Genomic DNA, 144179 nt, shown 5'->3' on the forward strand with positions numbered 1-144179 from the left:
ATTCCCTTCTCACTGATCTCATGACCCAGGTACGTCACCGATCTTACGCCATACTTGCATTTCGGCCATTCCGCTATGAGCCCATTTTTTTCCAGTATGGCCAACACGGTGTGTGGTTTGGTATCATGGTCCTCTTTCGACTTCCCCATTATGAGTATATCGTTTTGGAAGTGTTGTACTCCATCTACCTTTTGAAAAAGTCTATGCATTAGTTTCTGAAATACCACTGCCGCCGATGCTTGTTCAAACAGCATCCTCAGGAACTTGTAACATTCAAACGGTGTTATGAATGACGTTAGGTGACTGCAGGAAGGATGTAAAGTGATTTGATGGTATGCGGATGAGAGATCCACGGTGGAAAACCACTTTATCCCTTTTGTCTTTGACAGCATCTCGTTGATCCGGGGTAGTGGGAACTTGTCCACCCATATGTTCTTGTTCAGTTCCCTTAGGTCCACACACAGATGCACCTGCCCATTGGGTTTCAGCGCAACAACAAGGGGCGCAAGTCATTCCACACTCTCGATAGCCTCAATAATCCCACACTTTTCCAGGCGCAGTAGTTCCTCCTGCACTGCCGGCCTACTTCGGAATGGAATGTAGCAGACCTTGTGGGTCACCGGGCACGCTCCCTCCTTTAAGCCTATTTGGTGCGTGAATTTGGTCATCCGACCTATGGTCCCCTTGAAGACCTCTGGGTACTCTCTCTTCCACGCCCCTTCCATGTAATAATGTTCGGTGTCCGCCATCAGGGCTTGGTTTATTCCTCCTGGGTTAAGTTGAATTCCTAGGGCGCCTTGATCAATCCATCCCAGGACCGAAGGCCCTTTCTCAGCAACGTACAGTTTTCCGTCCGCCCCTTGAATTCGAACGTGAGAGGACAATACCCTACCATGGGAATGGGTTCGGCTGTATATGTGACAGGACCTATGTCCAGGGACGTTAGGCTTGCCCTCGTCTTTTGTTGAAAGTCTCTTTCCCACACAGTTAGTTGGATTATCGTGTATGGGGACCCCGAGTCTGCCACTATGTCGATTTCTACTCCGCCGATTTTCATTTTCAGTACCGGTTTCTTGGATCCCGAGCAGTTTATTCCAAGGACTTGGTCATCTATGCACAAGACTTCCTCTTCTTCTTCTTCTTCCCCATGTGTTTCTTCTTCCTCCTCACCACCTTGGGCTACGTACTTCACTTCTGTCTTCTTGTATCGGCGTCGGCATACCTTTTTATAGTGGCCCATAATGCCACAGTACGAGCACTTGGCCCTGAAGGCTGGGCAGGCTTTGTCATTACCGACGTGCGTTGGGCTTCCACACCGGTAATAATTTTTATTGTTGTTCCATTTGGGCCTCTGCATTCCCCCTGCTCTCTGAGGGTATCTGTTTTGGGACGGAGTGTTGGATAGTCCTACTTGTTGGGTCTTGGCTGATCTGTTCCCTTCTGAAACCCCTGCAAACTGTCGTTTTGCTTCCACGCATCTCTTCGATAGTTCCGCCTTCTTCACAAGCGTCAATACTTCTTTGAGCGGAGCGTCGCAGTTGACCCACAATGTCTCTTGAATGGCCATGTTGGATGTATGCATTATCATCTGGTCCCTTATCAGTTCGTCATGCAGTGTTCCAAACTTGCAGGTCACTGCTAGTTTCTGCAGGGCCGCAACGTATTCGTCGATCGATTCACCTCTGCCCTGTTTCCTCTGGAAGAAATTGCACCTGTCTATGGCTACACATACCACGGGTCGGTAGTGCGAGTCTAAATCTTCGATTGCATGTTGGAACTCATCTGTGTCCGTAGGAAGCCTGGTCTTCTTCACTAGGTTGTCACATACCCTGATTCCCTCTGGGCCTAGGTTGTGCAGGAGTATCTTCTTCCTCCAGGAGCTCGAGTACGCCCCTTCGCTCTCTTCCTCTAGGCCCGATAGGTAATTCAGAAAATACCTCTTCCAGTCCTCCCATGGTATCGTTGGTTCCCCTCTCTTGGGTAAGAATGGGACCAAGTTGGTGAGGGAGGATGATTGTGCACTCATTCTCCCTGCGTTGCGTTGGCCTAGGTTCTGCTGTGCGACGACGCTTGGCAGGCTTCCCGGTGCTTGTCTCCCTTTCTGTATGTCTTCTTGTGCGGGAACTGGGCTTCCTTGCACACTACCGGAGGTACCTGGGGAGTCCAGGGCTGCGTTCTGAGGTTTGTAGCTGTGTTTGGCTATTTCCCTTCCACAGTTGACTTGTTCGTATTGGGGCCTTCTGGGGATACCTCACACTCCTATACTCTTGCTCAATACCCCCTTGTTGTTCTACCCCTTATGAGTGCCGGGGACGGGTTGTCCTTTCCCTCCTGGTTTGCCTTCGCCCGTGTCTGCGGTGGTCTCCTTTCACTTTGTTGCTCTGTAGCCTTCTCGAACATGGTGCATCCTCTTTCTGGTGCTCAGCGCTGTAATCAGCACTTACCCGCTCTTGCTGGGCGCAATTTACACTCTCTGGTGGCCAGGTCGTGCCCAGTGTGCCATGCTCTTGCTGTGGGGGGGGGCTTCATTTTCTTGCCGTGCTCGGACTGATGTGGGTGGTCGGTAGTGCAGCGTGTGGCTCAGTGCTGCTACTCCATCCCATGCCTCGTCGCCATTGTAAAGATACTCTTACACCTATGCAGTGATGCTCAAGTGCATAAAATATGACGCTTAGCCTGTGTTCAGGATAACATTTTGTTTAATCACTCCGAGCGCGGGGAGAGTGTCTGACGGGCTAGAAAGTCGCGGCTCTACAAAATGGCCGCACTTCCGTTTCCGCCCGCGGCGCCCGCCCGGCAAACACTAGAACGTCACCACACTAATCTACTCAGTATACACTCATTGTGATTATAGCCTTAGCACTTGTAGGTAGCATTAGAAACAGCTTTCGGAGGCCCCGAAGAACTGCAAAACAAACCCAAGCTACTTCATTGACCTGTTAAGTGAGGTGATCATCAAAGATGCCACCAAGATTGTGTACTGCCTCCAAGGAGCATTGCTCAGACTCCCTCCTTAATTGCCAGAAGTTTGGGGGTAGTGGCATTGGGATTTTATTTGCAGAGCAACAGAGAGTTGTATCATCCTTTAGTTTAAGGGAATTCATGCTCATCCATTGTACAATGAATAATAGACCGGTTTGAAAAGTTTTAATGGGGTCCTGCGGACTCTTATTAGGAGACAAGATCAGCTGCGTATCATCCGCATAATTCGCCAAAAAATATTATGCAAATTTGTCAGAGAGTTTAGTGGCTTCATATACAAGTTAAATGACTGAGTGCCGAACTTTGTGGCATTTCATGTTGAGTATATCTAAAGTTCGATTGATTAGGGGGTAGAGCCACAGCCTGGCAGCAGTCTTGCAGATAGGATTTCATCCACTTCCATACTGCACCACTAGCAGCCAAGGCTGCCAGCCGGACATCAAGTTGTCCATGTAGATCCACGACAACGGCCAGCAATAACAGTCTCCAACAACGCTAATGCTTGAACCTTAACAAAACAGTTATGTACTGCGCGAGATAACACAGCGCAAATCCAGCAATTCAAAGGAAAACAATATCTTGTTTCTGTTTGTCCTCATGCTCTGCCCGGAACGTTGAGTCAAGCGGACAAGCAGAACACTACACCTTGCCAACAGGATGTGGTGGTTGATAGTATCGAAGGTGGTTAACAGATCCAGCAAAACAAGGATCTTCGACTGGCTGGAATCTTCCCTTATTCAAATCTCATCCATAGCAACTAGTTGAGCCGTCTCTGTACCATGGACGGATCAAAAGCCAAAATGTTCCTTCTTTAACAAGGAGTGAGACTCTAGATAGTGGGATCAAGTCCTGCTAACATGATGATCTAGAGTTTTCACTCCCCGGAAAAGGGAGCAGCACAAAAGACCTATAGTTGCCCAAAATTGCAGGGTCTGCTGGGGCCTTCTTCATCAGAGTCATAACTATAGTCTTCTTCTAGCTACGGGTACCAGACCGGATTATAGGGATTGGCTGCAGAGTTGCATCAGTGGTGGCATTAGTTCATTTGCCCATTTTTTCCACTGTCCGGGAGGGAGAGGATCTAGCACAGAACAAGACCTAGCGGACAAGACACGTTCATGAAACATTTCCTCCCTGCTTAATTCAAAAGATTCAAGCCTAAAATTAGTGTTATCTGAAAGATCCTATCTGTCACCAATTCTAATTCCAAATGACTCAGTGTTTGTGTAGGATGATGAGCCTACAGCTACCTCAATGTTGCCATTGGTAGGTCCCACATCTGAAGTAGTGCTGCCATTAGTGGGTCATGAATTCACATTAGGAGCATCTCCAATATCCTTTATGATCTTACTAATCTTTTCTTAAAAAAAGATCACCAGATCATCACACAAATTCTGTGTGGAGGCGATGGGCTCGGTTCACAGAACTAATTTAAGACAGAATCCTAAACTCACTACCATTTTGGTATTACAGAAGGCACTTGTTCATTTTGGTATTCACAGAAGGCACTTACTCATTTTGGTATTCACAGAAGTTAGGAGTCCTAACTTTAGGACTCCTAAATGCCTTCTGTGAATAACGAAAATCTTAAAGTTAGGATTTTTTTCAGTTTAGGAGTAGTAAAGTTAGGACTCCTAACTTTAGGACTCCTAAATGCCTTTTATGAATACCAAAAGTCTTAACGTTAGGATTTTTCTCAGTTTAGGAGTCCTAAAGTTAGACTTTACAACTCCCAAACTGAGAAAAAATCCTAACTTTAAGACTTTCTGTATTCACAGAAGGCATTTAGGAGTCCTAAAGTTAGGACTCCTAACTTCTGTGTCAATATCTGTTTTTGCGATTCTGAAATAGCGATTTTTTGAGAATCGATATTTTAGAATTGCAAAACGGGATGTATTTAAAATATCGCAAATAATGTGCGATTTCTTGGTATTCCTTAATTGCGATTAGCAAATTGCGAAATTGCAATTAAGGAATAACTTCCCATTCATTCCTATAGGCCAGGAGACCCTTTGGACTGAAAGGGAAGTCATTCTCAATTAGCGATTCGCAGTTTGAGAATCACAAATAGAGAATAATTTCAAGGGTGCAAGGGTGTCATAAGGACACCCTGATGCACCCCTGAAATGAGCATGTGTGCATATGGTGCACATACATGCCCTAAGGGCATGTATGTGCGCCACATGGCACCTTTAAAAATGCCAAAATGTGCATTCGTGAAAGGAATCGCAAATTGCTACCAGCTTGAAGTTGGTGGTAATTTGCGATTTCTTAGGGGGAAATCGCACAACTTGGGTACTTGCTACATAGCATTTAAGTAATCGCAATTTGCGATTCTTTAAATGCTAATGCAAAATTGAGAATCGCAAAATTAGCGATTCCTTAAAAATCCAATAAGAAAATGTCTCATACATCGCATTTTGCGATTTATTATTCGCAAACGCTGTTTTTGCGAATCGCAGCGTTTGCAAATAAAAAATAGTTTCATAAATATGCCCCTAAGTGCCTTCTGTGAATACCAAAATGATTAAGTGCCTTCTGTGAATACCAAAATGTTAGTAAGTTTAGGATTTTGTCTTAAGTTAGTTCTGTGAATCAGGCCCAAAATCTTGTTTTAAGCAGGGTTGATTAGATAGCTCCTGGACGATATCGAAAATCCATTTTCCACTACTTGCTGCAGATAAAATGGAATCTGTATAGAAACCAGCCTTTGCTGTGCGGACCACCTGTTTATACTTATTTAGTGCCACTTTTAAAGATTGTTTATCTTCCTCTATATATATATAAGTCTGGGCTGTGAACTCCGCTCCACTTGCGGAGTTTGCAGAGTTTTCCGCACTCCACATTACGCGGAGTATGAGGAGTGGAGTTTTTCCCCTTGCTCGTGTTCATCAACGTTGAGTTGGCGAGCACGAGGGAGGAACATCCACCTCCAGGAAGGATTTTTCCTCGTTTGCGATCGTCAACATCAAATTGGCGAGCGCGGCCGGGGAAAATCAACCTCCCAGTGAGATTTCTAAACGCGAGTGGTCAGGTTTCTCATTGCGTGTGGTCGCGTATGCTCGTGAACACTCGCATTGAGAAATCGTCCTTTCGCAATGAGAAAGCTGCAGTTTGAATAATAATCTATACGAGCGGCACAAAAGAAGCAGTGCCCGCTTGCGCTGTGTATGGTGCCATTCGCGATAAATACACAGTGCGGACAAGCACCGGGCACTAAAAATCACTGCGAATTGCATTTGTCTAACACACTCCGCTGCTTGTGGAGTTTCGCGTAGCACAGTGGAGGTTTTTTGCACTTCGCGGAGTTCCGCATAGCAGAAGTCTGCGAACTCCGCGTAGGCTTATATATATCCCCTTTGATCTTATATTATATAATATTAATATTATTTATTGTAATTATTATTACAATTTAGGATATATATATATATATATATATATATATATATATATATATATATATATATATATACATACATACATATATATATATATATATATATATATATATATATATATATAAATATATATATATATATATATATATATATATATATATATATATATATATATATATATATATATATATATATCGTGGCTCGCTGGGGGGGGTCCAATGCAAGCAGTACTCGTACACAGCTAAGCTTTTCCCCAATAAAGCTTTACTCGGTATGCAGACAGTCTTCCTCAGTCCATTACGTAAAGCACACGACCACCACCTTACGCGTTTTGTTTCCACTTCCTCAGAGGCATCTGGGTCGAAAGAGGCAGTTCCGGCCACACACCCATATTATATAATCAAATCATCCGCTGTCATTCTGCCGCTCCAATGAGACTGTGTGTAAGGTTTTATGGGATGTGTAGTCCAGTCTTACTGTCTATCAATGGATGCCTCTCAAATACATGCAAATTGCAAGCTCACCTGAGCCCCCAAGGAAAGCTGTACCGCAAAATCCACAAGACGCGTTTCATTTCAGAGCCCACATGGAGACTACATGACCCCCGTGGTTCTCCCATGGGGTGGTGCTGTTTAGCGGCTGGACGGCCGCTTGATTATGAATCGAGGCTCGCTGGGGGGGTCCAATGCAAGCAGCACTCGAACACAGCTAAGCTTTTCCCCAAAAAAGCTTTATTAAGTATGCAGACAGTCTTCCTCAGTCCATTACGTAAAGGGACACGACCACCGCCTTACGCGTTTCGTTTTCATTTCATCAGAGGCATCTGGGTCGAAAGAGGCAGTTCCGGCCACTCCCCCATATTATATAACCAAATCATCCGCTGTCATTCAGCTGCTCCAATGAGACTGTGTGTAAGGTTTTATGGGATGTGTAGTCCATTCTTACTGTTCATCAATGGATGCCTCTCAAATACATGCCAATTGCACGCTCATCCAAGCCCCCAAGGAAAGCTCTACCGCTAAATCCACCCCACGATAATTACAGCTTGCACTTATCTATTCCAAACCTACTTAAGGTGATAATGTTGCTAATGAAGAATGGACACTGAGCTTACTAAAAGTTATTATTATGCCTCTTGTTTCAGACTTAAAGTCCCACAATGCAGTGCATAAGCAAGGTACGCCGTGATGGCAAGCTGCGTAATAAAAAGGTGTGGCAACAATGAAACAGGAGACTTTAGTGCTGTTCTGTGAAGCCCAGGAAGAAGAGGCGCCATAGCCTCGAAACGCGTCTGCTCTTTCACATGAATGCGGAGCAGTTTTTGCAAGCTACTAGGTGACAGCCTGGAGGGGAAGGGTGCAGCTGAGTGACCTCATTGAAGCGTGAAGGCGCAATTTGTGTGTGTATTTCTGCAAGGTCTGGCTGAGTCCTGATGAGGAGCACCATTCTCGGCATATGCGGACACACGAGAAGGCTGAAAAACCCAAACTATTCAAATTCTTCAGCACTGCACCCCACCATAATTACAGCTTGCACTTATCTATTCCGAACCTACTTAAGGTGATAATGTTGCTAATGAAGAATGGACACTGAGCTTACTAAAAGTTGTTATTATGCCTCTTGTTTCAGACTTCAAGTCCCACAATGCAGTGAATAAGCAAGGTACGCCATGATGGCAAGCTGCGTAATAAAAATGTGTGGCAACAATGACACAGGAGACTTCAGTGCTGTCTGTGAAGCCCAGGAAGAAGAGGCGCCATAGCCTCAAAACGCATCGGTTCTTTCACATTAATGCGGAGCAGTTTTTGCAAGCTATGAGGTGACAGCCCGGATGGGAGGGGTGCAGCTGAGTGACCTCATCGAAGCGTGAAGGCGCAATTTGTGTTTACATTTCTGCGAGGGCTGGCTGAGTCCTGATGAGGAGCACCATTATCGGCGTATGCGCACACATGAGAAGGCTGAAAAACCCAAACTATTCAAATTCTTCAGCACTGCACCCCACGATAATTACAGCTTGCACTTATCTATTCCAAACCTACTTAAGGTGATGATGTTACTAATGAAGAATGGACACTGAGCTTACTAAAAGTTGTTATTATGCCTCTTGTTTCAGACTTCAAGTCCCACAATGCAGTGCATAAGCAAGGTACGCCACGATGGCAAGCTGCGTAATTAAAAGGTGTGGCAACAATGAAACAGGAGACTTCAGTGCTGTTCTGTGAAGCCCAGGAAGAAGAGGCGCCATAGCCTCGAAACGCGTCGGCTCTTTCACATGAATGCGGAGCAGTTTTTGTAAGCTACGAGGTGACAGCTTGGAGGGAAGGGGTGCAGCTGAGTGACCTCTTCAAAGTGTGAAGGCGCAATTTGTGTTTACATTTCTGCGAGGGCTGGCTGAGTCCTGATGAGTAGCACCATTCTCGGCGTATGCGCACACTTGAGAAGGCTGAAAAACCCGAACTATTCAAATTCTTCAACTATCTGGTGAAGAATGAAGGGCGGGCAGGCATCAGATGGAGATCCTGATTTACAGGACATGATGACTTCATCTGTTTGTGCGAGGGTAACAGGCTTAAACATGCTGATGGTATACGGCAAGGAAGTAACAGGACCACTTATACTCACTCTACTGGAGTGCGCAGTGGATGGAAAATCTTCCTGTAATCGATTTATTTTGTCATCAAAGTAATTGGCGATCTGATCGCAGAGGATTTGAGATGGAGGGATTTCTTGTTTCAAAATTGTCGGATGGGTGAAAGATTTTACTATAGAAAAGACAGTTTTCTGTCTTTGGTGGGCTTCCTGAATGAGTTTTGAGTAATAATCCCTTTTGGCAATTTTAATGTTTGCAAAATAAATGTTCCTGTATTTTATGTAGAGGCTTTTTGCAGTTGGGTCATAATTTTTCCTCCAGTTTCTTTCCCCTTTTTTACACTGGAGATGCGCTTCAGCTAGGGACTTCATATACCACGGGGCGCTCATCTTATTGGATTTCTCCTTATTTTTAGCAGAAGGTTTAAGTGGGGCCAGATTCTTGGTTGCCAACTGCATCCAAGTATGGAAAATTTTGGAATCTTGCGCCACACCACCGGAGAGGCTAGGGACCTGTGACTGGGCTGAAGCCTTAAGCTGGCTATTTTTAGCAACCAGGGCCCAGTTTTGGCTGGTGGAGGAAGGGGGAATGTTTTTTACCATTTTCTGAGCATGAGGATTGGCAGCCATTGGGGGCAACACGATGCATGAGCCGTTACCGGACCTAGCAAAGCGTCAACATCGTTGGCAGTGCTGATGGAAGTGTAAGACAAATGTCCAACACGCATTCTACTCTGCAAAGCAGGCATCGTAGAACAGGTAAGATGCAATCTTGCCAGATTGGTCTGAACGAGAGAAACCATGTGGTGTTCAGATCGCTTAAACTAGCCAAGCCAAGAATCTGTGTCATTCTGTCACGGTACCGCATGGCTAGGAGGGCGTCCTCCATGGTTGTCTGGGTAAGGCTGGTGACTGGACTTGCCATATCTGAGCAGAAGGAACGCTACGAGTCCCAAAAGAAGAGGCAGGCCACCGAACTCAGAGTGCATAAAATTTGGAAAAATGCCTAGGACTGCATGAAAGGGTGCTAACAGTCCCGAAAAAACTGTCTCAAATACATGTACAATACTACTCGTATCAGACATGTTTAAGATACGACCTAACATTTCTGCAAAATGTATTGGACAATTTGTTGATAATAGGGCATGTATCTCAGCAGAAGTTCTTGCGACTTGCAGGTCACACGTTTCTCTGGACGAGGTCAGTGGCACAGTTTTTTCCAAAATAATGGCTTTGATTCTGCTTAAAGTATCAGTGAAGGCCATAACAGCGACTCCCCATCTGTCTTCGTTTTAGGAAACACTTTATTTATTTTACTGGCCCTGTATGTATTTAAATGCTATGGACTCCTCAACATAGTTGTTTAATTTAAAATGGCCGCTTGCTGGTGTGTTCCCACTACCCTATGACAACTGAAAGAGCACCATAGTCCCTACAATCACTAAACAGATTAATAGGACTCACCAATGCTGGACACTAACAAAGGACTATATATCCGGGCAACAAGTCATACTAAGGATTCGGCCATCTTGGAATGTCCTCATTACATTGCTTTAGACTGATTTCTCACATAGATACCCCAAAGAATAGACTTTTTGACCACCTCCTGATCCTCACTCTATTCTGGCAGAGTCTAAAACGCATACATAACCGGCTCCCGGTGGAGCTGCTACGACAGCTATAGGGGAGACTGGCTCTGGCACACCACTATGGCCGTCACCTACCCAGCCGGACTTTGGACATTTGTCTTGTTTTTTTCCCCGCTGATGTCTCCTCCTGTGGTTTACCAGCTTCCCCGTTCATTCTGATCTTGATTTTCATGTTCATCTGTTTTATTTTATTTTATTTATTTTGGAACGTTATGTAAAGCCGTTGAGACGACATGACCATTGCCCAGTGGAGCCACTTGGTTCGCCTATAGAGGAGTCTGGCGCCCGCGGTCGTCACCTACCCAGCCGGGCATTGGTGCATGGCACTCCTCGTCCCTTCGCTGCTGTCTCTTTATATCTTCCTCCGAGGACCTCCTCTCCCTCTCACAGAATCCCTTTTCTTGTCCCCATCTTCCTTCTCACCCTCTCCTCTGAGCCTGACCTGCCATCTTGTTCCGTCCTTTGTCCGTTCCTTTCTCCCTGCTCCCACTCATTCCCACGTTTCCCTTCTCTTCTTCCCCTTTTCCCTGACCCCTGTTTTCCCTCGCTCCCATTGCACCTTAATATCTTTTGTTTTTTAAATGATCTAATCATTAGATGTATCTGTATAACCTTGTTTTTCCTCTTCCTCGCAACGATCTTTCATGTAAATTTTGTAGCGTTTGTAATATGCTAAATTCCTCATGTAACTTGTAACTGGTGTAATTCTATAATTTTGTGGAAACTTATGTAAAGACTTTGAGACGACATGGCCGATGCCAGGTGCAGCCGCTTGGTTCGGCTATAGAGGAGTCTGGCGCCCGCGGCCGTCACCTACCCTGCCGGACATTGGTGCATCTGTTTTATTTTATTTTATTTATTTTGGAACGTTATGTAAAGCCGTTGAGACGACATGACCATTGCCCGGTGGAGCCACTTGGTTCGGCTATAGAGGAGTCTGGCGCCCGCGGTCGTCACCTACCCAGCCGGACATTGGTGCATGGCACTCCTCGTCCTTTCGCTGCTGTCTCTTTATATCTTCCTCCGATGACCTCCTCTCTCTCTCTCAGAACCCCTTCTCTTGTCCCCATCTTCCTTCTCACCCTCACCTCTGATCCTGACCTGCCGTCTTGTTCCGTCCTTTGTCAGTTCCTTTCTCCCTGCTCCCACTCATTCCCATGTTTCCCTTCTCCCTCTTTCCCCTTACCCCTATTTTTCCCTCTCTCCCATTGCTCCTTAGTATCTTCTGCTTTTGTAATGATCTAATCATTAGATGTATTTGTATATCCTTGTTTTTCCTCTTCCTCGCAAAGATCTTTCATGTACATTTTGTAACGTTTGTAATATGCTAAATGCTAAATTCCTCATGTAAAGCGCTGTGATACCTCCGGGTCTTGCAGCGCTATATAAAACTCTAAATAAATAAATAAATAATTAAATAAATAAATAAATAAACAAGTGACCCTGGCTGACACACTAACGAGATAGGCTATACCTGGCATCCTTCCACAACAGCTGTGATCACTCAACATTATGTAGCTACCATTGGATAGCTGCCTAAAAACTGGGTCTATCACTGCTGCTGGAGAACCTTGCAGGTGGCAAGAAAGGTTATTTGAAGAACCCTCGCAGGCTCGGTGTAAATTAATACCTTGACATAAAAGTGTACCGCTTAGCGAGTTCTTACAATTTTTTCCACTAAGAAATACCTCATTTCCCCCACTCCAACATTTGTGTGTGTATGGTAAATTCCAGGTCAACTTAATGTACTCTTTACCCAACCTTTCATACAGTCCTGCTGGTATGTGTTTTAAGCAATACTGGAATTGGAAAATCGTCACTGGTATCGTGATGGTGCCATGCATTATCCATTCCACGACTGGTTTCTCAGAAACAGTTAATGGTAATCTTTCCAGTTTTTCTATGCTCAGCACCGTATAATCTGCTCCTCTTTGTGCCAAAGAGATTTGTTTATCTGTAAGGTCAAAGACAGAAAACTATGACGTGGTGTTGATTAGACGCCATGGCACGCAGCCTGAACGAAGATTTTATAACGTCCATCCTAGCAGCATTATAGAACGCAATTGAGACTGGCCATGTTGTAACATTAGTAATTCCTGTTCTATTATGTCAATGTCAGATGATACAATGATGTCCAAAGAATAAAATCTGGCGGACAGAGTCGTTAACCCATTGTCCACTACAGAGAGAGCTTTCTCTAAATGAATATGATCAATTTCTCGTATTCTTTCTGCAGTTTCCATTTGCGTAATTTTCCATGCTTTATTGTAAGCAGAGTATATACCGGCATATATGAAACGTTTTTGACGTGGTTTATGAGGTCCAAGTTAGAAGTCTTGTATATCAACGCCTTCTTTAACCCCCCCCATGCTCATGACGGAGCTGCTCCGTCATGACCATCGGCTGAGCTGTGCTCATGACGGAGCGGTTCCGTCATGGCCCTGCTGCCGCGCCTGCGCGGCGCATTCTATTGAGCGGGCGGGGCCATGACGGAACCGCTCCGTCATGAGCACAGCGCAACCGCGACTCGTGACGGAGCGGCTCCGTCACGAGCATGCGAGCGCCGCTCAGCCCCCCCCCCCCCAGCGCTGCGGCGGAATTGCCGCCGCAGCGAAGGGGTTAAGTAAAGTTAAGTGTTGTTTAATTTCTGGAAGTGTGGGTTTCTGTAGCCACTCAAGGCATAGTTTTCCTACACTGTATGTCGTAACTGTCCCTAGAAGTTGTATCTGGGAATATCTTGGATCTGGCCTACTTTCTGTGAACCCTTGTGTTTTGTTCAGGAACATTTCTTGACAGTTTTTCGTGTCTGTGGGCCAGATTAACCATTTTTTCCAATCAGGATTAGTTCTGTTCTGTTGTAAAATCTGTTTTACATCTACCTCCTCATCTGCAGTGCCATTACTGTCAGGTGTGGCTTTTGGTATTGACGGTTTATTTAATTTTTTTATCTTAGCTAAGCCAAGACAAGATGTTTGTTGAACAGTGTCATTTAAAAACATTATTTGTTCTGGGATAATGCAGGCTCTGAATACGGCTTCTAAACCTTGCACCTGCCAGTCTTTTATGCCCCAGACAGTTTTTGTCTCAATGTTGTCTTTCCAAAAGTTAAAACCTAATGTAGACAGCTGAGCATAAAAGTTTGCAGAATAAATGTGTTTAGTATTAGTCAGCATGTTTTTCATTCCTGTCTCATTCACATTTTTTGAATAAAACGTTTCTGGATGTGTGACATTAAAACCTGGGAAGTATGGAAACTTTTCACAACAAGTTTTTGAGCTGCCCTTTGGCGGTGTTGGCCAATGTTCCCATTGATTATAAGTAAAAACTTTTCTAGGGTTTGTAGATTTGTGCCAATAATGGTGACCATAATGATTAAAACAATACATTTGTTCATAATCTGATGAACCTTCTAAGTATTCATGTTTTGTGAATTTAGCTGACATTTCTAAATTTGTCATCATGTTATTAACAGTCTCAAAGTTCCAATCATCAGAAAATGTGCTGGGTGAAACAAAGTCACTCAAAGAAACCTTCAACTGGTGTGGGATCTTCAACAGCTCCACCGGGCCATAAATGTCGTAATCAGTTGTGTCCCATGCTATACCACCAGGTATAGGAATGGCTGTGATGTTCACTGATGACAGGTCTGGGTGAAACAAAGTCACTCAAAGAAACCTTAAACTGGTGTAGAATCTTCAACAGCTCCACCGGGCCATAAATGTCATAATCAGTTGTGTCCCATGCTATACCACCAGGTATAGGAATGGCTGTGATGTTCACTGATGACAGGTCTCTTCGTTCACGATGAGATGATTTGTGAGGTTTCAGGAGCAAGTTGATATTCTTACTTGCTGTGTCCATTGTACTGTATTTTCCATCTATCATCTTTCCCAAACTTAAAACAAGAATGAACCAAAGTAGGAGAAAAAGCACACTTAACACAATCCAAACTTCAACCCAGGGTGAAACCAGATATATTTTTTCAAGTTGATGAAAGGGTTCTGTTATTTTTTCTTTGAAAGTTTTATTAGCTGGCGTAGTTTCAGGTTCACTGGGATCCTCAGAAAAGGTTTCACAGTTGATGAAATAGCCAGAGGCAGTTCTGTCAATTGTTGGAATTGCATCCGGATTGGAGCTGTTTCTTCCTTTGTCATATTAGTATAGTCAGGGGCTATATCATTGTAGACAGGTATTTCTTGACAAACTGATATTTGGGTTTCAAGAGGTACAAGTTCCATGGCTTTGTTGCATAGTCCTTCTTTTCTTACTGCAGGTTTATCAAAGTTGGTAAGTCTTTCAGTTTGAACCTCTTGGATTGTAGCAAGATTCGGTCACCTGCTACATCTCGGGAGTCCACTGGGCCCACTACTTATTATCGGCCACATGATGTGGATTTAACAGGTCGATTGATACAGACCTGTTCTCCTTTCTTCTAGCATGGGGCAGCGGTAACACTGTTCTTGATCCGTGGATTGCTAGCACAGGTACTGGTTTTCTGTAAGAAGGCCCAAATTCCTTCTTATCCGCGATCTTTTCTCTGACTAGATCCCCAATCTTTGGAATCCAGACAGGCCTTGCTGTGACAGGTAGTTTCTCTTCAGTGGTCGTTGCCTTTTGTGTTGTGTTTCTCAGACTTCTTGTTTCATTTAAGTCCTGTAAAACAGCCAAACGGTCTTTGATATCAAAGGGTTTTTGTTCCACCACTGAAGTTTGACGATCAAGATCCTGGATGAACATTCTAGTGCCAAATAGTAATTCATATGGAGTGATTCCACCCAGAGAATTTCTTGGCAGATTATTAAGACTACGTTGGACATTTATTAGATGTTTTACCCACCCATCACCCTAACCTAATACCCTAGCTGTTATAGATTGCTTTATGTCACGTTTTTTTCTTTCCACCGCCACATTTCCCCCAGGATGGAATGGACTTGAGTACCGCAATGCAACGGCAAAGCTGGCCATGGCCTCCTCGTAAGCTTGAGAGCTAAACTCAGGACCCTGATCAGAATGCAGCGTGCCGATTGCGTATGTGCCGAGAAAGACTTGTAAATCTTTCATAACAGTTCGGGCGTCAGCCGAGAGCTGAGGCCACATCCAAATGAATCTTGTCCTAATAGTTGTGGGACCGCATTCGTCCATGGTGATGTTTGCGTGTAGATAGTCTAATGCTGTCTAACAATGGTGTCTGAACTGGGCTGGCTACACATCTCTTCTTATTCTATTAGAGATTTTAAGATCCCTTGATGTGTCAGACCCTCTCCCATATGTGCTTCATGAACCAAAGCACCTCTCTGGTTCCTGTTTGGAATTTCTCTATCCCCCACTCCAGGAATTCGAGCAAAAGGAACAGAGTTTGCGTCAATTATGTATGTATATCTGAGTGGATAATTTAGAGGTAACGCTGCATAGCTGCCTTTCATTGAGGCAGTTACTGCTAGCATTGTTTCACTGTCTATTTTTGTTTTTGAACGAGTGATTGCAGCTACGGAAGCCGTTTGCATAGCTGCCTTCACGGCTTCATCAGCCAATGAATTCCATGCAACGTGAACGCCATCACACTGATGACTCAGTGTATGGACCACGTGAGTCTTTTGTAGTTCTTTTTGTAATAGTACTACTGGTTCCCAAAGCCATTTATGCTTAATTGTACCACCTTTTGTGTTTTTGAAACCGTTTTGAACCCAGTATTCATTGTAAGACTGGACGCAGTAATCCGAATCGCACACTATGAGTGTGGGGAATTCGCGATCAGTATTTTCAAGAGCCATCTTGAAAGCCTGTAGTTCAGCTCGCTGAGCTGTACAGTCCCCGAGTGATTGAGTTTTAGTGTCCATAGGTCTAAATTTACCTTCGCGCCAGCAACCTTTAACAATCATGCACGCAGCACTATATGCTTGTTTACCCCCAATTGCGGGTTGTGCTGATCCTTTTGTATGAATTATACATCCGTAATGTTCTAGAGGCAGAATCTCGGTTGGCAGAGGACATTCGTGATTCATGTTCATATTGTAGACATTCTTGTGTTTTCAAGTAGGGGTCAAAAACGTATTCAACGTCTGTTGCAGCAAGAGAATTAACCCATTGTATCCATCTCTGATGTAAAGCCTTAGCATTTGGAATGCTCGCTTTCGTCACTGCCTCTAAAGCAGGCACAGGTGTAACGATCATTATGCGTTTACCCTGCGCGAGAGCTCTCTCTTTTGTTACTGCAGTTTGAACCGCTGTCAGAATCTTTTCTGTTGAAGTGAATTTCATTTCAGCTTGTGTGTACAAGTCTGATTTGTAAGCTATTGGTACCTTTTCACCTTCATTAAAGGTTAGGTATGTGAATCTGCATCTCCCTGGGATGATTCGAATCACAAGGTTGCGCACGTTGTCGCGTGTCTATAATTGTGTTTTTGCTAACATGTCAGTTTGCACTGAACGCAAAATTTCTGTGTGTTTTTGAGTCCAATTGTTGATTTGAAATCAGGTTTTATTAGTTCGTAGAGAGGTTTAACCCTTTCTGCGTAATTTAGAACATCAGTTCTTTCAAAATTCAGGAAACCTAGAGTTTTTCAGCATTTTTGGAGGTTGGAGCAGCGCACCTTTCTCTAGAAAGTTGGCTGCCAGGCTTTTGCCTTCACTTGATAACTCGTAGCCTAAGAATAGGATGTTGAGGTGGGCAATTCGTGATTTCTTAAAATTGAATTTGTACCCCTCAGAAGCGAACCCAAGTATTATGGTGTTCACTCTTTTCAAGTGCACGTCGAAATCATTGTCTGTAAGATAGATGTCATCGACATAAGATAATGCCTCATCATCATAAGTTTGTAGTAACTCTGTTACTCTGGCTGAAAATAAACCTGTACTATTCTTGAATCTCTGGGGGAGACAGCAAAATTGTCGCTGTGTCCCCATTATTAAGAAAGTGGTCAAGTACCTACTTTCTGGTGCAATTTTTTGACAGAAGAAACCGTTAGAAATATCTAATGTCGTTTTATATTTTTTCTGCACAGTGTTATTCATCAGTGCTGCAATGTGTGCATTTTGTACTGCAAAGGTTTTGCAATAAGAGTTTAAGTGCCTATAGTCCAAAACTAGACGATATGTATTGTCTGGTTTGGAGACAGGAAACAAAAGATTGTTCATAGATGAGGCGCATGTTTCAATCACCCCTTAGTATTCAAGTTGATCTAAGCTCCCTGACCTGTTTTTTAGCTTCTTGCTTAACTGGATACTGCCTTTGCGCAGTAGGTTGATTTTTTAACTGGATTTTATTGATGAGGAGAGTCCTCATCCCATCCTACGTGATTTTTGTATAATGCTGGAGCCTGGATTACTGCCCATTTTCTGGCATATGTATATTTTTTATGAATTGGAATGTGATTTGAGAAGGCTGGCATAATTATCTCTTCACCATGTGGGCACTCCCTGACAAATTCAGATGGCCTGTCTTGTTCAGCTAGAAGAATGTCATAACCCTTAGAAAGCTTCTCCCAAAAGAGTGCTTATGTGGAGCACTAACCCTGGTGTCGGCAGTTTCAACTTGAATGCATTCATTCAAGTTCACTGTCTCAAGATGATCCTTCAGGATCTTGCGAGCTATAGTGACCTCTGCTGCGCTGTCTAGCATTGTATGGGGCCCACTCCCGTTCTTGAGTTGTATCCTCAAGATCCTCGGCATGTCTGATCTTTAGACTTGCTACCTTCTTTTTGGTGAATTCGGTCTTCTTATTTTTTGGAACGTGCTCTTCGTCTTTGGACTTCACGCGTTCTTCTTTTTGTTCTGATCGTCCTCTTCTTTCGGATTTCTCCGAGGATGTCTGAAAGGTACGAGAGGAACGTGTATCAGTATCTTGATATCTATCAGGTTTTCTCAAATTATCCCTATTTCTGAGGTTATGCCTCTTTTCAGAGGGCTCCAGTTGAGGAGACCTTCCTCTGGACTGAGAACGCTTCTCTTTAGGAAGTGTCTGTTTAGTGTTTTCCCACTACTTTTTAGGAGTTGTGAGATTATTTTTAATAAAAACTTTTTCAGGATTTTCAGTTAGTTGAGGTTTTACTTGTTTCCCACCCAAACTATCTCTACCTAGTTCTTCATAGGATTTTTCAATAATTCTTGCAAGTTCATATGGTTGCTCTGTTATATCAGTTTATTTTTGGCGGATTGCCACGGATGCTGCTTCACCTTTGATGTTAGCTAATAGTATAGCCGAGACCTGTTTGAAATCTTTTAGTAACTTCATACCAAGATTTAAGGTAGGTTCCGTATTCCTTTTGAATCTGTTTTAGGACGTCTGGTATTACCGCCATAGATGGAACACCATGTGTTTTTGTGTAGATTGAAGCAAAGACTGTACCCCAAGTGTCGCAGTTCTCTATGTGTGGTGCAATCCCCATTGGTAAACAGATTGTCAGAATTCTGTGTTTCTCATGAGGTGTACTATCGGGAAATACTGCCTCTATTTGAGTAATTTTTTGAGCTAACCAGAACGGAATTTGTTCACTTTTTGCGAGTAATTTACAGATGACTGATTGTATAGTCTGTGGTGTAATTTTGTTTGTGTTCCCCTGGAGAGGGTAGTGCTGTGGAATCCTTACAGCAGGTTGGACAGTTAAAGTCCGCATTACATATTGAACCAACTGTCTATGTATTTTAATTAGCTGTTTTAGCTGAGCTAACAGTTCTGGACCTGTCATTTGTTCAATGTCAGGATGTGGTGTATAGCTGGCTAGTACCGGCCATGTTGCTCCTGGTCTACCTAGTGGACCGAGCATGGTAATGTGATTTTGATGTTGTAGGGCGCCTTTAAACCAGAGCTGATGCTCTTGGTAAGTTATTGGAATTTCAACGTCCTCAAAAGGAACGTATTTCTCTGTATGTTCCTCTATCTTATAGAAGTGGAACACATGTGTTGTTGGATTTGCTTGTGGAAAGATAATCCATGAATAGAATACCTCTGTCTGGCAATATTCATGTGCCTCTATAAAAAATATTACTTTACCACCTCTCGATGATACTCCATTTTCAATAAGTTTTATAGCTATAGTTTTCCAGGATGATTATAGCATCATCGTCGTCTTCATTAAACCCTGTAACGTCTAAATCCGGTTGGTTTGCATTTACTACAGCTCCACCGGTTGAGTTGTTGTCGCCGTTAGCCGACATTGTTTCATGAAAGTTTGCAGAGCAAGTTTCAAGGAAACAAAAATTAGGTGCGCAATATTTTGGAACACTGTATCCTTCAACGTTGAACAAACCAAAAACTAATACATAGGATTTTCGTCCTGCTCAGTTATGGCGGATATTATATCTTTTAACCCACTCCAGACGTCTATTGGAGTGTTTTACGTACAAAGGGGTCTGTGTGAAAAGCACGACTGAGTTACTCTAGTATCTAGCGTTAAATTATCGCTTTACCCAGCGTTGGGCGCCATGTAGTGTAGTTCCTATATTCCCAATAGGCTTTGCACATTGGAATAACATATACTATACATTAGACGTAGGACTGAGGTTGACTAGGTCTCTATCGAATATATTAGACTTAATTGTGAGTGCCAGCTAGCTCAGAGGTCACTAGAAACTTTCTCGAATAAACAAGAAGGGATTAGTTCCTGACAACCGCATTAACATGACAACTTTGTTTCCCAATAATAATAAATATATCTCTAGAGTCGCGAAAACAAATGATAGTTATTTCACTTAGTCAATCGAGCATGCTTCGTTTCACCAGAGGTGCAGAGAAATAGAGAGACGGGCGTTTTTCAATAAAAGTATTTATTGAACAGTTTTCTATCTCATGCAGAAGAAATTAACTGCTACGATCGTAATACTTGTTGCAAAGTACAATACGTACAGTACGAAGATTATTATAAAATATAACTGTAAAAGCATGATATGGTTTCTAAGCCATAAAATACATAGAATACACACATTAATAAATAAAAGACTAAAAGTACTCAACTGGTGCTTCGAAAATACGCCTACCCTAGTGTACCTAACCTAAGTCTAGTACGAGGGAAGAAGTGAGATGTAGTTTAGTTTCAGTATTCTTTGCCAAGAATCTACCCAAGAATTCTATAAGGGTCTAATCAGCTCCGTACCTTGGTTTTATAATGAAGGAGGTCTGGTATCTCTCTCTCAGGACTCGATTTCCCAACAACCCGCAAGGGTAGCTTGGAAACACTGGATTTCACGGCTGGAAAAAAGACAGCATCTCTCTCAGTGCATCTGCTGGAGGGTCGGCTTCCTTCGGCACTTGCTTCGGCGAGCTGTGTCGTGTAGGTAGATAGTAGTACTGCTCCAAACCACTGTGTGTTTGCCTGGGCAAGTGTGGGCATATTTATACCTTGAAGGTGCCTAGTTTGACGTAAGGTTGGACACAATAACGTCATCAAAGACTCAGTTATTTGAAAACTTCATGAGTTCTTGGATAAATCAATATTCAAACAAAGGGAAGTCCCTTACTGCTGAAGGTGGGTTTTTCCAAGAAATCGTTGTGGATTTTCGGAACTAGTGGAAGTAGCCATGCTGTATTTGGACCGCATAGGCTAAGTCTAAATATGGTTATGATTTCTATGCCTATATAGAAATAGGGTGATTTATACCTATATATGGGCATGAATCGGGAAAATTACACTAGGGTCCTAAATTCATATGCAACAAAACTATGTGGCAGGGGATTTGCAATGGGAAAAATGACTTTGGCCATTTTTCCAGCACCAGGCCTTATAAAACATATTTTATAACAACTCTGCCTATATTTACAGGTCCCCCACCCCTGGAACACCTAGGGAAGCGTTAGGGTTGGGGTGGGCGGAATTTGCATAATCGCATTATGCAAATCTCTGAAAAATGGTAAAAAATGTCCGCGAACACGCAGAAAAGCCCCGAACATGCAGAATTGCTTGTTCGCGATGCTTTTTTTCCTGTTCGCAATTGCTGTTTGTGTGCTCGGAGGGAAACATCTCGCGAACACGCATTTTGAGAACGCGAACAAGCAAAAAATTTTGCGAAGTCGCGGAACACAGAATTTTGGGCAATTTCCCATTCTCCGTGGAATGCAAAATTACCCAAATTCCACAAATTCCGTGAGGGGAACGGAATTTGCCACTCAGACCTAATTTAGGGGTTCGGAATATGTAATATTATTGCAGATCCTCCCTCCACAGTGCTCCAAGCACCAAAGTTGATTTTGTGCAGCACTTTATCACAATGTGGGAAATGAAATGTGTAATTTCACTTAACACAGGGCATATAAAAATCTTTTTATAAGGGTCCTCCTTATAATACCCGACCCCCCACCCCTGGGACACCTAGGGGAGACCCTGGGGGTACCTAATGTGCCCAAACATTGTAGGTTATCCATTTTAAGAGCCCCAAACACCAAAGTCGAGCTTGGACACCATTTACTTTTTAAAAGCAGTCCTGCAACACAGAGCTACTTTTAAACTGACCTCAGGGTTCAGCAGTGCACACATGTGAGTGCAGAAAGGGCTGCTGGCCTCTAACCTGACATGCCCTAATATATACTAGGGACTTAGGGGTAGTTTTAATACCCCTGCCCTATTATGTGTAAGGGCTTTATAAGGTATGTCATGCAAATTACAGGGGCGCCCCAACCCAGAGTGTACCCTAGTATATGTAGGTGTTTTCACTGAATTCTAAGTGGCTCTATCAGCATAGCACTGGCCCTGGGCCTGGTTAGGCAGAGCCCAGGGTCAGTCAGAGTCAGTTGCCACCATTAACAGTCAGCAAAAAGTTGCGGGTGCCTAGGGCACAGGATGACTTTGAAACGGTGACATATTGCAGCAATCGTGCAGTGACCCTCAATAACTGTGGGGCTAGAGTAAAAAATTACCCTTGCCATTACCCAGTGGTCAGTATGAAGCAGAGATGTGATCTTCTGCAGTACGTTGGCTTCCATCCCCTCATCCTCCACTAGGCCGAAGAGCCATGTCAATAGTGACATACATGCTGGACAGTTCAACAAATCTCCAGTGGATCCAATTTGTCAGACAACCAAGATAATTTCCCTGATGATCAGCTACTTCAGAGCAAGACAAGACTTCTAGTTAGAGGGCAGAGAGACTGCAAAGCGTGCATAGCCTAGATTGACAGGTTATCTTTATGTGAGGAGCTGAGTGATGTGTTGGCCACCCCACTGATTACTAGGTCTTCTGCAAGCCGAGTTTCCTTTCTGTCACTATTACTATCAGACATATCAATTAATCCATTGGGTGAGGAGTTCTGAGAGCACCAGGAGGAAAGCTGTGGTGCATTTCACTCTGCAGTCATCGTCTTCAGTGCGCTCTTCTGGTCTTAAGTATCTGTTACAGTGAAACTATCAACTCTAATATCTTCAAAGATGGTTAGAGGCTGTAATGATGTCTAAATGAAGGAGGTTTAGAAATCGACACAAAACACAAATACACACGGTTTACATACATATTGTCATTATCAACTGACTCATATTATATATAGAGGGAGCGATCGTAAGACAATTATTCCACAAAATACGCGGTTCTACGTAAGAACTCGCCTCTGCCCTTACCGGGTAGACAGGATGACAAGAGGGAAAGGGTTGGTAGCAGAGATGCTGAAAAATGTTTTATAAACCTTGAATAAGAATAGCCCCAAAATAAGTCCATAAAGGTGGAAAGGCGGGAAATTCAATCTAGAATTTGGACCTCAACTCTAGAATCCCGTCACAGGTCGATTAGACCTTTGTACCTGTCATAGAGTGTAGAAGGCAATCTTTTTCAACAAATCAATTCGGATCACTTCCATTTCCTTCCCCAAAGAACCACTGACAAAAGGTCAAGTTTGAAGATTTATTATAAAGCCAAAAGCAGTTGTGTATATAAACACCTCAGTAAAAGGTTCAGCAAATACACAGGTACTAATACAAACATAATCCTACGGAAAAGTCTCAAACGACTGAGAAACAGCACTAATATGATTTCCAGGACCACTAAGCTTGCAATAATTGCTATGATCTGGGTCCTGGTAGGAATAGAAGAAAAGAAGAAATACATCAGGATAAGTCTGTCCCTACACTATACTAAGTGTCATCCCTACAGCCGGATTCTCTCCTAACAAAAAAAGGTGTCAGCCGTGGTGACTTCCAAAGAAGTTCACTCACTCAGTTCGGACTTAGCCTCTTGAGTTCATCTCGCGAGTAGCTCTCTGCCTACCCAGCATCTTTCTTCGCCCTTGTGCGCTTCTACTCTGCTCTCCTCCTGGGGTGCTGTCCCTGATACGAAACCCACAATTCAGTTGACACGCCCCAAGAGACGCCCCCCTTGAAGAGTTGGATTTCAAAGGGTCGTCATCTTGATGTCTTCATCCTTGTTTGTTGAAAAACGGCCTTGGGTCTCACAGTTGTCTCCTCTTGAAGTTGCTTCCCTAAAATTCCACATCCACTCCTCCAGGTCTACAACTATTTTCCTAACTTTCACATACAATGGGCCCTTCTTTACTATCTCTGGCTAACCTTGCACCTGCAAAGGAACGCACATAAATTGGTTCGCGACAACATGCTACTTGCAATTAATTCTTTAAGGCAACCTTCTAGGGAAGGGGGCAGTTCCATGATTTAAGCTAGCAGTCACATTCCTGACTCGGCCTACACAACCCGTTATCCCCACCTGGGCCTCTGCACGTTTCGAGATGTCACCCCCTAACTTTGGCGAACAGTTTTACTCATTAGGCCTGCATCATTATAGAAAAAGAAAAAAAGAATACATTTCCCAACTAAACACTTCTATGTCGTTTACATGAATACAATAATGAATTACTAAGCATACATTGGAATACATGATGTTTCTTTAAACACACTTTAACTGGACTAGCATTAATTTCACAAATACATTTCTAGATTGCATGACATTAATACTTCAAGAAACACGTTATATTGCAGCTAGAGGAAATTCTGATACATGCGTTCATAGCTTTGTGTCACACTTAAACATGATTATAAACCTCTATACATGCGGGTGCTGTTTACTTGTGAATATGATGCACCCCTACAATTTCTAACACAGTTCTGCGCTCTCTCAAAGGTGAGTACCAAGGCCCCTCTAAATGAAACCGTCTCTGTCAAATTTAACAAAAAGCTATTTGAATTAAGGACATATCAAATGCATTTGCTTACAAACCTGAGATAAACCCATCGTGGGCCACCAACAATCATGTGATGACTTTCAGTAGACTAGGGAAGTAAAAGTCAAGCAGGACAGCAGCATCTTAAGGGCATACAACTCCCCAAAACTCCAGTTCAAGAATTCTACATGCACATTCTTTGGGTCTGGCCAAGTGACATCTTAGCAACGGCCCACCTCATGTTTTTTGTAAAAATATGAATCGTTGTGATACATTTACATGCATATAGAAGAGAGGCTTTGGACCAGCATTTCTTTCCCATAAGTTACTTTCGGTGTTCTGGGCCAGCCTACATGCCCTATACTAGTGATGCCCAAAGTACGGCCCAGGGACCTCATCTGGCCCTCCTGATCTTTACATGCAGCTCCCTGGTCAACAGCAGCACTGGGCTGCTGTTTGCTCTACTCAACTCTAACATTAAAAAGAAGTTAAATAAACGTCCAAACATGGATTTAAATGTTAATAGAGACAAAGAAAGGACGTAACTACGGTGTCGTGCAAGCCTAACTTTAGCAACATTTTCATTGTTAAAGAAATGTTGCAGCAAATGTAAAAAAGTATGGCAGTCTCTTAAAAATTCAATGTTTGTAGTTCATGAACATGCTGAATTGTTTGACCTTAGTACATCATAGCTGTTCATTGTGGAGTTTTTATTTTTAAAGTGACAGCTTTCAAACATGAATTTAGAAATAGTCATGCTTCTCACCACCCTGACACCAATGCCGATAGTTAACTAAAAGGCAAGTCATTTATGTGCACCCTTTGGGTGGGCTGGGATGCTATTATACAAGAAAACAAAACACAGGAGAAGGTTTTCTGCAGCACACATTCTGAAGTCATGTATTCTGAGGTTCTCTTATATTTGATAATGAAGACAAAGGAGCTAAAGAACGATAAAGAATTGACTAGGATCACACAATTTTGTGAAGTGGCAAAGCCTTGATTGATCCCAGGTTTTCTTGTTTACTTTGTGCAACTCAGCCACTAGAGGTACATGCTTGCTTTCCCCCACACCTACCTTATACCACCACCCTGGTGGCATCAGTGCGGCCCTGCTCACACCGCACACAAACTTTTAGGGCCCTTGGAAAATGTTTGCAAGTACCTTTGCCCTATACATTTATGCCCACATGCATCATTGAAAATTGCATTCGCAAACGGTGCGAATCGCAATTTTCGGCCGTTTGCGAATGCAATTCTCAAATTTGGGATGCATCATGCGTTTCGCAATTTTAGCCATGTTGCAATTTCTAAAATTGCGATTGCATTTAAGAAATCGCAATTTGAGATTTCTTAAATGCAATGCATGATTATTTTTAAATTGCGAATTCGCAATTTGGAAGGGGTAAATTAGCATGAAGTTGACCTTCATGCTAATCTGCGAAAACTTTCAAAAATGCATTTTTGAAAGTTTAATGTTACACACACACATGTCCTTTGGACATGTGTGTGTGAAACTTGCACTTAAAGTTACATTTCAGGGGTGCATGGGGGGGTCCTTTAGACCCCCCTCTGCACCCTTGAAAATGCATTCACAAATTGTGATTCACAAAATGCTAATCGCAATTTGTGAATGCCTTCCCATTCATTCCTATGGGCCTCTTGGCCCATAGGAATCAATGGGAAGGGATTCCTTAATTGCGATTCGCAAATTGTGAAACGCAATTAAGGAATTTTTAGAAATCGCAAATAAAAATGTGATTTTTTGATGCATAGCAATTTGCGATTTCTTAATTGCGATTCCTTAATTTTCGCAATTAAGAAATCGCAAATGCTAACTTTGATGCATGTGGCCGCTTGTGTGACATTGGGTGCGTTCTTTATAACACTGGTGTTTATTTGCATTTCCTGTTTCTTTCCTAGAATGTCATTATTTGCGCCCTGTGGCAGCTGTATTGAGTGACAGAATGCGTATTTGTTGTTTCCTTGGAAAGCTTTCATTAGTTGTTCCCAGTGACTGTCATGTTGATTGACGGCACAATGTCTGTGCCCTCCAGAGAAGTGACGTTTATGTGTGCTTGCCTGCAAGGTGTGGATTGTCATATTTAGCAGTTTTAAGAGGTTTTCACTTGGCTCTTCTGCCACGTTGCCAGCTTTTTAACGCGTTAAGCCTTAATCTGCTGTATTTTGCTCACATTGTGTATGTACTCTTTTTTTGCTGTTATTCTTTTAGCGCGTGGCATTTAATGTACATACACTGAAATGGTCTACATTTTACAGTCTTTGTTTAAAAAAGTGTGCCCAAATATGATAGCGGTATGCTTTCATACGCATTTACTGTTTTTGCGCCATCTCTATTGTTTGTATGTGTGAGGCGCATGTCAGATTATTATTGCTTTCATCTCTTTGTTCATAGCACACACACTCCTTCACATTCAAGTTCTGCATTCAGAACTGTGGAAGAAGTTCCTATTTATAATATTTCTTCGGTGCTTCTTCAGCATTAATTTAGTGTAAACGTCAACATGCAACTGTGCTATTTTCATGTATTGAGTAGACGGGGTTGTCCTGCATATATTTACACTCCAGGGTCAAGACTGGAAACTGTGTTTACAAGTTTACAAGGGACACACTTCAATATTTGAAAGCCGATTTTCCTCTTTTATATCTCGCTACCTTGGAATATTTTCATTGCTACAGACATTCTGTTAGAAGTGCACACCTTTATATTTTTGGATATTAATGTGCATTTTTTTTCATCCAAATGCCTGCTTACCAGATATTTAATATGAAATAGAATTAAATAAAGTTAATGTTCCGCTCTAGCCTCTCATTTATGCTTTTATTTTCAGACAATGTATGGTAATAACTGTTTTTTACATAGCATTTCATACAGCATATTGTACGTTTTTAAGTGCGGTTAATCACAGCTATTACTATTACCCACTCATAGTACTTTTTGTCTGTTCCCACTGTATGTTTTCATATAGCAAACTCTGGGCCAGATTATCTTTGTATTGTGCTGCTCCTGCGTCACGCATGGTGTTGCAAGGGCAACGCCATACTAGGAATGTGTCAAAATGCTATGCCTTCCCAGGGGGGCGCAACGAGGAGAAATATCTTTATTTCTTCTCATTGTTTCCTCTTTCCAAGTGTGCTGCCCTCCGTAGCACATTTAGAAATAGGAAAATGCTTTAAAGGATTGTTTTTTTGGACAAGAATGTCCCTTCCACAACAAAAACAATACTTCCTGCAACACAGGCACCTTGCACCACGGCACAAGGGTTCCTGTTTTGGCGCTAGGCAGGTAAATTGAGCACAAGGCTGAGGCTAAGAGCATTAATACACAATATATTGCTAAATATGGTGCATTCTTTTCCTTTCTCGCAACGCAGCGCAGTAAGTTATCGAGCTGCGTTGCGTGAAATACTGATAAATCTAGGCGTCCATGTTTTGTCTCCCTCTACCAATATGTTTAAGGAACATAGAATATTCACATTGCTTTAGTCATTGTGAGAAGTTGGCCTGGCATATGCTGTCCACTATTCTAGTAGGCACCTTGCACCAGTCCAAACAACCCTTATTGATGGAAGGGTAAAGACAACCTTATAGTAAGCAATCCTAGTGGTAGCTGTGGAGAGCAGTCTTCAGGCTAAGTCTTGAAGGAATGTAAAGTAGCTTGTTTTACCAGTCAATAATCTAGTGAATGACCAAATGAAAGGAGAACCACACCAGGTATATATATAAAATATATGTATTTATTCTAAGCACATCCCTCTAGTCTCTTTATGAGGCTAGAGGGAAAAGTGCATACGGTAAACTTATTTAACACACAGTAAATTAGCACAATATACTTTGAGACCCAGGGGCGTACCAAACCATATATTAAGAAAGTGGTATAAGTAACACAACTTACATAGAGGACAGGCCTAGAGCGGGGAACAACCTTTATAATGCAACTTTTACAACGCACTACCATTACAACGAAACTTTTACAACGCAACATCCATTACAACGCATCCATTACAACGCATGACACTACAACGCATACCACTACAACACATGTCATTACAACACAGTCATTACAACGAATACCATTACAACGCATACCATCAGAACACATAGTACCCTTACACTATCCAACACTTATCCTACTGTAGCACCCCCTGGAGTTATAATAGTAATTGTTACCCCTACACTATCCAACACTTACCCTACTGTTGCACCCCTTGGAGTTAGAATAGTAATGTTTACCCCTACACTATCCAAAACTTACCCTACTGTTGCACTCCTTGGAGTTAGAATATACATTTTACCCCTACACTATCCAACACTTACCCTACTGTTGAATCCCCTGGAGTTAGAATAGTAATTTTTACCCCTACACTATCCAACACTAACCCTACTGTTGCACCCCCCTGGTGTTAGAATAGTAAATGTTACCCCTACACTATACAATACAATACTTACCATACATGCAATATAATGGTATGCGTTGTAATGGTATGCATTGTAAAGGTAGTATGCGTTGTAATGGAATGCGTTGTAAAGGTAGTTTTTAGAAATGCGTTGTAAAGGCATGCGTTGTAAATGGAATGCGTAGTAATGGATGTTGCGTTGTAAAAAATGTGTTGTAATGGCATGTGTTGTAAAAGTATGCGTTGTAACGTCATACAACCGCCTAGAGCCTGTAGAAGCGCTGGGGCCACCAGGAACCACCCAAGGTAGTGACACAGGGGACCCAAGGGGGATGCGTGCAGTGTCTAAACACAGAGGTGAATCACCATTAACTTCTACAGGGAAAGTCGCGTGGGAAAATTACAGATAAAGGACACTTAAAAGAGGACTTGGAGCAAACCCCTTTAGAACTAGGAGGTTCTAGAGTCAACACCCACGTGAGCACTGGAGTACTCGAGTTACCTCACCCAGGGAAGCTGGGTGCATTGGTGTCTTGTCGTATCGGGTTTCGTCGTCGATTTCAGTGAAGAGCTGCTGCAAAGTGCTGCTGGCGTCCAAGTGGAAAGTGTCCGGAGGGATCCAAGGGTGGATCAGAGATCTGAAGAACCTGAAAGCAGAGGGGACAGAGTCTGGGTCACTTGTCAGTGACCAGGAAGGCGATGAGCAGATGCCCACCGATGTCGGGTGATTTCAGGTGAAGAAGGTGAAGCTTGACTCTTCAGCCAAGAAGACCCAGAGACGTCCAAGATGGCCAGGAACTGGATTCGAGCTGCCCCACAAAGGATGTTGAGTGCTGAGGTGTTGGTGCCCGGATTGGACCCAACAAGCCTTGGCAACAGCAATCCACACAGAGATCAGCTTCGGTGCAGACCAGCAAGGTCTGGGAGACTCACCTCTTGGTAGGGAGTCTGGGCACGTCTGGAACAACCAGGGAAGCCCACGGAAAAGTAGAGTTATCTTTGAGGGGACCCACTAGCCAACGGACTAGGGATCGTGAAGGAGCCTCGAGCGGAAATGCAAAAAAAACAGCCCACGGAACACTCGTGGAGTGTAGGTCCACAATCTTCGGTGCAGATGATGCTCAGGGCTTGGGCTACAAGTAACCCAAAGCACAACTTCAGAAAAGCTCAGTAAGTTAATGTACTTAGCAAATGTGCACAGTGTCAGGAGTTCCGGTTCCACGTCACTCGTTCAGACTGCGGGTCTCAGCTTTGCTGGAGACTCGGGTCGGCCTTAATGAAGTCTGGAAATCCTCTTCCTGAGCTGCAGTGACTTCAGAGTCCGGCGGGAGTTCCGAAGATGCAGACCGGCAAATGCTTTGTTGGTGCTTGTTTGAACAGGGGAGTCACTCCTTGACCCCAAGGGAGATTCTTCTGTCTTGTAATCGAAATAAAATGTTGAAGTTCCAGGATATATGTTGCAGAGTTTCGTCCAGGTGTAACTTAAAGTAATAAGGACTGGGTTCCGATACTTATACTAAGTTTAGGGGTTGGACTTACTCTAGGGTCCTACCTATGGGAGGACCCAAGGAGGGGGTGGTTACACCCCTTTCCCTTTGTCCAGTTTCGCGCCAGAGCAGGGGCTGAGTGCCCCTGCAACCGGTTTGAACTAGGGTATGCACAGGGACACCAAGTGTGCCCCCAAGCCTGTCTGAAAAGCATTCAATGAATGCACCCACCCAGCCCCAATACACTAAAGCCTGTCTGGGAGGTGGTTACACCTCCCTATGACAGGAATCCTATTGTCCAGGTCTCCCCTGCCGCTGGAGTTTCATCCAGCAGCAGGAGGTAAGATCCGTGTCTGTGGCTGCAGCATCCATTTTGTGATGCTGGGGCTCTTTTAAACTATTGCCGGTCAGGTAAGTGTGTACATGTCTTTTTCCTCTAGAAGGGTGGAATTCTACCCCGGCTGCCAGGACTGGCGGGGGGAGGGGGGTTAGGATTCCAAAGTGTTTGACACCAAACACAACATGTTTCGATGCAGCCATTCCAAAGTTAGCATTTGCTGCAAGGTTATAATGCTCTTAAGAGTGTATGGTCTGGCTGCATCACAGAAAAGCCCCAGGGAATAGATTCCAAAAGCTGCAGAGGGGTCCTGCTCATGCATGGACATCCGCGCACACATAACCAAGCACTCTGCCTTCAGGATTGTTAAGGCCTGCCATAGGAGTGACTGATAGGTGTATATGTGTCTGTTATTTAAGGAAGATATAGGTAGCCTATATCTTAGTAAGGGGTGCATGCACCATCTTACCCAGGCTGTAGTAGCAGACTGGTGGTGTCATTTTGGAAGGCTTCCCAGGGGTGGCATAATATATGCTGCAGCCTCTGGGCCTAGTATATGGTACCTTAGGTACGCACAAGGGTACCCCAGTAACCAAACTGGAGTGTACCTAAAGTACATGCAATCATTTTAGAGAGGAAGCAGCTAGGCTGGGGTCCTGATTAGCAGGATCTCAGCCAAACTAAGTCAAAAACCATCAAAACACTAGAAAAAAAGTAGGGGCAACCATGCAGTCGGATTTCACCTTCCTACATAACCCCCCCAAACTTTTATTTTATTTATTTATTTTAGAGGTTTTCCATAGCGCTAGCCAGACCTGAGGGTACCGGAGCGCTTTACAATATGATGTAGAGAGGACAAATACAGGATAGTGGCATGGTAGACAAATACAGAAGTGTTCAAACATTACAGTTCTGCTGAACGTCAGAGGTGCGTCGTTGAGGTAGAGAGGTCGAGGGATCCGAGGTGTAACATTGAGGTAGAAGGGTCAAGAGGTAATCTCAAAGCCTAGGTAAAGCAAGTCTTATGCTGGAGTTTTCTCTAAGCGGTGCCGACCCAAGGACTGAGTGTTCAGGGAGAGGGCATGAGGTAGGTAGTGGGTGTGCGATGTCTGATGTCTGGCCATTGGGGGCACGATGTCAGGTGACTTCCTGGGGGAGGCGTGTGAGTCACGTAATAGCGTTCGGGAAGGCGCGGTTGAGGTAAAGGGCTTTTTGGAGGCTTTTGAATTTTGGAAAGGAGCGAGTGGATCTGATGTCGACTGGGCTGGAGTTCCAGATTTTCAGAGCGTTGTCTGCAAAATAGCGGGCGGCAGTCTTTTGTTTATGCGTTTTCAGAGGGATGAGTAGGAAGGAGTTGGAACTCCTGAGGCTTCTTGATTGACCAACTTTCTTGAGTTTGGAAGGGAGATAAGGCTAACCTTGCCCAGTTGAGCCTATATTGACAAAGTGGCCATATAAGGAAGTACCTGCACTAGCATGGTTACCCCCTGTCTTATGGTCCACTAAGCAATCCCTCAACCTAAGGGTATCGGAGGGTCTCCACCATGGGGAATCACTACCTGTGGGGTGTTTTGGTAAAGTAAGAGGCTGGTGTTGGGCTTGAGTAGTGCAGTGAGGCCGTACTAAGGTTGGACTCAGCTTCCTCAAATAAATGTCCAACATAAAAGCCTTTCTTTCCATGACTGAGTTGCACTGTGCTCTCAGGGTCAACCTTTTGCTGCCTACAGATGGGGGTTGGATCCCTTTGGGTGGAATACTGGAGGGACAGGGCAGGTTTGGGACCTCTGGGGCCCAGGTGTGCCTTTGATCAACAGGACCAATCTGGGGGAGGTCCCTACCCAAGGGTAAGGGAAATCCCTCAGAGGGTTGAGGGATTTTCACCTGGCTAGGGCTACTAGACAGGGTGCCCCTAATCTGCGGAATGGGGGGTTACTCTAGAGAGGGAGCCCTGTGGGGTCCACTGACCTCCCTCACCTCTGCTGCCCTGGGCTGACAGAGGCAGGATAGATGGGCAGGTTACCTGCTCCAGACTGGGTACCACCTTGGAAGGGTCCACTGCCATCAGGGGTTCTGCCAGGCCAGGCCTGACTACCTCTGAGGCAGTTCCTTCACAAGGGGTAGGGTCAGTTCCATGAGGAGGCTGGCCCTCACCTATCGTCGGGTGGGAGGGAGACATTTCTTCCTCCCCAATGCTCTCTGTCTGAGTGGAGTGATCCATAGTTTCAGGCTTCACCACACTACAATTTGTCTGGGATTGGGCTGTGGCCCTCACAGCCCCCCTAACCTTTTCAGGAAGGCCTAACATTTTTGAATGGACCTCTTTTTCTACCACAGCCCAGGCTGAGATCTCTAGATCATTGCCTAGTAAACAATCTACAGGCAAGTTTGGGAACACTGCCACACTCTTTGGGCCTGTGACTCCTCCCCAGATGAGATTGATTAAAGCCATGGCATGATCTGTCCTTACTCCATCAATATTAGTCACCTGGTATGTGAACTCAGGTAAAAGCTGTTCTGGGGGTACTAGTTTCCCTGTCACCATGGTGACACTAGCCCATGTGTCCCTATAGGCCACAGCTTTCTGGCCATTGATGTGGGGCTCTTGTCTGTACTTACTCAAGGTATTGGGACAAGCAGTGAAGTTGGCAAACCCCATGCCACCATCACAGATTAGAGTTGCTACAGTAGGGGACCGGGTTAAGCCAGAGTCCACCTCAGTTCCCCAAGAATACCCAACCAAATTTTTGGGGGCACTCCCACCACATGGGGGATTACTACTAGTAGTAACAGGAGGCGTTGTAGTATTACTTGGAGGAATGTTTTCCTTATTGCTGGCTTTTGGGCAACTGCTGTCAGTTTTCCAGTGGCCAGGTTTCTTATAAACATGACAATAGGGTTTCTTGGTAGCAGAGGAAGGAGTTTGGGACCCACCCCCTTCAGAGGATTTTTGGGGCCCTGTTGTGGAAATATCTTTAGATGTATCCCCACCTTTCTCTTGGGACTTGGTAGAATCTTTCTTCTGGTCACCACCCTGATTCTTAGGCCTTACGCTGGTTCCGACCCATTTGTCTGCCTTCTTTCCCAATTCTTGGGGAGAGGTCAGATCAGAGTCTACCAGGTACTGGTGTAAAAGCTGGTTTTGACAATTATTAAGGATCTGCTCCCTCATAATCAAATCCTGTAAAATCATGGTCTTTGCTGCCCAGTAAGCAACTTTCCAGAGCCTTAGTAGCACAATCAACAAAGTCAACCCAGTCTTGAGTCTGAGCCTTTTGGGTATCTCTGAACTTCAACCTATACTGTTCAGTGGTTAGGCTAAACCCATCAATCGGAGCACTCTTCAAGACCTTGTAATTGTCAGAATCCTCTTTTCTGACAGTGAGGAGCTTGTTTCTACATTTGTAAGTCACAAGATTGCTACCCACTGCTCATAGGGGACCTTCTGAACTTTGCAGGCCCTTTCCAGTGCAGTTATCCATTTGCAGATGTCATCCCCACTCTGGTAGGGAGGGACAATCTTTGTTAGATTTCTATGGTCATAAGACCTTTCCCTACCACTAGGGAAGTTGATGCCACCATGGGACTCTAGTCCCATCTTTTTTCTAGCTTTTTCAAGCTCTAGGGACTCCCTTTCTAAGGCTACTCTTTTCCTTATCCTCAGCTGAGCTTCTTCAAGTCTCATCTGATGCTCTCTCTTCTTTTGGGAGGTGTCCCTCCTATGAGAAGAGACAGAGGTCCCTACAGATGTGTCGGAATGGCTAGATTACACTGAAGGAGATCTTGGCCTTCTAGGCACACCTCCAACTATTCCTGGGGGGGAAAAGAAGGGACCCAATGGGCCTCCCTCTCCATCTCCAGTAGGAGCTGGTCCATCCAGGCCAATGTCATTGTCACCTTCCTGGCCAGCATCAGAGTCTGAATCCTTCCTCATCTGCTACTCCCAACCCACTGTCTACTCTCACAGGCTCTGAAGCCTTACTAAGGGCATCTAACAGCAATACCTCTCTGAGGCATTGGGTGGTGGCACCTTTGCTAGTCTTCAGTTTTCTCATTGTAGACAGAGCCCTTAACTCAGAGAAAGGGAATGTGTCATACTTAGATGTCTGTAGTTTACTGACATCTGGCAAGGACACACTAGGACCTGGCACTGAAGACATGACTAGTGAGGTGTGGTGTATGCACTACCTACTCTAGTTGGGTACCTACTAAACTCTCATGAGTTGTAGAACGGGTGTGCTAAGCCCTTGACACACAACTCTAAGTTCAGTAGAACTTACTGTATTTAAGCTTATATTATATGTACCTCTGGTACCTTTAGTGGTTTTCAAATGATCAAACACTTAAGATTATCTGGTAAAACAATGGCAAGCTGGAATCCCATACGCTGCACACTAATATGTGAGAAGTTGGCCTGTCATATGCTGTCCACTATTCTAGTGGGCACCTTGCACCAGTCCAAACGACCCCTTATCGATGGTAGGTTAAAGAGAACCTTAAAGAAAGCTATCCTAGTAGTAGCTGTGGAGAGCAACCTTCAGCTTAGTCTCGAAGGAATGTAAAGCAACTTGTTTTACCAGTCTATAATCTCATGAATGACCAAATGAAAGGATAACCACACCAGGTATATATATAAAATATATGTATTTATTCTACACACATCCCTCTAGTCTCTTTATGAGGCTAGCGGCAAAAGTACATACGGTAAACTTATTTAGTACACAGTAAATTAGCACAATATACGTTGAGCCCCAGGGGCCTACCAAACCAATTATTAAGAAAGTGGTATAAGTACCACAACTTACACAGAGCACGGGCCTAGAGCCTGTAGAACCGCTCGGGCTACCAGGAACCACCCAAGGTAGTGACACAGTGGACCCACGGGGAGCGTGCATCGTCTAAACACAGCTGCGAATCACCATTGACTACTAAGGGGGAAAGTCGTGGTTGGAAATTACAGATAAAGGACACTTAATAATAATATTAATAATAATAATACTGAGATTTATTAAGCGCAACAATGATGGTGTTTAATACTAGTGATTTAGAATATTTGCAAAAACACAGGGGTGTCCCGGCGCTAGAAACATCAGGTGATGAAGCGACAAAAGGAATAACACGCTTATTGATCCTTCATAACAGCTGCCCTGAAGAGCCACGTCTTCAGGCTCTTTTTGAAACAGGATTCAGACTTGGCATTCTGTACAAAGACTGGTAGGGCATTCCACGTAGCGGCCGTTCTGACCGTAAATGCTCTCCCACCCAGCCGAGATTTCTTAAAACGTGGGGTCTGTAGCAAATTAAGAGAGTTTGAGTGCAGCACCGGGTTTTGCTTGTAGGTGCATAATCTTTTCTTCAGATAACTCAGGCAGTTTCCGTTCAGAGCCCGATAGGCCATTGCCATAGCCTTGAATATGATTCTTTTCTCCACTGGAAGCCAGTGGAGTTTATGTAAATGCGGAGAGACATGGTGTCGGAATGGTATACGGCGAACCAGTCTCGCAGACGCATTTTGAATCATCTGAAGGCCTTAGATTGCATATTTAGGGAGGCCAAGATACAGAGCATTGGCATAATCTAGTCTAGAAGTTACTATAGCATGTACTACTGTTTTGCGGCAATCTTCTGGTAGAAAATGCAAGACTTTCCAGAGATTTTTTAATTTGCTGAAACAGGTCGCAGAGACCTGTTGTATTTGAGCTGAGAAGACGAGATTTGCTTCCCATTTCACTCCTAAGTTGCGAATAGAGGTTGCCGGGGATGGAGGAGGACCCATTTCTGATAGCCACCATAGTGCTGACTCTGGCACAGTTCCCTGCCCAAAAAAAAAGAACCTCTGTTTTATCTACGTTTAACTTTAATTTATTAGAATTCATCCAAATGGCTATATCGTGTAGGCATCCCTTGAAATTCTTAAAACCATCCACCGTCTGCTCTCTGAAAGAAAGAAACAGCTGGGTGTTGTCGGCGTAAGAAATTGCTTTCACTCCCCAGTTGGCAATCAAGGAAAACAAAGGAGCTAGGTAGAGGTTGAAGAATAGCAGACTCAGGGCTGAGCCCTGGGGCACCCCACACCATAGCTGTTTCGGTTGAGATTAAATGGCTTAAGGCCGACTTTCTGAGTGCGTCCCCTCTGATAGGAAGTCAGCCAAGTGAGTACTTTACCCTCAAAGCCGACTTCTTTTAGGCGCTCGAGCAAAATAGTGTGGTCAACAGTGTTGAATGCTGCGGAAAGATCCAGGAGCACCAGCAATGCTGGTGCTCCTGAATCCAAAGACCACCTTATTGACTCTGCCACCTCCAGGCGAGCAGTCTCCCTAATGAATCCTGCTCGAAAGCCTGATTGAGTATCATGCAGAGCCCCATTCTGCTCAATAAATCTGGTCAATTGACGTTGAACTAATTTTTCCAACATTTTCCCAGGAGCGGGTAACAACGAGATTGGTCGCAGATTTTTAAGATCACCCAGGTCTCCATTTTGTTTCTTTTTCAGCGGGTGCAGTGCCGTATGCTTCCATTTATCTGGGAAGATGCCTGTCTCCAGAGAGGAATTCCAGATGTGTCGTAACCCATCTACCGTGAGGAGGATAACATCTTCCACAATTTAGGAGGGCATGGATCATCGGGGGGCTCCTGAATGGCATTTCTGAATTTCAATTAGGGCATCCTTCTGCAGAATTGGTGTAAACTCACTTAGTCTGGGTGTCTTCCCTACAAGCAAAGATTTATCCCCTTTCAAAGTGACCTCTGTGGCCCGGATTGACTCATAGACCTTTAAGATTTATCAAAATAGTTCGCGATCTTATAGCACAGAGCTGTGGATGGGGTTACTTCTGTCTCCAATACCCTGGGCTTGAAAAAAGTTTGAACTACCTAAAGACCTCACTACTGGACTGGTTAGCATTTCGAATACATGACGCAATATGGTTTCGTCTAGCTGTTTTTATCTCCTTATGAAACCCTTTTAAGGCTTTTTTATAAATTGCCTTCGATCTCTCACAGTAGCTCAGCCTCCATTGTCGTTTCAGCTTTTTGCACCTACTTTTGCTCTCCCTAAGGGCATTGGAGAACCAACGGGCAGTAGGGGATAATCTAGTTGATTTCACCTTTCTGCCTGGTGCTACAGACTCCACCACTGTTGCAATCCAGTGGTGTATTGATGTTGCATCAATATCGGGATTAGCGGATAAGCAAAGGGGATTATCTTGCAGAATGGAATTTAGTGCTGTTTCGGTCAAATGATTCCAATTTCTTTTAGGCGTAAGACGCGTTCCTTTTACTTGCTCTACATTAGGTAAAATAATGGAGAAATGAACCAGATAATGATCTGACCATGTCAAAGGAGTGAGGGTCTCCATATCAATAGTGTTGCAGTTGGAGAAAACTAAGTCCAGGGTCTGCCCCGCTACATGTTTGAGACCCACTGTTTGAGATTAGCCCTAGCTAATGATGTAATTAACTGCATTGCTTGCGTGCAGTTCAAGTCGTTTACATGCAGGTTAAAATCTCCCAAATCCTGGAAATTTGTATACATTATTGATTTTTGAGCAATTAAATTACAGAGCGTATAGAGGGCACAATCAAGTGGTCTATAAATAAGAATCCCCACAGGAGCAGACATGAAGGTCGGTTGTAAACAGAAATGTAGACCTTCAATGCCCTGAGCCAAAAAAGGAGCAGAGGACACCAACTCCCATGTGTCTATAAAAATAATGACCACCTCACCTCCCCTTTTACCTCCTTCTCTATTAACATGGCACATTTTAAAACCTGGTGGAATTGCTAATGTGATTTTTGTCACTGTGTCTAGATTAAGCCAAGTTTCCGTAAGGAACAGGACACCCCAGGTATCCTCAATTAAGAATGACCAAACATCTTCAGCATGCTTGGTCAATGATCTAAAGTTTAAAAACAGGCCTTAATTTTTGTATTGCTTACATCCACTCGACGTGGGGGGGGGGGAGTCTGCTTTTTCCTAAGCACCTTGGTAGAGACCAGAGACTGGCCACAGCCATAGCAGCTATGTGGAAGCAGAATAGTGGCCAGATTTATCTGGTGTGAGTAAGTGCAGCTGGGACCACGGAGACGCAATAACTCGTCTCGCGTCCAAGATTGTAACTCACCGCTCCTATTTCTGTCAGCATGGCCGGCGCCGGCCGTGATCCGGTCGTGGACGGGCGCAGATGGGCTTGCCTTAGGGGCGCCAGAGCACGCCCACTGCATACATCCGCTGCGCGCCCAGCAAGCCCTCGGTCTAATGAACCCTCTGGGCGGAAGTGAGGCAGCTACTGGGGCCGGAGTCGCGCCTGTACCTCCGTACAATTGGCACTGTTTGCCGGACGTACCGGGGACTGCGACACCCACCGTCAAGAAAGAGGCACCCACAAATAAGTAGCAGCATCTAGTTGTCAGCAGCAGTGCAGGTTTACAATTTTAAAAAGATAAAAGCAATTTTTCCGTCTAAAGTGCGGTAAGTGTGCAAATAAGCAAGTTTCAAATGTGCATAATCAGGCAGAGACAGACAATTTAAAACAGGATAGCCTTGCGGCGCGGATCACCTAATGCTGCGTGGCCGACAAGCCATCCATCTAATGAACCCCCTGGGCGGAAGTGAGGCAGCTACTCTGGGCGGAGTCGCGTCTGTCCCTCTGGACAATCGGCACTGTTTGCCGTGACGGACCAGGGACTGCGACACCCACCGTCGAGTAAGAGGCACCCACAAGTAAGTAGCAGCGTTTAGTTGTCAGCAGCAGTGCAGGTTTACAATTTTAAAAGTATAAAAGCAATTTTCCTTATAAAGTGTGGTAAGTGTGCAAATAAGCAAGTTTCAAATCTGCAAAATCAGGCAGACACAGACAATTTAAAACAGCATAGCCTTGCGGCGCGCAATCATCGTATGCTTAGAAGAGGTCTTGCAAAGTGCTGCTGGTGTCCAAGTGGATAGTGTCCGGAGGGATCCAAGGGTGGATCGGAGATCCGAAGAACCTGAAAGCAGAGTGGACAGAGTTTGGGTCACTAGCCAGTGTCCAAGAAGGTGATGAGCAGATGCCCACCGATGTCGGGTGATTTCAGGTGAAGAAGGTGAAGCTTGACTCTTCAGCCATGAGGTCCCAGAGACGTCAATGACAACCAGGAGCTGGATTCAAGCTGCCCCACAAAGGATGTGGAGTGCTGCGGTATTGGTGCGCTGATTGGACCCAACAAGCCTTGGCAACAGCAACCCATGCAGAACGCAGAGATCGGCTTCGGGGCAGACCAGCAAGGTCTATGAGACTTACCTCTTGGTAAGGAGTCAGGGCATGCCTGGAGCAATCAAGAAAGTCCACAGAAAAGTAGAGTTACCTTTGAGGGACCCACCAGTCAACGGACTAGGGATCTTGAAAGAGCCTCGAGCAGAAATGCAAGAAGCAGGCCCACGGAACACTCGTGGAGTGTAGGCCCACAATCTTTGATGCAGATAATGCTCTGGGCTTGGGCTACAAGTAACCCAAAGCACAACTTCAAAAAAGGTCGGGAAGTCAAAGCAGTAAGCAAATGTGCATGGTGTCAGGAGTTCTGGTTCCACATCACTCGTTCAGGCTGCGAGTCTCAGCTTTGCTGGGGACTCGGGTCGGCCTTAGAGAAGTCTGGAAATCCTCTTCCTGGGCTGCAGGGACTTCGGAGTCCAGCGGGAGCTTTGAAGATGTGGACTGGCAAATGCTTCATTGGTGCCTGTTTGAACAGGGGAGTCACTCCTTGACCCCAAGGAAGATTCTTCCGTCTTGTAGTTGAAATAGAATGTCAAAGTTCCAGGATATATGTTGCAGAGTTTCATTCAGGTGTAATCTAAAGTCCTAAGGACTGAGTTCCTATACTTATACTAAGTTTAGGGGTTGGACATACTCTAGCGTCCCACCTATGGGAGGACCCAGGGAGGGGGTATTTACACCCCTTTCCCTTGTCCAGTTTCGCGCCAGAGCAGGGGCTGAGGGGAAACATCACTTACAACGCAACTTTTACCACGCAGTGCCTTTACGAAGCAACTTTTACAACATAAACCATTACAACGCATTGCGCTGGGGGGCGCTCTAGGACAGGGAATAGGTTTAATTTACTGCCCAACACCTTCCCTACTATCCACGGGGACTGGAGTTGGAATAGTAAATTAAACTATTCACTATCCAGCGCCCCAAAGCACTATGCGTTGTAATGGTATGCGTTGTAAAACCCACGTTGTAAAAGCATGCGATGTAAAAGCATGCGTTGTAATGTCGTACATCCGGGGCTGAGTGCCCCTGCAACCGGTTTGAACTGGGGTATGCACAGGGACACCAAGTGTAACTCAGCCCTGTCTGAAAAGCATTCTTTGAATGCACCCACCCAGCCCCAATGGGAAACATCCTTTACAACACAACTTTTACAACGCACTACCATTACGACGCAACTTTTACAACGCAAGTCATTACAACGAATTGCGCTGGAGGACGCTCTAGGATAGGGAATAATTTAATTACTATCCAACACCTTCCCTACTATCCACGGGGACTGGAGTTGGAATAGTAAATTAAACTATTCACTATCCAGCGCCTCCCCAACGCAAGTCATTGTAATGACTAGCGTTGTAAAAGTTGTGTCGTAATGGCATGCGTTGTAAAAGCATGCGTTGTAATGACATACATCCGCCCCAATACACTAAAGCCTGTCTGGGAGATAGTTACACCTCCCTGTGACAGGAATCCTATTGTCCAGTCCTCCCCTGCCTGAGTTTCATCCAGCAGAAGGAGGTCAGACCAGTGTCTGTGGCTGTAGCATCCATTTTGTGAGGCTGGGGCTCTTTTAAATTATTACCGGTCAGGTAAGTGTACAGGACTGGCGGGGGTGGGGGGTAGGATTCCAAAGTGTTTGACACCAAACACAACATGTTTCTATGCAGCCATTCCAAAGTTACCATTTACCGCGAGGTTATAATGCACTTAAGAGTACATGGTCTGTCTGCATCACAGAACAGCCTCAGAGAATATATTCCGAAAGCTGCAGATGGGTCCTGCTCATGCATGGGCACCCGCTCACACAAAACCAAGCACTCTGCCTTCAGGATTGTTAAGGCCTGCCATAGGAGTGACTTATAGGTTTATATGTGTCTGTTATTTAAGGTAGATATAGGTAGCCTAAATCTTAGTAAGGGGTGCATGCACCACCTTACCCAGGCTGCAGTAGCAGACCGGTGGTGTCATTTTGGAAGGCTTCCCAGGGTGGCATAATACATGCTGCAGCCCCTGGTAGGCCTTTGGGGTACCTATTCCCTTGGTACCTAAGGTACCATATATTAGGGACTCACATGGGTACCCCAGTAACCAAACTGGAGTGTACCTGAAGTACATGCAATCATTTTAGAGAGGAAGCAGCTAGGCTGGGGGTCCTGATTAGCAGGATCCCAGTTAAAAACCATCAAAACACCAGGATAAAAGTGGGGGCCACCATGCAGTCGGATTCCACCTTCCTACAGTCATCATGTTTGAAGCACAGACATAAATATATACTTAAATCCATTCATAGTGTTTGAACAAATGGGAATTAGGTAAGGGTTTTACATCATGTTCTTTTTCTAAGCCATGCTTGCATAGTGACTATGAACGCAATATTTCCATCTAATGGAAGACAGGGGATAAAAACGTATTTAATATGTGCTTGTATAAGCTGATTGATATTATTCTTGTGCTATATTGGGAAAGCATGAAATAATATAAGTGGACATATACAACAGTCTTGGTAGTGTGCAGTGGTATTTTGTTTTTCAGCACTATTCTTTTTAGTGGCTGATGCATAGCCAACCGCTCTCGCACATACACAGATGTTAGCTTTACCTGATTTTACTACATATATTACTATTCATAGTATCATTATTTTTATACTCTACAATGTAATGCATTAATGCAGCTGACTCCACATTTTAACTACTTAAGCAGGCTCATATTTAAGGCTGGGTCGACAGTGCAGTAGTCTGCAAGACCTATTGTCACCAATTTGTTATAATATACTTGAAATGGGCTTTGGCTGCGCAGAGGGGAGGAATTTTCTCTTAATTCTCACATACTACTGGTCAAAAATACACTAATTGAGGTCAAGAGTGTTAGCCTTTTTTGCAGTTTCTTTAATATTCTTTAATAATTCATAACATGATTTTGACACAAAAAAGATTACCAATAAGTCTTAAATAAGCTTTGTACACACAGAAAAATGATAACTTGTTTTAGGACTTCACACAAGACATGAAAAGGCGCAAAAAAAAGAGAAAGAAAGGATAAATATATATAAAAATGTTAAATATTTTATAAATTCACTAAAAACTTTTTTTTTAAAACAACAACAATGATTTAAATTTCACAATATTTATGAACTTTCGATTTCATTGATGAATTCAATATTTTCATAACTTCAAATCAAAACATTACAAATTAAAGTCTTTACCAATTTATTATCAAATTTGTATTAAATCGGGATGTAACTTTTTAACAATTAAAAGCCCTTTAATAGGACAAAATAGATTTTTTTTCTAAAAAAAACAATAGTGTTCTACAAAATTAACCAGGTAGATATAATCCAATTTGGCTTTAGAAATGTTCCTATATGACTCCATTTATATTAGGATGCTTCCACAGTAATATTAAAATGTATTCTAAATCAATTTTATAATAAAAGTTTTCCATACTAAATAGGGATTTATTGCATTACTAACCATATTAGGCACTTAGGCAGAGCAGAAGTGTAAACCACAGTGCATATATTGATTGCTCAAGTAATGAAACACTTGGTAATTATAAACTCTTTGATTTCAAATTTAGTAACAGGATGATAAAACTGAATTAATAATTTCATTTTTTTATTCGAATTGTTCCTCTAGATTCTAGTGTGCACTTGTTACTTTTTCAATAGTTCTCCTTACAACTGTATGATAAAATTAATTGGAGGGTAACTCATAATGTTAAAAGTCTATGGGCGGACCCAGGTTTTTTATGAATTTGGTGACATGGTTGAAAAATTAACTTGGGTCACAGATTAAAAGAGAAAACAATGGGTATGATACTTCAGCAGCTTGATTTCAGAAGATTGGTAAATTAAAAGTAAATAGTTGCTTCTGCGCAAGCTTTAAATATGGAAGTAAACAATATTTGAAGACGTTCTGCAAAATGACCTGCACATAGAATAAAAATAATGTAATTTGTACGTTTTGAATAACAACTTCTACTATGAAAATCTACGATATCAACAGATTCGCTCCCTCTTATGCTTCCCTGTTCCTGGGATGGTATTATAAGGAGCATTCCAATAAATTTGACCCTCAGAAATTTGAAGACCATGTTTTACTATAGTTGTGAATTGTGGATGATGTTGCATTATCTGGGAAAGCCATGAAGATAAATTTATAGAAGTTCATAAATTAATAAAAAAGAACAGTGTCAGTGTTTTTCAGCTTTAAAAGTACTGATTGATGGATCCATGCTATATTTGATTCCTTTAAAGTGAGAGCCCTAACAGCAAATCATGTAAACCCTGAGAAAACTCATAGGAAAAATTCACACACAAGCATCCACCTGGACAGTGTTTAAAGTACAAATCATGGAGGTTTATTTCAAATTAATATATAGAAGGCAACAGTTAGTCAATCAATTAAAAATACTCTGAATGCACAGAAACTAAGTCCTAATTTAATTTAAAGCCAATAGCGAATATTGTCTAGCCCAAGGGCAAATGAGAGTTGTCACAAGGACTGCTCAGTAAAGGCAGGAGAGACAAACATTTAATGAAAAAGAAGGGGCACATTTGAAGCTCCTCGTGCACAGACAGGGAAGGGGAAAAAAGTTAATTCAGGCAATGCACCCCACAGATATTTAAATTGTGCAATTCTGAAAACACGAGTAGGCCAAGACCTGCCAATGTCAACCTAAACATTTTAATTATATTAAAAACAAATAGAACATGGCATATGCAAATCTTTAGTATTTGCAGCAGCATTCATTTTGCATATACTTTTGAATGCAACTCTACTGTAATGTGTTCACAAAAGTGTACAAATATAATTGTAGAGTAGAAATTATAAAGCATAAAGCAGACTTCATAGAAAAAAACACATTGGGAAATGGTGTCCTCCATGCAACGTCGGCACATACTAAACATCAAATGCAAAAAACTCCAATATGGGGGACTTTTAAGAGCTAAGAGTATGTGTAGTTTGGATTTAGAATACCAGAAAGATACAGATAATATACATGAAGATTTGTATCAAGAGGTTACCAACAAGATATTACAGAAAGAGCAGCCTGCAGGGTAAAAGTAACTAAATGGCAGGACTTGATCAATAAATACAAAAACTGAAAGACAAAGGAACAAGGACCAGATAAGAAGGTCAGATGAACACAAACAGAGCAATGGACATTCTCAAATTTACCAAATAATCAAAAGATTTGGGAAATTACTTTAAATGTTTTGATAAAGCTTTGTCAAAATACATAACTTCTAGATCCTCAACTACCTTTAAGAATGAGTTAACCTTAAAGAATGTGGTAATCCATAGAAGCACAGTCAAATATTCTAAAGCCACAAAGATTGAATTTAAATTTGCAAACATAAATGGTTTTACTAGATGAAATAACGGTATAAGTTGTACTTACATGAACAATAAATAGAAATAATTGAAATACAACACACAAGTGTTACAAAATCAATTATATCTTCATCTGTAATAGTTCATTTGGCCTATATTTCACCACATTGTTGTTCTATGATGTATGAAAAGTAGACAGAACATCTTCCAGCACTGACAGATTTAGACCAAATCCAAAATCAACACTTATTCATGAATCTGATTGTAAGAATCATATTAATACCAACAAAGTAGTAGCGATAGGTTGAATTAAAATTGATAGGAGATGTGGTAATACAGAGAAACTGATATAAGAGAAGGAACATTTTTGGATTTATGAGTCAGGATCATTTGCAGATGGTTTCTATGAGGATGAAGAGTATATTGATATATGGTGTGTCAGTGCCATATAAGAACTTTATAATGAACCTGTGAATGCTAGAAAACTTCACATACCACATTTGTTATTCATGATTTCATTATTTTATCAGTGAAGCTGTTAATTGAGCATTATGAATTGCTAAAAGATGATTCTTAATTTTGTCCTTTCATTACTGTACAATAAAGGTTAATTGAGTCTTAAACTAAAGCAGTAATTTAGTAGACTTTGCCCTTTCATACTGATGTACCTTTTATAGGAGTATGGAGCTCTGCCTTTATAAAGTATACCCTATTTATTATTGAGATGCTAAGTTTGATTTTTTTTTTATTTGAGTCTAAGAGGCTTCGTACCCTGATTGAATAAGTTTAGAATGTTTCATGAATTAACTCACAATATTAATAATATTAATATTTATTGTATAGTTAGTAAAAACCATTACAAAATGTAAATACGGCAATATTAAAACACACAAAAATTTACATTGCTGAGTGAATAAAACATTTTATAAAATGAGAACGTCTTTCAGGTTAGAAAAGTAAAAGTGTTCAGGGCTCAAGACTTTGCCAGTGTTTTTTGCTTTTTCTCGAAATTGTCAATGAATTTGACTGCCTGCAAATGAGTTGCGGATCTACTGAGCACAGGATTAGCATGATCGCAGACCGGCAGGTGCGTGTTCCATACTCCTTAAACTTGGTCTTTAACCAACTCCGACGTTCCTGGATCAGGGCCGGATAAATACAGATCAGATGGATAAAGTCTTGTCTTCCTGCGCCACATAAGCAACATCCATCACGTTCTTGGGGTTTCCATTTTGGTGACTCAGCATTTTTTGGTAAGCTACCCAGCCTTAAATTTAGGTATTTCCGTTTAATGAATGTCGAGAAAGCAAGGTCTAGGTAGGCTGCTGGTGCTTATTTATTATAAGATTGGATTGTCATCCAGGCATGGGACCGATAACTAAAAGATATTTTATCATTGAGCAACAAATGCCTGTTGGCTGCCTTATTTATCAACTGTTTAAAGGAAAGCACTGGAAGCTTGAATTCCCAAAGTGCAGCCAAGTTAGTTTATTCTAGTGATGATTTAAGGTACTTGGCATAGTGCGAGTTGGGACTTTTACTGATTATTTCCCACATGGCACGGTCCAGCGCAATTTCTTGGTTCATCCACATGCCGTACCGGAATTTTATGGTCTCGTACTTTTTCGGCTGGACTTGAGATTGCAAACCGAATTCAAGTCTAACTTGTGCGGGTGATCAATTCGTTGTGATAAGCGTGGCTCAAATCCACCTGAGCGACTTACCTCACTCATATACCATTACCATATAATAAGCCAGCCGAACAGTGGAGAAGAATTAGTAATATATTTATTTGGCCATACTATTCATCTGCAGATGGGCCCCGTCAGGTCTACACCCCAGGGAGTGCACCGAGAGGACTACACGACAATACATTATAACATAGCCTGGCAGAGTAAAACCACGCCCAGACTGGAAAAGTACTGGGCTCAGCAGAGGGTGAACAATGAACTCACACACCAGGCATCTGCACCTGCAAGGGCAACATTATTATCTTTAATCCAAGGCCATGGAGCCGAGACTCTGCTTCTCCAGAGCATGGAAACATTTCTGCTCATAAAGGAGGGGGGAAAACTGTACCATGAGACATTGGAACTGCAGAGCAAATGTCAGCATCAGAAGTCTCTCTGCCATTGACAAGCTTCTCTCTCTTATAGAAGAGTGTACAGAAATGTCTATTCTGTAAACTTAACCAAGGGAAAGCAATGTACTACAACAGGTCTTCTAACTTAGAAGGCAAACATAAGACAAAAACTTACACATTACAGAAACAATTCAATCCAGCTGAAGCTTACATATTACAAAAATAGGTCAGTGGGTTGCAGCACATGAATAATAAGCTGTAACTGCATATTGGTTAGACACATTAGGCTAACATATTCACAACATCATTAGGACATTCTGTAACAGGAAGATTACAATCTATCAGACCCTCCTTTTAGCCTATTGTGGCTAACATAAGTGCAGCCTTTATTGCTTAAAGGTAAGGACTGTACAATTCTAAAGGAGAGAACGGGGGCGGAATCACTCATCAATCAAAGGGAAGCAAAGAAAACAAGAATAACCAATAATATATCATCATAAAAGATATCTGGTATCAGGAAATGAAATACTAGGATGAGCATGATCATAGAAGTAGTGCAGCATACTATAGGACAGGAAGTGCAGAGGCAACAAGTAAAAGAACAACCCCTGCAATACCTACTAAAACAATAATTATTCTCTGGGTGTGAGGCACCCTCCTTTTTGACTAATCTAAGCAAATGTTCTCGGGGTACCATTTGCTCTATAACACTATGTCATGATCGGACTACTTATAAATACATCACGGTTCAAGTCATGAGCAGGAATTAATGCAAATAAGATCAAACCATCATTATCAGGGAAAACACCCAATTGAATTCTATACTGAGGACTCGCTGGCATTATCAGCGAGGACCTATATCTAACATAAATGAAGAAGATGTTTATCAGGTTGAAAAATGTGTTTTACTAAACTCCTCAAAGTATACTAAACCTCATAGCTACTTCCATAGGGCAAGAATACAAGCAACAGTTTTTCACCCTTGTGTGTGTATGAAAGCAATGACCCACACACCCAATAATCTGCAGTACTATAAGTAACATGTGTCTGGTGCAACATTTGAATACTACATCATCCTAATGAACTTCCCAGTGCTCCTCTTCGTAAGGAGCTAGGGTACCAATGACATTCTCAGGCGGTATGGGTAAAGTATTCATGAGGGTATGCACAAAACCAAAAGAATAATGGTCTGAAAAGAAATATGAAAGCAATTAGTTAGCATATAAACAAACACAATATTAAATTTGTAGACCATGAGGACCAAATATGGGCAGGGGCATCTGGACAAGGAGCCGCAGAGGCTGCTCCTCCTGGGGAATAGGAACATTCAAAGGGACTCATTTTCCTAGCTAAAAGTCCAAAGTAAACTAGGGGAAAAACAGTTCACACTGAGGCCAACCAGAGGGGATCTTCTCCTTTCAAGGGATCTTCTCCCTGTGTCTGCTAAAGCCTCACAGGCAGGCTTCTATTGTTCATTCCCTAACTCCCACGACGGAGTCGCACAGCTTCACGACTCAGAGGAGCACCTAATCTGGGCCCAGGCACAACCTAATGTTCTTGGGAAAATGTTTCGACCGGTGCACCAGGGCCTTTGTCTGTAGTCCTTCCCTACCACTTTCTTTAGTCCTTCCCTACTTCCCTTACTCAGCCCTTCTTCCGGTGCCCTGCTCTCCTTTCCTGGGCTGCAGATTGTAGCGAGTGCTCCCTCGCACCTCTGGATCTGTGAACAGAATGGGGGGGCTCAACAGCAAGGGACTCATTCGCTGATATTGGCTCACTGTGGTCTAGAGAGGCCTCGTCACTTGCAACTAGGGCCGGCCACTCTTCGTTCTGAACCTGCTCCTCACCCCTCAACAAGGCATCCGAGAAGGATACATACTGAGGAACCTCTTCACATTCTTCATCAGCGACGCCCTTCCTCAACCATTCATCACAGGGCAATGGAAGCGGGACCCGTTTCTTACATCCATCCACGACTTATGACCCTGGATCCTGAGTGTGGTACGGGTGGCCAGTAGCACCTGGCGTGGCTCGGCGCACCTCGGCTCCAAGCAAGACTTCCGCTGGTATCTTCGGATGACGACTCAGTCCCCGGGTTGGATGGTGTGTCCAGGCCCCGCCAGTTGCGGCTTCAGTGTGTCTGCTACCTGCTGTTGAACGGAACTGTCTAAGTCTTCGTAAATCCTAGGATGACTTTGTAGGAATAAGTTGTATTACTAATCAATGAAACCTCCACAAGACAAAAATGTAAGCTAAAGCCATAAAGGTTTAATTAAAATTAAGATAATTACAGAAGTCGGTAAAAAAAGTTGCTAGTCAAATCGTGAATTATCTCAAATCAAACCAGTCATTGCCATAATCTGAGAGAGGACTGATATAAGGTCAATCTCTTAAACAAGTACCTCTGAAACAAATTAACTGCCAGAACCAAAGTATATTCATGCCAGAGGACTGATATACAATCTGCCTCAATAGAATGTGCATAAAGCTGTAAGTATAAATCGAATGACAGACTAGTGCAGAGTCTGCACAGTTAAAATGTCAGGACAGGGTCTAAGAATAAAGTAAGTAAACAGATTAGCAGATAATATCTTCCCTAATAAGAAAGTTTAAAAAACTCCACATTTACAGAAAGCATAATCTTTTATAGGGTTTTGGTCAGAAAAGTCACACATTTCACATGATGTGAAATTACGTAATAAGGCTGGATTAACAAAGGTGCATTTGAATTAGCCAATGGCTATTTGAATATACAAGCTACATCACATAGGTTACAATTAGTCAACTTTTACTTGGCTGCATGTTACCATGTTTTATGTGCATAGGAAATTAAAGATACATTAGCATGTTTGAGGATCTTAACAACATTAATATGTTAAGAGCATGAATAGCATGATTGTTCGAGCCTAGACAAAGGGCCTGGAATATTGCAACATAAAGGAACATCCATAGCACAGCTTCCTCGTGAGAATGAAGCCAAATTAATGCAATTGTGTTTATCAACAAACAGACACTGTCAAGAGAGCATCTATTTTGCTTATGTTTCTGAAATGGAAAAGCACACAGAGACATGCAAGTGGAAAGCCTTGTTAATAAAAGTGTACATTTCATTCTGAATGGAGCTGTCTGTGTCCTTGTCATGTTGACTGCAGCCTCCGTAAGCTATTTTAAGCACATCTGAATTAAGCATTCATTTCTAATGGTTAAAAACACTCCTAAAAGACTTAACTTAAAGCAAATAACAATTTAATTGTTCTATCCATGTTTCTTTTCTTGTTTGTATATGATCTGTTTGTTTCACTGTTTTCCCTCTTTTGGTTAAGATTTGTATTATTTAAATTGCAATTAGGTGGTTTATTATCATGAAAAGAAAACATCATTGACTATTTTCTCCTGAAGAAGCGATGTGATTTTGTTTGAAGTTGTGTGTTAGACCTATCATCCTTAGCGGAGTCTTACCCCAAACGTTTTCCCAGCTTACCTCGTCTTTTTGCTGTATATTTGTGTTGGCTTTACGACTCTGAGCACTTTACCACTGCTGACCAGTGCTAAAGTGCATGTTCTTCTCCCCTAAACATGGTGACATTGGGGTATACCTAATTGGTATAATTAGCTTACTTGTAAAGTGGTATACAATATGCCCCAGACCTTTGATCTAAATGCTATTAGTGGGTCTGCAGCACTGGTTCTGCCACCCGCACAAGTAGCCTTCCAAATCTATCTCAGGCCAGCCATTGCAAGACCTGTGTGTGTAGCTTACTGCCACTTTGACTTGGCATTTAAAACCACTTGCCAAGTCTTAAACTCCCCATTTATTACACATACCTAATCCCTAAGATAGGCACTAGGTAGCCCTAAGGCAAGGTGCTGTGCAAGTAAAAGATAGAACATGTACTTGAAAGTTTTACATGTCCTGCTAGTGACAAACGGCTACACTTGTTTTTCACTACTGTGAGGCCTACTTCTCTCCTAGGCTCGCACTGGGAATGTCTTAATACACTTTTAAGCTATAACTCCTGTGTCTGGCAGCCTGTCTCCAATACATGTCTGGGATGGGTGACAACTTCACTTTGTGAATTTCTTCTAGAAAGTCACAAACACAGGAAGGATGGGTGTGACAGAAAACTCACCTGCATTCATCTGCATTCTGATAGCTCTTCCTGGGCAGGAAGAGAGGGGGGAGCTGACACTTACACCTGAATAGGCAGTGTCCTGTTTCCCACGTAAAGGGCTGATTACCACCTACTGATAGTATGGAGTTAGGGCTGGGAAGAAAGGGAACCTGTGCACTTCAAGAGCCTGCTTTGAAGTCGCCCCCACTTCAAAGGCACAATTGGGTATAAGTACTGGGCTTCTGATCCAACTAAAATAGTGCACTACTGAACCTGTGAAGAACTCTGCCAGGAGTAAAGACTGTTCCTCTGGAAAAACTGCTTTTCTGATTTGCTGTGCTGCCCTGCTGCCTGCTGATCTCTGCTGTGCTGGGGACAAGGACTTACTTGACCTCAGAGTTGCTCCAAAGGCTTCCTGGCTTGTCCCCTGGTAAGAGGTCTCAGGGCCATTAAAGGCTTCCTACAACTCTGCAACAGCACCTGGACTCTGTCATCTGTGAGTCCTGCCATTTCAAGTGGTGCCAATCCATTACTGAGCCCTTGATATTGAGTTCCTGTTGTGCCATCAAAATAAGAGTAGTGAATGCTTTGCGCCGATCAAACCTGACTCATTGTCCTTCGACGCTGATGTAGGAGCAGATGGATGACATTGCTTCGACAGACTGTGTGACCCGACGACCGACAATGTTGGTCGACAATGACGCAATGCCTCCATCGTAAAGGGGTTTGTCGCTAAAGCCTTCATCGCCAGTGCAGAACGGAACCAAGGCATCAAGTATTTGACGCTTCCTCCATCAAGGTACGTTTCAGTGGGATCTGCCTGAGTCCTGTAGCTGGCCTGCTCTCCATCATGGTCGACCTGAACTTTAGATTTAACCCCATCCAGCGTGACCCATAAGTGCTATTTGCTTCTAAGTACTACATTTTGATTTAATATTTAAAAATTCATAACTCCGGTTCTACTGATTGGGTTTTTGTCATTTTGGTCTTGTTTTACTCATACAAATATAATCCATTGTTCTAAACCAGTGTGGTGTTTTTTGTGGTGTTTCCATTGTGTTACTGTGTGTGTTGCACAAATACTTTACACATTGCCGCTTTAGATAAGCATAACTGCTCTGTGCCAATCTACCAGAGGGTGAGCACAGGTTATCTTTTATTGTGTATCTAGCTTACCCTGACTAGAGTGGTGGTTCTTGCCTGGACAGTGTGCATACCTCTGCCAAGCAGAAACCCCAGTTATAACATTGTGAAACACAGTAGATAAATATTTTGTGTATAAAGCATATTGAAATGAGTTGCAATCATTTTCATGTCAAAATCATATTTTATGAAATAGTGAGGACTATTAAAGACATTCAAAGAAAAAACAAAGACTTTTGACTTCAATTAGTCTATTTTTATGTAATGTTCGCAACATGAAGTTTGTGGTGCCACTTTTGTGTGGCCTTTTTCATTGCAAATTTTTGGGGAGATTACCCTTTAAGGTTATTGATTGTTTGGTGCATAATTTTGCATCCTTTAGACTGCTTGCACTGCAAAAAATGAGGCATCATTCATTTCACGTGTCAAACGTACTCTGAATGATCATACTTTAAACTATGTGTCCATCAGATGCATTGTATACAGAAAATAATCACTTTAATTTTGTTGTTATACTTTCTCTAATGACTCAAAACGCATGTCACACCTATTGGCTTTGCAAAATTGTATTTTGACTTTGATTCTTAATTTCAATCGAGCTGGCCGTACACCTTAGAGAGTACAAAACACTTGCTTTATTGCTTGTCTGAAGTATCTGTACCCTGATTACCAAATGTTTACTACATGATCTTCTTAGTGGGAGGCTAATGAAATTATATAGACAAAAACAGGGAATCATGCAAATGGGTGAAATGCCTGACCACAGATTTCTGTAAACTAAATTGCATTCTTTTTCAACTCTATAGAAACACTGTGATATTAAATATGCTCTATGTTTGTAATGGAAGGTGGCAACTAACTAGATATTTAATATGCCCTTATTTGTACTCATTGCTATTTCTTTTAGTCATGTATTCCCATTGAAGTAAATGGCGCAATGCTTGCCTTAATCAGCCACTGGTAATTACTCGGGCCGTATTCCAGTCCATCTTCTTTTTTGTCCTTCTTGCCACCTCAGATTAAACCCAGCCATATGCACATCAGCCTTGGCTCTGCTCTACTAGGAACAATCTGATTAAAGAGGCATGTGTTTCACTTCAAAGAGGATCTAGCTTGGAAGTTTGGGTTGAACTGTACCCGCTGGAGCAGGGCCAAGACTGATTTGCATATGGCCGGGTCTAATCTGAAGTGGCAAGGTAGGCAAAAGATCAATATTTGAAATGCTACCCCGGTCAATTGCCAGTGATTAGACATATACTCCCATCACCTTTTGTGTATTTGAATTGGCCATTTATTGGCACATTATGCAGCAGTATGACAAGTGGACACAGCTAACATTATTTTTCGAATTGATTTCACTATAATGCCACAGTGATTTTCTCTTATGCTATTAGGCTTATTCAGAGATGTTTAGCCAACACATGTATCAGATGCATCTCTCTCTGTTTACATGATTTCACACTTTAATTTCATTAGTAGTATGACTTAACGGCTGTAGATTCTTATTTGGCTACTCTTATACATGTTGATTTCATAATACTGTTGCTACTACTACTACTAGTATAAATAATAATTATAATGATAATTTAAAAAAAACTTTTTTATTAGTACAATCTATCCAGCACTTTTTTTTGAGCTGGCCTTTTTACAGCTTTAGCTGGTTTACTCACCCCCACAATAAAAAAAAAATTATAAACAAGAAATACATACATATACATACATAGGCGTGCTTTGTTTTAGCCCTCTTCATCTATTGACCTGTTCAAGTGTCATTCACATTTTCCTTTGCCGACAACAGCAGACAGCATCAGCCATTGGGTGTGTTGCTCTTTATATGTCAGCATTTTTCCTTATGTTCACCCATCTACAACTTGTGTGTTTTAGTGTCAGAGCTGGTGGGCCACGCAGGTGCTCCAAACTCTGGAGTGCCTAATTATGTACTTTTTTTTCTTTGAAAACACAATCGATCACTTTTAGACAGCAATATTTGTACTTTTTAATTTATTTTAATTTTTTAATTTCTATTGCATATGCTTGCAAAACAAATTATTTAAAAAAAATGGAATATTGTCAAACCCAGACCGGAAGGCTCGGACAGTGGGGATTTCCTTTTGCATTTTACCTCAAATCTGTTTTGTACAGAGTGAACAAAGAATGGACAACCGTTTTTTAATAAAAAAAAAATACATGCTGATGCGATTTCGCAAGTCATTTTCAACCCAAGAGAGTTAGGCCAAATAAATCCGTATGATTCGGAATGGTTTGTTGGCACTGGATAGTCAGTTATGATAGCTCTTAACCACATCAAAACACACCAAATTCCCTGATTTAGGAGAGAAAGGTCTCTACTTGGCGTAGAACGAAAAGGTAAGAGTGTATTCTAGTTTTTCAAGAAAAAGTAACGTGGAGTATCAGGACAGATGCCAGACTTTTAGACATGAAAAGAATGACCAATAAGCCTAATAGACAACAAAAGAATGTACTAATGTTCTGTAGATAAGGGAGAACTTCTATTACGAAAACAAGGAAAAAGGTTTGCAGCATTTCCATTTATTCTTTTTCCTCATGGAAAAAAACATTTCCCTACATTCCCACAAATGTTGAGATATACTGTTCCCACCTTTGAAAGTAATTTACTCCTACCGTTGTGGGAGTAAATGTTCTGCTATTTACAGAGAGGGTATGGATCACAAAAGTCTTTGTGAATCCCCACCCTCTCTCGAGTTCGTGGGAGTCCCCAAAGCTTCCATTCCACGCCACCCTCTGACTCTCACTCGCCACCACAGGAGTATGATTTATTCATGTGCAGCATTACACCATCATGGGATAATATTGCGCATCTGTAAAAAGATTTACGACTCCAAAATTCACCCATTGCCAATATTTTGCACTCAGAAATAGAGCTATTGTTGCATGAAATTTGACTTCACATGCAAATATGAATCGGGCCCTGTGCACAACAGAATGTCGGAGAACCTCTCTCTAGCAGTCAATCCATCATTTAACTTCCTTAGCAGCACTGTACTGAGCGAAACAGAAGTATTTAAACTTGCTTCAAACACCAATTTCCTCGACAGTCCTCACACAACTCTTTCAGACCAACCCTGCCTATATTTTCATTTTTAGGGCTGTCCTTTTTAAGGTTATTTTGAGAGGGGAGTACATGACGTCTAAGAACGTCTTCAAATATTCAATCATTCACTTTCGGAAAAGTTCAGAATGCTTTCAACATTCTAGCAACGAGTTGCTCTGACCTTATTGGCAGAAAAATAAATATGTTGGGTGGTCTGTTTAAGGCACCTGTCCAGATCCAATCATATTAAATTTTCATAACATCAACACTCGAAAACACTCTAGCTGCTACATCAACAAAACTGCATGGGAATATGCCAAGGCAGATGGCAGCTAGCACATCACAGAAACATGCACACTCGAGAGCCAAATTCCACAGATGAACAGCTAAAGTAAGAATAATTAGCAAATTAAATACTCTCAGGATTTCCAAATGTCAAATGTATTACCCATGGGGCGGACAGGAATAATTGCTGCCATGCAATGCTTTCATTAGCAGTTAACATTACTCTGCATATTAATTCAATATGAACAATCTTTAATTCACTATGAGCAATCTTTATTTTGCTGTGTCTTTGGACAAGGGCTACTCTTTCCCACACAGGAGGCTGAAACAGAAATACCAGAGGACTCCTGCAGTATATATGTATATATTTCTCTCCAGATTATCTAGTGTATGTTTAGTCTTACTAGAGTAGGGTTACAAAGGCTCCTTGTTGCACTATCGCAATATACGACTGGCAATCAATTAGAAATTAACATGGAGAAAACTCTGATAGTCCCTTTTGGTAAGAAACACTACAGCGGCGGTGGTTGGTCAATTAACAAAATAAATCTTTCGATTGGCCAATCATACAAATACTTAGGGGTCCATTTGGACGCAAGGGGCAGCTTTTCAAAGCAAAGTAGTGTGATCATAGCTAAAACTACGGCCCTAGTGGTATCCTTGGCCAAGCTATCGAAGAAACTCTCAGGTCCAACCCTTGCCCCTCTACTAGAAGTCCTTAGAGCAAAAATTGGACCAACACTTTCTTATGGTATAGAGACCTTTAAAGGTAAAATGAATACTGCCCTAAACAAACACACAACCAAAATCTACAGAAAGGTACTTCATTTACCGAGCACTGCTTCCCCGGCCCAGATTAGGTTAGAGCTGGGATTAACCAACTATGAAGCTTCTAACGTGGGTACTTACCTCAAGCTGTGTCATAAATTAAGACAGGCCGAAGCAGGTACACTAGAGTCCCTAATCTGGAAAGAAATCAACGAGACTAATCCAGGGGGAACATTCGGGTGCCTTCTGAATGATTACATCCATCAAATGTCAGTTGCTGATCTCTGGGCTCTTAACCCAAGTCAGACTGTTTTTAAAAATGTAATCAAAAAATGTGTAAGACTGAAATCTCTGGTGTTAGACAAAGCTCTTGTCACGAAACGTAGTCACTCCTGGGCGGTAGTTAACTCCTACAATCGACTGACCCCTGCAGCCTACCTCTCCATGACATTTTCACTTTATCTAAAGCGCTGCTTGATAGCCCTAAGAATGGGAGATTGGCGCTTTCTCCAAAACCTACCCACCTGGCGCCGTAAGAAGGAAGACACAACATGCAGAGGATGCGGGTTAGCAACAGAAACAATCCTGCATGTGCTCTGCATCTGTCCCTTATTTAATTTCCAACGCAGGTGTCTGCTCAAGCCAGAATGGAACAGGCTGGGAATTCGGACCTGTAGGCATGCCATTATCGCTGCTTTGTCTCCAGATAATACTGTCTTAAACATAAACTTGTCCAAATTCATTCAGCACGCTTACCGCACCCTAGATAAAATGGACATTGCGGAGACTGTACTGCCGATTGACAAGATCGAACATGCACTTTAACAGAACTTGCAATGCCCGGGTGGGCCAATCTATGAATTGAAATGTTTTAACTAGCATGCTTACGGTTACATTTTATTCTTTTATCATTTTTTATTTATAAAACTGTACATAATGTAATTTGTGCAATCTTTTAAAGATATGTTTTTATATCTAAATAAAGAATTACTTGCTAGTTGCTAGTGGATAGTGTATGTGAGGCGTATTTTCTGCTGGGTTTACAGCATTCACTTTTCATTCACTGCATGATAAGATTTGCAATCTTTCATGTTGTACCCAACACAAAAGTGTCTCGAAAAGGGAAAGAAATAATGCAATTCATAATAGCAAATCTTAAACCCAATGTAATTTTCTCCATAAATGCAAGGGTGAGTAAAAAAAACATAGCAAGGCAAAATTGTGACGCTTTAGTTAGGTTAGAACTTACATTTCATAGGAAGGGGACTTCTTTTGCAACAAACTTTCCACAAAAGTTAGGGAGATTATACATAGTCTCTAAGGGTATCCGTTTCACTTTTGGTTCATTTTCGCGAAATATTGTTTGTTTGGTTTTTTTTACAAAAAATAGCTTTGCTGTCCAGTGTGGATGTGAACATTAAGTATATTCAAAGTGCTAGGGTGCGAGCACAGAGCTCAATATTAGAGAGTCAATATAAGACATTTCAGTTCGTTTCTGATTGGTTGATGAGGGTCTTGACAAATTCGTAAGGACCTTTCATTCCTTGAATATGTTCCTCAGCATCATCCTGCTGCTCACAAACACGCACTCTGCAAAAAGCACTTGACATGCGATGCAACACCTATGCGAACTCAGAAATGCTTGTTTCATAAGGAGCCTTTCAGGATGTCAGCGCTCTTCGGTGGGGCAAGAGGAGTCAAAGCATGAAAGAGTGCCCTTCTGCTACGCTGCCCTTTGTGCCCATTGCCCTGCTGAAGTCCACTAACACTACCACCCCACATGTTGCCCATAGGGTTTCCCCGACTCTGCCCAGTGGCAGACTAGCCCAATCATCTTACACTGTCCTAATATTGGTGGCTATCCCCTACTGCCCCAATGTCCTCCTAGTGGTGTAACAACACTTGAGAGGGCCCTCCTGCAAAGTGTTTGGAAGGGCCCCCTCTTCGGAGCTAGTCGGGAGCTCTCAAGGCAGGGTACTATGCTGAGGGCCCCCTCCCCACACTATGGGGGCCTATGTTATGCCAATGTGTCCTCCGTATCGGGGTTCCATTCAAGAACCTCTGGGTGACAGTGTTGTCAGTGTTGTTAAGTCCAGAAGCGGAGCCTGACTCTACCAGCACTCCATTACCTGTACACACCTTACTGCAGCTGTAGTGTAGTTCCTATATTCCCAATAGGTTCTGCGCATTGGAATAATATAAACAGCAGTGTAGACGTAGGACTGAGGTCGACTAGGTCTCTAGTGACTATATTAGACTTAATTAGTTTTGCCAGCTAGCTCAGAGGTCACTAGAAACTTTCTCGAATGTTCAGGAAAGAGTTAACTCTCCGGGTTTAGACAAGAAGGAAATAGCTTCTGACAAGCATACAAACATGACAACTTTGCTCCCTCAGAAAAGAGTGTATCTCTAGAGTCATGTGAAAACAATAGGCAGCTATTTCACTCAGTCAATCGTGCATACTTAGTTTCACCAGAGTGAAGGGAAATAAAGAGACGGGCGTTTTCAATAAAAGGTGTTATTTATTGAGCAGTCTTCTTTCTCATGCAAGACAAATGAATTGCCACAATTGCAATACTTATCATAAAGTAAAGTGCGTACAGTAAAATTAGTATTATGAAATAATACTGTAAAAGCATTGATATGGTTTCTTAGACATATGGGGCCAGATGTAGGTAAATTAGATTTACCGATTTTTAATTACCAAAGTTTACCGATTCGGTAATTAAAAATCGGTAAATCTAAAGGGTGGATATGTAGGTATTTCCAGATGTGGAAATACCGAATCTGTAACAATCGGTATTTACCGATTCTAAAAATACAGAATCGGTATTTCCCATTGATTCCTATGGCCTTTGAAGCCCATAGGAATCAATGGGAAATACCGATTCTGTATTTACAGAACAGGTAAATACCAAATTTTGCAAGGGTGCAGGGGGTGTCACTTTGACACCCTCTGGCACCCCACAAATAGGCATGTGCGCCATGTGGCACACAGACATGCCCTAAGGGCATGTCTGTCTGTCACATGGCTAGGTGTGCATGCACAATACCGATTTTGTAGGGCCTTTGGGACTCAGAAGAGTCCCACCTACATCTGAGATTTACCGAATCGGTAAAAATACCGATTGGGTATTTTACAGAATCGGTAAATTTACTGATTCTGTAAAATTGTGCCCCTACATGCCAATTCTTGAATACCGGTCGGTAACGGCCGAAAATACCGATTTTCGGCCGTTACCGACCGACCTACATCTGGCCCATGGTACTTTAAAATGGATAAAATATATACATACATAAAAACATTGACTAACGTACTCAACTGGTGCTTCTAACTACGCCTACCCCGGTGTTCCTGACTAAGCCTAATACTTGGGAAGGAGTAAGTAAGTAGCAGTTTAAGTTAAGTTGGTTAAGATTGTTTTGCCAAGAATCTGCATCAAGAATTCTCTTAAGGGTTTAGTCAGCTCCGTACCTTGGTAAATAGAATGTGGGAGGTCTGGCATCTCTTTCTTCAGGACTCGATCCCCCAGCAACCCGCAAGGGTGGCTGGAAACACCGGAGCTGGATTTTCTCGGCTGGAGAAAAAGACAGCGTCTCTCTCAGTGCGTCAAAATGGGAGAGGCGGCTTCCTTGGGCTCTCGCATCAGCTGGGCTCTCGGGCAAGTAGATAGCCGCTCTGCTCCAAACCACCGTGTGTTGCTTAAGGCAACTGTTGGTATATTTATACCTGAAAGGTGCTGAGTTTGACGTAAGGTTGGACATAAGACGTCACTAAGAACTAACAGTTCTTTCTGGACTCCAGGAGTTCTTGTTCAAATAAAAAAAAAAGCAGGGGGGGATTTCCCGGGCTGCTGGAGGCTTGGTTTGTTTAAAGAACGCGTTGTACTTTCTAGGAGTCAATGGGAGTAGCCGTGCTGTGCTTTGGACTGCATGGGCTATTACTGAATATGGATATGATTCTTATGCCCCTATAAGGATATTATTAATTATAACCACATAAGGGCATGAATCGGGAATATCTAATTAGGGTCCTAGATAGAAATACAACACCCACTCCACAGATTAATGTCCATCGTTACTAAACAACTAAGCAATAGTAAACATATAACGATGCATGTGTGTTTTCCAACCCACCCCAAAATACATATTTCGCATTTGAAATTGTATGTGGTAAATACACGAAAATGAGTGTTGGTACTGTACGCTTTTCAAGCAGTGTCATCATTCAGTTAAATGCATATTTATATCAGCTGAATGAATTGCGGAAATTACACATGAAATGGCTCTTAATACAGAAAAGAAGGTCGAGACCATTCCATCACATATTTATACAAAATGCTGTATATGTGCTAGAGGCTGAGGTAAAATATTGTCTCTAGTATCTTAAAATAGAAGCTCTGTTCTCTAAGAATAGTTCTACTTTAAGCAGAGTACCATGTGCCAAAAAAGGTAAATATTTTGGAAAATGGACAAAAATAATTTCGCTTTCTGGGGAAAAAATAGTTCCAAATATTTTCTGTAGCTTTGTTTATCAAAACTGAAGGCCGAATTCAGAGTTCAGGGAACCCTGTGTGCTCATTGTTTTTTTTTTAAGAGTTATTCTCGTTGATTGTAGAGAACATCATTTCAGACAGACTCGCAAAAAATTGGTCTACAACATCAGGTGAAATTCGACCAAGTTCGAAAATACTGCAACTGTGCAGTTCTCTGCGTGATTGCTATCATCGATGTTTGGATCAGCAATGCTCACAGAAGGTTGTACCTGTTTGGTGCTGCTTTCCTCTCGTACCTCACCGCCACCTACTCGTAGTGGTGAAGTCTCAACGAATGCCGTCATCAGAATGGGTAGCCGCTGGGGACAACATGATACATGAGTCGTTACAGGACCTAGCAAAGTATTGATATCCATTGGTACTGCTGATGGTAGTGTAAGACAGACGTCCAACACGCATTTTTCTCCGCATAGCAGACATCGAAGCACAGGTAAAATGCAATTCTGCCAGATCGGTCTGAATGAAAGAAACCAGGTTGTACTCAGATCTCTTAGCTGTGCCAATCCGAGGACCTTAGTGATACGGTCTCGGTATCGTATTGCTAGGATTGTCTCTTCCATCGTTGCTGGAGTCTTGTCTGTGGATTGGCTTGCCATATTGGAGCAGAAGGAATAAAAATAAAATTCCTGCCACGAGTCCCAAGTTTAAGGGTAGGCCGCCAAAGACAGAATGGACAAAATTCGGGAAGATACCCAGAACTGTTTCAAAGGGTGCTAACAGTCCCGAAAAAACTGTCTTAAATACATGTGCGATGCCACTGGTATCAGACATGTTTAAGATTTGGCTTAACACTTCTACAAAATGCATGGGGCAATTTGTCGATAAAACAGAATATATCTCTGCCGATGGCCTTGCCACTTGCAGATCATACATTTCTTTGGATGACGTTAAAGGCACAGTTGTCTGTAAAAGAATAGACTTTCTGCTTAAAGTATCAATTCGAACAGAAGAGATATTAAAGGAAGGCCATAACGCAGCCCCCATATCTGGATTGCTGTTTGGGTACAATACTTGCATACAGCAAACGGCCCTGGAAGTTACGGTCGTCAGATAGGCTTTTCCTGGCAGCATGCCACAACAGCTGTGGTCACTAATTAAAACGTAACTGCCGTTAGAAAGTTGTCTAAAAAGTGGCTCTATCTGTTTTGCAGGCATGCCATGCAGGTGACATGAAAGGTTATTTGAAGACCCTTCGTAGGCTCCATGCAAATTACTACCTTGGCACAGAAGTGTACCGCTTAGTGAATTTTTACAATTGTTACCACTAAGGAATACCTCCTTTTTCCCTTCACTATAACATCTGTGTGTATAAGGTAAACCCCAGGTTGATTTGATGTATTCTTTACCAAACCTTTCATACTGGCCCGCAGGTATATACTCTTGGCAGTATTTAAACTGGAAAGTTCTTATTGGAATTGTAATTGTTCCGTGTATTATCCATTCAATGACAGGTCTCTCTGACATTGTCAATGGTAATCTCTCAAGTTTTTCAATGCTCAGAATCGTATAGTCTGCTCCTATTTTGTGTCAAACTGATTTGTTTATCAGTAAGGTTAAAGATACCGAATAATGACGTTGTGTTGATTAAACGCCATGGTACATAGCCTGAACGCAGATTTTGCAACGTCCAACCAAGATGTACAATAGAACTTTTGAGACTGACCATGTTGTAACATTAGTAAGTCTTGCTCTATTATATCAAAAGCAGAAGATACAATGCTGTCCAGTGAATATATTCTGGAGGACAGAGTCGTTAACCCATTGTCCACTACAGAAAGTGATTTTTCCAAATTTATATGATCAATTTCTTGTATTTTTTCTGCTGTTTCAATTTGCATTACTTTCCAAGCTTCGTTGTACTCAGCGTATATACCGGCCACTATGAAAAGTTTTTGATGCTGTTTGCGTGGTCCCAGTATGAAATCACGCAAGTCAGCACCGTCTTTAAGTAAAGTCAAGTGTTGCTTAATTTCAGCCAGTGTGGATTTCTCTTGCCACTCAAGGCATAGTTTCCCTACACTGTATGTTGTAACTATCCCTGGATGTTGTCTCTGGAGGTATCTTGGGTCTGGCCTGGTCATTTTGAACTCCTGTGTTTTGTTCAGGAATCTATCTTGACAGTTATTCGTGTCTGTTGGCCAGATCAACCACTTTTTCCAATCAGGATGTGTTCTATTTTGGTGTAAAATATGGGATACGTCTATCTCCACATTTGTAGTGCTATCACTATCAGTTATGGGTTTCGGAATAGACGGTGTATTTAAATCTTTTATCTTAGCTAGACGAAGACAAGTAGTTTGTTGAATTGTGTCATTCAAGAATATCATTTGTTCTGGGATCATGCAGGCCCTAAATAATGCTTCAAGGTTTGTACTTGCCAATCTTTGGTACCCCAGATCGTTTTTTTTTTAATGGTATTTTTCCAAAATTCAAAACCAAATGTAGACATTTTGTCATAAAATTTTTAAGAATAAATCAATTTAGTATTTGTCAACATTGTTTTCATTCCTGTCCTAATTAACATTTTAAAATAAAACGTTTCTGGATCACTGTTATTAAAACCCTGACAAGTACTGGAATTTCTCATAAAATGGTTTCGAGCTGCCTTTTGGCGGAGTTGGACAGTGTTCCCATTGGTTATAAGATAAAACTTTTCTAGGCTGAGCAGTTGTATGCAAATAGTGATCACCATAATGATTATAACAGTATAACTCTTCATAATTCGATGAACCCTGTAAGTAATCATGTTCTGTAAATTTGGCTGACATTACTAAATCTGACATCATATTATTAATGTTTTCAAAGTCCCAATCATCAGAGAAGGTACTTGGTGTCACAAAGTCACTTAATGAAACCTTGAACTGGTGTGGATATTTCAGGAGTTCAACTGGGCCAAAAATGTCATAATCAGTTCTGTCCCATGCTACCCCACCGGGTATTGGATTGGCTGAGATGTTTACTGATGACAGTTCTCTTTTCTCGATGTGGGAGATGTGTGAGGCTTTAGGACCAAGTTGATGTTCTGATTTGCTGTGTCCATTGTACTATATTTATTTTCCATCTATGAATTTTCCCAAACATAGAACCATGATGAGCCAAAGCAGGAGAGTAAGTACAACTAACACAATCCAAAATTCAATCCATGGTGAAATCAGATATGTTTCTTTTAGTTGGTGAAAAAGTTCAATTACTTTGTCTTTGAAAGTTTTTGTTGCAGGCGTTTCTTCATGCTCGCTTGGATCTTCAGAGAAGTCGTCGAAGTTGATGAAGTAGCCAGATGTAGTTCTGTCAATTGTTGGAATTGTTTCCGGATTTTCATTTGCTTTTGCATTTTTCTTTGTTTCATTAGCATAGTCCGAGGCTACATCATTGTAGACTGGTGTTTCTTGACGAACTGTTGTAATTTGGGTTTCAAGAGGCACAAGTTCCATGGCATTATTGCATAGTCCTTTGTTATTCACTGTAGGTTTATCAAATGTGATTAGTCTCTCAGTTTGAGCCTCTTGGTTTGTAGAACATTTCGGTATTCTCCTATTTCTTGGGAGTCCACTGGGCCTACTACTTATTATTGGCCACATGATTGTGGTTTTACCAGGTCGATGGATACAACTCTGTTCTCCTTTTTACCAGCAAGGGGCGGTAGTACAACTGATCTTGTTCTGCTGACAGCTAAGACAGGTACTGCTTTTCTGTAAGAAGGCCCAAATTCCTTCTTCAACGCGATCTTCTCTCTGACCAGATCCCCAATCTTTGGAATCCAGACAGGTCTTGCTGGGACAGGTGGTTTTTCTTCAGTGGCTGTCGGCTGTTGTTTCAACTTTATGTTACTCAGGTTTTTTTCTTGTTTCATTTAAATCCTGTATAACAGCCAAACGGTCTTTGATATCAAAGGATTTTTCTTCTACCACTGAAGTGTGACAAACAAGAACCTGAATGTGCATTCTAGTGCCGAACAATAGTTCGTATGGAGTGAGACCTTTTAGAGAATTTCTTGGCAGATTATTAAGACTACGTTGGACACTTGTTAAATGTTTGACCCACCCATCACCCTAACCTAATACCCTCGCCGTTATAGATTGCTTTATGTCCTGGTTTTTTCTTTCCACTACCACATTTCCCTCAGGATGGAAGGGAGAAGAGTACCGCAATGTAATGCCCATGCTGTTCATGGCCTCTTTGTAAGCTCGAGAGCTAAACGCAGGACCTTGATCAGAATGTAGCATGCCAATTGCGCATGTGCCGATAAAGACTCGCAAATCTTTTATAACAGTTCTGGCGTCAGCCGAGCGCTGGGGTCTACATTTTTAAGTGAATTCAGTCTTAATATTTATGGGAGCGCATTTCTCCGGCTGGATTTCTGCGCTATAGATCGCCTGATGCTCTCTAATAGTGGGATCTGGGCTATTGTCTGTTCCGGATCACAACTGCGATCTCTGTTGCAGTCCTCACAATTCCTTGCAAAATTGTAAATATCTACGCTCATTCCCGGCCACCAGTAATTTGATTGTAACTCTATCAGAGATTTCAGGATCTCTTGGTGCCTCAGACCCAATCCCATGTGTGCTTCTTGTAGCAAGAAGATTCTCCGGTTCGTGTTTGGAATTACTCTATCCCCCACTCCAGGGATTCGAGCAAAAGGAACAGAGTTTGCATCAATTATGTATGTAGTACTGAGTGGATAGTTGAGAGGTAATGCTGCATAATCGCCTTTTAATGAGGCTTTTACTGCCAGCATGGTTTCCCCATCTATTTGTTTTTCTGAACGCTTTTTAGTGGCTACGGAAGCCGGTTGAACCGCTTCTGCTGTGGCTCTGTTAGCCAATGAATTCCCTGCAACGTGAACGCCATCATGTCGATGACTCAGTGCGTGTATCACGTGAGTCTTTCGTAGTTCTTTCTTTACAAGAACTACTTGTTCCCAAAGCGTTTTATGCTTTATTGTGGCACCTGTGTCATCTTTGTAACCGTTTTCACTCCATGTCTGCATGTCACTGTTGTATGACTTGACGCAGAAATACGAATCACACACTATTAGTGTGAGGAATTCGCGATCGGCATTTTCAAGCGCCATCTTTAAAGATCTTATTTCAGCTCGCTGAGCTGAACAGTTTCTGAGTGATTCAGTTTTGGTGATCATTGTTTTTAATTTACCAGAAGGCCAGCGACCTTTAACAATTACGCATGCTGCATTGTAGGATTTTTTATCTACATTGTAGTGTTGTGCGAATCTGTCCATATAGATTACGCAGGTGTATTGTTCCAGAGGCAGAATTACGATTGGCAGAGGATATTCTTGTTCATATTTTATATCATCTAGTTTTTTCAGTTTCGGATCAAAATATTATTTCACGTCTTCTGTAGCAAAAGAATTTTCCCATTGTATCCATTTTGGATCTAATGCCACTGTATTCAGATTATGTGGACTTGTTAATGCCTCAAGGGCTGATTATGCTGTATAAACAGATATTATCTTGCCTTTAGCTAGGGCTCTTTCTTTTGCTACAGCAGTTTGAACCACAGTCAGAATTGTTTAAGGAGAACTGATTTTCATTTCAGCTTGAGTGTACAAATGTGATTTGTAAGCTATAGGTACCGTTTCTCCCTCATTAGAGGTCAGGTATGTGAACCCGCATCTTCCTGGGATGACTCGGATTACAAGATTGCGTATGTTTTCGCGAGTTGGTAATTTTGTTTTAGCTAACATGTCTGTTTGCAATGATCTCAAAATCTCTGTGTGTTTCTGAGTCCAATTGATTGGTTTGAAATGTGGTTTTATCAATTCATAGAGAGGTTTAACCCTCTTTGCATAATCTAGAATGTATGTTCATCCGAAATTCAGGAAACCTATGGCCACATGCATCAACGTGTTTAGGAAGTGCAAACGGTGCGAATCAGTAAATTCAGCCGTTTGCAATTCCTAAATATGTTTTTCGGATGCAGCAAGCATTTTTGAGTAATTCTGTATTTTTACCGAATTCCAAAAATGTGATTGCTTTTAAGGAATTGCAAATTTGCAATTCCTTAAAAGCAATGCATCATTTTTAAAAAAATTGCGATATTTGAAACTGGAAGTGCAAATTACCACGAGGTTGAACCTCGTGGTAATTTGAGAAATGGTTTAAATATGCTTAAAATTGCTTTTTTTAAACTGTTCAATTACAGACACACATGTCCTAAGGACATGTGTGTATGTAACTTGTACTGAAAAGTACATTTCATGGGTTCAGGGGGGGTCATTGGACCCCCCTCTCCACCCTTGAAATGCATTCATGAATCGCGATTTTTCAATTGCGAATTCGCAATTCCCATTGATTCCTTTGGGCCTTTTAGCCCATAGGAATGAATGGGAATTGCGAATTCGCAATTGAAAAATCGCAAATTTCATGCGAATCAGTAAAAATTGCGATTTTTACCGAATCGCATAAGATTTGCGAGAAAAATAATGCATAGGCTTTTGCGAATTCTTATTTGCGATTCGCTATTTTTCGCAAATAAGAATTCGCAAATGCCGATATTGATGCATGTGGGCCCTAGTATTGATTGTAAATTCTTCAGCGTTTTTGGTGCTTGGAGTACAGCACATTTCTCTAAGAAATTGTCTGCCAGGCTTTTGCCTTCACTTGATAATTCATATCCTAAAAATAGGACAGTTAGATGGGCAATTCGTGACTTTTTAAAGTTGAATTTGTAACCCTCTGATGCGAACCCAAGTATTATGGTGTTCACTCTTTTTAAGTGAGTCTCCAGGTCATCATCTGTGAGATAGATGTCATAGACATATGATAATGCCTCATCATCATATATTTGTAGTAACTCTGTTACTCTTGCTGAGAATAATCCTGGGCTATTCTTGAATCCCTGTGTGAGTCGGCAAAATTGTTTTTGCGATCCCATTATTGAGAAAGCGGTCAAATACCTGCTTTCAGGTGTAATGTTTTGACAGAAGAATCCATAGAGATATCTAATGTTGTTTTTCAATTTTTTGCGCACAATGGTATTCATTAGTGCTGCACTATGTGAGTTTTGTACTGCAAATGTTTTACAACAGGAGTTAAGGTGTCTGTAGTCCAAAACTAGACAATATGAATTGTCTGGCTTGGAGACAGGAAACTAAGGATTGTTCATTTGTGAGGTGCATGTTTGTAACGACCGGATTTTCGGACCAGATAGAATCAGCTCACCAAGACACCACTAACCCAGCCGAAACGTAACTACCTCGCTCCTTAGGACCAATTTCCTACCCAAGGATGGGGAATTAGCAATATACATGCTTAGGTCTTCTAAAATACCACACTCATACAATATAGTCTCTCGTCACATGGGCCCAGACTAATCTACCCTGGGGCAGTTCTGATTACTTACCATTACACACTGGCTGCAACCAGTGCTCTCGCAAGCCACAATCCTGTGGGTATACACACCAGTATCCCCCCTGGTGCTCTCACCTTCCTACAAGCCACAATCCTGTGGGTATACACACCAGTATCCCCCTGGTGCTCTCTTTAACGCCCAAGCCACAATCTTGTGGGTATACACACCAGTATCCCCCCTGGTGCTCTCATTAACGCCGCCTTACAACGACAATCACTTTCCTATGAATTCCGTTAGCTCCTCATGTTGGGGAATTTCTCACTATTCACTAGAGGTACAATACTATAATATTATGGATCACACAAGAATGGCCGAATTACATGATGTACATCTTATTCTCTATTTCAAGGGCTCCTCTCTCCCTCATTATTCAGTTACCATTTACCTGGTCGGGGTAGCATCCGTTCATACAATAGCACCTGACTAGAAGAAAGGTTAACCTTACTGTATAAGAACAAGATATATACACACTGGTTCACTAAGAACTGGGGTATCTTTATTATTACAATAACAATAACAACATAATACTATACTATAACATATAGCCTGAAAAGGAAAAGGAAAGGTTAGAATGTGTGTGCACGCTAATAAGAAAAGGTCGACGTCACCTTATTAATATGAAGTCTGGACTCAGCAGTCATCTGGGTTCCCTTCTCGTCTGTGCCTTGGCTCGTCTTAGGATCACACCTCTGCAGTCACGGATACACGTCTGCACCGCTATGCTGTCTCCTCCGCTTCCCTCCAAGTCACTGGAACCTTCCTCTTATCAGCTGCTTTCTCTCTGGCTGTTCTGCACTACTCCTCTCCCCTCTCAATCACGGACTTTCTTCACTTCTCAGCTTCGATTTTATAACTCAGTTTCTACCACTCTGGTATTCGTTCCCTCAACTAACTGCTTCACTCTGTATGCTCTGATCTTAATGTCAAAGCTCGCCAGCTACTCCAACTAAAATAACTTCAACCTTTCTAAGAGAGTATCAGCTTTTCGATCTTTTTCGGACTTCAAAATGGCGACTGTCTGCCTTGAAATAATTAATTTTGATGCTAACGACTAGCTGCCGCCTACAGACTGACTGACTCACTGCCTCATGCTCTCGCTAATATGGAAGCTTGTCCCTTCATGGAAAGTTACGGCCAGTAACCTGCCGCCCACCAAATTCTTGCACCTCCCCGTACCAAGGACACGTTCTCAGCCGGCCGGCCTGATGTTATGTCTTCGACACGGAGAAAAATACAGTCTTTCGATAAGGGCCAGCCTGAGCCGGTTCTCTCCAAGCGAACAACACCTCATAACTAAAACATTACATTTGACCTAGAAGCATTTCAAGCTGCTGGGGCAGAAAGAAAGATGGAGTCTCTCCCGTTTGAGGCCTACAAGGCCCGAAATAAGCATAACTCCATGGAAAGTGTACTAGCACTCTTATAAAAGAACGGATTATCACTAATACTAAGAATCTATCCCTTGACATAGATTTATAAGCCCTGATCTAAGGAAAAGGGTACGGGATTGTGTCAAACGCTTTGTGAATAGGCTCTATTTACGGTTCTAATCCTTCTATTAGAATGATAGCAGACTAAAGTCACCTCCAATCACCTTCCCTCAAGAAAGGGCCAAAAAAGTCGGTCAGAACGTTTCAATCACATGTTTCAATCACCCCTTGATATTCAAGTTGATCTAAGATCTCCCCGACTTGCTTTTTAGCTTCTTGTTTAACTGGGTACTGCCTTTGTGCAGTGGGATGATTTTTTAACTGGATTTTGTGGTGAAGAGAGTCCTCATCCCATCCTACATGATTTTTATATAAAGCAGGAGCTTGTGCCACTGCCCATTTTCTGGCCAATGTGTATTTTTTATGAATCAGAATATGATTTGAGAAGGCAGGCATAATAATTTCTTCGCCATGAGGGCACTCCCTGACAAACTCTGGTGGCCAGTCTTTCTCAGCTAACAGGATGTCATAGCCTTTAGAAAGTTTCTCCCAAAAGAGTTTTATCTCCCTCTATACGTAATGTTATTTCATATAGTTTATGGGGCACACTAACTTGTGTGGCTGCAGTTTCCACCTGAATGTATTCATTCGTGTCCACTGTCTCCAGAAGATTCATCATGATCTTGCGAGCTATGGTCACTTCTGCTGCGCTGTCTAGCATTGTCTGGGCCCACTCTCCGTTTTTCAGTTGTGTCCTCAGAATTCTCGGCATGTTTAATTTTAATACTTTCTACCTTCTTTCTGGGAAAATGTAATTTTTTACTTTGATGAGCAGGTTCCTTCTCTTTGGACTTGACGTGCTCTTCTCTGTGTTCTGACCGTCCTCTTCTTTCCGATTTCTGTGAGGAAGTCTGAAAAGATCGAAAAGGGACGTGTATCAACATCTTGATATCTATCAGGTTTTTTCAAATTATCCCTATTTCTAAAGTTGTATCTTTTCTCAGAGGACTCCTTTGGGGAGACTTGTCTTCTCGGCCTGGAGATCTTTCTCTCTGCTGAGGAGACCTTCCTCGGGACTGGAAACTTTTTTCCCTGGGAGTGGATTGTTTATTACCATCCCAACTCTTTTTTGGAGTTTTTAAATTATTTTTAATACATTTTTTTCAGGATTTTCAGTTAGTTGGGGTTTTACCGGTTTCCCACCCAAACTATCTCTTCCTAGTTCTTCATTGGATTTTTCTATGATTCTGGCGAGTTCAAATGGTTGGTCTGCTATATCTGTTTCCTTCAATTTCTGGAGGTACTTTATATCATCCCTTGCCAATTGAACTAATTCTCTATATGCCTTTGTTAATTCTTTTAGTTTAACTAGGAGTTCTTCGCTTGACATTGTTTCAATGTCTGGGTGTGTTGCTTAGCTGACTAGAACCTGCCCCGTTGCTCCTGGTCTACCTAGTGGACCAAGCCCGGTGATGTGATTTTGATGTTTAGGGCGCCTTTAAACCAGAGCATGTGCTTTGGGTAATTTAGTGGGATTTCAATGTCCTCGAAAGGAGTGTATTCATCCGGAGGTTCCTCTATTTTGTAATAGTGGAAGTCTTTTGTCACAGCGTTTGCTGGAAAATGTATCCATTAATAGAATACCTCTGTCTGCCGATATTCATGTGCCTCAACCACGAATATGTACCACCTCGTGATGTCTGTCCATTTTCTATAAGTTTAAGAGTTATAGTTCTTCTTATATGACCGGAATGATTATAGCACTCGGGTCATTTTCTTGGAGACTTGTGTCTTCCTCTAAGAGTTGAGTTGCTAAGGCTTCTCTTTCTCTTTCTTCTTCACTTTCTGTCATTTTACTGACTGAAAGTTTTTTTGTTGCAGATCGAGTTTCAAGGAAACAAAGATTAGGTGCACAATATTTTGGAACACTGTATCCTTCAACGTTGACTAAACCAAAAACTAGTACATAGGATTCTCATCCTACTAAGTTCCGGCGGATATTAACCTTTCACCCACTCCAGACGTCTTTTGGAGTTTTTACGGGAAAAAGGGTTCTGTGTGAAAAAGCACGACTGAGTTACTCTAGTGTCTTGTGTTAGATTATTGCCTTACCAAACGTTGGGCGCCATGTAGTGTAGTTCCTATATTCCCAATAGGCTCTGCACATTGGAATAATATAAACAGCAGTGTAGACGTAGGACTGAGGTTGACTAGGTCTCTACTGACTATATTAGACTTAATTAGATTTGCCAGATAGCTCAGAGGTCACTAGAAACGTTCTCGAATGCTCAGGAAATAGTTAACTCTCCGGATTTAGACAAGAAGGGATTAGCTTCTGACAACCATACAAACATGACAACTTTGCTCCCTCAGAAAAGAGTGTATCTCTAGAGTCGTGTGAAAACAATAGGCAGCTATTTCACTCAGTCAATCGTGCATACTTAGTTTCACCAGAGTGCAGAGAAATAGAGAGACAAGCGTTTTCAATAAAAGGTGTTATTAATTGAGCAGTCTTCTTTCTCATGCAAAAGAAATGAATTGCCACAATTGCAATACTTATCATAAAGTAAAGTGCGCACAGTAAAAGTAGTATTATGAAATTATACTGTAAAAGCATTTATATGGTTTCTTAGCCATATGGTACTTTAAAATGGATAAAAGAGGAAACGGGAAGTCTTACAGTAGGTAAGAACTGCCCTGAGCACTCTTCATGCACTGTGAGTGCGTAGCAAAAGGTAAACTAGTAATAGGTAACGAGATGTTCAAAGTTTCATGAATATTTTATTCATCAAAGTATTTCAAGTCAAACCAAAAAACGATATGGGTGACACATATTTCTTCATATGGTTAAACTTCTAGTAAGAAATCCGTAGCGATTCTTGACACATATTTGAATGAAGTGAAATGGAAACCCCAATGCATTTCGTGCTAGAGCAGCACTTCTTCAGGGGGATATATTTCTAGAAAGAAAAGGAATGAAACATATTGTAGGTTGCTGCTGTACAGGAACATCAAAGTAAAAGAGTATACAGAACGAGCTGGAAAACAATAGGAGTGAAAGCACACCCCAAGTAAAACCCCATGGAAACAAGGCTAATGTGAGGAAAATAGTCGAGAAAGTCAAGGTACGAAATTTGTGAAAAAGCCGGTGAAATCAAGTAATGCAAGAACGGAAATAGGGACCAAGGTGAAAAGGAAAACCAAAGGATTCCTAGAGAAGTACTGTGGCCACCCCGGTAAAGCAGTATAAAAAGTGACTGCACCGAATTTATAAAGAAAGTGCGCTGTGTTCTCGAGAAAACAAAGAAACCGCCACCTAAATAGCAGAAAGAATGGTTACTATCAACTTACCCATCACCAAGAACGGGTGTGTGAAACAGTGGAATCACAGGAGTGGGTCCGAGCCGCAACCCGGAGACGCCGAGTGTGCGCATTAGTTCCCATAAAAAGAAGAAAGAGATAGAAATAGGACTCGCAACGCGTAGAGAAATAAGAGAGATCGAAGTCGGACTCCAGGGTATGGAAAGTTGTGAAAAGAATAGCGGAAAGGTGTATTTCCTTGAGCAACCACCAAAACAACTAATGAAATGTGCACATAGCGGAAATGTCAAGTCTAGTGGAAAAAATGTGTAAATAATACATTGAAATAATTCGGAGAAAAGAAGGAAAGAAAAAACCAAAGGAATCAAAGTCCAAATAGAATACACATGAAGTACATTATGATTCTGTCATAAACACAGGTCAAAGGGAGATCACATATCAAATGACAACAGTTATCAGTGTTCAAAGGTGACAGCAGAGTTCAATTCTATCATTAAGCCCCTTTGGTTGAAGGGCTTGTAGATAGTGACTTCATGTTCTTGGTGCGAATGTTGCTCCGGTGTTCGTTGAGTCTAATTTTAATTTTACGTTCTGTTTTTCCCACATATGGGAGGCCACACGGGCATTTTAGCATGTATATAACATTGGTAGAGTCACAAGTTGCATTCACTCGAAGGTGAATGGGGGTACCTTTAGTCGGGTGACATAGAGTATTACCAGGTATGATACTGTTACAGTGTCCACAATTGTGGCAGGGAACGGTACCCTTGTAGGTGATTACATTTTGTAAAGTGGGTTGTTTTACCAGAGATTGAATATTTCTGGAGCGTTGATATGCAAAAATGGGTGGTTTTTCAAAAATATTGTTAAAGTCTTTCTCCAGATTTAGCATGGGCCAGTGTGTGCGAATCACTTCCTTGATTTTCTTAGATTGCAGTGAAAATTTGGATACAAAAACGGAACGATTCTCCTCTTCACAATTATTAGTTTTCACTTTGAGTAAGTCATCTCTGTTGAGACACATAGCTCTTTCTTCTGCAGTTTTAGTTAGTTGACTGGGGTATCCCCGTTGTTGGAATTTTGTGATAATTTTGTAACTGTCCTGTAGGTATAGTTAATTTGTCGAGGCAATTCTTTTGGCACGTAGTAGTTGGGAATAAGGTAGGTGACGTTTCAAGCTGGGTTGATGGAAACTGCGGTAGTGTAAATAATTGTTTCGATCAGTTTCTTTAGTGTGTATAGATGTGACAAAACGGTTGTTGACAAATTTTATGTGGACACTGCGCCTGAGACATTTTTTCACGAATGTATGTGTCCCCACTAACACCGGTGAAGAAAATATTCTCATGGGCTTACGCCCAAAAAGTACTTTCATTCCTCCCATCAGCCATAAAGTTCTCGACAACTTCGAAATTGTGGTACAACGTGAACTACACAGGATTTTTGAGTCTACTATCCCTAAAAAATCTAATCTTTCCAAAAATGAACTACAAGCGTTGAAACAGCTAGCCAACAATACTGATTTGAGAATCTCTAAAGGGAACAAAGGTGGTGCCATTGTGGCACTTGACAGCGGATACTACACTGAAAGAGCATCCACGAAGTACAGCTTGAATGAAGATAGAAGAACTTGAAAATCCGAAAAAACAGAAATTAAATCCAAAGGATGTAGAACAGGAGCCATAAAATAAATTCATGAGAGGTTATCTGAAAAGAAGAAAGGTATAAATGAATTCAGAAAAATGAACAATAAAACAAAATTTATGCAGTAAATTATAGAATAATCGAAGATAAATCTTGTAATAAAGGATAAAGCAAGCATGTGAGTATAAGATGAGAATGAAATACAAATGCAACAGAAAAGAATTAAATATGATCGTGAAATTAAGCACAACCACCCAAGGGATGGGTGGGAGGGATAATGTTAGCCTCCGTGTCTTTAATGAAATCCAGATTCTCTGGTCATGTTAATAGGAGAATCGCAATTTCATTACAAGACCGGAGGCTACCATTATGCTTGTTGGTAGTCATGTAAAACAGCATCAGACATATGAGTAATACGTTTGCAATAATGATGAGCAAAGGTCCTAGAATTTGACCAATCAGCAGATTTAAGAATGTCTTCTAACTTACCGCCACACCAGAAAGACTTACTTGCCATGGCACCTCTAATGGAATGTGGTTTAAAAAGATCCAGATTGACGCCAGCAAGGCCCATAACAGTTTTAACCCATCTTGCTATAGAACTGGAAGAAATACCCTTATGAGGTTTAACAAAGGAGATAAGCAATTGATCAACACCCAGAGGACGAAGAGAATTCATCCTTAAATCATATTCTTTCATGCAGTGAACAACACAAAGTTTATTACACATGTCAAAACGTGGATAAAAGATACTATCAGACATAGTTTTGGTTCTCCTATGTAGTTCAAATTTGACCCCAAACATATCATAGCACCTATATGAAATGTCAAGAGCCTTAACATCAGAAACTCTTCGACATGAAATTAAACAAAGAAGAGTTGCCAATTTCAAAGAAAGATTCTTTCTACTTAAAAGAGAGTTCTCAGGCCAGGAGCAGAAAAGGTCAAGGGCTAATTTAACATCCCAAAGAGATTGATATCTTGGTTTGGGAGGCCTTCTGATTCTTACACTTTTAAGAATTCTACAAATAATAGGATTTTTACCTACCATCTTATTGTTGACAAGGGAATGACCAGCAGAAATTGCAGACCTATAGCAGTTGATAGATCTGTAACTCAGACCTCTATCAAATTGTTCTCCCAGAAAATTAACTATATCAACGATAGGTGCCTCCACGGGATCCAGGTGCCTTTCCAAGCACCAACGTAACCATATCTTCCAGATGTTGTTGTACCGGTAATGTGTACCGGGAGCCCAAGATTCTCCGAGGAGAGTAGAAGCTGTTGACGAAAGTCCTGCGAGATGGTTAGATCTCCTGACACCTTCCAGGCAAGAAGGTTCAAACTCCCTGTCTGAACGAGAGGGTGAATTCGACCGTCTACGTCTGTAAGGAGGTCTAAGAGTGAGGGAATCAGGAACGGTAGATCGTAAGTTAGTTCCAGAGTAGTGGGAAACCATGCCTGGGACGGCCAAAACGGAGTTATCAGAATTATTGAGGAGCGTTGTTGTCTCACTTTTTGAAGTACTCTCTGGATCATTGCAAAAGGAAGGAAAGCATAACCGATGATCCCTTCCCAAGATTGGAGAAAGGCGTTCACCGCTAGAGCACCCGGATCGGGCATCCAGCTGTAATAATTTTCCAGTTGGAAAGTCAGTCTGCTGGCAAAAAGGTCTATTTGGAAAGGATAATGTTAGCCTTCGTGTCTTTAATGAAATCCAGATTCTCTGGTCATGTTAATAGGAGAATCGCAATTCTCATCTTAACAATCAAGATCTCTACATGAAGATTAATTCGGACCCTACCAATGAATTCAGAACCATCCTGGTGACCATAGTGAACAATGCAGTTCTCGCCAACACAATCACGGAAAAAGACAAAAAATTTCCTATTAAAGATCACCCACAGACGCCATATATCTACCTATTACCAAAAGTTCACAAACACCCTACAAAACCACCGTTCAGACCAATTGTTAGTACTCGTGGCTCAATTCATGAACCCACAGGACTTTACATCGATAAACATCTTCAACCAAGTGTAAAAACTATGTCTACATATATTCAAGACACTACAGACTTTTTGAGAAAACTTCATGAAATCAATATTCCCACTGACCAATCCATCATTTTGACGACCATTCATGTGAGTTCCCTCTATACATCTATCCCTCACAATCTGGGTCTAGAGGCATTAGAAACCGCTCTTTTACAAACCCAGAAACCCATGGATCTACAGGTTTTCATCTTGAACTGATGCAATTTACCCAGCATCATAGCTACTTTAAATCTTCTGACAATCAGCACTATCTGCAATTGTCTGGAGTTGCCATGGGCAACTGTGCTGCTCCAGCATATGCAAATTTGTTCATGTATGACTTCGAAAACCAACATATTTTGAAAGACAGAAATTGGGAGCCATTCTTATGTTCATATCATCGTTACATTGACGATATCTTTCTGATTTGGAAGGGCACCGAAACTGAACTGACTCATGCCATAGCTTTACTCAACGACATCAATGACCGAATCCAGTTCACTCACACACACAGTAGAACTGAAATATAATTTCTTGATATCCACATAAAATTTGTCAACAACCGTTTTGTCACATCTATACACACTAAAGAAACTGATCGAAACAATTATTTACACTTCCGCAGTTTCCATCAACCCAGCTTGAAACGTCACCTACCTTATTCCCAACTACTACGTACCAAAAGAATTGCCTCGACAAATGAACTATACCTACCGGACAGTTACAAAATTATCACAAAATTCCAACAACGGGGATACCCCAGTCAACTAACTAAAACTGCAGAAGAAAGAGCTATGTGTCTCAACAGAGATGACTTACTCAAAGTGAAAACTAAAAATTGTGAAGAGGAGAATCGTTCCGTTTTTGTATCCAAATTTTCACTGCAATCTAAGAAAATCAAGGAAGTGATTCGCAAACACTGGCCCATGCTAAATCTGGAGAAAGACTTTCACAATATTTTTGAAAAACCACCCATTTTTGCATATCAACGCTCCAGAAATATTCAATCTCTGGTAAAACAACCCACTTTACAAAATGTAATCACCTACAAGGGTACCGTTCCCTGCCACAATTGTGGACACTGTAACAGTATCATACCTGGTAATACTCTATGTCACCCGACTAAAGGTACCCCCATTCACCTTCAAGTGAATGCAACTTGTGACTCTACCAATGTCATATACATGCTAAAATGCCCGTGTGGCCTCCCATATGTGGGAAAAACAGAACGTAAAATTAAAATTAGACTCAACGAACACCGGAGCAACATTCGCACCAAGAACATGAAGTCATGTATTGCAGCACACTTTGTTTCACAATCCCACAATTCCAGTCAAATCCGATATCTAATTCTGGAGACAGTCAATAAAGTTCCCCATAGAGATAATAGCAAACATTTGCTACAACGCGAACTTCACTGGATTTACTATCTACAAGCCCTTCAACCTAAGGGGCTTAATGATAGAATTGAACTCAGCTGTCACCTTTGAACACTGATAACTGTTGTCATTTGATATGTGATCTCCCTTTGACCTGTGTTTATGACAGAATCATAATGTACTTCATGTGTATTCTATTTGGACTTTGATTCCTTTGGTTTTTTCTTTCCTTCTTTTCTCCGAATTGTTTCAATGTATTATTTACATATTTTTTCCACTAGACTTGACATTTCCGCTATGTGCACATTTCATTAGTTGTTTTGGTGGTTGCTCACGGAAATACACCTTTCCGCTACTCTTTTCGCAACTTTTCATACCCTGGAGTCCGACTTTGATCTCTCTTATTTCTCTACGCGTTGCGAGTCCTATTTCTATCTCTTCTTTTTATGGAAACTAATGCGCACACTCAGCATCTTCCGGGTTGCGGCTCGGACCCACTCCTGTGATTCCACTGTTTCACACGCCCGTTCTTGGTGATGGGTAAGTTGATAGTAACCATTCTTTCTGCGATTTAGGTGGCGGTTTCTTTGTTTTCTCGAGAACACGGCGCACTTTCTTTATAAATTCGGTGCAGTCACTTTTTATACAGCTTTACCTGGGTGGCCACAGTACTTCTCTAGGAATCCTTTGGTTTTTCTTTTCACCTTGGTCCCTATTTCCGTTCTTGCATTACTTGATTTCACCGGCCTTTTCACGAATTTCGTACCTCGACTTTCTCGACTATTTTCCTCACATTAGCCTTGTTTCCATGGGGTTTTACTTGGGGTGTGCTTTCACTCCTATTGTTTTCCAGCTCGTTCTGTATACTCTTTTACTTTGATGTTCCTGTACAGCAGCAACCTACAATATGTTTAATTCCTTTTCTTTCTAGAAATATATCCCCTGAAGAAGTGCTGCTCTAGCACGAAATGCATTGGGGTTTTCATTTCACCTCATTCAAATATGTGTCAAGAATCGCTATGGATTTCTTACTAGAAGTTTAACCATATGAAGAAATATGTGTCACCCATATCGTTATTTGGATTGACTTGAAATACTTTGATGAATAAAATATTCATGAAACTTTGAACATCTCGTTACCTATTACTAGTTTATCTTTTGCTACGCACTCACAGTGCATGAAGAGTGCTCAGGGCAGTTCTTACCTGCTGTAAGACTTCCCGTTTCCTCATTTGTTGCTCACACCTTTTTGGAACCAGAAGGTGTTTCCCTGAGCACCTAAATAAACTTTTACCTAACGGACAACTTCACTACCCCTCTATTTACACCTACTGAGTGCAACGGTTTCTTTCACTAGTTCATACTTTAAAATGGATAAAATATATACATACATAAAAACATTGACTAACGTACTCAACTGGTGCTTCTAACTACCCCTACCCCGGTTTACCTGACCTAAGCCTAATACTTGGGAAGGAGTAAGTAAGTAACAGTTTAAGTTAAGTTGGTTAAGAGTGTTTTGCCAAGAATCTGCATCAAGAATTCTCTTAAGGGTTTAGTCAGCTCCGTACCTTGGTAAATAGAATGTGGGAGGTCTGGTATCTCTTTCTTCAGGACTCGATCCCCCAGCCACCCGCAAGGGTGGCTGGAAACACCGGAGCTGGATTTTCTCGGCTGGAGAAAAAGACAGCGTTTCTCTCAGTGCGTCAAAACGGGAGGGGCGGCTTCCATGGGCTCTCGCATCAGCTGGGCTCTTGGGCAAGTAGATAGCCGCTCTGCTCCAACCACCGTGTGTTTGCTTAAGGCAACTGTTGGTATATTTATACCTGAAAGGTGCTGAGTTTGACGTAAGGTTGGACATAGGACGTCACTAAGAACTAACAGTTCTTTCTGGACTCCAGGAGTTCTTGTTCAAATCAAAACAAAAGCAGGGGGGAATTTCCCGGGCTGCTGGAGGCTTGGTTTGTTTAAAGAATGCGTTGTACTTTCTAGGAGTCGATGGGAGTAGCCGTGCTGTGCTTCGGACTGCATGGGCTATTACTGAATATGGATATGATTCTTATGCCTTTATAAGGATATTATTAATTATAACCACATAAGGGCATGAATCAGGAATATCTAATTAGGGTCCTAGATAGAAATACAACACAGCAGGAGGTGCATGAGAGACAATGCTTGGACGTGGGAGCCACTGAAGTGAACCGTGGTCATTTGTGATGGCATCTGAAAGGATAAGTGCTTGATCATCAGCAGTGCTGATTGGACTTTTAAGGTTATGTACATTTGTAATGCTAATTTATTTTTTAAACACATTTTATTTTGATTCAATAGAAATAGTTTTAGTGTTGCAATACACGCTGCTTAACTAGGGGTGGGTGTAACGAGTAATTTCTGTGGAGAAATTACAGCAAAATGGCTCAGGATTACGCTGAAATGGGCGAGGACTGTACCCCAGTGTTTAGAGCTTTTCATAGCACAAAATGCACTCTTGCATCCAAAATGGTTCTGTGGATGCATTTTGTGTTAATACAATAATGCTAAATGCAACACAACACAGACAGCAGCATCCACTCATGCTTGCTAAATTAATTTGTTCATGTGCTCCTACGGTGGGATTTTTAGGCCAAATTACTCATAATGGCGTGAACAGGCATCAAAAGTGTAATACAAAATTACCAAAATTGTGCGAACACTCCAGCATAATTAAACTTTCTCTCAGGCCTATGCATAACACGTCCTCAAGTAGATAAACCTTCAAGACATATAACACTTCTCCCAGACAAATGCATAACACGCCCTCAAGTAGACTAACCTAAAATACATATAATACTTCTCCCAGACCTATGCATAACACGTCCTTGAGTAGATTAACCTAAAAGACATGGGAAAAGATATTGGCAATGAAACACTGGGGCACATGCAGCATGATCACATCAGTAATCAGCAGGTGTCGGCTCTTTCCCACTCAACAAGGATCCTCTGGATCATCCTTGCCACCTCTAGCAGGGAATAGTGGTTGCATCTCACTAATCATATGATAAACTCTCTAGGTGAGTCCTCAGTATTTGCCCAAGGTGCCCCATATTTAATAAATTTTTCAGGAGACTGCCTCATTTCTCATTGATATATATTTCTGTAGTCAAACACCAATGTTACCCTCCCAACTAAACCCAAAGTCATGGCATTTCCTGCTTCTGGCAGCCTAACAAAATCCCTGCACGCACCCACCATTAGACTAAGGTCACAACACAGCGTGGTGTATTTCGACTGTGCCTCCTCATTCCAAATACCTAACAATATTAGGTTTACTTCCTCTCCAATGGTGCTTTGGCTACTTGGACCACACTAGTCCTGCCCATTCCTGAATCTTATCAATCTAGGACACAACTAAATGATGTGATAAAAAATCACCTACTTGGCCACATCCTTGCTGGGATATTGCAGGCCTCCTTCCACTCAGTGTAGTCCATGAACTACCAATTGGTTTTCATTTTTCTTCATACCTGGTAAACGTATTAGATGTACTATGAACCAATTGTCTACATACCAGGGGAAATTACATTTTTAGCTAAACCATCAGTAGGTACCCAGTCCTCCAATGGAGAGCAATCTTCGGTGGTGGTATTGCGGGACATGTGGGTAGGAAGACGAGACCGAATTGCAGTTATCTAAACTCTTCAGCTTTAGCCAGCTCATAGTTAGTTTGCAGTTGTACAAAGGCATCTAATGCAGTTGTACCCCATACATCACTCTAAGGGGCTATGCCTATCATATCTCATGCCCCATCATTTTAACTTCTTTAAATCTGTCAATTTACAGGCAGGTGTTTAAAGAATTATTTGGGGAAGCCATTTCGGCTTGGAGTCCTCCCCTTAGGTTTCAAATCGCACAACCTCCACCTGAAACAATTAAGTCTCCATAATAGCTCCATTTTCACCCAGCATGTGACCCAAATCCAATAATTTCCCACCATATCTAGTTTCATGCCCCCTTCTAATTCCATCTGGAAGCTGCATCAGCATGTGACCCAACTTCTCTAAAGTGGCGAACTGTAGCCTCAGGAGTAGGTAAACCAACAAAAAGGTAACCTATTCTCCATCCCAGAGGCTGGCTGCAACAAAGCAGACATGGGGATCCCTGCTAGTGTAAGTAGTATAGAGGTCTTCACCAGTATTGCAACCCCGATGTAAAAGCAGCGTTCATTGTGGATATATACCCTCCTCTCTCCTCCCCTCCCAAGTCTGTGACATTTAGTACCAGAGAGAATCACCTCCTGGTGCTAATGAGCACACATCATCCCCAGCCTCCGTAGCAGGTGTATTACCACTCCTCTTTTTCATTTTGTGTCATAGGCCACTGACATGCCAAGCCATCCCACCTGTGTATGGGTTATGTCTGTAGAGCTCTGCTGAGAAGTTAGCCTGGTATATGATGTCCACTATTTTAGTGGGCACCCTGCACCAGTCCAAACAACCCTTATGGTGATGGTTGTAAAGTCAACCTTATAGACCAGCTATCCTAGTGGTAGCATGGACAAAGCAGTCTTAGGCTAAAACTTCAGAGAGCATGTGAAGCCAGCTGTTTTACCAATAATAATCCCTTGAATATCAAATGAAAGGATACCACACTAGGTATATATAAAATATATATGTATTTTTTACTAACACAACCCCTCTGAACTATTTATGAGGTCAGAGATCGAGATACAGTACAAGTTACTCAATCAGCATACTTTTAGTTGCACAAAATACAATTCTGCCCTAGAGGCCTCACGAACCATTGTAAGCGTGGGTTGGGAGCGGACCGGAATAACAAGCGTGGAGGCTGTATGTAGTGGGCTATCTCGTAGCCGGTGTTTATTACAGTACAGTGTTCCAAGGGTAGGGTACAAGGGAAAAGAGGGTTCTAAAGGATCGCGGGTTCCGGTTCCGAGGTGGTGAGTCTTCCTGTGATGAAAGTCCAGGGACAGGTGTTGGTCTTGACTGGAGTTGTGACTGGTCCGTGAGGCAGCAGTCGGCTCAGCTCCCGGACGGTGGTTCCTCGGAGGGGGGAAAGGAGAGAGAGAATAGGGGCCGTTAGTTCTGTCGGTCAAACCCAGGGTAGGAGACTGTTTCCTTCACCGGCGTGTTGGGGCTAGAGCGAAGGTGAGGAAAGGGAGGGGAAGGTAAGAGAGAAGAAGAGATAGTACGGACAAGGCGGAGGGTGATTGTGTGCCGGGACGTGGGGGAGGGTTTATCTACACTCGTGATTGTGTCACTCTCACACGTATATACACTCTATTCACAGTGCGCGGTGAATCGTGAGGGGGAGACTCTATTGTACAAGGGTTGTATTTACAGCCTACTATTTACACACACGCTTACAGCCTACTATTTACACACACGCGGAACTGGTACTCACTTGGCCCGCCGCAACTCCGTCCTTGAGTTGCGGCTGCTCTCCAGCGTCTTCCTCTGGACTCCACCAGTCCTCCGTCCAGACCTCGTCTCCTGGTTCGGGTTCGTCTCTCTTCTCCGGGGGTTCTTCGCACGCCGTCTCCTGCCACGAGTCGTCCTGCTTGAACGCGGTGTTGTCGGTTCTTCCTGCTTTTCTGTGGTCCGCCTCCGGATAGGGGGAGGGACTTCCGGGGTCGCGGGGATGCACTTCCGGTGTGTTCCGCGTTGGGACTGGTTCCTGCAGGGAAAGAGAACGGGGTGGAGTCCTGGTTGTGATGGTTGTCCGGGTAACAGGGAATGGTTGTTGTGACCGGGATGGGCGACGTGGTATCGGCGCTGAAGGCCCCGTGGTCCCATCACAACCATATACTAAGTAAGTGGTTTAAGAACCACTTCAGGAAAGGTGAATAGGCCTAGGGCCTAGAGAATCGCTGGGGCTACACTGAACAACCAAGGGCTTGTAAGTATCAGGCCCACGGGAAGCGTGTGCAGTGTCTAAACACACACGCGAGTTACCATAGAGTTATAATGGGAACGTAAAAGTTACAAAGTAGTAGATTTTGGACACTTTCGGATGGACTACGGGATAACCCTTTTAAACTAGGACACTTGGATAGTTAACACCCACTGGAGCACCGGAGTACTCGAGTTACCTCACCCAGGGAAGCCGGGTGCATAGGTGTTCTTTCGTGTCGGGTTTCGTCGCTGTTTCCTATGGAGAGCTGCAAGAAAGTGCTTTAGGCGACCAGGAGAAAAGTGTCCGGGTGGATCGGAGTATTTAAGAACCTGAAAGCAGGGGGGACAGAGTCTGGGTCAATAGCCACTGAGCCAGGAAGGAACCAGGAAGGAACCAGGCGATGTCGAGATGCAATCAGGTGAAGAGGTGCAGCCACGAGGACCAGGAGGCGTCGATGATGACCAGGAGCTGGACTTGAGCTGCCCCACAAATAAACTAGTTGACTGCAGTGTTGGAATCCGGATTGGACCCAACAAGCTTTGGCAAACGCAATCTACACAGGATAGGAATATTGGCTTCAGTTCAGACCAGCAAGGTCTGGGGAGCTTCTCATTTGCAGGGAACCTGGAGCAAGCCCAGAGCAACCAGGCAAGCAGTGTAGTTTCACAAAGAAGTCTTCAGAGGGCTCAATAGTCAACGGGCTAGCAACCGGGAAGACGCGGTGAGCTGAAATGTAGGCGCCGGCCCCACGCACACTCGTGGAGTGTGGAGGGCTGTGCTTTGGTACAAATGCTGCTCGGGTCTGGGGCTTCTCAAACCCCAATGCACAACTTTGAGGGAACCTCAGAAGCTGCACAAGTAGCAAAAAGCAGGTAGTTAAGGATGTCCAGTCCCACATCTCTCATGTCCGCCACGGGTCTCAGCTTTGCTGTGGATGTGGATCGGAGTCGGGGAAGTCCAGTTCCTGAGTTGCTAAGTTTCCAGTGGGAGCGTCGAAAAAGCAAACCGGCAAGTTAATGACGGTGCCTGTTTGCACATGGTGGTCACTCTTGACCACAATGGAGATATCTTCAGTCTTCCAGTGGATATGGAACATCGAAGGTCCAAGAGTTTCGTTTCAGAGTTTCTTTAAAGGATAATCTAATGTCTCTAGACACAGCTCCTATCTTTATACTAAACTAAGGGGTTGGATTACCTGCTAGGTCCCTCCTATGGGTGGAACCTGAGAAGGGGGGGTTACACCCCTTCTCTTTGTCCAGTTTCGCGCCAGAGCTGGGGCTGGAGTTCCCTAGCAACTTGTTCGAACCGGGCTATGCATGGAGCAGCTTGTGTTCCCAGGCAGTGTCTACAAAAGCATCTTTCCATTGAACCCACCCTGCCCCAATCCACTACAGGTTGTCTGGGGAGGTGCTAGCACCTCCCTCGACAGGAAACCTACTGTCCAGGCCTCCCCTGCCGGAGTTTCGTCCAGCAGCAGGAGGTCAGACTCGTGTCTGTGGCAGCAGCATCCATTTTGTGATGCTGAGGCTCTGTTTAACTTTAATCGGGTAAAGCAGTAACTACATGTCTTCTCCCTCTAGAAAGGTGGAATGCTACCCCCGCCGCCAGGACTTGAAGGGGGGGTAGTATTCCAAAGTGTTTGACACCTTACACGACATGTTTTGATAAAGCCAAACCAAAGTTAGCATTAACCGCGAGGATTATAATGCACTTAAGAGTATATGGTATGGCTATATCATAGAACATCTATAAGGACATGGTTCAGAAAGCTGCAGATGGGCTCAGCTCATGCTAGAGCACCATCTCACAAAAAACCAAGCACTCTGCCTTCAGGATTGTTAAGGCCTGCCATAGGAGTGACTTATAGGTATTTATGAGTCTATATATAGGGTAGATATAGGAATACTATTTATAAGCAAGGGGTGATTACACCACCTTGCCCAAGCTGAGTGATAAGCCTGTGGTGTCAGTTTGGATGGCCAGCCAGGGGTGGCAAAATTCATGCTACAGCCCCTGGTAGGCCTTGGATGCACCTATGCCCTGGGTACCTATGGTCCACTATACAGGGACTCACAAAGGTGACCCAATCCCCAATTAGGTATGTACCTAAAGTACATGGTATCAATTTAGAGAGAGAACAGCTGAGCTGTGGGTCTGATTAGCAGGCCCACAGCCACACTAAAGTCGAAAAACCAGAGTATCACAGCAAAAAGTGGGGGTGACCATAGGAAGCAGACCCTACTCTCCTACATCTGCCACTTCTCTTCCAGTACACTCCAGTACACTCCATGTCAGACAAGATTCTGTGTCACCACTTAAGTGACTGACCACTGAAAATAGGACACCGCAAACAGAACTCCCATTCCCCCTACCCCCTGCAACATCTCTTTTTCGTAGGCACAAAACTGCCCACAACCCCTATTCAGAAGGTACCTATTGCCCAAACCAGATGCAGAAGCATTTCTAGTACTGATTCTGGCAGTGATTGTACAGGAAATACTACCCATGCAAAGGAACATATTCTAACATATCAAGGAGTTTCATCTTCATGTGTGTGTTTGTGTGGCTGCATGTGGGTATTTGTGACTTGCTTGTGTGTTTGTGTTTATCATAATGATGTACTTGGATGGGCTCAAGAACTCGCAATTTGTATAAATAACAAGTGGCCGGCAGCTCAGTGTCGGGTTCCTCTCAAATAGTTTGGGTGCATGGAGAGGGAGGGATGTTACACAGGGATTTAGGGTTGAGGTGGCTTATAGTGAGGCAGGAAAGTGGGCAGCAGCAGAGTTTGAGGGTGGGGGCACAAGCCAAACATTTTGGGTCAAGTCAGGGATTAGCATTGTTCTTGGATAATAGGAACAGGTAATGATGTGTTTGTTTCTACCCTACCTTAGTCCTGAGTAGGGCTGAGGTATAAGAAGAGAAATAATGACCATTTGACTGATCACTCCCCGGCCACATATTTGTGGCTAGGATGTTTCCATCATTGCATGAACTACTTAGATATCCGGTTTGCATCAACTTGGTAACCCAGATCCAACATTAGTGATGCTAATATTTATGCCATCCTGAACCCACTGACAACCATTGAAAGGATATTGATGCTGGTTAGCAGTAGACTCAAAGAAAGGGCATTGGGACAGGAGAATGAGAGATAAAATGAGGCACTGCATGTCTTCACTCTACATGTTCTTACAGCTGGGCTCTATCTGTGCTGCAAATGCACTGATATCTACCAGAAATAATTGTTTTAGAATGTTACCATTTCCATTCCAATTCATTATTGCTAATATGATGTGCAATATACCTTGTGATAGTCCCTATAGAAACACCTCTCTCTCATTGGTTGAAACGATCTGATATCGTAAAGATGAAATATGAAGGAAACATTTATGATAGGTGTATAAAATAAACTGACGTTTAATGTGTATTTCTGTGTGGATAACTATCTTCAATGATTTGTAAATCAAGTACGTGATCTGAATGATGCATAATTGTTAGAACTGGGGGTATCTAGTTGGCAGAGGTAGGTACCACTGTCCAAATAGGGACCCTGCTTCTAGTCAGGGTAAGGAGGAAACCCTCTGAGATAATCCCTGCTCACCCCCTTGGTAGCTTGGCATGAGCAGTCAAGGCTTATCAAAGGCAATGTGTAAAGTATTTGTACCAAAACTCACAGTAACACAGTGAAAACACCACAAACTTACTCCACAACAGTTTAGAAAAATAAAGATATTTAATCTCAACTACACAAGACCAAAACAACAAAAATCCAACATATACAGTTCAGGAACATGGTTGCAAAAGAGTTCTTAATGTTATTGTTAAAATAATCCATAGTTGCGTGAAAAGTCCACAGATGTGTCACGTTTAGCCACAGTACCTTTGTTAACGACAAAAAGTTCCAAGCACAGAAGCTCTAGCGCAAAGGCACGATGCGATGATTCTCGGGGGCTGCGACGATCTTCGGGGCGACAACGCGCGGTCCAGCGGCGATCTTCCTCTCGCAGCTCCTCGATGCGATGGCTCTGCAATGATTCTCCCAGCGACTTGATGCGATGATCTCACCCAGAATGCTTCTCTGTATCCATAGTGGTAGCCCAGAATTATTCTCTGCATCTATACTGGTATCCAAGAATTCTTCTCTGTATCTGTAGTGGTATCCCACAATGCTTCACTGTATTCAGTAGTCTTTGATGACTCCATATGAAAGTGTGGTGGGTTCCTATCTCCCACTGATAAGGTTCCGGCTGCAGCAACCAAGAAACCTAAAAGCCTAGCAAGGAACATTCTGAAACACAAGGATTCTATAGACTCTATTACTACAAGATGTCCACCATCATTGAGCATTTCTTGAAAGATCTGTGAGAACTCTGGAACATGTAGTCTGTCTTGATTGCACTTCAAAACATCGCGTAGGGTCACAGCTGCAAAACTTTACACCAAACTACACCCACATACTGTGCACATCACTTACCTCCTCTGCCACCAAAACCTTAAATATCTAAGAAGTTTGGAGGAGTGCGTCTCCATGCCACCCACTGGTGTGTGCATGCCACAAAATGATACTCTCAAGCGAAAGGGACATGACAAGAGGAACTTTCTAACCCCACTGGTCCTGGTCAGATGAGGGAGGTCTGCCTTTTTACCCCCTTCCCACCGCATCTTAGACACAATCATTTTTAGACTTTCTTAGACTGCTCATTTTGGTACCTTATTGACTCATTTAAAGCCATATTCAGCCGCCTACCAACTGTTTAGTGACCAAGAACACAGTTTCACTGGTACTCAATATGGGTTACCCTTTGAAATACTATTACATTCGTTATATTTCTTTTTCCCAATGCTCATGAACATTACTTATTTTTTCAGTTTGAGCCTAGCAATGTTATTTAACCTCTCCTATATCTGGCTTGGACTCATGCTTAGACCTTAAACAGGAATGTGTGCATTGAGATGTATCGCACTACCTGGTGCGTGAAAATATAAATTCGTGTCTCAAGCCTTCACCCTATATACCATTGAGCAGGAATCTTGCACTGACCTATTAGGCTCACGCCTATCATGCTGGTGGTCACATGCCTTTTTATTTTCCACAGTGTACTCTTTTAAAAGTACTCAGGATATGCAGTTAAGAAAGGATACATCGAAACTATTTGACCTTCCAACTTTATTTACTCCTTCCTAGTGGACATCAATACACTGAAGATGAGCACCAGCAAAAGGTGCACCATTTCCTTGCTATGATTTGCAATTATTAATTAGAGTTACGAGTTTACAGCTGCATTTTACATGTTTAATCAAATCAAATCAAATCAAATAAGCTTTATTCGATATTTCATAAAATATCATACAAGCATACAATTACAGAAATAATTTAAAACAAACAGTTTGATCAATTCATTAAAATAAGTAAATAGAAGTGAAAACGTGTATCGGAGAAATCATAACCATTTAAAAAGCAAGATCAGGAGAACCAATCTTAGCATGATTAAAAGTTAATTAAAAAAGAAGCAATCGATTAGGCCTTGATACATCGGGAAAAATGACATAGCATGTACGACAAGATACATAAATACAATTATTAAGAACATATTGGGCTTTTTCCATTTTACATGCCTGTGTATAAGAGTAATAACACGTGGTAGCCAGAGTCCCCTTTCACCAAGTGTTATTGTTCATTACTCTGGGGCCCGGGTAAAAATCAAACAAGTCCCAAGTAGAAATAGGGCCATCTCCAGGTTTTGGTTGTGAAAGTCTTAAATAGGGGACAATGTTCCTGTGTTTAAATTTGATTAATATCAGGTCTCCTGAAATGTCTTTAGGCAATCTGCCTAACCACCCCACCCTCCTGACGCTCAAAATTCCGCCATCTAAGGCGGGCGGCAGCGGTCTGTTGTTGTTAAGCCAAAAGATGGTCTTATTTAGCAGATCCTCGCTTGTTTCGTGATTGCCCTGACCAAGTTCAGGCACCCCGGAAAGAACGGACACGTAGGGGGCAGCTTCAGGGGGTAAATTAATTTGATGCCTTCTTACCTGAGGATATCTAGAGGCTTTAAAAGGGGCACTAGTAGGCTTAGGAGTGTTATTACGGCCCCTTGGGAAGGGTATGCTCAGGGCAGAGTCAATTGTTCGTGCTTTCCTGTGTTCAATGGAAATAGGCTTGTCAGGGTTTGTAAAGAGCGTGGAACGTGGGGAAACAGCAGAATTTACAGTTGGTGGGTAAATCCTTTTTACTATTTGTTCAACACTGGTCAACCTGTCTCCCAACTCCTTAATTTTAGTGACCAGGGGTAACAGAGCAGCATTCAACAATCGCTCAAATTGGGCCAATAGGGTCGATTGAAGGGGGGGAACAGGGTTATTTAATGGAGTCCCTGCTTTATATGGCGTTAATACAATTGGATTGGCAGGGAAGGATGAGGAGCTACAACACATTAGATCGACATTTAATGGAGTTTCCTCGTTGTTAAACAAGATTAAATCAGGGGATACAGGTACAGCCTGGGTGGTACAGTTTATGAGATCAGTGTCTTTCCCCACTCTAGGGGGGGTTAATATATCAGGGACATAGTTTGTGCCGCACACGGCATTAAGCTCTTCCCAAATAGACATCATGGGAGGACTACGTAGGGCCCGATTACGACACTGGACAATTGAACATGAATATGTATAAGGTATAATGTCTCTGTACCTCTTATGTTAGGACCAAGTGGGGTGACCCGCCCCGACCTCCTCAGGTCCTCTGAGGGCCACAGAGGGCCCGCCCTTTGCCCGGGCTTAGCCCGGCGGTCCAGCGCGCGTCCCGCGGGGACAGGAGGTGTTCCGCTGTTTGTAGGCGCCTCCTGGCGCAGGCAGTCACGTCCCAGGTGCGCCTCTGCCACCGGGGCACCTGGGAATTGTAGTCTGGGTCTTGGTCTTGGTTGCCGATCCCTCACGGCGCTCGTTGGGGTGTGTGCTCCAGAGGGTGTGAAAGTGCCCCGGGAGTCTGCTGGTCCCCCTCCCGTTCAGCCACAGGTCGGAATTATCCCCCACGGAGCTGTCGGTGCTCCGCTGTTTGTAGGCGCCTCCTGGCGCAGGCAGTCACGTCCCAGGTGCGCCTCTGCCACCGGGGCACCTGGGAATTGTAGTCTGGGTCTTGGTCTTGGTTGCCGATCCCTCACGGCGCTCGTTGGGGTGTGTGCTCCAGAGGGTGTGAAAGTGCCCCGGGAGTCTGCTGGTCCCCCTCCCGTTCAGCCACAGGTCGGAATTATCCCATTATTACTCTGTTCTTTGGGTATTATGCAGAGATCTTTGTATCATCACTGCAGAGTCACTGCACTTTAAAGCCACCAGAACATCCCCGACTTCTTTCATGGATTTAACTATAGACTTAGTAGCAGATTTACAAGCCCGTTGCGCCACTTTTGCGTCACTTTTAACATGGGAAAAGTGACGCAAAACTGGCGCAAGGGGCTTGTAAATCTGCCTCTTAGATTTTTGCCCCATAGTTTATTCAAGTGAACGCCATATAAACCTTAAGGGAATGCTATTTTTGTCTGACTAAGAGCAACATTCATCAAGTGTCACACCTTATTTATAGTAAATATAGACATTCCTTAGCCCCAGAGAAGGATTTATTTTTCTGATAAACTGGGATACAGACATGTCAGTAAAAGAAAACAAAGTCTGCTTTGTGGAATTTGTTTTTTATGAAACATGACAGAGCACAGTACACCATGATTGTCTCTCTCCTCGTGGTGTGCATGACCTATCTGATAAGAATGATTGAGGGAGGGAACATTTGAGGACGAAACCATTTCAGGGTTGAATTTTAAAAATACTTTTCTCACTGCAGGAATGACAGGATTTTCAGTGTTATTTAATTTGTGTGAACTTAATAATTTTTGGATTGACGATTTGGATACCAGGGTTACTTAAAGACTGACGTCATGCACAAAATGAATGCCGATCTGTGTAAGTGGCCTCCGGCATTTGATAGGCCCTCGCTAAAAATGCATCAGAATTTCCGATGCGACTATTTACCCCCAAACTTACCAGTACTACTGGCATCAGTAATTTCAAAGTCCGGAATTATCTAAGAATTTCGAGTTATCCTCTAAGAAATGGAGAGTTACCAGGGAAATCGTTGTTACCGCAATGGTTTCCACAGCTAATTTTTCATTATTGGGTTGTTTATACCGGGGCAAATCCTGCCAAGTTTAAACATGATGTACTTTTGCATTCATAATACTTAATTAGTCAGAACCAACATGTGGGCAGAAACTAGTGCGACCGTCAAAATCGGCAAATATGAACAGCTTAGTTTGAGGGCCTTAGCATTCGTGATGTTACACATTGAAAGTTCTCATGACCTTGCTGCCTACGTAGCTTCCAGCAAAATGTTCATTCCAATCTTCCAATCATGGGGTTTTATGCTTGCTGTCCAGAACCGCCTCACTCGTAAAACGGCTTGTTTGCATCAAGAAACCTGAATGACTGAAAGGAAAATCAGAGTGCAGGGATATGCAAAGAGGAGGGTGGGTGTAGGGTCTACACAAAAGATTTCCAAAGTATTTACCATCAGGGAGCACAGGGAAACATTATTGAAACCATGGTCTTATTACAGGATCCCTTTTAATTCTGATGCGTTGGTAACTACAGTTACCAACCTCCTGGGAATTATTACACCCAAGTAAACACCCCAGCTTTATGCTGTTTCACCCAAACATTTTGGGCTGCAGTCCGAAAGACGTTGCATTCCTTTCGGACCGCCTTCATTGTATTGACAAAGGAATACGACCGGCATATTACGATACGGTCAAAAAGGCTCTGACCACTGGGCAGAGCCTTTTATGACCGCATCATGTTCGGCCCCTTAGTTTGTTTTTCAGGGTGAGATGTGGGAGGGAACTTCCGTGATAATTAACCACATGCCTGTGTCGGACGGCCCCCAGCCGTCTGACGTCACAGTGGGCGTGTGCGCAGGCCGGCCGGGAGCCGTCCGATCTGCGCACGTTTGGGATTTTCCCGCACTGTGGGGAAATTCCGGCAGTGGTCAAGGGGATTAATGTAGGTCCAAAGGGTTATTGTAGGTCTTGTAGAAGGAGCTCATTGTAGAGGGAAAACTAGTTTCTCAATGTATAAAGTAAATGAGCGTAAAAGACGATGGGCCAGATGTACAAAGCAGATTTACAGAATCGGGTCGTTTGAGAACTACAAACTACAATTCAGTAACTTGTTACCTAATTGCAGTTTGCATTTGCGATTCAGTATGTGGAAGGAGCATGTTTTGGACGTCCCTTCAAATACCAAACCAGTATGGTATGTGTTTGGAAAGTGGATTATTAGTAGTAGTAAATATATATCTACCACTGACAATAAGGCCACTAACACAGTCTAGGGCTCAGAATAGGTCTCGAAAAATTATTCCCATGCTCAACCCTTGGTAGCTTGGCTGCGAGCAGGCAGGCTTAACTTCAGAGACAGGTATGTAAAGCATTTAAAAATACCACTTCAGTAAATAATTAAGACACAAAACACAATAAAAATTCAACACCAATTTATGAAAATAGGAAATATATTGGTCTTTAAAATGAAACCAAAACAAAAAAATCCAATGTACGGAACCAGAGACATGACATTTTGAAGATTTAGCACTATAAAGCATATAGAAACCTTTACTCCTATTGGCACATCTGGTAGTGCAAGACCGGTACAAAGTAAAAGTTTCAGGCCTACCGGGATGGAGCCCTACATGGCTACCCCTTGCAGTAGGCCTTGGTCAAAGTTTTTACCTCAGTAGAGAGGCAAGAGCAGGTTAAACTAACCTCCAGGATGACTCTTCTCCATATTCGCACTCCTCCTGGCATTTGCACATTCCATCCTTAAGCCTGCCATCTGGCTGGGTTCAGAGGGTACGGGTGTAAATGAAACTGGCTTCTTCTGCCTGTCCCTCCTTCTTTCGAAGATCATGGTTTACGACCCCTACCCCTTGCTCTGGCATTCCTATGCAGCAGAACCCTTTGCTCCCAGAATGGCTCTTCACCCCAGGAGAAACTTATCACTTCATCAAAGCAGACTGTCTAAGCCACTTAAATGACTAATCAGGACAGATCACTAGAAGGCTGAATTTGCTTACAGACAAGAAAGTCTTATAACTTCTTGTCTGTACATCTGAGATAAATTCAACAATAGAACATTGTTGGATTCATCAATACCATTCTACTTAGTCCTCAAATGAAATGTTCTGTGTTTCCTGGTGGGAGATATTAATTAATAACTTCTAGGCATGTTAACCTATGTGGCTGGGTATCTGCAATGGGAAAATGAAGTGGGCAATTTCTCCAACAGCAAGGCTTATAAAACATCTTTTATAATGACCCTGCCTAAATCTACAAGACCCTGTCCCCCACCGGAAAAACTGGGGGAGACTTCAGGGGCTCTGAATATGTAAAAATATTGTAGATATTCATTCCACGGTGCTCCTAGCACAAAAGTAAATTTTGGGAAGCACTTTACTACAAAACGGGAAGTCAAATGTGCAATTTCACTAAACCCAGGGCATATAAAACCTGTTTTATAAGGGTTCTCCTTATAAGGAACTGGTTCCCACCACCAGGATACCTAAGGGAAACCCTGGTGGAAACTAATGTGCCAAAATATTGTATTCTATCAATTTTTAAGTGCCCCAAAGTCGAGTCTGGGCACAATTTACATGCTAAAAGCAATCCTGCAACACAGAACTGCTTTTAAACCGACCTCAGGCTTCAGCAGTGCACACATGCAAGTGCAGAAAGGGCTGCTGGCCTCTAAACTGCCATGCCCTATCATAAGGTAGTTTTGACCCTCCTGCCCTATTACATACTAGGGCCTTATAGGGGAGGTCATGGCATTCATAGGGGTATTCTAACCCATAGTGTACCCTAGTGTATGTGGGTGTTTTCACTGCATTCTAAGTTCGTTTTCAGCCTAGCACTGGCCCTGAGCCCCGGGACAGTCAGAGTCAGTTACCTCCAGTACCAGGCAGCAAAATATGTAGGTGCCCAGGAGACATGGATGACTTTTCAACAGTATGTATTACTGTTATGCAACTGAATTCCAGTCACAAACAGTAATACTTTAACACCATTTATAAAAATGTTGGTAACCCATTCACATATGGGAAGGGGTCCCCATAGGACCCCTTACCCTTTGAGAATGTTTATTTAGGAGCAGGCAACAGTCCTACGTACCACTGCCTACTCTTAAAATATTAAATTACTTTAATGTTTAATTTTTTTTTGTTCTAGAAGCATTTCGTTTTCCTAAGAGGAAAACAGGCTACATTTAAAAAAAGATTGCTTTATTAAAAAGCAATCACAGGCATGGTGATCTGCTGACCTCAATTGCGATTACTGATGGGTCTCAAATTGTGACTTACCTCATTAATATTCATGAGGTAGGTCGGTTTGCGACCCACCAGGAATTGTAAATTAAGAAATAAACATTTCATACATTTAGAATACAGATTACCAAATAGCAATTCGGAAAAAAATCGCTATTTGGGAATTACGATTCTAAAGGTAGGTACATCTGGCCCATTATTATTAAATATTTTAAAACCGGTTAGTTTCTTAAGTTTTTTCAGTAAGCCCTTTCTGTTGCGTAATTTAACCCCACCCAGCCAGCAACTATGTGATAAACAAAAAAAAAGTTAAATAAAATACAGGAAGGTCGGTCATGTTTATGACCTAATACATGGAGGTGTGTACAAGCCATTGAATAAAAATGTGCTCACAGAGGTACCAACTACTACCGGGTCTCACCTGCTCCTGACTTATTTCACACCATTGACTCTACAGCAAGCCATGAACTTTTCAATGCATGCATATTTTCTGTCTCTCCTAAAGACCTCTGACTGCATTGGCACACTTACCATCGTAATGAAGTCAAACGCAATAAGTGGCTGGATGACTGTGTCTATGAGACTAGCAAAAAATGCACAGGAAAATGTCATGATGCCTATAAATTCAGAAAAAAATATTCAACATGTATTCAGAGAAGCTTATATCAATTGTGCTTCTGAGTTGAAAATGCGTTTACACACCAATTCTTTAAGGATGATTTCTTCTTTGCATATACATTCATTGCATGACCACCAATCTGTTCCTATCAGTGATTCAGACAGTGGTTCTTAACCTATGGTCCTGGGGCTCTTAGGGGACCGCAAACCCTAGTCAGGTGTTCCACAACTGTTTAGAAAATTAAATAATATTAATGGATTATTATAGTATATATAAAGAAGCGAAATGATAAAAGAACATTATAAAACATACAGTGACGGCTCCTCGAGGGAGTGCTGCGGGCGGTAGGCAGGGCGGGGGAGGGGCAGGATGGGGGGACAGTAAAATCCGGCATACGGCCGAACCGAGTTAAGTACATAAAAAAATAAAACAAATTACATTGCGCGCGCTGCATCGCCGATTGGGTTCCAGCGAGTGCAATGCCTCTCCCCCGCCCTGCCCCACCACCCCGCAGCACTCCCTCAAGGAGCCGCCACTGAAAACATATTGTAAATGTGAAGGAATTTGAAATTAGAGGCTAAAAATTAAGTTAGCAACCTCAGATGCAAGTGCATCAAACAGAATATAGTGTGGACAATAAGTGATCTCAATTGAATTTAGAAAAGCTCACACGAAATACATAAAATATATTATCATTTGTGTATTTGTGTGATGAATGCATGTTTCTGTATTTTTGTGTGTATTCATTTGCAGGTCAAAATATTGAAAATGCTTAGGCCGGTGTCCCCGGCTTCCAGTAATGACTCAGTGTGTGTCCCCAGATTCCAATAATGATTCATTAGGGGTCCCTACGATCCAGTAATGATTAGGTGAGGGCCCACAGAAGTCAAAAGGTTAAGGACCACTGATCTACAACTTGGATGGCATCAGATCTCGAATACTTTAAGCTTTCTCACTAGTAAGTCAAGACTTGTTTATGACCATAAGATCCAGGGCGTAGTTCTGAATAAAATCACAGATATATATTAAGTGCGAAACAGCGAAACAGGTGTTTTTCAAAGTACTACATGCAAGGTTTTTTGCCGTATTTATATGGGAAAGACTCAGTTGTTCTAAAAAGGTGTAAACTGCAAAGCAGCATTTGATACACACAAATGACAGCTTTATTTGAAAGTTTAAAATATATAAAAGGGACATGTACAACTGTTGTATTACATTTTCCCATTAATTTGACCCGTAGGTACAATGGATAAAGAGTAAATTATGTATATTATGAGGGTTTACCTAGACAGTGCTCAGTGCCCCTTCACTCTTGCCTTTGGAACATATTGGACATGACTGGCACTGATTTGTCATTATTTTCCCTCATAAGCAACGGCAGGAAAGGGAAAAAAACAACACTCTTTTATTTCTCCTTTCCTGACAATTCCTGGGGGCAGGGCCTGGGGAGTGATGGCCCAGAGGGGAGTGGTAGTGCACTCCCTTCACTGCGCATGATAGTTTGGCTGGCTGTCTCATACCGACCAAACCCTCATGCACAGTGAACCTTTCTCCTACCCCAGGTGCATGTCTGGGGTTGGAGAGAGGAGGCACAGACTCCCAGTCTGTCCTAGAGCGCTAATCAAGAGCGCTCAGGCCAATCCTTGAGCTGCTCTCATGTGAGAGCAGCTTGAGGATTGGTCACAGGGCATTATGGGAGCCTGTGCCTGAAGCTGAGGATCAGAGCAGCGTGACAAGGGTCACGGCTGGCTGAAGGTATGTTTTTTTTTAGTAGTTTTTTAGGTTTCGCCTACTCAGCGCGCATGCGCAGCATAGGCAAAATAACCTATTGCTATTGCTTCCGCTTTTCAGCTAAACACGTTCACGCGTTCCATTGCCTTCAGTGGCAATTCGTGCACGTCTGGCGATTCATTTGCGGGGGTGAGCGCCGCCATATGGTAGCAATTATCGCTCCCGCAAGTGAATCGCGCATCCCCCCTCCTCCTCCTTTCTGCCGCACGAGGCGCGCGTGCGCTTGTTACAGATCTGTTACTGCTCTTCTCTTAAACTCATCGCTGCTATATGAATTCCTCCCCTGTGCTGGACAATGCAGAACAGGGTGTGGTCATGACGGAACCATTCCGTCATCAGCACAGCTCAACTGTGACTGATGACGGAATGGTTCCGTCACAAGCATCGAAGGGGTTAATGAAAAGCAAAGTGTCCCTGAATACTAATAAGCTGTTTTTTTATAGGGCTGAATACCACACTTTACCACTTCCAAGCACTGATAAATAACAGATGCTGCTCATATTCAGTTTTCTAACCTCAGAAGGATGGAAAGCTGAGTCTGCCTTGCTTGCAGCTGAACTCATGACCTTCAGACCACCACGTTTGTCGGCAGCAAACGATCAGCTCGCTGAGCCATCTTCCAAGAGAAAAATAGAATAAAATATGAAGCTGGAGTTACGTGGTCCTCTGTGGTAAGGCGTGGGCAAGCGTGCTTTGAGCAGAAGTGGGCATGAGCACTAGCGCCTTTTAATACAACCATCCACCACTGGGAGGCCGTAAACTCAAACGCACAGCTCTGTGGAAAGAGCCCGGTGGGAGAAAAGCGAGACGTCTTGTGTCTTTGAGTGATGTGAAGATGTGGGGGTCTTCAGATGACTTAGTAGCAGTCCTAAGAGCCCTTAGTCTGTCTACCCGGGCACAGGTTGAGGGTGCTGAGTGTCCAGCAAAGTTCATCAAATTATAGAGTCACTCTTTATATACTTCTTGCAAATCTTTCTTTATTCATATCTTTTACATCCAATAGTTAATGGAAACTTCAATTCCCATAATGCAATATTTCTTCATATGCATTCAATGTTATACATTTCCATCCCAATGCATTTCGGCTATATGTAGCCTTCATCAAGGATTAATTGCAATGAATATCTTTTGTGGTTGAGAATCGTCGAATGTTAATCCACCACCATTCAATATGTGGTACTTTCAGAACTGTTCAAAACCCTGTGAGTGGTGAAGATTGTGCAGCCCATTTAATGTGTTGTGGAGTAATATGGAGAGACTAGCTAGTATTTACATTTACGGCGGCGCTACGCATTGTGGCGTGTTGTTTGTGCCCCTGGTGTCGCGGGGATATGTGCATTAGGTTGTGTTATTTATATTAAATGAAAATCAAATGAAAATCATTGTGAGCGTTCTATTGTTACTAAAGTCCGTGCTTATGAGCGATGCAGCTTATAGCTGAAACGTGCATCTTAACGGATTCTTACCGCTGTTAAAAGGAACGTGTATCTCGCACGTGTCTCCTCCCGTGTACAGGATTCGTTGTGTCGGTTTCAATGTCGCCCGCGGTTCTGTCACGTGTATATACGTGCGTGCTGACGTGCAGCGTGTCTGATGTTTATGTGCTGGTTAAAGGGACACGGGGTGTGGTGAATAAAGATATGTGACCATTGAAAAAAAATGTAGTGGATCGCGCTAAGTGATATGGATCATATGATGTGAGTAGATCTCCATGTTAGATGGTAGCGTGGTGTTGATTTGTGGAGAATATCATGATAATCTACTCTTGTTAAACCAATTATAAAGCTTAAGCGCAACATAAATCAATGAACATGAGCACTATTTAAATCAAGCAACAACCGTCTGTATGACAGACTAGAGTCCAACATATAAACACAATATAAATGGGGCATATACTTATGGGGGTCAACTCTCCTTATGGTCGACACTGGGTGGTATTCAGATGATGTAAATCATGATTACATACTCCGGTGGGAGTATTCAGGTTACAGTGTCCTTATCTTGTGATTTCTCAGTGTCTGTAGGTAACATACAAATTTGACCCGTTCATTTAAGCCGTGGGGCTTTAATGTGTTTAGATAGTAAATCCAGTGGTTCTCTCTTCTTCCTTGCGATGGATATTTTCCTCCTGTGCTGGACCCCATGCAAATGGGTTTGGTCATGACCGAACGGTTCCGTCATGAGCACAGCTCGACTGATGTTCATGACGGAACCGTTCCGTCATTAGCAGCGAAAGGGTTAATAGATTGTTTTTGTGGTCTATTCCTTCCTTCCTTCCTACTATCTCCAACACACAAGCCTTCAGTTGGTTTATTTGATGTTGTGTTTCTGTGAAATGAGTAGCCACCGTGGATTTTATCATCTTAGTATGAATGTTGCTTTTATGTTCATTAAGTCTGGTCTTTATTTTGCGTTTCTGTATGTCCAATGTATGCCTTCCCAGAAGGACATTTCAGTATGTAAATGATATTTGTAGTATTGCATGTAGCGTTGACTTTTAGTGGAATCTTGTATCCTTTCATGGGGTGGGTGATAAAGCTTCCTCTGACAATATTGTGACAGTTCTTACAATTCCAACAGGGTGTGGTACGATTATATTGTTTTGTGTCCTCACATTTTTTTTTTTTAGCATTTCTCCCAGATTTTTTGGCCTAGTGTATGCAAAAAGAGGTTCTTGTGAGAAGATGTTCTTGAAATCTGGATCCATTTTTAGCAAATGCCAGTGCTTTTTAATGATTTATTTGAATGTTCCGCTTACGTTGGAGTATTTACTCACCATTGTGATTCTATCTTTGGTGATGATAGGTTGTGGTGATAACAATTTATCATGATTAGTCTTGTCTACTCGTTCTTTGGCTTGAATTAGAATGTTAGTGGGATATCCTCGTTGTCTGAAGCGGGTCATCATTTGTTCTGTCTGTTCTGTTAGTTTACTTTGATCCGAGACGATCCTTTTGGCCCTTAGTAATTGGGAGTATGGCAGGTGTTGTTTCAACAGTAAAGGGTGGAAGCTCTGGTATTGTAAAATGTTATTTTGTCTGTTGTCTTTCTGTACAGATTCGTAGTGAATCCTGTGTCTGTCTTAGTTATCTCCACATCCAGGAAGTGGATAACATTATCCTGAATTTCCGAAGTAAATTGTATTCTTTCATCAATGGTATTTAACTGGGTGATTTGAGTGATTAATGCTTCTTTGGTGCCTGTGCATAAGATAAAGATGTCATCAATGGAATGTAGGTAAAGTAGCGTCTGTGCTTTCCAATTTGTATTTTCCAGAATGTGATTTTCCTCAAACTCGTTCATGAAAATGTTCGCGTAGGTGGGCGTGGCACAGTTACCCATTGATGTACCACTCTTCTGTAAGTACCATGAGTTGTCCCATTCAAAGTAACTGTGCATTAAGGTAAATTCTAGTAGTTCAATCAGAAATATTTTCATGTTGTTTTGATATTCTGTGTTTAATAGCGCTTTTTTCCATTGCTTCAGTTCCTTGCTGGTGAGGAATGGATGTAACAGATGACAACAGTTCACAGCTTGTGCTTACACTTCAGGGCGGGAACCAGAGCCTGCCCAGGTAGGTTTACCAGGGATGGGGCAGTTCGTGGGGTGGTTTGCGGTTCTACAGCCTCCTGTTACTGCAGCAGAAAGGTAATTTATTCTTAATAAGTTCAACTACTTAAGCCAGATCCCAATCACCAGAGCACTGGAAGGATGAAAAGAATTCACAATTGGATTACATTTCTTTTAAATTAAATATTTCAGAACATTTCAAACCAATTATCACGGCCTAATTCGCGTTCAGGGCCTCGAATGTAAACCGTGGAAGCGCTGAAACAACAAGCTTCGTGTCGGCCATATGCTCCATTCCAGGACAGGGGGTTGTTAATGGGGTGGGCGCGGCCGCAAATTAAGCTTGACACACTGCAGTCGATCCCTGGGACACAAGCCAGATCTGGCCTCTTCTGTGCCAGGGGCTGACACATCCGTTCAGGTACCCACAGGAAATCAGGCCTCTATCTTCTGGACACCGCCGGAAGCTCACGTGAGTGAAGAGGGGCGTAGGGCCGGGCGCCTTGTAACGAGTACAGGAAGGTCAAATGGAGAGGACTGCACAGTCGGGCCCCTTGGTACTACTGTTTTCTTCTGCACGGTAGCGCCAACCTAGCTAAAAACCATTGGAGCGCTGCACAGCATCAACGGGAAAGATACAGCTAAAGAAGTGATTGGAGAGAGCCAGGTCGACTGTGACGCCGTCAGTTATTGCTGACCATGGTGTAAATTATATTTAGACCATAGATTTATGGACCCAAAATCCCACACAACTTTTGAAAACCACTCAAAGTGCCTATGGTTGCTAAAAGGGCGCTTTCTGTGTGACATTCAGCACTTCTAGGAGCATTTTGTATGCAGGCGTAATTTGTGTTTAGTCACTCAGGAGGATATGCGTGTTACCTACCGGACCAACACGGTTTGAGGGAAGGAGTGAGTCAAAATTAATCATGCTCTCATGTACAACACCTTCTCTGCTTACTGAATTAACGCTGGTTCACAGTACTCCTGAGAACAAGATAAGCCAGGCACGTGCCGGTGCACAAAATGATTCAAAGTTACTGGACCAAAAGGGTTTTAGAGTATATTTGAGGAAAAGCCAAGGTAGGCACACATAGAAAATGTTCGCCAGTTACTGAGTCTCGGCGGATCACAATAGTGGTGAGAAAAGCTAAGCAGGGCGTGCACTTCTGTACTAAATGCGTGTGCGAACTTCAACACATAATGCTCACAAGTGTCAGCACAGCCATGGTTTAATTCTATTTTTTTAAAAATATTTTTATTAGTTTTTGCATTTAATACTAATAACCCCTCTACCCATCACCCCAAGCAGACATTTACCCTTGATATAACCCATTTAATCCAACACGTTACAAAAATCAAATTTAGATAAAGAGATATATATCCAACGGAAAAAGATATATACATAAAATACATAAATATACATGTAGGTTTAATTACCCTGAAAATAAGTTTTAAAAAAATGAAAAAAAACTGAAAAAGAAGAGTCCAATAGAAAAAGGTATACAGAGACAAGGAAGCCTCAAAACATCAGGCAATTTCCAGGTTACATAAAGGATACCATACTCTTAACAGTTTTTTCTCTTGCTCAACTTGTTGCTAGTTCATTGCGAATCTTACTGTTACTAATTCAAATTGTGTAGCTTTGGCCTATTTGCAACGCAAACTTTATCTCAATAAGTTGCTGTAACAAGCGGCAAGTCCGCTATGGAAGCCCATTCATTTGATAATTATTGCAAGACCATAAAGTGGAGTTTTCAGGATTTTGAATAGTTTCCTGTTTGAAGATGTTACTCTCTCCTGCGCACCCCACTCCTGTACTAAGGTTACGAGTGACTTGGCACCCGCCTTTCAGAGGTTCTTGCATCCACCCAAGTCCGGCCTGGCACTGGTGCGTCCCAGCCTGGCACACACGGGGTGATGATCTGCCCACCTCCTTCTAGACCCCAGCTCACTACTGTTTGCAGTCTTTCACTCACCTCTCACCTCCCTGGCACTCACCCTTCACCCCTCAGGCCTGTCAGTCACTCCATGCACCTGGTACTCACCCTTCTCCCTCTCTGGCACTCAGCATTTACTCTCCGTGACACTCAACTGTCACCTCCCTGAGACTCACCCTCAACCCTCCTGGTACTCATACTTCCCCTCCATGGCTAATATCCTTCACCTCCCTGACACTTAGCCATGCCCCTTCTGGCATTCACTACTCGCCCCCTTGGCACTCCCCCTTCACCTCCTTGGCACTAGCCCTTCATCCCCCTGGCCTGGCAGCTACCCTTCACCCCTTGCACTCCCCCTTCCCCTCCCTGGCACTCACCTTTGACCCTACTGACTCTTACATCTCACCTCCATGGCACTCAACCTTCATTTCCTTGGCACTCACCCTTCATCCCCCTGACCTGGCACTCAACCTTCACCTCCGTGGCACTAGCACTTCACCCTCCTGGCCTGGCAGCTACCCCTCACCCCTGGCACTCATACTTCCCCTTCTCGGCACTCAACCTTCCCCTCCCTGGCACTCACCCTTGACCCTCCTGACTCTAACGTCTCATCTCCCCGGCACTCACTCCTCACCTCTCTGGCACTCACCCTTCACCTCCATGGCCTGACAGTCACCCTTGTCCCTCATGGTATTCACTCCTCACCTCTCTGCCACTCACCCTTGAGCCTCTTGGCACTAGCCCGGTTTCCCCCAAGAACAAAAAATAACAAGCATTGGCATAGCCAATAGGTCTCGCCTTTGGGACCTTATAAGTGTTAAGCCACACAACAGTTGATGTGGTTGCACCAAGGATATTGTGCTGCATAACTAAATTCTTAGAAGATCCCAAAAGCGAGACCTATTGGCTATGCCAATGCTTGTTTATTTTGCCCCTCTCCTCTTCGAGATCCCTATACCCCCCACCTGCCCCACCACTCGTCCCAAACAGGGACCGCTTGTGAGGGCAGTTTTGCTTATGTCTCAATAAAACAATCCAATTTAACACCAGGGCAATGCCTCATTGCAGTCAGTAGGTAAGAGAATGTGCAGTCTTTGATGGAAAGTTAGAAAATACTTCCTCTTTTTGAGAAACAGAACAACTGAGTTTTAAGCAAGTCAAGTCGCAGGTTCTGGGTGATGCAGAGAGCCTGCTACTTCAGCCAGAGCATAGAATCTTTGTCAGCACTCCTGAGGTCCTGCACAGGTTCTTTATGCAATACATCCCCTTGATTGTAGACCTGCATATGAGCATGCAATGCTTCAGTTAAGCCATCAATTAGAGTTTTAAAAGCTAAAAACCTCAAAACACTTAAAAAAAGAGGCCCTGGTTGTCTGAAACTCCCTTGGACAGCAGTATGTATGTTTAAAACAGGACTTGTAACTTTGGAGCCATGGCAGTCTTTTTAAACTGGCTGACAAGTATGTTTTCCACTTCTGTGTTCAGAATGGCACGCTTACATTCCTAATTGACTGTTCAGGTCATCTGTTTTATTCCAAGCCTTGGCAAAAACAGACATCTAGGAGAGAAAGTCAAGTACCTCACCTAACTATGGAATATTTTTTTTCTAAAACTGTAAGCATGGCTGTATTTTGACATAAGCATAGAATTTTGACTTCCTGATTCAAGATGTTATACCTATATGGTTTATATAGCTTAGTGGACATTCAGTTCACATTTCAACTGGGAGACATGAGAGAGTTTGCAGGAAAAAGAAGAATACATTTTTTGCTGCCGCAGCTGTTGAGAACAAATTTCCCCTTATAAACCATAATTTACCCTGACTAATTGAAAATGGTTGAGGCATGTTTCATTTGTGATATTTTAAGATTTGCTTAACTTAGGGGATTCACATAACGATTCCAAAACTGCTTGCAATGATGGAAAATGCCTTCATATTCTGGAAATAACGGAATCACCTGAAACAAGCACATTAAGATAACATGTGCTGTCAGATTCTCAAACAGACTGCTGGCATGGCAATGCAGCAGTCACTGCAATGATTCGCTTAGCACTGTGAGCACTGTGCAAATTGGACTGTGCACACTGAGGTGCTACCGCCCATCTCATTAACATTAATGAGATGTGAAACAGCTGGAGACTTACTATGCACAATTGTTAATTTGCTATATAGAGTTATGCTTGCATCATGACTGTCTGAGGATATCATGGGAATGTTACAGGGTTTGCACCTTATTTTAGCTCACAGTGTGTGCAAAAGTCAGTGTTAGTGGCACCGCACACCACCACCTCATCTGAACAAGAAAGAAAGCGACCCTATGAGAAAGGATCAATGCCAAAGCACTCAATAGCAAAGAGCCTTTCACCATGGCCAAAACCAGCACAGAGACAGCAGTCATCCCACCTTCCCAAGACCTCTGCAACAAGCGCAACAGCTTCTTCCAACTGCAAGATTAAGGAGAACTACGACAGCTTCAACAGCCTCGATACACAAGACCCTCACACTCCACCCCCAACCACTGCACCCAACAGCACCGGACTTCAGCAGACCCTGCTCAGCTGGACTCCCCTCACCCTGATGACACCCTCAATATCATGAAGATCACCCACTTTGGAGCACCCTCGGACCCTTGCCCTCACCACATCTTCAACAGAGCCGGTACCTCCATCGCCCCCGTACTCTGCTACACCATCAACTGTTCCACCTCCCCGAAGACTGGAAACACGCTGAGATCAAACCCTTGCTGAAGAAACCCTCTCCCAACTCAACAGACCTCGAAGCATTTCAGACCCATCTCCCGGCTCACCATCCCAGCCAGTCATCGAGAAGGCCATCAATGCCCAACTTTCCGAGTTCTTGAAGCAAACCACATCCTGGACCTCCCCAAATCTAAGTAAGAAAAGGGAGTTACCCCACCGACCATTATTTTCCCTCAATCTGCCTTCCAAAGCAACCACAGCACAGTGACAGCCATCCTCGCCTCTTCATACGATGTCCGCACCCTCCTCGACCGAGGCAAAACTGCAGCCCTCATCCTCCTGGACCTCTCCGCTGCCTTCAACACAGTTTCCCACCGCACCCTGTGCACAAGACTCCATGACGTCGGCATCCATGATAAAGCCCTGGAATGGATCTGCACCTTCCTCACCGGTCGAACACAAAGAGTCAGGCTACCTCTGTTCCACTCTGAACCCACAGAGATCAGCTGCGGAGTGCCTCAGGCATCCTCCCTGAGCTCCACTCTCTTCAACATCTACATGGCCCCACTCACAGCCATCATCAGGAACCACGGCCTCAACATCTTCTCCCACACTGACGATGCCCAGCTGATCTTCTCTCTCACCAATGAGCCCAGAGTCCGCAAGAACAACTTGAACAACGGGATGAAGGCTGTTGCTGCCTGGATGAAGGACATCTGCCTCAAGCTCATCTCTGAGAAGACCGAAGTCCTCATCCTGGGCTCCTCCCCCTCCGCCTGGGACGACTCCTGGTGAGACACAGATCTTGGAACCCTCCCCCACACCAACAGACCTAGCACGAAACCTTGGAATCATCCTAGACTCCACGCTCACCATGAACCTCCAGATCAATGAAGTCTCATCATCCTGCTTCCACATGCTACGCCTGCTCTGAAAGATCTTCAAGTGAATCTCCACCAAGTACAGAAAGACAGTGACCCATGCACTCATCAGCAGAAGAATCGACTACTGGAACGCACTCTATGCCGGCATCACCCAGAAACTCCTCAAGAAACTGCAGAACATTCAGAACGCCTCCGCCAGACTCCTCCTCAAAATCCCCCACTGCAGCCACATCACCAGCCACCTGAGAGACCTCCACTGGCACCCAGCCAACAAAAGTATCACCTTCAAGCTTCTCATACACGCCTACAAAGCCTTACATGACGCGGGACCTGCGTATCTTAACCACCGCCTCTCATTCCACACACCCACCAGAGCCCTTCCACCATCCCACGTATCAGCAAGACCACAGCTGGAGGAAGGTCTTTCTCCTACCTCGCAGCAAAGACCTGGAACACCCTGCCTGTCCATTTTAGGCAATCACCATCACTGCTTCAATTCAGGAAGGACCTCAAGACCTGACTCTTTGACTGAACCGCAGTGCCTTTTAACGGATAAGCAGCCCACCCCCCCAAGCGCCTGGAGGCCCTGATGGGTGAGTAGTTGCGCTTTACAAGTCACCTTATTGATGGATTGTTGAGTGTGCATAACATTGTTGAATGTGCAATGTTGGCTTTGTGAGTCTAAACAAAAACAATGTTCCGTCTTTATGTATGATCATTGTTTGCACTTGGCCTAATGAAGTTCAGCACTTTGTCACCAGTCACGACTCACTCACCCTATGTATATTCAGTCCATGTGTTATGTTTTTGTTTGGACAGCTTTGATAAAAGTGTGATATAATTCACTACAAGGTTAATACAAGAAGATTTACCTTTATAACTATTGTGGTCAGTGTGTGTCTCTCATATATCCTTCATGGTATATAGCTTTGTTTATGTATTCAATACTTTTTTCAATCTAATTGCGATTCCCAATAGAAACATTGTTTTTGTTTAGTTTCCTCACCCAGGTTCTGAGGGTTACTGGGTTACCCCATTACTTCTAATGGCTTTGTGAGGCTAGCAAATCTTGCTCTTGTATGTTTCAAGAAAGTCCTGTCTTCTCCCTCACTGAGCATGACAATCAAGTGAGCCCAGAGGAGGTGTTCCCTGCCCTCTAAGTGTTTTGTCAACATCAGAGAGGTTCTTAGTGGTCAGGGAGGACATCAATGTGTATCCCCATTTTGAGAAAGAGTGCCTACCACCATTTCAACATGTGGTCACTGGCAGCAGTGTCCGTGGGATTCTAATCAGGGGCAAAGGTATTTTTACCTCTATCTCCATAATAAGACTGTCCACCGGTCTCCCCTGTAAAAGTCTTTTTAGACCTCATAACTAGAAGCATTTGCCTACGTTGCTTCAGAACTATGTATGAAAGACACCAGTTGTTTGTTTGGGAATGTGTGAGTTAGGATTGGCTGGCGAACGTTGGGGTACATTGGACTCCCCATGTGTGTGCTATACAAAAGGATGGTTTTAAATTACAGACATCCCAGCATTACATTCATCCTGTCATCCTCCAGAAACCTGTTTATCTGGTGAATCAGGTGTGTCATCCCATTCTCTATGTGTCTATTCTTGTTTTCCCCTACCTGATCCAAGCTCAAATTTCCCTTGTTTCTTGTGATTTGGCCATCTCTCTTGGCAGCACGAGGAGTATGAGTCTCTAGATGGATGGCAATACACATCACACCTGAGCCAGGCAAAGCCAGGATTGGTGTGGACACTGGGCAGAGAGCCCAAGAAGCATGGCCAACAAAGAAAGTTTTTATTAGGAGGGATCCGGGTTACACTTCGAAACTGAGGTTGAACAGGGGGAGGTTAAACAGAGAATTAAGAACACCCAACAGCACCGGACTTCAGCAGACCCTGCTCAGCTGGACTCCCCTCACCCTGATGACACCCTCAATATCATGAAGATCACCCACTTTGGAGCACCCTCGGACCCTTGCCCTCACCACATCTTCAACAGAGCCGGTACCTCCATCGCCCCCGTACTCTGCTACACCATCAACTGTTCCACCTCCCCGAAGACTGGAAACACGCTGAGATCAAACCCTTGCTGAAGAAACCCTCTCCCAACTCAACAGACCTCGAAGCATTTCAGACCCATCTCCCGGCTCACCATCCCAGCCAGTCATCGAGAAGGCCATCAATGCCCAACTTTCCGAGTTCTTGAAGCAAACCACATCCTGGACCTCCCCAAATCTAAGTAAGAAAAGGGAGTTACCCCACCGACCATTATTTTCCCTCAATCTGCCTTCCAAAGCAACCACAGCACAGTGACAGCCATCCTCGCCTCTTCATACGATGTCCGCACCCTCCTCGACCGAGGCAAAACTGCAGCCCTCATCCTCCTGGACCTCTCCGCTGCCTTCAACACAGTTTCCCACCGCACCCTGTGCACAAGACTCCATGACGTCGGCATCCATGATAAAGCCCTGGAATGGATCTGCACCTTCCTCACCGGTCGAACACAAAGAGTCAGGCTACCTCTGTTCCACTCTGAACCCACAGAGATCAGCTGCGGAGTGCCTCAGGCATCCTCCCTGAGCTCCACTCTCTTCAACATCTACATGGCCCCACTCACAGCCATCATCAGGAACCACGGCCTCAACATCTTCTCCCACACTGACGATGCCCAGCTGATCTTCTCTCTCACCAATGAGCCCAGAGTCCGCAAGAACAACTTGAACAACGGGATGAAGGCTGTTGCTGCCTGGATGAAGGACATCTGCCTCAAGCTCATCTCTGAGAAGACCGAAGTCCTCATCCTGGGCTCCTCCCCCTCCGCCTGGGACGACTCCTGGTGAGACACAGATCTTGGAACCCTCCCCCACACCAACAGACCTAGCACGAAACCTTGGAATCATCCTAGACTCCACGCTCACCATGAACCTCCAGATCAATGAAGTCTCATCATCCTGCTTCCACATGCTACTCCTGCTCTGAAAGATCTTCAAGTGAATCTCCACCAAGTACAGAAAGACAGTGACCCATGCACTCATCAGCAGAAGAATCGACTACTGGAACGCACTCTATGCCGGCATCACCCAGAAACTCCTCAAGAAACTGCAGAACATTCAGAACGCCTCCGCCAGACTCCTCCTCAAAATCCCCCTCTGCAGCAACATCACCAGCCACCTGAGAGACCTCCACTGGCACCCAGCCAACAAAAGTATCACCTTCAAGCTTCTCATACACGCCTACAAAGCCTTACATGACGCGGGACCTGCGTATCTTAACCACCGCCTCTCATTCCACACACCCACCAGAGCCCTTCCACCATCCCACGTATCAGCAAGACCACAGCTGGAGGAAGGTCTTTCTCCTACCTCGCAGCAAAGACCTGGAACACCCTGCCTGTCCATTTTAGGCAATCACCATCACTGCTTCAATTCAGGAAGGACCTCAAGACCTGACTCTTTGACTGAACCGCAGTGCCTTTTAACGGATAAGCAGCCCACCCCCCCCAAGCGCCTGGAGGCCCTGATGGGTGAGTAGTTGCGCTTTACAAGTCACCTTATTGATGGATTGATTGAGTGTGCATAACATTGTTGAATGTGCAATGTTGGCTTTGTGAGTCTAAACAAAAACAATGTTCCGTCTTTATGTATGATCATTGTTTGCACTTGGCCTAATGAAGTTCAGCACTTTGTCACCAGTCACGACTCACTCACCCTATGTATATTCAGTCCATGTGTTATGTTTTTGTTTGGACAGCTTTGATAAAAGTGTGATATAATTCACTACAAGGTTAATACAAGAAGATTTACCTTTATAACTATTGTGGTCAGTGTGTGTCTCTCATATATCCTTCATGGTATATAGCTTTGTTTATGTATTCAATACTTTTTTCAATCTAATTGCGATTCCCAATAGAAACATTGTTTTTGTTTAGTTTCCTCACCCAGGTTCTGAGGGTTACTGGGTTACCCCATTACTTCTAATGGCTTTGTGAGGCTAGCAAATCTTGCTCTTGTATGTTTCAAGAAAGTCCTGTCTTCTCCCTCACTGAGCATGACAATCAAGTGAGCCCAGAGGAGGTGTTCCCTGCCCTCTAAGTGTTTTGTCAACATCAGAGAGGTTCTTAGTGGTCAGGGAGGACATCAATGTGTATCCCCATTTTGAGAAAGAGTGCCTACCACCATTTCAACATGTGATCACTGGCAGCAGTGTCCGTGGGATTCTAATCAGGGGCAAAGGTATTTTTACCTCTATCTCCATAATAAGACTGTCCACCGGTCTCCCCTGTAAAAGTCTTTTTAGACCTCATAACTAGAAGCATTTGCCTACGTTGCTTCAGAACTATGTATGAAAGACACCAGTTGTTTGTTTGGGAATGTGTGAGTTAGGATTGGCTGGCGAACCTTGGGGTACATTGGACTCCCCATGTGTGTGCTATATAAAAGGATGGTTTTAAATTACAGACATCCCAGCATTACATTCATCCTGTCATCCTCCAGAAACCTGTTTATCTGGTGAATCAGGTGTGTCATCCCATTCTCTATTTGTCTATTCTTGTTTTCCCCTACCTGATCCAAGCTCAAATTTCCCTTGTTTCTTGTGATTTTGCCATCTCTCTTGGCAGCACGAGGAGTATGAGTCTCTAGATGGATGGCAATACACATCACACCTGAGCCAGGCAAAGCCAGGATTGGTGTGGACACTGGGCAGAGAGCCCAAGAAGCATGGCCAACAAAGAAAGTTTTTATTAGGAGCGATCCGGGTTACACTTCGAAACTGAGGTTGAACAGGGGGAGGTTAAACAGAGAATTAAGAACACTGAGAATGAGACTGGTATAGCCTGCTATATTTACAAAAATCCCTTGCTAGAAAAAAACTATCAAGGCAATCAGCCTGGGAGCAGAAATTTGCATTTTTTTAGAAGCAATGCTAAGAAATAACTGGTAAAGGTAGACAGAAGGAGGAAAGTGACAACAATTGGGCAATTAATTGCCCTAGGCTGTCTGGGTTGAACAGATCAAGCTATTGTCACTTTAAATTGGATTTGTGAAGTGCTGCTGATCACCCGTGCGGGTATCCAGGTGCTGGGGAGGGGGCATTGCTGCTGTTGGAGTTGGATTAGTTAAAGTGCCAGGTGTTTAGGTCCTTCCTGAACTTCTGCAGGGTGTGGGCTGTGCGGAGGTGGAGGGATTTAGCTTCTAGGTGTGAAATGGTGCAACCGCTGCTTCTGTGAAGGCGGGGTATGTGAACCTAGAAGCGAGATGAGGAGCAAAGTTTACAGGTAGGTTGGTGAAAGTTCACCCAGTGGTTGACATATGCTGGTCCCTTGTGTAGGGCTTTGTAGGCGTAGGTGAGCAGTTTGAATTGCCACCGTTTGCTGACGGGGAGCCAGTGCGGAGATTAGAGGTGGGGAGTGATGTGGGTCCTTCTCGGGAAGTAAGCTGTAAGTCGATGTGAAGTCCATATAAGACCAACTTACATCAGATATTGTTTTTGAATGTGATATTATGAGCGGAACATTCATTTGATAAAAGAAGTATGTGCAATAAGACCACTGATTCTAATGGGATCTGGGTACCAGAATACTGATCAATATGGATTTTTCACTCTACAAATCCCCCTTTAAAACTGCTGGGAAAGATCAATTTTGCAGCCCATTCTAAGAAGAGCAAATGAAAATGTCAGCAAATTTTCGCAACATAAAACCTGCAGATACAGAAGGCAAATTTCATGTTCTTATCCTTCTATGCAACCTAGAAATCTGGACTAGAACTAATAATGTTATACCTCTGCATCAAACCAGTTTCATACCAAGCTGTAGTACCTCAGATAAAATCTTCACTTTATCTATATCATTGTTTACCAGGCTATGAATAATAAGAACATTAAACTCTTTGCCCATTTCTTAGATTTAAAAATGGTGTTTAATGTGATGGACAGGGGTTTGCTTTGGGTGAAGTGGTAGAAAAGGAAGACACATAGACCCTAATTAAGATGTCGTCGGAGTTGGCTTTGACCACCAATGTTTCGGTAAAGGAACCGTCTGACCATAGGTCAGCAGTTCCACACACTAAATCACATTTTTTGTGAATAGTTGTGTTTTCAGACTTAGGTGTAACTTACTGATGAATTTCAGAAATAACAGCATGCTTACTCTGGCCCGATCAACTCATCTTTTTTTACGGAAGTGTGCATGCCTTGTAACAAAAAATTGGAAGCTACAGAAATTCTAGCAAACACTATCAGCCCGATTCATCAAGTGAAATTTCGCTCGCAAAGCAAAGGGCCAGATTCTGAGAATCTGGCCCTTTGCGAGTGCAATTTTTGCATTTGGGATTCATCATCCTAAATGCAAAAATCGCAATTAGCGAAATCGCATATTTGCGAGGGATTGGATTTAAGGAATCTCTAATAGAGATTCCTTAAATGCAATAAATGCAATTAAATGCAATTCATCAACCAATTTGAAATTGCGAATTCGCAATATTTGGTCGCAATTTACCACGAAGTCTGACTTCGTGGTAAATTGCGAAAAAAAGAGTAAAAAGCACTTTAGTGCATTTCTTTCTTTTGCATGTTACACACACACATGTCCTTTGGACATGTGTGTGCGCAACACCTGTTTAAATTTGCATTTAAGGGGTGCTACAGGGCGTCCTTTGGACACCCCTGGCACCCTTTAAATTGCTATCTTATTTGCGATTATCAAATTGCTAATCGCAAATAAGGAATAACTCCCCATTCATTCCTATGGGCCTTTGGCCCATAGGAATGAATGGGGAGTTATTCCTTATTTGCGATTAGCAATTTGATAATCGCAAATAAGGAATGTGTAGGAATCGCATTTTATTTTGCGATTCCTACATGAATCCCGTTTTGCGAGTCTGTAATAGCGATTCCTTATGAATCGCTATTAAAGACTCGCAAAATGGGTCTTTGATGAATCCGGCTGTATGTTTTTTTACACTCAGAACAACACTGTAATAATATAGAATCCGTGTTTTATTGAGAAGCATGAATGCCTGCTTAGTGTTGTCCATCACACTTTACCACTTTTTCAAATCACCTACTGAATCAGAAAACTAAACTGACTTGCTGGTGTTTATTTATTAATATTCTGTACCTGGACACTAAATATGATATTTATTTTATGTAGTTGGTGAGCAACACCAAAGGCATACCCATAAGTAGTGTAGAGTTTCAAAGGTTGTAAAGTGTTAATAAAACCAGAATTACTTACACTTTGTACTGTACACATGGGGATACAAAGCAGAGACAAGCTTCACTTGTATTTTCCTTCCAACTCTCTTATAATATCCATATGGTTTTAAAATCCACAGAACACCAGAATCTGCTGCTCAATGTCAAAACAGACACACACGGCAATTTCTAACATAAACTGCCTCAGGGAATAAGCTTTTAATCTCCTAATCTTGTTTTGGTTATTGTTTTTAGTGTTTTCTAAAGTAAACAGCCTTCTAGATTGCATGGCAAAATGTAACAACCACAAGACCATATTGTAGGCGGTACAAATTGCAGGCAGTAAGGTAAGAAGTGGCTATGGACATATGCAAGTACCAAATTAAAGAGTGCAGTGTCTTGTGGAAAAAGATTTCCTTGGAATTAAGATACATTAAAACATCCATTATGTTCTGAAAAAAAGTTTAAAACATGGCTCTTTTCCAACAACTGATATTCCTATGCTCCCCCCATCGGTCCACTTTCGGTATTAGCGCCAGGACACTCCTTGGAGTAACAGATGCGCTTTAGAAATGCTCTTACATTCACATATTACAACTAGAACATTATTCAGTTCTGCAAGAATAAGAAACCTGACAGTTTTAGAAAGGGTGATGAGAAAAGCCAGATCTGATGTGCAAGAGAGGGACAGAAAGTGGCCATCATCCTGACTGCACAAATGAACTGTGATCCTGCCGCCATGTTTCATCATCATCTTCTTCCTGCAATGTAACCAGGTGCACTCGTAAGTACTCTAAAAGCAACATGCACAGCACAATACAAACGTTATAAGTAAATATTAGCGGGAGACAGAGGAGGTGCTCCTTAGAATAGAGCCGGGTGATGAGAGGGGATGTTATAGGTAGGTGGCTATGGCCATTCTTGCCCTACGCCCACCTATTGACCAATGCTTCACTTCAACTTACCATGCCCCCCTTCCAATTATTGGGGTCACACCTGCTCGATCCGCCAAGCCCGAAAAGGTAATCACAACCTTTTTGGTGTCTCTCATCCTCCTCTCACAGACGCATGCTCTGTTGATCAGGAGAGTTAGGAGTCAGACAAACCCAGCACAGAATCTTTTTTATCTGCAGGTGTCATACATAAATCACTCATACCCCAAAATCAGTATGCACACTTAATAGTTGGTATTTCACATTATGTACTCTTCATCTACATGTCACATATTATTATGACCGTATTCTAAACAACTTATCACACATCCCTAGTTTATTAACCTACATTTTAACCCGCTAACAGCGTGCGTTGCACAAATTCTTCACAATTTGCCAAGTCATATAATGCTTTCCAAAAAATCTTGTTGTGCCCTCAGGCTTGATGTCATATCTGCATATATCAGCATCCCATCCAGCAAGTGGTTCATGTGTCTTACCTCAACACTCTAATCAGTATCTCATATAGTATATTTGTATGGAGCAAGAAGTGGTTGGCTTATTCTGAAGTCTGTATCATTGAGGAGGTTTTTAGGTTTCGACCTGGCGAGGGGCACGCAGTGCCCCTCCCAGATCGAAAACTTTTGTCTACAGTAGGGATGTTCGGACCGCCTCTGTTTCCCATTGGCTAGCTCCATAAATGGAGGCTAGCCATTGGAAGACAGAGGCTGTCAATCACGCTTTCTCGGGAAAACGCGATTCGGGGGCGTTTCTCGGGCTTTTTTTAAGTCCCGCCCCTTTGTCCCGGGCCGCACTGTGATTGGCTGCCGGCCCGGGACACCCCCGTGACGTCATTCCCCGGGCCGCGCTGTGATTGGCTGGCCGGCCCGGGACCTGACTTGTTTTCTCGGCTCCCGCTTGATGGATCACAGTGAAACGTTTATGCACAAATTATGCAAAAATACACACATACATGTGCATATACATACAGATATGTATATAATAGCTTAGAATGTTTAAATGTGTTTTTCTGTTTCAATCTATGCTTATATACATCCATACAAAGTCAGATTAAACGTTTTAACATAACAGCACTGCTCTGCAGTGAAAGGCGCTTGGAAAAATGAATGTGTGTAGCAAGCTGCAGTATCCGTTAGTTTTTTTCTGTCTCCTCCTAGTACATTCAGCAGCTCAGCTGTGGTGGTGGGGGAAGGGGGGGGGGGGGGGTGGGAGCAGGACAAATAGAGTTGGGACATGGGCGCTACGTGCACTCCATCCTATGCACCACTGCTTATTGAATTTCCCTCTAGCGTAGCCACTCTCCGCCGCTACCCCAGAGGTGTCTAGCTCACTCTGGAAGCGGTGTTCAGCTTCTCCGCCGTGGGTCCTCTTGTCCCCAGCCGGCTTCCGAGCTGTCCATCCATCTCTCTCGCTCTCACTCTCATTCTGCCTGGTACTCTGCAGTTGTCTCCTCGCCCCCTCTCCTGGCAGGGCGATCGCTCCTCTTCCTCCCTGGTGCTCTCAAACCCGCCCGACCAGCGGTCGCTGCCGCAGGGCGCGCTATTTATCGATCACCGACTCCTTTCGCAATGCGGAGCGCGGCTCTGTCCAGCACCCTGGGCGCATCCCAGGCGGAGCCCGGGGCTCGAGGCAGCGAACTTCCATCACCAGATAGAAGTGTATTCATGCAAAGCTCCTAGGCACGGAACAGCATTGTACACAATAAACGAAAACCGACAGTTTTCGGTGCTGTGAACTCGGCAACACCTAAACAGGTGCAGAGCTGGGCGAGCCAGCGTCTGTGAGCGAGTCCGTATTTAGCTCCGTGCTCTGGTAACCTGCTTTTCTGCCCATACTCTCTATGGTCCCTGGCACGCAGGTCGGGGGTTCAAGAAGTGTAACAGGGTGCAACAGGTGCGGTGGCACCGGCGCCTACAGCTTGGAGTGTCCTTCCGGACTCCGACTAAGCGTGTCCTTTAATACTAAGCTTAGGGGGAGGAGAAGGCATTTTCGTTGCTTGCATTAGGACGCAGGGCACCCTTGTAAGCCACTGGCCACTCTTATAGACGGACACTTATTGGAATGAATAAACTATTTAACCAGCAAGTGTTATGAACTGCTTCATCCATGGACGGCGCCCCAGAGAGCCCCGTGAAGCCGAATTCGAGGGGCTGGATGCTTGAACCGTGGGCTCAGATAGAGCGTTTGACGCCCCTGGTGTTTATCCGTAGTAATGGCGCCCCATGTGCTGACACCTGTGGAGTGTGTGTGTGAATGTAAGAGGGGCTCACTTGTTTTGCACCGCCGTCAGGCTTTTTTCTTTTAATTATGGCGTTTTCAAGTTTCATCTCCCCCTAGCTGCTATTCGGGTCTTGTTTCTAAGAAGTACAATTCTTTCGTCCCCCCTCGCCCCCCGCCCCCATCCCCCCAAGAAAAGTGAATTACATGTGACACTTTTACGAGCCAGTTGTTGAGGAGAATCCAGGATTACTAACGGGTTATCGGCAATGCCACGGTTTTATATTTTTTTCTATGGAAATATTTGTGTGCTATTATTATTATTAATATAATTTTCATCATCATCCTCAATGTCGTTTTATTTTTACTGTCATGATTTTAACCATCGGTATGGATGTGGACGGGACATACTTTCCTAAAGTGAATATTGTTGTTCACACTCCTGAGCTCGTTTATAATGCCTTTTTCGTGTTCTGTAATTTCTGACCCCTTGACCTTTCAGAGATATTCAGATGTCCTCTTTCACTCTACCACCCAACACACAAATTAAAGAAATAATGCATATAAAGAACGGTGTTTTGTGGATCGTCTTAGAACAAAAACAAGAGTAAAAGAAACTGGAAACAGCCATTTTATTCAGTTCAGTTGCTCTTCGCAATTGCCTCTGCTTTCAAATATTCATGCAAATATATTTTAAGTGCAAATGTTGTCAGTGGAGGCCCGGCCACCTGCAGGAAAAACATGGCAGCGCGGTTTGACGAGGGAGCTCGTCGAGGCGTGTCATTGCAAGTCACCAGGGCTCCCTTCGAACTGTTTACAATAAGTAGTGGCCTAGAGAAAGCTTGATCCAATCAAATCTGTTGGAATCACAATCACAATGATGTTCGAGTTAATCCAGATTCGACAGCTCCTCAAATGCTTTTGGAAACTCTAGGCTCCCAGGTTTATCATTTTTGTCCATACATTGTGTTTTTCTTTTTAGGTCTGATTGGGCAACCTACATCTGGCCCCAAGTGATTTGCATAGAATCACAGGATATTATACTGCACTGCAGAGAATCGAACAGGGATCCCAAGCTCTCGAGTCACCATCTCTGGCCACTGCGCCATATCCTCTCCACTCCCCTATTATCTGCTGGGGAATGCTTTCCTTCTCCCTGACAATGATTGATGAAAACAGCTCGCTATTCATTACATAGGCGAAACCGATGCATTACCAATGCTTGTTTGATCAGTGTTTCGTGTTCAGAAAGTATAAGTGGAAACATACTAATACTTTCCTTCAGCCTCCCTACGAGGTAGAAATTACACACAAGGTCAGAACTTCTTCCAGGTATCTTCCAGATGCTTTATTTACAAACAGCCTGTGTACCAGAGAATAGACTTTTTTTTTCTCTGTCTTAAAAGTGTGAATCAAGAAAAATATGGCAATCCAAGCACTCAGTTAATAGTTGCTCCAGCAAGGTAGCTTGCCTTCTATTCCCTGTAATTGCACCACACACTTTATTCACTTTAAATGTAGACACAATTGTCATGTTATTTATTCAGTTCTTCGGTTTCTATAGCGCTGGCTCGACCCAAAGGTAACAAAGCACTTTACATGTTTAGAGGATAAGTTTACACAAGTGCATGGTGAAAGGTAAAAAGGCATCGAATTAAATTTGTATACAGAAATATAGGGCCACAGAGTATTAAAGCAGACATAGTGAGAGCACAGTAATATAAATCAATAAAGTAATTGGGTGCTGGGGAGGAGGATAGACTTTGAGTTAGCCTGGTAAGGATTCCACTGGAATTGTCAGGGAGAGTTGGGTCTTTGGGATTCGTAAGTAATTGCATGCTCTAGCTGAGGTACTTGGTGAGTAATAGAGACTTGAGGTCTCGTTTGAAGCAGAAGAAGGAAGGGTTGCAGCATAGTTCCTTAGGGAGTGAGTTCCAGATTTTGGGGAAATTTCTGGAGAAGGAGCATGTCTGCGATAAATTTCTTTTTAGTTTAGGGGGTATGAGAAGGAGCGAGTTGGAGCTTTTCAGAACCCTGCTTTTCCCTGCTCAAGATAGTTTAGATTCTAGATATTTGGGTGTCACAAATTTGTATTTGTATTTGTATTTTTGATTTGTAGAGCGCCTTATCACCCAGGGGTCTCTAAGCGCTTAGCGGCGAGTGGACACAAAGTTGTTGAGGGAAATAGGCTAGATGGTACCCCAAGCCTCCTGGAATAGCACGGTTTTTAGCTTTTTCCTGAAGGGCAGGAGATTTGTTTCTTTGCGCAGGTTCTCAGGCAGTTGATTCCATGCTTTGGGAATTGTGTGGGAGAAAGTACGTCCTCCTAGAGAGGACAATTTAAACTGTGGGCAGATCAATAGTGCAGCCTCTGCTGATCGTAAGTTCCTGCTAGGTGCATACGGGACAAGACGTTTTTTAATGTATTTAGGGGCTTGCCCATATAAGGCTTTCTGCGTGATGCATAAGCCCTTGAACTTGGCCCGTTGATTCACTGGCAGCCAATGAAGTTCACGAAGAAGGGGGGTGGCATGGGTCCTTCTTGGTTTATTAAAGATAAGTCTGGCCGCGTCATTCATGACAATCTGGAGTCTGTTCATTAATTTTTTCGGAGTGCCGAAATACATGACGTTGCCGTAGTCCAGCCGTGCCAGGATTAATGCTGATACTGCTCTCCTGAGAGTGTCCGCCATTAGGATGGGAGACAGTTTGCGCAGTTGTCTCATTAAGCCTACACATGTGCCCACCACCGCTGAGACCTGGGCTGACATAGTAAGGTTGGCATCGATAACTATGCCGAGGCTTTTTACTGTTTCTGCCGGTACTGGGGGGTTTCCTAATTCAGTGGGCCATAGGAGGTCACTCCAAGGGCTAGATGATGTCGTAATTGCAAGCACCTCCGTCTTATCAGGGTTAATCTTTAGGGAGTTTGCCGTCATCCAATTGACAGTAAATTTTAGGATGTTTTGCAATTTTTGATCTGTAGTTGGAGAGTTACCTATTTGAATGATGATCTGAGTGTCATCAGCGTAATTGTATATACTGCAGTCCATCTGATTCAGTGATGAGATGAGGGGCTGCAGATATGCATTGAACATCAAGGGAGACAGGGCTGAGCCCTGTGGGACTCCACATGTGATCCTTGCTGCCTCTGATACCAGGTCATCCAGTTGTACTCTCTGGACCCGTTCACCGAGGAACGAGGTCAGCCAGGCATGGGCCGTGCCCTGAATACCAAAGTCCTCCAACCGTGACAGAAGTAGGTCATGATTGACCGTGTCAAATGCCGCGGAGAGGTCTAGTAGCACCAGGGCACAAGGATCTTTTATATCTGCTTTAAGTCGCAGAACGTCTAGCACGGAGAGCATGACCAGTTCTGTGCTATTGTGGGCCCTAAAACCGGCCTGGTTGGGTTCCAGCAAGGAGTTGCTCTCAAGGTGGTGAGAGAGGCTGGACAACACATGCTGTTCCAGTATTTTAGCTAAAAAAGGAAGTTGAGAGATGGGCCTATAATTTTTCAAGATCTTGGTATCGGCCCTAGCCTTTTTTAAAAGAGGAATTAATCGCGCTTCCTTAAGGTTAGCGGGGACCTGTCCGGAAGTGAGGGAACTGTTTAGGAGCGATAATATGTCGTCCTCCAGTCCTGGCCAGGCTTGTTTAAATATCCTCGGAGGGCATGGGTCCGCCGGTGAGCCAGATTTTACTTGATTCATCACTCTTTCCAGGGTTTCCTTGGTAAGTAAGGGTAGTGAAGTTAGGGGCTGGATGACTATGGGGAAGGAAGTTTGAGTGATTCCAGGGCAGTCCAGTCTAGGGGTGCTCTCAATTTCTGTCAGGAGGGCCGATATCTTGGTGGTAAAGAATGACTGGATACGTGATAATGGATTCTACCTACAACTGATATTCATGTAACACATAAAAATCATAAAGAAGACTTGCCACACACCGCAGACTGACCCCACTCCTTCTGGACTATGTCATAGCTACCAATCACATCCCTGAAGACCATACACTGCCATTAAACCATATCCCTTACGAAATACACAACAGCTTGATGTTGCCACCGCCCAAATGCATGCTTTATTGGGATTTTTCACTCCTCCCTGATGAGAAGGTGAATGTACCCATATATGCATGATCAATTGTTAGACCTGGCATCCTTAGGGCGGTCTGCCTCTGGAATTTTTGCCTTATGCCTCCAACATTTTGCTGATTCTTTTTGTTAGACTTAGGACTCTGAGCACATTACCACTGCTAACCAGTGCTAAAATGCATATGCTTTGCCCCTAAACATGAGGACATTGGTGTATACCTGATTGGCAAATTTGTTGTACTAGTAAGTCCCTTGTAAAGTGGCATACCATAACCCCAGGGCCCGTACTTCAAATGCCTCTACCGGGCTGCAGCACGGGTTGTGCCACCCACAGAAGTAGGCTTTCAAACCTTTCTCAGGCCTGTCACTGCAATGCCTGTGTGCAGTTTACTGCCACTCCGACTTGGCATTTAAAACGACTTGCCAAGCCTTAAACTCCCCATTTATTACATATAAGTCAGTGCTACGGTAGGCTATAAGTAACCCTAAGGGGAGGATGCCATGTAAGTAAAAAGTAGGACGTGGACTTGTATGTTTTACATGCCCTGGTAGTGACAAACAGCCTGTTTCATTTTTCACAACTAAAAGGCCCACCCCTCTCATAGCCCAGCATTGGAAATTCCTTAATACACTTAATCTGTAATTGTTATGTTATGTTAAGTAATTTGTGAAGCACCTGGTTACTTCAGACCCAAGTGTCTCCGTGCAAAGAATTAATTCTCAGGTACAAACCCATGCAAAACACAGTATTCATTAAGGCTGTCTAAATGACTAGGTTTTGAGTTTCTTGCGGAAGGGAAGTTCAGAATATTCCTGTCTAAGTGCCAGCAGCAGGGTGTTCCACATCTTGGATGCTAACAACTGCCTCATTCTGCACCCCCTGTGAGGCTCCTAGGCATAGCACATTACAGTAGTCCAGTATGGAAGTTACCAAGGCCCGGACCACTGACTTTCTCACGGTTTCTGGAAGGAGTCCCAGAATTTTTATTAGGATCTTCAAAATTCCAAAGCATTTGCCTGATAGATTGGTAATCTGACTGTCAAACAAGAGGCCAGCATCAAACCAGATGCCAAGGTTCTTAACTTTCAGCGTAGGGTCTGGTAGTGACTCTAGTGATTCCGGGCACCAAGCAGAGGACCAGATTGATGGCTGCTTACCCAAAATAAGAACCTCAGTCTTCCTACGTTTGAGACAGCTACGGTCTATCCACTCAGCCAGTTCAGAAAGACAAGATCTTAACAGAACTGCAGTGTTTCTTTCACCCTGAGACAGGGTGATAATAAGCTGCGTATCATTGGCGTATTGCACAATATTAAAGTAGTAACGCTCAATGATATCGGCTAGGGGGCGCCCCATAAAGGTTGAATCAGTTAGGGCTCAATGCTGAGCCTTGCGGCACCCCCTGCTGCAGCGGAAAAACCTCAGCTAAAGAAGGCTTTTGAACCAGCTGAAAAGAACAACTCTGTTAGAAAGATGCCAACCACCTCAAAGCCCTGTTTCTGATATTGAAATGGCAGAGCTGTTCGAGCAGCTGAAGGCTGCACTGAGATCCACTATTATCATTGCTGCAGTATTACCCCATCAACAACCTGCATGCGGGACTCTGGGGCCAGCAGCAATGCTGACTCTGTACTAAACTGCGGGCTAAATCCTGACTGATCTCATGAAGAAATTCCCTGGTCTCAATAAAACCTCACAGCTGTTTATGTACGGCTACTTTGGAGAAGAGAGAAGCAGGAAATAGGCCTAACATTTTCCAGCTTTAAGGGGTCCAATCGAGTTTTTTTTAAGAGTAGAACTATAATCGCGTGTTTCCAACTCCTGGGCACCAGACCTGACTCAAAAGAGTTATCAAGTAGGTCACAAAGCAGCAGCAATATTGCCTTCATCCCTCCATCTAAGACACTAGGCAAGGCAGGATCACATGGCCGGGATGCTGGCCACCCAAAGGAGTGTCAGGGGCAGATTGTACAAGTCGCGGTCTGTGCTTTATTGGTAAGTATTGAAGACACTCAGGATAAGTGAGTGATACCCTGTTGGCACCCAACCTAGTCACAAACCAGTGATTATACAAGGGGGTGCACAGATTACTTATGTGACCCTATTTTAACCTCAGTCAGCAGGGGACGTAGTTCCTCTGTAGTATTACTTGCATCACACTGACAAGAACGTCTTGCATTCCATGCCACAAGAAGATCCTGGCACCTGCTGATCAATTGTTATCTTCGATTTTCAATTTTATCATGTGGTCTGGTTCCTATTCACTTGCATTGATAAAAAATGTATATAAATGTGTAGAATCTGTATGGATTTTACCATTATATGCTCCACCTCATCAAGGGCGAAGCTTCGGTCCCTTGAAACGGCAATTGCCTCACAATATTTTTGGATGCTCGCTGTCTATTTTGCATTAAACACACATTAGATTTTATAGGCTATCCCAAGTGTTTTGTTTTCTTTTACAGCCTGGTCCATTGCATGCCAGCAACAGTCTACTTTAGATGAACATGAGAGTGCTGGAATTGGCGCCACAAAGACCCCAGGTACAAGAGGTAAGGGAGAGATTTCTCATGGGGTGTTGGGGTGCTGAGGTGATGCCTTGGCCCAGTGTTGGACCTGGTGATTCATACATTCATTGTTAGAATTTTTAACAACATGTAGGTAAAGTCTAACTGTGTTAACCATGGTCTAGAGTCTTGCTTGCATAAAAATGCACAAAAATATGTTGTCTGGACAGAAGGTGGCAGGATAGTAGATTGGTTCAGAAGGTTGAAAAAGCAAAAGTCCAAATACAGAGATAGACCATGTGTGTGCACACCCCAAAGCTTAGAGAAGGCAGGGTCTAGAAATAATGAAAGCAGGGAAGAAAGGCAGGAGTACTAGGACACAACCCCTTGAAGAATAAATGTGTGAGAAAAAGTGGAACACTCAATTAGCCACCACACTCCTTCGCTAGCCTCTCTAGCCCTTGAAATTTATTCGAATGCAAGGAGATCTTTGAGTCCGACTGTAAATAACTTTCCTCCACCATGCCCCATGAGATCAATTAGAAAAATAACGGAAGGAATCCCTACCCAGTTGTCCTTCCTTTTAGACACCCTCCACAGGCTGAGATGTGGGCACAAGGCCAGTAGTCTCTTTTCTCTGTTTTCTTTGTGTGTGTGAATGGCAAGACACTGTGATGGGGCGAGTAAATCTAAAAATCGAGTACTCACAAAATGGGACTTCTGCTCACTGTATGTATCACCAGTATGGTAAAGCCACATGTGGATGTGACTCACTAAAAAGGATGGGAAAAAATTATTTCCTGAACCAGCAATATAGAAAGATTAGGAAATTTACAAAATAAGTTGGAAGATCAAACAAAAATGATAGATGCTGAACAGTGGCTGCTCTTTTTACAATGGCAGGAGGAGGCACAGAAACAAAAGCATGAATCCCAAGTCTGTAGTATGAAAAATACCCAGGAGAAGCTGGTATACCAAATAATTCACTTCAGGGACAGAGTTAGGGCTTGTGCTCGTACTGCTCTGCCTCCTCCATATCTATTCACCCAGAAAACAAACCACAAGATAGAGATCAAAGAGCCAAGGGAGTATGATTTGTTGTTAATCTTGTTCATGTCAGCCGAGGAGGCCAAGATGTAGCTGTTTATCTATCCAGCTATTAAGCAGCACCTGTAGGACCGACAGAGGATGTACCTCAAGATAGTAACGTGCACATGAGCAGTGTCATGTGACCTAATAGTGAGGTGTGAGTCACTAGACAAGATGCCAATAGCATTGTTGCGGATTGGTTCAGAACACAAATTGACCTTGCAGGGAAGTGGACACTGTCCTTGGCTACTCTGGGCAAGACGGAAAAAACAGCGTCCTTTTCCTTCTCTGCCCACCCCGCCCAACCCTGAACAGCCACCAATGGCCAAGCCTTATATATAGGCATTAGGTTACAGGGCAGCCAAGTCCTAGGCAAGTGAGTGTGGGGAGCTAGACCTTCAGAGTGTGTTCAAAGTGTTGAGACTAAATTGGATAGATGTGAACCTGTCGTGGCTGGTCATACCAATAGGATTGAGAGACCAATTGCAGAACTAGTGGGTGTGGTTAAGGTAGGACCCCAGAAATGATGGGAGTTGAGTTTAGCAAAACATGAATTGTTGAATGCAGTTGCAGGTGGGTGGCCAGTGAAAAAAGATTGGACTAAGCCCTTAAATTGCAGGCAGAATATGGACAAGTCCCCAACACAATAGATAGATTAGAGGATGCGTTTAAAAGGTATTCAGGCATGACCCATCCAATGAAGATGAATCAAAAAGTTGTAGATGCTGCTTTTGTGCAAGCCTTGATACAGAATGTGAGAAGTTAATTGATGACAATATGTACTGGATTTCAAAATAGGAAGTTAGAGGGGTTAGTGACCATCATGAGGCATTGTGTGGTTTTGCAGGAATGGTAGTCAAAGAATGTTGAATCAAAATTAATGTCTATGAAAATCCAAAATCTGCTTCAACCGGTGAAGGTAAAAGGGCGGGGAGCCCATCAAAGACAGAAACAACAGATGGAGGCAATGGGAGGACAAGAGAAGGTAGAGCAGGGAGACAGAACGGGCAGAAGAGAGGCCCCAAGAACTGAAGGATCATGTTTTGTTTGATGGCAATTTAGGCATTGGAAACGGGATTGCCCAAATATTCTGTCGAATATGGCAGGTCTTGCTGACCCACCTGAATTTCATAAAGTTAAGCAAAATTCTTATCTTGATGTTTAGGAGCGCCTGAGAGGTTCCGACTGTCATGAATTCCTAATGCCGGTTGATCAAAAAAGTTCTTATGTAGATTGTTTTATCAATGGTATGCATCACACAGCTTATTGACAATAGTGGTAGCCACTATGCCCTAAAAACCTTGGAAATTCCCTCAGGTTTGTCCATAGATTCAGTCAGTATTTCTAACCAGCATGCTCCCGGTCACACCGTCTGACCCTACTTCTATCTCCCTCTGAACCATCACCGATAAGCATTCCTTCTTCCTCACCCTACCTTGCCAGCTAATTTTTTGTGGCTCAAAATTTTATCGAAATTAATTACACTTTGTTTTACAACCCTATGGACTCTACCATAATATTCCCCGGCATTGAGAGAATAAGTGTTAGCCCCTTCTATAAGAATTCCAGTTGTCAATCTACTATGAATGATAATGAGAAGCCTTTGAATTTAAATGATTTGTCCAGGTACTGTTCACACTGCGATTAAACAGGGAGTAATGATGTGGGATTTATAGCCTCAATGGAATCAGTGAAAATCAAAATACACCTGCAAAATAAGCACAGTATCCTCTTGAACCTAAGGCAGGGATTTGTTCAATAATAGCTGATCCACTACCCCAAATGTTGTTTACCATAAGGCGGGTAATGCCAATGTGTACAGCTCTGTGAAAGATATTTAAGATATGCAAGCCATAAGTAATGGGGGGGTCCCTGTGATCCCCAGCAATGCCACCATTCTTTCATGTATCTCCACAGATGCCAAATAGTTTACTGTAGCAGACCTTTGTTCCACTTTCTTCTCAATCCCCATACATGAAGAGATTCAGTAACCCTTTGCGTTCTCATTCAGATAGTCTCAACTGTCATTACGGATATTCACACAAGGATTCACACAGTCTCTGTCAATCTTTTTCCAAGCTTTCAAAAAGACCTGGACATGTTGATCTCTTCCCTGGGTTCTACTTTGGTTCAATATACTGATTATTTGCTTTTGGCATCTGTTACTTTAGATCATAGCAAGCACTGTATTTTCTCATTGAATTGGCTTGAAAGGATAATATGGAGTAATTGCAGTTTTGATCCCTCTGAGGAAAGTTTCCTGGCCATGAAATCTCAGCTGGCAAGAACCACCTGTCCTGATTGCATTGAAGCCATTCATAAGTTGCCCCATCCTGTGACCATCTCCAAGGCATTAATCTTCATAGGTATGGCTGAGTACTGTAGACAATGGATCTTGAGCTATGTCACTATGTCAAAGTCCCTGCAAGACTATGTAATAAATAATAGCCTTGAATCCTGAATTCGTGCAGTGATCTACAGAGTCTGAAAATGTGTTTCTACAAATAAAGCAAGCATTGACTTTTACATCCACTTTGGAATTTCCAGATTATGCTAAACAGTTTACTCTATATTGTCATGAGCATAATTTGTTTGCTCTTTGGGTGCTGGTCCAAGACCATGGGGAATCAGAAAACGCCTGAAGCCTATTATTCAGGAGCACTTGTCCCAGTTATAGCTGGACCTTCCACCATGTCTCCACTCTGCTGGTGCCACTGCCCATCTAAGTATGAACTTGTAGTGGCACATGAATTTGGGCTTCTTTGGCTGCAAAGGGGATTCCTAACATTTGCTTGGCAGAAATTATTGAATGCCTTGATATACTCCATCAACACACTGTAGTCAAGGGCACTGTCCACTAATATCCTCATGACGTAGGGACTTGAGGCAATGCCCTCGCTTCATTAAGGACAGCATTGTGCATGAATTGATAGCAACTCATTGGTATGCACCCTCCTTTTCCACTACCGCTCAAAATCATCACTATTCCTGTGTGATTTGTGAGTGCCATAATACTGGGAAATAGATCTCAAAACCACCCCAGCTGCTCACTCTTCTCCTTAGAGCCCATTTGTACACCTGCAGATTTTTGTGTTATTGTCTGTATGTTTTAGGGGCTAGGTGGAAGCTCACCCCCATGCAAGAGCAAATGTCATTACAGTTGAAAAGCACTTACCTAGGGACTTTATTCTGAGATTTGGAATTCCACATCACCGTTCAAGTGATCAAGGAACACACTTTGTTTCTCTGTAGTGTAAGAGATTTGCAAAACCTTATAGATCAGATGAATTCCACAGTGCCCATTGCCCAGAGTCAGCGGGCAAAGTGGAAAGAATAATAATACCAATAAGAATGATATAGCAAACAATATGTTCTGCAATACATCTAAAGTAAGTCTGGGCAGTAAACTCTGCTCTGCTCGCAGATTTTGCAGAGTTTTCTGTACTCTGCGGAGCTCGTGGAGTTCCAAAAAACTCCGCTCCACGGATCAGAGTTTTTTCCCTTGCTCGCGTTCATCAATGTCAAGTTGGCGAGCGAAGAAAAATCTCGCCGGTAGCTGGATTTTTCCTCGTTTGTGATTGTCAACATCAAGTTGGCGAGTGCAAGCGTGCAAAATCAACCTCCCGGCAAGATTTCTCAACGCAGGTGGTCAGATTTCTCATTGCGAGTGGTTGCGTATACTCGCGACCGCTCGAGTTGAGAAACCGCCCGCTCGCAATAAGAAAGCTGCTGCTCAAGTAAAAATCTACTGGATCGGCAGAACGGAAGCAGTGCCTGCTTGCGCTGTGCGTGATTCCGTGCCCGATGATTGCACAGTGTGGACAAGCACCTGGCACTGAAAATACCGCAAACTGCATTTATCTTAAAGAACTCCACCGCTCGCGGAGCTCCGCGAAGTGCGGCTGAGTTTTTTTTCTCCACTTTGCAGAGTTCCGCAAAGCAGAACTCCATGAACTCCACCCAGGTTTAATCTAAAGTGGTCATACACAAAGGGGAGCAGAAGAGGTAAAATTATAATCAGGTCGCCCTCCACTCACTGAACCATAATACACACAACCTGATTATCAAGGAACACTGTATCTTTTCAAGGAAACCAGGGTAGCCTGTTGCTATCTCTGCCCAGGAGCTGGCTTTATAAAAATGCTAGTCACACCCGGTTTCCAGTGTTCAATTTTAACTGTTTGTCAATATCAAGAATAGAATAAAGTGTAAAAGAATGCATTTATTTTTCATTCTTTCACACGTTATTCTATTCTTCATCTCTTAAATTAGAGCACTGTTTCTCTAACTTTTTCTTCACGGTCATGAAGGTTACCAATGATGATAGCATGAGCAAACTGGTGAGGAGGGGGCGTGGCTTGGGCGCCGATGGCGATGGTTGCCTGAGAGCTCGGCTCCGGGACTGAGCCCGGGATTATCCTGAAAATCGGAGGCTGCGGGGCACCCCAGACCCCGCATTCTGCTGAGCGTGCCGACGGCAACCTGCCGGGGCCCCTGGTGGAGCTTGGACGAGGGTTGCTCCGAAGTAATACCGAAGTTTGCGGAGTTGCGGAGTGCGACCCAATATGGCGCCCGGACTCCTTTGTCCCCCTGGTCGAAACTACTGAGTTGAAGAGGTGCCGCGGGTGTCGACTGGCGCCCGGCTTCGCTATCCCCGGCTGTTCTGGACATTGGACATTTACTGGATTGGACCTTTTGCAACGGAGTTGCACTCGGTTGGACGTCTGGACGGGTGCCCACGCACTGGAGGGCACCGGGAGCGGACGCCCTGTGATCCAGGCGGTGGTCCACCTCGCGACTCCGCAACTAGCTACGTCTTCCTGGCCAGTCCACTTACATGGGAGGCGCGACACTCTGGCGCCACAGATCATCCGAGGGAGTTGATGGCCCTCACCCCGGGGCTATAGTGGGTGAACGGGTCTGCCCGACTCGGCGACGGCTGTCTCCGCCCCCTCATCGGTGCCCTCGGACACCATGGCGGTGGCGTGAGCCGAAGCGGCGGAGTCTCCACAGGCTCTGGAGACGGAGGTCGCCCATACCCGAATCGAGGACAAGCACCCGGGAAGGTCGTGATCGACACCTGTACACGGAGGCGCCTACTCCGGGACCCTCACGGAGTGCCCCTGGAAGCATGGGGAAACCTAGAGGAGCCAAGGGATCCACCCAGACCACCTCGGATTCTGAAACCCAGGACAAAGAGGAGCATGGGGACCCAAAAAGTTCTGGTAGCGCGCCGATGCAGCAACAGTTCGACCGTGTCCTAGAGGCGATAGAGGCTACGAGATCGGCCCTCCAACAGGACATTGCTCAGGTGGCAACGAGCCTGGGCCTCCTCAGGGCGGACCATGGCAAACTTTCAGACCGGGTCAAGGAGGTGGAGGGCACGGTGAAAACTTTGGAGCCGGCGCAGCGAACCTTGGCTGCGACGATGAAGGACGCCTTATCCCGAATTGAGACCCTGGAACGGAGGGCGGAGGATGCGGAGGGCCGCAACAGGAGGAACAACATCCGAGTGGTGGGCCTGCCGGAAAAGATCGAGGATGGCGACATGGTGCGATACTTGGAGACCTGGCTCCGAGACGCGGTGGTACCGGAGGGGCTGTCCTCCTTCTACACTCTGGAACGGGCCCACAGAGTCCCAGCACGGCCCCCACAGCAGGGACGTACCCCGAGGCCGGTGGTGGCGCGATTGCTGCATTTTCGGGACAGGGACTTAATCCTCAATGCCACCAGGCACAATGGCCCGTTCCAAGTAGCGAACAGTCAGGTGAATATTTTCCCTGATTACACCTACGAGACGCAGCGCAAGCGGTTCTCCTTCCTAGCGGTTAAGCGCGAACTCAGGAGCGAGGGCATTCAGTATTCACTCCTATATCCTGCAAGGCTCCGCATCATTGTCGATGACAAAACCCAGTTCTTCGACACCCCGGAGGAGGTCTGTGACTGGCTCGAACTATACCGGGCAGGGAAAGATGGTTTTGGCTCCTCGTCCCAACAGGCAGATGAGCCGGAACAAAGGAGGCGATCCAAGAGGGTCAGGAATCGCCGCGGCCGCACGGGAGGGCCCTCGACTACGGAGACATCATCGGAACGGAGGGGAGTGCTGGAAGTGTTGTCGGAGCTGTCGGGAGCAAGGGATGCAGCCATCGAGGAGGAGGAAAACCCGGGTGCTGAGGGAGCACCATCGGACTCGGAGGATTCAGTGGCAGACAGTACCCATACACCGGTGATCACACCGAAATCGGTGGAGGACCTTCTAGATGGACAAGGGTAACGGGGTGCACTGCCTTGTTTTGGGTGGGGGCCCGGCAGGGGGGAGGCGGTTGCCGTCCTTTATTGCTGACATAGAGGGAGAGAGGGTTGGGGGGCCTCTGCTTTTGCCCCGGAAGGATTTGGCACTGTTTGGGGCTTGTTATAGTCCTGGTGGCCTGGGCGACGAGGGCCCACTGCCTCCGCCCAGCCCGCACCTGGCCCATAAGGCCTTCCTACGGTGGCGACCGTAGGATTAGTGGGGGTTCTGGGGTTGATGGAAGACGAGGTTTGGATGGGATCTAGATGGTGCAGTTTGGGTCCTGTTCTGGGGTGGGTGGGGGGGGGCTTGGTTGGTTTTTGGGTGGTTTGGTTTTGGTTGGGGAAAATGGCCGCCATCAGCGCTGGGAGGATTGATGCCTTTTCTTTGTGGGGACCCGGATGGGGGGACTGTGCAAGAACAATCTGGGACAATGGCTGATGTTGCTAACTTGAAATGTGTTACTTGGAACGTGAGGGGGCTTCACACTATGTCCAGGCGCCACAAGGTCCATGCTTATTTAGTGCGTAGGGGAGTGCAAATGGCGCTGCTGCAGGAAACTCATCTGAACAAGGCGGAAGGGGCGGCGCTTCAGCGTAGATGGCGGGGGCAGGTCTTTTCCACATCGTACTCTGCTTATGCCAGGGGGGCGCTAATATGGATCAGGGCAGGGGTCCCCTTCCAGGTCACGAGGACAGTGTTGGATCCAGAGGGGCGTTTCGTGGCCATCTCAGGCACACTAGGAGGGAGGGACCTGAACGTTTGCTGTGTATACGCTCCTAATGTAGACCAGACGGCCTTCCTTTCCAGGTTATCGGGCTCATTGGCCCACTTTTTCGCCGGGCCCCTCCTGTTGGGGGGAGACTTTAACTCCGTAGTAGATGTGGACATAGACCGCTCGCATCCCCCGCTCCCCGATTCCCCGGTCCGTCGCACGGCTAAGGGTCGTCAGGATTGGCAGACCCGCTGGGGTTTGACGGACATTTGGAGGGCGCATCACCCCGCATCTAGGGATTATTCATATTTCTCGAGCCTCCATGAGCTGCATGTCAGACTAGATGGCTTTCTTGGTTCGCCCGAACTGGTTTCGGCAGCGGTCCGATCGGAGTACTTATCGAGGACCATCTCGGACCATAACCCCCTCCTGCTGGACCTTCGCTGGTTTCCTGGGACGCCGGCGGTGCCCACCTGGAAGATGCGACCCGAGATCCTCGAGGACAGTGTCTTCAAGGCGGACTTGGGGGAGAGAATATCGGATTATTTTGCATCCAACGGCGGCTCCGCGAGTACTAGGGCGTTAGAATGGGACGCTTTTAAGGTAGTGGTGAGGGGCTACTGTATCTCTAAGAAGGTGGGCATGAGGCGCGTCATCCTGGCTGATTTAGACACAGCGGACCGGGCACTCCGCGAGCTGGAAGTTCGCCGCCCCGGACACCCGGAATTGCAAGCACAAACGGCGGAGGCGAGGGAGAGGGTAGCGGTGGAGGTCGAACGGCTCCGCTGTTTTGATTATAAGGCCTATACGGTCCGGTCTATCGCGGAGGGAGACAGGTCGAGTACGTTGTTGGCGTGGTTGGCCAACCCTACGCGCCAGTCCCAGACGACGACAAATATGCGTGGGGCAGACGGGACCGAGGTATGCACCCAACCGGAGATTCTTAGTTGCTTCCGGCATTATTATGAATGTTTATACCGCAGTCGCTCCGTACGTGACCCAGACCGGCTTGATAATTATCTTCGCCCACTGGAGCTCCGCACAGTAGAGCGGGAAGTGGCGAAAACTCTGGGTTCCGACATCGACTTGGGGGAGATCCGCGGGGCCATCAAACGGATGGCGAGGAACAAGACCCCGGGCCTAGATGGCCTACCAGTGGAGTTCTATGCAGCTTACGCTGACCTCCTAGCCCCTCGGTTGCTGGTGGTCTACAGGGAGGCGAAGAGGCTGGGGCGACTCCCGAGCTCGATGTGTGAAGCGTTGGTGGTTCCTCTCCTCAAACCGGGCCGAGACTCATCCGACCCGGGGTCCTACCGTCCCCTATCAATGTTGACGGTGGACTACAAAATATTGAGCAGCATCTTGGCCTCGAGGCTGCTGGGACATATGAGTTCCCTGGTGCATGAGGACCAGGCCGGTTTCATCCCACGGCGGAACACGACTATGAATATTCGTAGGTTGTTCCGCTTGCTGGGGGAACCGTTTGTGGATGCCCCGTCCCCGGTAGTCTTGTCGGTGGACCTGGAGAAGGCTTTTGATAGCCTAGAGTGGGACTACCTCTGCACGGTGTTACGGAGATTCGGCCTCGGGGAGGGATTTGTCAGATGGACCGCGGTTCTTTATGCTTCTGCTTCGGCCAGGGTCCGAGCGGGCCCATTGATTTCATCGCGGTATCCGGTGGAACGAGGCACACGGCAAGGGTGCTCCTTGTCCCCGCTTCTTTTTGCGCTAGCGGTGGAGCCACTGGCGATGCACCTTCGCTCGGGAGCCCACTATACGGGCTTATGGACGGCTGCGGGCCCGCATTATGTCTCGCTATATGCGGACGACCTGTTGCTCTTCCTAGAGGACCCGGTCGACGCTTTACGGGGAGCGGAATTAGCGCTCACGGAGTTCGGAGAGGTCTCGGGCCTCCGAGTGAATTGGTCTAAGACCTGTCTTTTTCCGGTACGCAGGGGTACCCCCACCCCTGCGCTAAGTAGAGAGATTAGATGGGAGCCCGACTGCTTTAAGTACCTTGGGGTATTCGTTTACCACGACCAACCCGACCTCCTAGATGGGAACATTGCCCGCTGCATTCGAGCACTCCGAGGTTGCATGGACTTTTGGGCCACGCTGCCGCTCTCAGTGGCGGGACGTATCGCCCTGCTCAAAATGGTGGCGCTTCCCCGGTTATTGTATTACTTCCGAACTTTGCCGATCTGGGTCCCACCGGCCACGTTTCGTCGCTTACGCTCTATGGTGGTCGGATTCCTCTGGGGAACGGGCCGGCGGCGGGTGGCCCTCAATACCTTGATGAGGCCGAAAGACGAGGGGGGGCTCGCTGTGCCGGACTTCGAGAAGTACTATCTGGCGGCGCAGCTCCAGACCTTCACCCAGGAGATCGCCAGGGAATTCCGGGGCCCGGAAGACGGTAGAGGGACGGGTATGGCCAGGCATGTTCTCTCCTTTATAGCGCTGCGACAACGTTTGGTCCTGCGGGACTTGTCGATGGAGGAGCGGACTGTCCGACTGTGTTGGAATCGGGCTCACGCCCGAGGCCAACTGAGAACACCGTATGCGCCTGAAATACCGTTGGGGATGCTGACGGCCCTCCCCCACGGAGGGGATTGGTCACGTTTGGCGGCCTGGGAGGATTCCGGTTTACAGCTCGTCGGTGATCTGTACGAGGACGGAGCGCTCTTGTCCTTTCAGGATCTCATTGACCGCTTCGGGATCTCCCGGGGCGACTTTCTGCTGCACTCGGCCATTGTGCGAGCGATCCAGGCACACTGGCAGAACGGGCAGGAGGAACCCCACTTGTCTCAGGTGTGCCAATACGTAATGATGTCGGCGGGCACGGTGAAGGCGGTCACTTGCCTCTACGGCAGGTTGATTACCGAGGGATTGGCTCCTCTTACCACTTTGAGGTCCCGTTGGGAAGAGGACATTGGTAGGGAGATCCCGGAGACGACCTGGGCCCAGTTGGTGAGACGGGCCTGGAAGGGCACACGTAGCGCCCGTTTCCAACTGGTCCACTATTATGTTCTCCATAGAGCGTACCTGACCCCGATGAAAATCAGGCGTTATTTTGCCACGGCTTCAGCGGAATGCCCTAGATGCCCGGCCCAGGAGGCGGACCTCCTACACATGTTATGGGCCTGTCCAGGACTGACGTCCTACTGGCAGGAGGTAGCGACGACTCTGGAGGAGGTGACGGGGAGACTCTTATCATTAGATGCGGCGGTGGGGCTCTTGCACTGGTTCCCCCATACCCCCAGGAATAAAATTTCCAGTAAATTTATCGACCTGGGGCTCCTCCTTGCTAAGCGAGAGGTGACCAGGAACTGGAAGGCACGAGCTGGTCCGGCAGGCAGCAGATGGCACAGTGAGCTTTTGAAGTGGGCGGCGGGAGAGAGCGCGCTGAGATATCAACTGGCTTGGAGGCAGGGTAATGAGAAGGCGCAGGAGGCCGCGTTGGAATGGGAAATGCTGGTGCAGGCCCTCAGGGATTATTGTGCCCCCAGCGACTCCGAAAGTGAAGAAGCGACTCGCCCCGAGTCCCGATGAACGTCAGCACTGACAGTCCTATTACCTTCCCCGTGGGTCAAATAGCAGATCCTACGTTGATAGCTCCCTGGCGCTGGTGGTGGGGGGGAGGGGGGGGGTTTCTCAGTTAGTAGACATTTTGAGGGGGGGGGGGTTTATTCTGGGGGTTTTAGGCTTGTTTGGAAAAGCAGATGACGGACAGTGTATTATCCGGACCGGCTCCAGCATCCTACTGACCCCCGTTGCATTTCGCCGCCCGACCCCAGGGTTGTGGGCCGGCTGGCTGTGTACAGACTTTACGGAGGGGGGCCAGAGGGCTTTATTCTGTTTATGTTGCTTATGATACAATGCTGGTCGCTACTGTACTGATTTACTGATTCCTGCAATAAAAATATATTTAAAAAAAAAAAAAAAAAAAAAATGAGCAAACTGGTGAGTATAACCCAGCAGCTCCCTTGGTGATGCTTACATGAGGTACCTTCTGACCTTTAACACATATTTTCTTCTTGGTTATTTTCACAAGTTGAAATGCTATTTGGTATATTGACAAACAGTTCAAATTGAACACTGGAAACCGGGTGTGACCGGCATTTTTATGAAGCCATCTTCTGGGCAGAGATAGAAACAGACTGCCTCTGGTGTCCTTGAACAGATACAGTGTTCCTTTATTATCAGGTCTTGTGTGTGTATTATGAATAATCTAGAGTGGCTCAAAGCTCTACCTTAGCTGAGATACATACTGTTACTTGAGAATTACAGCCATACGATTAACATTTCTTCCTAATGGATCTGCACTAATAAGTCTATTGACATAGGGGTTAATGGATGTTGCATTGTAAAAGTTTTGTTGTAATGGTAGTGCGTTGTAAAAGTTGCGTTGTAAAAGTTGTTCCCCATTAGAAAGCTCAACGGTATTTGGTCAGTTCCACGATGTATACATTAAAAGTCTTTTTTTAACCCTGAGAACATCCTTCTGGAAACTTAAAGCAATATTTAGCTGTATTCACTCATGATTTCTTCACTAGCGCGAACCCAGCTTTTTAAGGTACCTCTTCTGTATTTTTTATCCAGACTTTTTGTAATTTTTACCTCTGCTCTAGGTGCAGTGTATTAATTAGATCCAGCCACATGGGCTCACTTGTTTTTCTAAGTTGCCATTTCTGTCTTCTGTAGCTGTCTTTTTACAGGTTCCCCAAGCCACTGACACCAATAAAGATATGAGAAGCATTATTGAAGCTTGGATTGTATGTATTTGTGTATGTTTGTATATGTGTATTTATTATGTGGTAATTCTATGTGCAAATATAGACAAAAGACAGCCGAGAACTGTAGAGGAATAAACACAAACATAAAGTGAATGAGTGTTAGGAGAGGTGGTTGGGTGGTTGGTTAATAGTTATATATTGTTATTTAAAGAGGTGCATCTTTAACTCTTTCCTAGACTGGAGCAGCATTGGGGCGCCCTGATGGATACTGGGAGGTTGTTCCAGATCCTGGGTATATAGAAGGAAAACACCTGCTGACTTGATTTGTTTAACACTTTTTAGTCTGCAGTCTGATAGTGCCCTGACTGTGGATGTGGCAAGAGCCACCAGAAATGATGAGCTTCTTTGCAAGACGAGCAGGAGTGTAGGAGTGTTATCATGATAGCTTTGTAAATGATGCAGATGGTGCTAGCAGGCATGAACATTCAAAGGAGTTCCATCAGGATGGGGTAATGTCTTCATATTTCTTCAGGCCCCAACTGAAATAACTGTCTAAAACTATAATGAGGAGTTTTGACTCTGTTCTTCGAACAGCCCGCATTCTTATAGCACCACAACCATTGCCATTTATAATGTAACGGGAAATTTAATTTGTAGCTTTTCATTCACAAATGTGATCTGAGCCAAATTTGCAGAATAAATGGAACCATGAAGAAAAGAGACCAGCGGTGAAGTTAGATTCCAGCTATCCTGAACACACAGTTATGAGTTATATATGATCTGCACATACTCGAAATGCATTTTAAGGACATGTCCTCTCCAGAAATACCATTGCTTCACACATGGCAACTGCTGTTCTCTGCAGCTGCCACTTCAGAGGGGTCTCATACAAAGCTCAGGAGGATGGAACAGGCAGCGTTGCGCCTGAAAGGTAAACATCAGCAATCAAATAATTTTATTCACAACCCTCTCTTTTTATTGTACAGGTCAAAGAAAATGTTCAGTTTTCCATTTGCTGTGGAAAACCCTAACTACGCGTTGGCAAGGGTAGCGGTTACATTTGTAGTAATGTCACTGAACTGGGAAAGGCATGGGTGGAGTGGGAAAACAGAGCAGACCTCTGCACAGCTGGTGCATGGTTTTCTACTTTGGTTCTTCACAGTGGCAGCTAGCGATTAAAAAACATGGTAGGGCGTGATGGTGCCAAACTCACCATATATAACTACACTTTTTTCCCTTGGGTTCCACAAGCAGGAATGGATGGACATCCTTACTGCTCAGTGAATCATCAATCCAACCAATGCTGGAGCTGCGCTCATCAGCATGTGAGCAGCTTCAGGATTGGTGAGAGCAGGCTAACCCAGTGTTCATTTTGAGGCTGGGGGCCTGTGCCAGCAGGGGATTGCTGTGTCTACAGTGCGCATATCGGGCTGGCTGTAGATCGTCAGCCAGTCCACCGGATATGTGCACTGAAAGGGGCAGCAGTAATCCTGCAATAGCAGGACTTAGCCCTGCCCCCTGCCTCTTGCTCACGCTGTACACAGCGCCGGCAGGTGTCAAAATATAATTGCATTGTTATTCCATATGTGTGTTTGCCTGCCGGGGTAGCGCCTCTCCATTCCTGTGGATGAGCCGCCACTGGCTTCATTTTGTGAGGGGAGAGAATAGCTTCTCTCTGTCAAGGTAACTCTGCCCAGCTGGCAATTACATAGGGGTGTCAGAGGTGGAGTAAGAGCTAATCAGATGGTGGTATGATTGCCTCTGTCCCTACCAACGGATATCCAAGCCCATTCCATGTAAGACTAGGGTGGCAGTATTCCCCATCTGGATTTTACAAGCCGGATGAGGCCAGAAGATGCCACTACGGCATTGGAGAAGGCCCATCAGTAGGGAGCTGACCATACTCCCAAATTCTCATCCTTGAAATATTTTAAAATGTACAACCAACATTATGTAGAGTATCAGCTCTTAATGCTGGAGTGTGATGCGAAGAAATATTTCGATTAGGGTAGACAAAAAACATTACAAATAGATGTTACTTTTGTGATGTACATAAGACTGAAACAACTCTCAGTTACTACTGCACTTGAAAGTGACCACTAGTTAGTGCATTTTATGATCTCAATAGGACCTCTCATGCTATGTTGTGCTATGCTAGCAGTCTTTCATCTGAATTCACCTCTCACTGTAAAGTATTCTTGGTCTGGCACGTGAAACCATTAGCCTAACACAGAGTTAACGTCTCCTCAGTCGCTAATTAGAATTGTGCCTCTCCTGCTCTTGAATGAATGTAAGTGTATCTATTTATACAAAAATTACTCTGTTTTCAGATTGCCTGAACTGATATAATAAGAGCAATAGTAAAGATAGTGCCTGAATTCTATAACATTTTATATGTAAGTTGAAGTATCACATGAGAAAAGTCGAATTTCTCCTTGTAAAATGCTAATTCACAAAATTAGATTAAGCAGAATTTTTACAAATCAAGCTGTTAGTTACAATCATGGAATTTGTGCAAGGTTTGCGGGAATTAAAGCCCTAAACAGTGCCTTGCAGGCTTTCGCCTGACAGAAGATTTGCCATTGTAAATATGGGTAACACTCACAAAATCACAACTTTGTGGGCGTTCACAAGCATTCAAAGATTTACTAACACCTTTTTTGAACATCTTAATTTACACCTAAATGAAGTTGAAGTAAGTGTGTTAGTAACATTAGATGATTGCACAAAAACTTCCCATTCTCAGAAGTGGGGCGAGTGAAGGCAAGCAGTTCTGCCAAGTAACGCGCATCAGGTGTCAGACTAACGCCTTTCAGTGTTCACCGCTCGGAAATGTATTGTCACGCTTAATGCATAGTCTCACATTATGTCACAGAAAGGCAAAGTGCGCTGAAAACTGTGTGTGGCTGCTGGCAGTGCGGTCCCAAGTCTGCACAGGCTGCTTCAGCAGGCTTGGGGGCCTTCCCTGCAGCTCAGGCTCATCCTCACAGAGTGGCAGTCAGTGCTGCTACAATGTAGCTTTCTTGATTTCCCTCGGCGCTAAGTCACTAAACAGCCTGACGTCATGGCCCGGTACATCCCAATAGCCTTCTGCAGTCCAGTTTAGTGACACACGGTGTCTTTCTGGCCATAGCGTAGCAGGAGGACGTGACGTCATGTCCTGCTACTACCAGAGCGTGGGTACTTAGTTTACTGTCTGGAAGGGCTCTGCGACTGGCCGGCTGCTCAGCCTCACTCTCACAGAGGTTTGAGGGCCGGGGCAAGCCGCATCATGATGGTGCTCGGCCGCTGTCTCGCAATACACTACTTCCCAATCTGAGACCAGTCCAGGCCGCCCGTGCTGTCAGGGGCCCAGCCCGGAGCTAAATGTGTGGCCATGCCGGCATCTGCCGGACCGCCTGTTTCAAGATGGTGAGAGGGAGGGGGGCGGGGCTAGGCGCCAGCTAAAATGGCCGCCTGAACCGGGTGCTCCGGCTGACCGAGCCTCCAACTGCCTGAAATCCAGCCAAAATCCGCTGATTCTTGCGGATAACCAATGGCGCTAGGTCCCCCTGCCAACGCCGCACCCAGCGGTCTAACTCCGGCCCGCTGCGGTTTTCCGCCATCGAGCGGCGGCCCTAAGTGCAGTGGCCCGGGAGTGGGCCCGAGGAGAGAGCGCTTCGCGGCCGGCGTGCCGTGACAGGCGAGTCCCCAGCTTGAGGCCTTGTCGGAAAGGGGTCTGTCGGGCCCTGAAGGAAACGCTCCAAATTTTCTGTGCCGCGCCCCCTAAGGCTGGTGCCCCCTGAGTGCTGCGACCCCTGCCTGGGCACCCACAGAGACCGCACGTCCGGAAGGTGAGGCGCACCGGCCCGGGAGGGGCAAGAGGCCTGTGTGAAGTGCCGCAACTCGACGAGGGACGGCAGCATTGGCCGCGATTAACGGCACAGCATTGCGCCCAAGCTGGGGAGCCACAGACTTTGCGACCTGGGCCCAGTGAGCGGATAGGCCTTCGCAGGCGGAAGGTGGGCCCTAAACCTGCAACGTGGAGCGGTGGCACAAGGGTGGACGAAATCCCTGCCCGAGACCCACGCCATCACTGGACACCCTCCCTGTGCCCTCCGTGAGACCCAGCCCCGGGGGGTGCAGATCTCTGTGCTGCGAAAAGCTTGCTGTAATTGCACTTGGCCTGAAGTGATTTAGTCGACGTACAGACCCACTGCGCTTGTCCGGTGCGGGCCAGCCCCCGGCGTGGTGAGGGTCACCACTGAGAATTGGACTCGTGAGCATACCGGCTGACGGCGGCTGAGGTAGAATGAGCCTGCCAATTCTTCACGGTGCCTGAGAACCAGAGCTGATCCGTGGCGGTACGAGCCCTCCGGGGTCGTGCGTCCCGGGCAGTGGGCCATCCAGCCCGCCCCCTGGTGATCCCGGGTCGCGGACGCAGGCCTCTATTATACCATTACGCCGACCGCACCTACGGGCCCAGGCTACAACAAGCGCAAAATCATGAGGCCTAAGCAAGGTACATCAGCCCAGTCAAACAATCTTGACAAGTACTCTGTGCAGAGGGGCACGCGGCAGACGGAAGTGCCGGCAGGCGACCAACAGAATCAAAACAAACCATTGCTGGCCAGCATCATGACTGCCATTCAATCGTTGGGCGCGACCCTGGAAACTAAAATAGACAAGATGGCCATAGAAGTTAACCTTCTCCGACCTGACCTTAACAAAACGTCAGAAAAGACGAAAGCTAACGAGGCCGGCATTGCGGAACTGCAGGCGTCGACGAAACAACTGGAAGGGCGTATAAATGATCTGGTCCATCAGCACAGCCAGATGTCGCTCTGGCTGGACGACCAGGAAGGGAGGGCCCGAAGGAGTAACATCCCCCTCGTTGGTGTGCCGGAGGGCCTCAAGGGGCCCAGCACGGAACTCTTTGTTGAGGACTTGATCCTCCATCACCTCAAGCCAAAACGTCTGTCCAAAATATTTACTGCTGAGCGAGCACACCGGGCGCCCATCCCAAAACCGAAACCGGGAGCACCACCGAGGACGATTATTGCAAAAATCCTCAACTACAGGGATAGGGACGCCGTCTTGCAGGCGGCCAGACGAGCTGGGGACCTACTCTACAAGAACGCCACAATTCGGTTCTTCCCTGACTTTACCCTCCAGGTCCAATGGGAGAGGAGATCCTTTGCAGGTGTGAAGGAACGCTTTGAGAAAGAGGCATCAAATACATGATGTTTTTTCCTGCCAAGCTCAAGGTCCTTGCCGGAGGAAAATCCTTCTTCTTTACTTCTCCGTCGGAGGTGCAGGACTGGATAGACAGGGAGGCACCCACCGTTGGTGAGGGAGCGGAGGGCCAAAATTGGAGAGACACCCTGATCGCATCCCCGGGATCTGCGGCTGGGAGATCTGAACAAGACGGTGAAAGTCAACGCTCCTGGAGATCCCGCTCCGCGAGTCCGAGATGGGACACCCTACGTAAGGCGGCTGGACACGGGGACTGAGACACCCATAAAGCTGATAAGTGTTACTTTGTAGAGTAATGTGTTGCATTTGGTCCTAATGTGCCTGCCTGCGGGGGGAGTAGACCTAATTAGTAACACTACTGAATATAGCCACTGGACGATCTAATTTGCAGGACTCGTGGACAATTTCCACATTTGAAGTTGGGGGGGAGGGAACTCGGGCGGCGGGTGGGGCTGGGGCCAGTGCACCATCCGAGTGAAAGGTCCACCAGGAAGGGAAGACGGGTTGCTTAGAGTTCTAGTTTCTTCCTTTTCAGGGGTGTGTAATTTGGGCGAAAGGCACTCTGCTAATTGGGGATGTGGGTAGTTCTAAACCCACGGAGCAGGGGAGCAGGGAGTGGGGGTGAGACAGCGGGAGGTGGGAATGTGGGTAGAGAGTTGTGGGGGCTGGTAGGGGTCAGTTATGAGATTTTGGCAATGTCACATCAAGAATGCTATTGTTCAGTGGAAATTTATACTACTTTGCGCAGGGCTTCGAGACAGAAATGTTGTTTCATACACTTGCAGGAGGTTTGGAAATTCAGGAAGGAGAATCCGGTAGGAGGTTCACATCTTGATGAAGTGGGATAAGAGTCTAAAGGTATTGAGCTGGAACGTCAACGGGCTGGGGACAAGCTCAAATGCACTATTGTTCTGAAATTTGTTAAAATACATCTCCCTGATGTAGTACTCCTACAGGAGACACACTTATTAGGCAACACATGCCACGCACTGAATCGGTGGGGTTACTACATGGCGGCGCATGCCGGCTTCACCTCACGATCACGAGGGGTAGGCATCTTGCTTCCGCGCAACTTTCCCTTGGTTATTGAGCACTCAGACTCTGACCCCCTAGGACGCTTTGCTACAGTGTCAGGTACCTGGGGGGGGGGGGGGTCGCAAGATAAACCTAGTCACTGTTTACATACCGCCTGGTCTTCAAACACAATCCTATCAGGACCTAGGTAAGATGCTCCTTTTACTCCCAGAGGGGCGCCTCCTGATAGGGGGAGACTTTAATGCTGTGGTATCCAGGACCCTAGACAGACTTCCGCCTAGAGACATCCCAACGGGTCACAGATGGCTTACAGACTTTCTTGACGCTTTCGTCCTTCTGGACCTATGGCGAACCCGCCACCCCCTTGACACGCAGTACACCTTCTTCTCTGGCCCACACCGCTCGTTCTCCCACATCGACTACATACTAGCGCCACAGTATCACGACACAACGCTTCAGGAGGTTGCACATCTGGCGAGAGGGATCTCGGACCACTCGCCGCTACTTGCCCACCTCACAATTGGTGACAAACAAGAGGGCTGCACTGCGCCAATTAACGCATGGTACCTGCGCTGTGAACCCATCAGATGGAAAATCCTCATTTCAATAGACCGGTA

Source organism: Lissotriton vulgaris, chromosome 6 (genome assembly GCF_964263255.1).
Source record: "Lissotriton vulgaris chromosome 6, aLisVul1.2, whole genome shotgun sequence".
Taxonomy (NCBI): Eukaryota; Metazoa; Chordata; class Amphibia; order Caudata; family Salamandridae; genus Lissotriton; species Lissotriton vulgaris.